At 41.2% G+C, this 143,944-nt stretch overlaps 3 protein-coding genes across 5 annotated transcripts in view; 2 read left to right on the forward strand and 1 right to left on the reverse strand.

The window, feature by feature from the left end:
• The first annotated feature begins 34,897 nt into the window (after positions 1–34,897).
• Positions 34,898–77,760, forward strand: grhpra (glyoxylate reductase/hydroxypyruvate reductase a). Its single transcript, XM_034036056.3, has 9 exons — positions 34,898–35,073; positions 38,109–38,239; positions 42,414–42,486; positions 42,736–42,852; positions 45,224–45,312; positions 45,776–45,880; positions 63,876–64,011; positions 64,773–64,903; positions 77,415–77,760. Exons 1-9 carry the CDS (start codon positions 34,925–34,927, stop codon positions 77,534–77,536), a joined length of 1,053 nt encoding a protein of 350 aa, XP_033891947.2. The 5' UTR covers positions 34,898–34,924; the 3' UTR covers positions 77,537–77,760.
• A 7,968-nt stretch (positions 77,761–85,728) lies between these two features.
• On the reverse strand, positions 85,729–119,144 carry LOC117420875 (zinc finger and BTB domain-containing protein 5). 3 transcript variants are annotated; one of them, XM_034034592.3, is made up of 2 exons: positions 118,813–119,144; positions 85,729–89,897 (listed from the first exon to the last, which is right to left on the reverse strand). In XM_034034592.3, exon 2 carries the CDS (start codon positions 89,892–89,894, stop codon positions 87,759–87,761), a length of 2,136 nt encoding a protein of 711 aa, XP_033890483.2. In that variant the 5' UTR covers positions 89,895–89,897; positions 118,813–119,144; the 3' UTR covers positions 85,729–87,758. The 3 variants fall into 3 exon arrangements, 2 of the variants coding, with proteins under 2 accessions (XP_033890483.2, XP_058881918.1); XM_059025935.1 differs by lacking the exon at positions 118,813–119,144 and adding an exon at positions 118,698–118,806; XR_009328982.1 differs by lacking the exon at positions 85,729–89,897 and adding an exon at positions 99,083–99,817 and having other exon boundaries at positions 118,813–119,023.
• Positions 119,145–137,206: 18,062 nt separating this feature from the next.
• The window catches only part of polr1e (RNA polymerase I subunit E), a 28,477-nt gene continuing 21,739 nt past the window's right edge, over positions 137,207–143,944 (forward strand). Inside the window, exons 1-6 of the mRNA XM_034034420.3 lie at positions 137,207–137,360; positions 137,822–137,925; positions 138,276–138,352; positions 138,999–139,084; positions 139,770–139,828; positions 141,964–142,108. Coding sequence (XP_033890311.3) covers positions 137,297–137,360; positions 137,822–137,925; positions 138,276–138,352; positions 138,999–139,084; positions 139,770–139,828; positions 141,964–142,108 — 535 coding nt within the window. The 5' untranslated portion in view covers positions 137,207–137,296. The remainder of the gene's footprint in view (positions 137,361–137,821; positions 137,926–138,275; positions 138,353–138,998; positions 139,085–139,769; positions 139,829–141,963; positions 142,109–143,944) is intronic.

The following is a 143,944-nucleotide window of genomic DNA, read 5'->3' on the forward strand; positions in this document are numbered from 1 at the left end:
ACAGTTTTACATATAGACTGCCCCTGTTTTCATTTACGTCCCAAATTCTGGGCCGCTTTGCTTTTCAGATAACGTCCCAAATTCTGGGCCGCCTTGGTTTTTAGATAACGTCCCAAATTCTGGGCCGCTTTGGTTTTTGTAAAAAGTAAAACAAACAAGAGAATGATTACTCAACCGTTAAATAGCATCTTTAAAGCACCGATGGGAAATGATCTGCACAGTGCAAATAAATCACCTGTTCTGTCAAATTATAGTGTGAATGCTTCACAAGCAGAACTGTTATTGCAGTGTTTAAAAATATAAAATCAATTTATACAAAGTCTCCCAGCTTTCTTGAAAAGATCTGCGGTTCCCTTTTTTTTCTTTTGTATTTGTTTTGCTCTCATTAGTATCTATAGTGGATACATCAATCATATATATATCAATCATAATTAATAAAGTGCCACGTAAATTACAAAGAAAAAAAGCTTTTTAAAAAAAAAAAAATAATAATTCAAGTCTGCAAAACATAAAAGTGCCTAATTGTGGTTTGAAACTGGAAAATGAGTGGTTACCATGCACAGGCATGATGGAAAATACTGTAAAGTGACTGTTGTCCAAAATCCATGGCCAAACATATATTTAAGAAAAATAAAACTGTGCTCAGTTCTTCTCAGTGCTGTAAAGGAGCGGGCCGAAAATGTCCGCTCAAGGAACTACACCGCTCCGCTCCCCCGCTCCATAAACAATTGGTTCGCTACGCTCACACTCTGGGTGTTCCTGCGCGCAAGACTGACAGCTGAGACCTCAGTCAGATCTATGGCGCGAGCAGGGGTGCGTGTCCACTAGACAGCATGTTCTTTGTGTGCATGTGCGTATGTGTCTTCTTGCTGTCAGTGCTACTGGAAAATGGGTGTATGCAAATGATGCACTCATTGAAGTCAAACCATGGCCAAGAAAGGCAAAGGACATGCATATGGCCTTTTATGAAGAGATTGAATGCTTTACAAAAGCTTTACATTGGCCTAAGTTCATAACACCACTATAACAAGGAGAATAATGTTTTCAGCATTAAAATGTGTTAGTATACTACCCTTTAGCACTGACATGCATATGTACCTTTTCAACCATTTATAACATTGTAGTTTGGTACTTGCGCAAATATCAATATATTACCTACCAAAATAGACATTGTTTTCACCACTCATGGACGTACATTTGCAACTAAAATACAATGTTTACACTTTGAATCCTGTCCAAAAGTCCATTCTACCATTTTACTTTCAAATCTTCTTATATTACTCTACTTATTACTCTCTTGTCTGTCTATTTACCATACACATTCTTGAATATCTTTCCCTCACTTTATTCATTATTTGATGAAGTCAATGTAAAAAAAACAAGTTCGAAAAACGCAACAGCCTTTTAAAGTGGTGATATCAAACACAAAAGCCCAAGTTAGGAGAAGCAATTGGGGCAACCTTGTCAAGCATCAAGCAAATAGGCACAATTGGAAAGGTGCTGAGGCCCAACATTCACACAAGTGTTGCTTCTAACTTGGCTTCTTTTTTTCATCGCTCCACTTTACATTGAAATGCTCTTTGTACAACTTTAAGTGCATTGTGACCATTCCCTTATCAGCTCAAAAGTCACATCTGCAACAAAAGACATTGACAATGCACAACCAAAAAAAAAGGCTCCAACACCTCAGCCCTTGTTCTGCAATGCTTCATCAACTGTCGCTTCCCATACACTTACCTTGCATTCTCATTATCCCTTGCACTCATTGCCATTATTGGTCTTGTTCATCATCTTCATTGTTGGAAATATATTGCTTCATGCTCTTTTACATATTCTTGTATGTATGGGCTAAATGTCTGTCCATGTGTGCCCTCATCTACCTGTGCCTTACCTGCATGTTGTCTGTGTGTCTTCCCAAAGCATACTTGTATGCGCCTGTGATGACGCCTCTCCCATTCCCTGTCTGTCTTTCTCTCTGTAGTAGTGCTTGTAAGGATAACCACGAACACTTCAGTCTTTGTTGAGCACTTTCCTTGGTACACTTGTGTCTCAGCATCTTTATTCTGGTTACAACCCAGCTGATAAGGGAATGAGCATTTCAATGTAAAGTGAGCGATAAAGTGGAGCGATGAAAAAAAGAAGCCAAGTTAGAAGCAACACTTGTGTGAATGTTGGGCCCCAGCACCTTTCCAATTGTGCCTATTTGCTTGATGCTTAACCAGGTTGCCCCAATTGCTTCTCCTAACTTGGGCTTTTGTGTTCGATATCACCCATTTAAACGGCTGTAGTGTTTTTCTAACTTGTTTTTTTTACACTGACAATGTTTCTGTTATAGATTACAGTTTACAACACCTGTTCAAAATATAAGAATGTTGAATGAGTACTGTAATGTAGTTCCAATTGCTGCAAGGTACTTAATTAAACAATAATAAATCAACAGGGAGTTACTTGGCAGATTTCACAATTGTCAAAACTTCAGGCTACTTTAAAAATGAAGTCTACTTAACATATATATGTCAGGAAGATATGACATATTTCTACTGGAGTACTGTCTGTTAGAATTGTACACATTGGATGAGTTTGAAAGTATGAATGGGAAAAATATTATACTGTATCTGAGTTTCAGCAATTCATCTGTGAGTGTCACCTGTCACTGTGATATCATTCAACTCAGCTGAACTTTTTTTACCCAGCACTTTTTCATAGTCTACCGATCCAGGGGACCCAATGGGGAAAGCTTGGATGAACTGTATATGGGTTCTTTCTATTACCTTCAATTTAAGAGAGATTTCAAAAAGCAGTTCATTTTCATGGTTAATACATTAACTTATATTATTTTGCAATTATCTTTCACAAACCACAATTGTTGGTTATAAAAGGTGCTGCGACGTCCTGTTGTGATTGTTCATGGTTGCCATGGTTCTGGAGCAGCCGACAGTGAGCTGTGTGTATGACTGAGTGCAGAGTGCTTTTGGAATAAGAAACCAACGTGTCTGTATCTCCTGTTTTCTGACTGTCTGTGAATCGCAACAATAATAAAAAATTATATATATATATATATATATATATTATATATATATATATATTACACACACACACACACACACACACAGTGCCTTGCAAAAGTATTCAGACCCCTGACCAATTCTCTCATATTACTGAATTACAAATGGTACATTGAAATTTCGTTCTGTTTGATATTTTATTTTAAAACTCCGAAACTCAAAATCAATTATTGTCAGGTGACATTGGTTTTATGTTGGGAAATATTTAAGAAATAAAAAACTGAAATATCTTGCTTGCATAAGTATTCAACCCCTGTGCTGTGGAAGCTCCCAGTTTACACCGATGAAAGAAATTGCCCTAACAAGGACACAATTACCTTACCATTGGCCTCCACCTGTGAACCATTAAAGTTGCTGTCACATTTTATGGATAAAAACCACACTGTTGAAGGATCAGGCTGTGAATCTGAAGGAAAATGAAGACCAAAGAGCATTCTACAGAAGTTAGAGATAAAGTAATACAAATGCATAGATTAGTGAAAGGGTACAAAATAATATCCAAGTGTTTGGATATCCCAGTGAGCACAGTTGGATCAATAATCAGGAAGTGGAAGTTGCATCACACCACCCAGGCACTGCCAAGAAAAGGCCGTCCCTCAAAACTCAGCGCTCAAACAAGGAGACTTGTGAGAGAAGCCACAGAGAGGCCAACAATCACTTTGAAGGAGCTACAGAGTTCAGTGGCTGGGAGTGGAGTAATGGTGCACCAGTCAACCATATCAAGAGCTCTGCATAACACCGGCCTGTATGGGAGGGTGGCAAGAAAGAAGCCGTTACTCAAAAAGTACCATCTGAAAGCACGTCTGGAGTTTGCCAGAAAGCATGAGAGTGACCCAGCTGCGATGTGGGAAAAGGTTTTGTGGTCAGATGAGACCAAGATCGAGCTTTTTGGCCAAAACTCAAAGCGCTATGTGTGGCGCAAACCTAACACTGCCCATGCCTCAAGACACACCATCCCTACAGTGAAGTATGGTGGTGGCAACATCATGCTGTGGGGATGCTTCTCATCAGCAGGGACTGGGCATCTTGTTAAAATTGAAGGAAGAATGGATGGAGCAAAATACAGGGAAATACTGTAAGAGAACCTGCTTCAGTCTGCTAAAAAACTGAAGCTTGGGAGGAAATTCACCTTTCAGCAAGACAATGATCCCAAGCACAAGGCCAAAGCAACATTGGAGTGGCTCAAGAACAAAAAGGTGAATGTCCTATAGTGGCCCAGTCAAAGTCCTGATCTCAATCCCATTGAGAATCTGTGGCACTATTTGAAAATTGCGGTCCACAAGCGTCGTCCAACCAACCTGAACAACCTGGAGCAAATCTGCCAAGAAGAATAGGCCAAAATCACTCCGACACTGTGTGCAAAGCTGGTACATACTTACCCCAAAAGACTTAAAGCTGTTATTGCAGCGAAAGGTGGCTCTACCAAATATTAGTGTGGGGGTTGAATACTTATGCAAGCAAGATATTTCAGTTTTTTATTTTTCTTAAAAATATTTCCCAACATAAAACTAATGTCACCTTACAATAATTGATTTTGAGTTTCAGTGTTTTAAATAAAATATCAAACAGAACGAAATTTCAATGTACCATTTGTAATTCAGTAATATGAGAGAATTGGTCAGGGGTCTGAATACTTTTGCAAGGCACTGTATATATATATATATATATATATATATATATATATATATATATATATATATATATATATATATATGCACACACACACACACACACACAATATCCACTTTCCAACTTAAATTTAGTGAAAGTGTATAAAAAAAAGAAAACATTTGAAACTTTAGGATTGGTTCAGTTTGGCCTGTGACTATCCAGTTGCAGTCAAAGGATCTCTCATAAAAATGGTTTGTATAATAATAAAACACACTGGGCAGGATTTTCAAAAAACAGTGTTATTGTATCAAACTTGTGGTATATAACAAGAGCTTTAGTAGCAAGTTATTTTCAAACTAAATGTGTTTCTTAAATCAATCCGTTAATGCTTTGAAATTGAGTCGATGAGGTCGTTCTGAACGCATTTCTCGTTAAGCTTTGTCGCAGGTCATGTACATCACTTCCTGTCTCAATGACTAAATACGGGTAACTCGTTAATCAAAATGCATGTTAAAATCAAGAAAAATGAATGGAAGTAGAATTCGCCGTTATGGAAACAACTAGCGTACAGCGAGACGGCCCTCTCACCTGCGAGCAGCAGCCAAATGTCAATGAAATAAATAAATGGGAATATCTATTGTGTAAACTTAATTTAAAATTGTGCATGTCATGCAGAATGTACATGTATGTAGATAAGTTCACATATATAATGCTGATTTACGATTATCTGGTGTGTGGGACGTCACAGATTTAAAAAAATATATATGCTGCATGGGGCGGGGGGGTAAGCCATCTATCTATATTGGTTATTATTTGTTTTCTTATGTTGACATCTACTTTTGTATGTCTTTTATATTGTAAAATGTGTCTGTCTTTATATAATCTTTTTTTTGTTGTTCGTTTAAATGCGTGTTCATTGCGCGGACCACTCAATTTTTTGTGCTATGTTCGAGTCATGCTGCGTTAGCTCTGCAGGACTAGTCTGGCACTTAAAACAGTACCTTGGTCACGTGACGTCTAATGGAGCTCAAGTCATATTATGGAAGGCCACCTGTGTCAAAAACGTGTACTGTTTAGTACACGTTTCAAATACATTACTACGCATTCTATTTTGTTACACGTATTATTTTTTACTACACGTACACATTTGGGCCAATCAGTTCTATAGAAATGAAATAAGAGCCAATGAATTTAAAGAAAGAAAATAGTACGTGTGCAAAATGATCCAATGAAATGTCGCGTCACATTTCCGCTCTTCCAACAATGATCAGGGAATCTGAGCCTTTGAATATTTTTAAAAGCCGTCTCAAAACATACTTTTTTAAACTTGCCTTTCCAGTTTTTTTAACTTCTGTTTGTACAATGTTTTTTATATGCCTTTAATTTTCCTGTATTATTATTGCTGTCACCGTAACACTTCCAATAATCGCCGGGTCTTTTTTAAAACGGCGAGTTATGAATACAATGCGCGTCATACTTGATGTGGTCTTTTTAGTGGATTTTATTGTTTTTATTATTATTAACAGTGGTAGATGCACTTCAGTTTTTCAATGCAAATTCGTTCTTCTGCTTGTTCATTTTCTAACGTTTTGCATATCCTTGTTTACGTTTGCTTTATACTTTGGGGGTGTACAAACAATACAGTGGCATTGTGTTATAAAATAAAACTGTTACTTAATACCCACTGACACAACCTTTTAACGATGTTGCTGGAATGTTGCAGTTTAGTTGTGTTAATGCTATAAGGTTGTTAGTGCGTCTCCAGGATTGCATCTGAAGTATTTGAAGATGTAAGTGATGTTACATAATAAACGCTGGGTCTCAATAGTCGGCGGGACTTCTGGCAAATATTGTAAAGAAACGCCCCCGCCGCTATACAAAATAAAGTTATTGATAACAATTGTGATGACCCTTATTATTTTTTTTTACAGTAAAGCAGGAGACAGAGAGAACAATTAACAAATGAATTACACTTGAAAACACCGTGTAACAAATTTTTTTTTTTTTTTTGGTTCCTGGGTAGTAAGTGTTATTTCCTAATTGCTTATGCCTCAAAAGTATAGAAAATGGCTATTATTCCCCACAAACTTTGCTTTTGTGACCAGGACAGTGATATTTTGAAATTTACCTATTTTCCAGAACATTCCAGATAGATTCAGTACTGGCTGAAATAAATGTATTTTTGTAGGATGGTACAGAGGGGAAAAGAGAGCCATGAAGTTCGCTATCCCAAGAATTTGGCGGGAACCCACTGACCACTCAAGCAACTGCTACTTCTGCATGGTGGACCCTTCCAAACGTCGGACTGGCAAGAATGCACCTGCTATCACGTATCCGGACCTTCCTTCATCCATCGCCCCGGTGCCACACTGCCATGAGCTCCCCGTACCCACTCCTCCGGAGAGAGAGCCACCGTCTTTAGAAGAGATCAGCAAGTCAGAGAGCGAGGAAGACGTTGTAGATCCAGATGACAATTTCAGAGGTGGAGCTGAGGAGAGAAACCCATACTACCCCAACCAAAAAGACCTCAACGACTTGATTAGAGATCTTGGTCTCACCAAGTCCAATGCCGAGCTTTTGACGTCTAGGCTCAAGCAGTGGAACTTGTTGGATGAAAGTGTGCAAGTCGCAGATCAGAGGAAGCATCACCAACCTTTTTCCAGCTTCTTCACCTGTCAAGATGGGCTCTGCTTCTGCCACAATGTGACCAGTCTGTTCGAGGCAATCGGAATCACCTGTAACCAGAATGAGTGGCGCCTCTTCATTGACAGCTCATCCAGGAGCCTCAAAGCCGTGCTGCTCCATAATGGTAACAAGTACCCGTCTCTTCCCCTGGCTCACTCGGTGCACCTCAAAGAGGATTACAACAGCATCAAGACCTTGCTGGACGCTTTGAAGTATGATGAGTACGGCTGGGAGGTCATAGGAGACTTCAAAATGGTGGCATTCCTGATGGGTCTCCAAGGCGGTTTTACCAAGTTTCCCTGCTATCTTTGCCTTTGGGACAGCAGGGACACCAAGGCACACTACCACAGGCGGGACTGGTCACAGCGGACCGAGTTCTCTGTGGGGAGGAACAACGTCAAGTGGGAGCCACTGGTGGACCCCCGTAAGGTGCTGATGCCACCACTGCACATCAAATTGGGCCTTATGAAACAATTTGTCAGAGCTCTAGATAAGGAGTCGGCAGCCTTCAAGTACCTTCAAGACTTCTTCCCTAAGCTGTCTGAGGCAAAGGTCAAAGCCGGTGTCTTCGTCGGACCTCAGATAAAGAAGATCCTGGTGTGCAATGAATTCCCCAAGAAGCTCACTAGTAAGGAAAGCGACTTGGAACAGTTTTGTCGCAGTGGTTCGGGGCTTCCTGGGCAATCACAAGGCCGAAAACTATGTGGAGCTGGTTGAGACTCTGGTGAAGAACTACGGCACAATGGGCTGTAGGATGTCCCTCAAAGTCCATATCCTTGATGTTCAAGGATATGGACTCGGAGGAGCAAGGCGAGCGTTTCCACCAGGATATACTGGATTTTGAACGCCGCTACCAAGGACAGTATAACGAGAACATGATGGGAGACTACATTTGGGGGCTGATTCGTGAAAGTGATTTACAGTATAATCGTAAATCTCGAAAAACTACTCACTTCTAAATCTTGTGTAGTCATTTTTGTATTACTTTAGTATAAATACATGTTAATTTGGATTCATATGTTGTTTTTTTCTGACTGTGAACGAAAAGACACAAATTCGCCCGTTTTCTCATTGGAAATAGGTAAATTTCAAAATGTCACTGTCCTGGTCACAAAAGCAAAGTTTGTGGGGAATAATAGCCATTTTCTATACTTTTGAGGCATAAGCAATTAGGAAATAACACTTACTACCCAGGAACAAAAATTGTGTTACATAGTGTAATAAATAAGGTCCCTGTCCGGGCCAGGACCACACCACGTGAAATAACAAATGCTAAACCTCAATGAGACGGGTGCGCTCAGCAAATGTATGCTTGCAGCGCAGAAGAAAATCTCTCACCACCATATATGCAATATTCTTTATTTTAAACTGATGTCTTCTTGTCTAAATGATACACCAAAGGTTATTGGCTACTGTGCCAATTACATTGTGCATAGGAGGAGATTACAAGCGTAGGCTTTGTGGTCCAGTGGTTAAAGAAAAGGGCTTGTAACCCGGAGGTCCCTGGTTCAAATCCCACCTCAGCCGCTGACTCATTGTGTGACCGTGAGCAAGTCACTTAACCTCCTTGTGCTCCGTCTTTTGGGTGAGACGTAATTGTAAGTGACTCTGCAGCTGATGTATAGTTCACACACCCTAGTCTCTGCCTTGGATAAAGGCATCTGCTAAATAAACAAATAGTATGCGTTGTCATGACAAGCCACTAATGTAAAATGACTAGACACCAACGTAGATAATATGTAGCTCGTGTCATTTTTTTAGAACACGTACCAATTCACTGGGCGTGAGCTGGGGGAGGAAGGATAAGGCAGAAGAAGCAGCAAGGAGCAGTTAGTAGGACAGAATGTGGTTACTGACTGAGGGCGACGCTGTCACACATCCCAGGGGCAGAGGACCCTGCCACCGAAAACACATATGAGGGTTATGACTTGGAAAGCCGCCCCTCGGGAGGAGATGAGAGAGGTACCCAGCATCTGAGGCTTCTGTAAGGGGCACTCGTTAAACCCCTGATTGGCCGAGACGTCACGCTGCCTGGGACCTGAAAATAAGGACAAAGCATTGAGGTTAGTATAGGACTCGGCCCGAGTGACCACGTCCTGAAGAGAGGCAGAATAGAAGAGAGCCTCGAGTGAGATGAGCGCAGGAGCTGCGACAGGACAGAGTTTGGCTGGGGGTCCGCTCTGATTCACGCGTTGAGAACCCCTGAAGGTAAGGGAGGTGGCTGCCTAGCCCTGAGGTCGGGGAAGTGAGCCTCACTTGCCCCCCAAAGGATGGACCCCCAGCACCTCACAAAAACTCCCACACCGTGTGACAAACAAAAGACAGCACATGCCAACGAATAACATAAACAAAAGACCAGAAGGACGAACAGAGGGAGATTAATAAATTTGTTAGTAGGATGTGACTGTGTATACCTGCCGTTCAGTGGAGAGGAAAAAACCCCTTGAGGCGGATTAGGGGAAAACCTCTGGTGGCCCCGGCGAACAGGTAGCCCCCACTCTGGGCATGCTAGCGATTTTAAAATGGGCTGCAACTATATCGGAGGGAGATGAATGAACGTAATAATCTACTGCGGAAGAGGACCAGCGGCCCATGGTCTTGATCAGACTGTGGTTGATGCTGGCTCTTGCAGCGGAGGTAGCTGCACCGATCTGCGGTCTGCTACTATTATGTCTGCTTGAAATGGAAAAGGTGAACTCACATTGAGAGACTGGGTTTCACAACTCCAGTTATTCTCCTAGAGTGGAACTCCTTAACTCATAAACAAGACAGATTTCCAGTCTCACCGCGTCTCTCACCATGTATTAATGCTGTAATATTTGAAAGGATGTGTGGACAAATGAATAGATTGCTGAGAAAGTCAAGCACCTCGTATTTTTGATTAGATGGGGATTAGCATTAGCCTTGACTGCGGAATGCTTCCACGATCTGTGTATTGGATGAAAGCGGAAGCGTTGGAAGATCTGGAGTAGTGCAGGTACAGATTTAGACTGTGAACTAAAGCAACTTGCATGCTATAATAGTGAGTAGATCTGAAGAGGGAGCAGAGATCTGCTGCAGTGAGGAGCAATTAACAGTAGAGGACGGGATCTGCTGAACGGTGCAGAGATCTGAGGAAGTAAATAAAGAAGTGCTGTCAATAATGAGCGGTGGTCTGCTGGAGAGAGAGAGAGAGAGAGAGAGAGAGAGAGATCTGCTAAAGCAGTAATCTGTTATTGTGAATGGTGGACTCCCATTGGTAGAGCGTGGTGGTCTGCAGCAGAACGCAGAGATCTGCTGAAGCAGGGATCTGTAATAGTGAATGGTGGATTGCCATCGGTAGTGTGATGATCTGCTGTAGAGCGCAGAGATCTGCTGAATGCGGTGGATATTGGACTTTGAGTTAAAGTGATTTAGATGAAGCCAGAGATGGAGAATACATAGAGCTGAGGCCGCTGTAGAACCTAAGGATGCAGAATCCGTTGCTCTGAGGCTGTTGAAAAATTTATTGATTTGGTCGGGAGCAGTCCGCCTCAAAGGGGCGGGGGGGGGGGGGGGGGGAGGAGGGGGTAAGAGTTGAAATTGAAGAATGTCATTTGATATAGATAGACATAGGATGAGGCAGGAGGGGAACTCCCGAGAATCCATCCGAGTGAGAACTGCGGGAATAGATAGAAAAGCTGTAGTGTCCGAGCTTCGCAGCAAAACCAAACTGGTTTAATGTATAGAAAGAGAGCTTGTGGTATTATACTGCCATCCAGAGGTTATGATTGGAATTACATCATTGACTTGAGTGAAGCAGGGTAGAATCTATGAAGTTATTATGATTAAAATCCTTGTCTGTGTAGAACAACATTTGCTTATTCCTTTAGATTTGAATAATAAATATTCTAGACATGTTTAGGACAGATAGTCATGTATATAAATAAGTTAATGCAGTATTTAGATGTCATGGTTCGGCGCGTTGAATTCGTCTCCGCCAGTTGTGAAAGCGCAGCAACAGGAAGCCGGAAGATTGCAGTGCTGAGGCACAGAGCACGCAGAGCCTGATGAAGCTGCCTGGTCACCATGACGACTTACCACTTCCCCGCAGTCACTCAATAAGGGCGTTGCCGTGGTAACCATAGTCTGTGAGGCGCCGGTGGAAAAGTTACAGTACAATAGTATCGTTGGAGAATGTTGTTACCAGTCAAGTCACGAGCCGCCACTGGTTAAAAATGGAGTTTAGAATGGGCTGGATACGTCTTTAAAAGGTTGAACGTAGCTGATGGAGGTCCAGGGCAGGATCTTCTGATGGAACGGTAATTGCACTGGCTCTGTGGGAGCGGGGGGAGGGGCGTCTGATTGCAGGCGAGGAGTAAAGAAAGATTCCGCCGACAGAATTAACTAGAGCTAAGGTACGGCAATCGCAGACAACGGGAATGTCGATGTCATGTCGAAGGAGCTTGAAAGTTTAACGGACGACCAGACTTTCTGATAAGGTTGCAGACAAGTTGAGTAATGAAGCTGCACTTTGGACGGCTATGATGCCGAGGTGGAGACTGGATGGAACAGGAAAGAGTAACGTTGGAGCCGAAAAGAGAAGCTGAATGAAAAGAAAGATCACCTGAGCAGGTAAGAAAATGATTGATAATATCTTGGCAGCGATATGCAGAGAAACGACCTGCGTGAGCGAGGCAACGAAGTTTAGATATTAGCGGTGAAGCACGAAACGACGACGTCTGAGCGTTTGCTACAAAAACAAAACACTAGACAGAAAAGGTGCAGGTGATCAGGTCTTAAATAGTAAATAGATACTAATTAACGGGAGATTAGAAAATTGAAAGATTAGAAGATTAGCGGCCCCCCCCAGCTCCACGCCCCCCGAACCTCGCAGGCTAACATTTAAAATTGGTACACATAATAATTTGTGCTCTGATTGGTCCAAATGAGACTGTGTAGCGAATATTTGAAACGTGTTCTACACAATGCGTTTTTTACCCAGATGGCCATCCATAAAATGAGACCTTGTCCTATTTTTCTGTGCACGTCGGGCGTAGATTTGTCTCTCTAACCAATCACACTCCAGCTCTCGCCCCCTCGTGGGCGTGACAAACATCAACTGTATTTAATTAACAGAGATCGGCCTAATGAAAATTAGTGACTTAAAACAGTAGATATTGCCGAAATGAAGTGTCCTTAAAGATAATGGAAACAAATAGGAGCTACAGTAAAGAACTTTCAAAGATTTAACACGAATTGAGACCCGACGTGTTAAAAAAAAATACCTCTATCTGAATTAAATGATTACATGTATACTTATAATGTATATATTCTTCATGTTTATGAATATTTTACATTAACACAGCTTGGAAAAATAACAACCTATGATTAGTTAAACAGCATCACATGACCATGCGTATATATAGTGTATAGCACGGTTTGCATACTAATGAGCCGCTTCACACTGAATAAATCATTACGCACCACTACATTCTAAATTCCATGACAAACTGCCATTTTATTTGTTATTAGTTACAAAACCACAGCCAAAAATTAGTGACATTTGACCTATTTCCTTTAATATATTTGGGGATGAAACTCCAGATAACTGGTACAACACCAGCTTTCTTAGTGAAGACAGCAGTCCACCTGAAAAAAATAAATAAAATAAATGCACCAGCAGGAGCAGACAACAGTAGATGAACAGCTAAATGAAATAGAACACAAAAGATTGAAAAAACACACAAAGAAAACACACACACACACCACACAGCATGGGCTGGTTAATGTACTTAAAGAAAAAAAATATGTAAATAAGTCCAGAAAATCTCAACATTTAGGGAATTTTATGCCAGTGCAAGAAGTCTAAATACATATTTTAACAGTAGAAGTTTTAACATCTCTGCTGACAGCGAGTTTAAAACCAGCAATAATGTACTTGGAACTGCAAACACAAGTCAAAAAGGAAGTTAGAAAGGCCAAGAGAGAGATAGAAATCAATATTGCTAAGGGGGCTAAAACCAATTCCAAAATATTTTTCCAATATTATAACAGCAAGAGAACATTCAAAGAGGAGGTTAAATGTCTAAGAGACACAAATGGCAAAATCATAGATGAAGAAAAAAAATAGCAAATATATTAAATGATTACTTTTCACAGGTTTTTACAAAGGAGGACACGAACAACATGCCCAACATGTCGACCTGTTCCTATCCAATTTTAAATAACTTTAGCATAACAGAGGCAGAAGTGTTAAAGGGACTAGGAGCTCTTAAAATAAACAAATCCCCTGGGCCTGATGAGATCCTCCCAATAGTACTCAAAGAAATGAAAGAAGTTATTTACAAACCGCTAACCAAGATCATGCAACAGTCTCTTGACACAGGGGTTGTACCAACAGACTGGAAAATTGCAAACGTAATACCGATCCACAAAAAGGGAGACAAAACCGAACCAGGTAACTACAGACCAATAAGCCTGACTTCTATTATATGTAAACTTATGGAAACTATAATAAGAATTATTATTAAAAATTACCTATATGGTAACAATATCCTGGGAGACAGTCAGCATGGTTTTAGGAAAGGGAGATCATGTCTAACTAACCTGCTTGATTTTTTTGAGGATGCAACATTGACAATGGATAATTGCAAAGCATACAATGTGGTTTATTTAGATTTCCAGAAAGCTTTTGACAAAGTCCCGCATAAAAGATTAATTCTCAAACTGAACGCAGGGAGTGGTCAACAGGTAGAAAACAGAAAGTACCGATTAGAGGAGAAACCTCAAAATGGAGTGAGGTAACCAGTGGTGTACCACAGGGTTCAGTATTAGTTCCTCTGCTATGCCTAATCTACATTAATGATGTAGATTCTGGTATAGTAAGCAAACTCGTTAAATTTGCAGACGACACAAAAATAGGAGGAGTGGCAAACACTGTTGCAGCAGCAAAGGTCATTCAAAATGATCTAGACAGCATTCAGAACTGGGCAGACATATGGCAAATGAAATTTAATAGAGAAAAGTGTAAAGTATGTGCATTATAAATATCATATGGGAGATACTGAAATTGAAGAAGGGATCTATGAAAAAGACCAAGGAGTTTATGTTGACTCAGAAATGTCTTCAGCTAGACAAGTGGGGAAGCTATAAAAAAGGCCAACAAGATGCTCGGATATATTGTGAGAAGTGTTGAATTTAAATCAAGGGAAGTAATGTTAAAACTCTACAATGCATTAGTAAGACCTCACCTAGAATATTGTGTTCAGTTCTGGTCACCTCGTTACAAAAAGGATATTGCTGCTCTAGAAAGAGTGCAAAGAAGAGCAACCAGAATTATCCCTGGTTTAAAAGGCATGTCGTATGCAGACAGGCTAAAAGAATTGAATCTATTCAGTCTTGAACAAAGAAGACTATGCGGCGATCTGATTCAAACATTCAAAATCCTAAAAGGTATAGACAATGTCGACTCAGGGGACTTTTTTGACCTGAAAAAAGAAACAAGGACCAGGGGTCACAAATGGAGATTAGATAAAGGGGCGTTCAGAACAGAAAATAGGCGGCCACAGTCTGCACGAGTTTAGTAAGGATGCGCTACTGTCAGCTAGTAAATAATTAGTAGCTGATCAGTCACGCATCCTCACAAGGTTTTTAAAATGATAAAACAATAACAAATATCCGGCGCTTCGCCATAATATAAACATAAGTCATAATATAAATAAATAATAAACAAAGGGGCGGGACACTTTCCTAAAAAAAAACTAAATAACTTAAACATAACTACTTTGAGAAAAAGTAAACTATCCTACTGCAGATTTTAATTGAGATTTTGAAACTTCTAGGCGTCGTTGACAGTTTCCTTCAAACCCATTATCAAAATACTGAAATTATCTTCCTCAGACACGGCTAAAATTGCAAGTATCATAGCTTGGTTTAGACTACAGTATACTACAAAGTTGGATGAATGTAGTACCATGGGGTCGGGGCAGAGGGACATACCAATCCTTACCCATGATGGCTGTCAGCGGCCCTGGGCTTTAGCCACCCGAGCCCTCCCTTGCCACCACCCCTACTTAGGCTACAGTATGAGTAAATGTGTACATGCGTACAGCATGCATTTATTGAATTTTAATATAATTTATAGACAAAGAGAAGGAGAGGTAATGCCTTTTATTGGACTAACTAAACTATAATTCACCTATTAATTAGAATTTAAATGACAATGTCCACTAATATATTATATATATATATATATATATATATATATATATATATATATATATATATATATATATATATATATATATATACACACACAGGCTAACTTCACTAGAATGAACCCTCCTGTGACCTGGAGAATTGTTCGTTATATCAGGGTGTTCACTGTAATATGGTTTGGCATTTTTCTGTAACAGAATAATGACAAAACAGCAAATTTGAATTGAACATCAATATAGTACTTTTATGAAGATTCCTTCACATTGATCAACATTTAAACGGTATTGTGACAAGGTACCCGTGTCACATGTGTTGGGAATCGCATTGCAAGACAGAGGAGTTGGAGTTGAAATGCCGGCACAGGCGCGCAGGATTTATTAAACACAAAACAGAAAGTAAACAAACGGGTCATGTGCATGGCCCAGATATTAGAAAGGGTTATGCGCATCGCAAATGGTCAAAATGTGCTATATTCAAAACTACTTTTTGCGTGCCACAATCTGTTTTGCGCTGTGCACAAATATAATGTATGCATAGCACAATCTGGTGGGAGTGGCCGACAATTTGCAAGATCCTGCCATGTTCGAAAGTGTGCGCTAAGCACAAAACCAGTTTTGCGAGGCACAAAATAACGCTTTTAAAAAGCAAGCCCGCGCACATCACTCCAGCACTCACTCACCCAATCGCTGAATTGAAATGCAGGCACTTTCCAAGGTACTACAGCAATGGAAAACACCCAGCGATCAAGTTTCCGTCCACATCTTTATAATGATTATATTCAAAAGAACGATTGTGATAGCAGCATCACTAGTTTAAAATGCATGTTTAAAAAATAAACAGGGAAGCTGCAATCATGATCATTCTTTTGGACTGAAACCCATCTAATCACTTTCCCAAGCACGCTTTCTTGGTGCTGAAAGAAGAATTCCCCAAAAAAAGAAAGCATGGTACCATAGTACATACCTTCAGTATGTAACATAGACTGAGCCGGCAGATACTAACTATGTGTATAATGCAGGAAAGCGTTACTGTAATAGACACATACAACAGTATATCGACCCTAGATCGATCAATCAACATTTTGCACCTCCTTACCTTGCATTCACATGATTTCAATATGAAAGACACTGCTTATTATACAGTAGTAGGCTTGGCTACTGATTACTGTATTGGTAAATTTTGTTGGCGTTTTGAATGTAAAGTTAATGTAAGGAACGTGCTCCTTTCGTATTATACTACCCGTTTTATTTAAGTTGAATTAATTGCCCCCCCCCCCCCCCCCAGGTTTGTCAAGCAAGTTTATATATAGTGAAAAAGTCATTCGCACACAGTTCAAGTTCATACATTTTTCATATAGGTGCTGACACAAAACGGCATTGAATATGAAAAAAAAAGTCCACTTGTTTGTAGTTTGCAGAGACTGGGTGGTCGCACATTCAGGATGGCGCAATTGTACCCTTAATTCGTTTTAGACTTCATGTTCAAGGAAGTAAAAAGTAAGCCGATAACTGAGTTATAGGCTATAAAAAAAACAGGTGATTCCAGCTGGATTATTAATATTGTAGCGAGCGGTGGTCTTTCGGTCGATACCGTTTAGTGCAGACAGACGGACAGACAAGTTGCTTTTGAACAGCGTTCCGGTTTTATTGTCCTTTATTTTACAAATCACTATCGGCTGGGACCCACGCCTCTAACACAGATAATCTCCCAATCTTCTCTGTATCTCACTCTCTTTACCTCTAACCCGCTGCTCCCCTTCCCCAGCCCTTTTTCCTCCCCCCTTTCAGCACGCCCACCAATCCCTGCGCTTCACCCGCCGGCATGCCAACCGGACCTGACATAACACAACCTAACCTCAGCTACGAAAAGAGCTGACTGGTCAACTACATACAAATCCCACCCCCCCATCGGCGTGGGCTCGCCTCACAATACACAAACCACGAACAAGACACACAGCACACAAAAGTCGCTACACTGCCCCCCCATCAGTCCCTCGCCCCCGAGGGAGCGCAAAGTCTCGGAAGCGACCTGGTCTCCGACGGAGTCTCCGGGGCCGGGAAGGGGTCTCAGGGGGCACGGTGGGGAGTGGGACGGGGGCGGTTGACGGGGTCGGGACATGGGTGGGGGGTGCAGCTGAAGAGGGAGATGAGACCAGGGCAGGGACCAAGGGTGTGGGGGTAGAAGAGGGAGGGGAGGGCGTCGGGACGGAGGAGACCCTTCCCAGGTAGGGAGCCATCCGGTCACGGTGGAGAACGACATGGCGGCCCCGGGGTGGCATCTTGATGCGGTAGACCACCTCGCCCACCCGCTCCACCACCTCGCAGGGACCCACCCACTTGCTCTCCAACTTGGGGCAGCGGCCTTTCGTCCTCTTCGGGCTGAAAACCCAGATTTTCTCCCCGGCGACAAAGTGACGCCCCTGGGCCCGGTTATTGTAGTTTCTCTTCTGCCGGATACCGGCGGCTTGGAGCTGCCTCCGGGCGAAGCGATGTGCCTCCTCCAAACGATCCTGCAGCTGCCGTGCATATTCCGGTCCAGCAGGGGCAGCTGGGGCATCGGGTGGCCGGCCATAGGTGATCTCCGGGGGGGTGCGCAGCTCCCGTCCGAACATGAGGAGCGCTGGTGTGCAGCCGGTAGACTCCTGCACTGCGGTGCGGCAGGCCAGCAGCACAAGGGGCAGATGGACATCCCAGTCCGTCTGGTCCTCAGCTGTGGAGAGGGCAAGCTGAGCAGCCAAGGTCCGATTGAACCTCTCCACTAGGCCGTCGCTTTGGGGATGCAGGGGGCTGGTGCGGGTCTTCCGGATCCCCAGGCGGTCACACATCTCCTTGAACACCCGCGCCTCGAAATTCCGCCCCTGGTCAGAATGCAGCTCCTCCGGTACTCCGAACCGGCTGAAAAACCCGTTCACCAGGGCCTCGCACACCGTCACCGCCTCCTGGTCTGGAAGTGCGTATGCCTCCGGCCACTTGGTGAAGTAGTCCATGGCCACCAAGACAAACCGGTTCCCTCTGTCAGAGCGGGGAAAGGGCCCCAGGACGTCCACCGCAACCCTCTCCATCGGCGCCCCGACCAGGTACTGCTGCAGGGGGGCTCGAGACTGTCCCTGGGGGCCCTTCCGGGCAGTGCAGGCATCACAGCGGCGACAGAAGTCTTCCACATCCCGTCGGCACTGCCCCCAGTAGAAGCCCTGGTGGAGACGTCGCAGTGTCTTCGTGACCCCAAAATGCCCGGTGCCAAGTGCCCCATGGTGCTGCGCCAACAGTTCCTCCCGCAGCCCCCGTGGGACCACCACCTGCCATCGCTCTTCTCCTGTGGCCGCCTCCAGAAACCGCCGCATTAGAACACCATCTCTGACCGCCAACCCAGGCCACTGGGCCCACAGGCCCTTCACGGCCGGCGACTGTGCAGCCACCTCCTCCCACGGTGGCCTCTGCTGCTCCTCCACCCAGTGCAGCACCGCCTCCAGCTCAGGGTCCTCCTCTTGGTGCGTCCGCCAGTCAGGGAAGTCCATTGGCAGCACCGCTCGACAGGTGGGCTCACCTGACCCCCGTAGCCCGGCCTCCCTCTGATCGCAATGGCCGCAGTACCGGCATCCATCCTCCGCGCAGGGCCTCCGGGACAGGGTGTCTGCGTTCCGGTGCTGCTCGCCCGGCCGGTGCTGAATGGTGTACTGGAAGGCCTGCAGCTGCTCTATCCACCTGGCCACCTGACCCTCCGGCTCCCGAAAAGACATCAGCCACCGCAGGGCTGCGTGGTCCGTACGGATGGTAAAGGGGAGACCACACAAGTAGTGCTTAAAGTGCCGCACCGACTCCACGACTGCCAGCAGCTCCTTCCGGGTCACGCAGTAGTTGCGCTCAACCTTGTCCAGTGTCCTGCTGAAGTAGGCGATGACTGCCTCTCCTTCGGTGGTCTGCTGGGCCAAGACTGCGCCGATCCCCTCGTCGCTGGCGTCGGTGTCCAGAATGAACGGCCACTGCGGATCTGGGGCAGCCAACACAGGTGCACGGCAGAGGGCTCCCTTTAGCGCATCAAAAGCCTCCTGTTTCTCCCGGGACCACGAAAAGGCCACGTTCTTGCGGGTCAGGTGGTTAAGTGGGGCGGCGATGGTGGCAAAGTGGGCCACAAAGCGGCGGTAGTAAGAGGCGAGTCCCAAGAATGCCCTCAACTGCCTCAGGTTGGTGGGCTGGGGCCAATCCCTAACGGCCTCAATCTTATCCGCCTCAGTGGTGATCCCATTCCCACTCACCCGGTGGCCCAGCAGGTGGCACTTCTCCGGGTGGAACTTCAGCCCAGCCTCAGTCACCTTCCCCAAGACCTCCCTCAGCGCAGCGATGGCATCTGGGAAGCTGCTCCCATGGACCAGCAGGTCATCTAGATAGACCAGGCAACGCGTGGGAGGCACCCCAGCAAGGTCTCTCTCCATCAAACGTTCGAAAGTTGCCGGAGCATTGCAGAGGCCGAATGGCATGGCCGTAAACTGCCACAGGCCGCGCCCAGTGGAGAAGGCAGTCTTGGGTCTCGCCTCCGGGGTCAGGGCCACCTGCCAATACCCGCTCCGAAGATCCAGCGAGGAGAACCACCTCGACCCCGCCACCAGGTCTAGGGACTCATCAATGCGGGGGAGGGGGTAGGAGTCCTTGGTGGTTACCGCATTCAGGCGTCGGTAGTCCACACAGAATCGCCACTTGCCATCCTTCTTGGGCACCATGACTACCGGGGAGGCCCAGGGGCTGTCGGAAGGTTCGATGACCGCAGCGGCCTTCATCTCCTCCAGGACCTGGTCGGCTGCAGCTAGACGAGCTAGGGGCATGCGGCGAGGGCGTTGCTTGATGGGCCGGGCTTCTCCTGTGTGGATCGAATGCTGGACCAAGTGTGTTTTTCCAAAATCCAACGGTGTCATGGCGAAACTGTGGCGGAACTCAAACAGAAGCTCCCATAACTCGCGGCATTGCTCCGGTTGCAGCCCCTCGCAGTTTCGCTCCCAGACGGCGCGGGCGATGGCAGTAGCGTGGTCGTCGGCATCTGGCTGCTCCTGGACATCTCGATCGCTGGCCTGGCGGGCAGTCACACATCGGGCATGGGAAGAGAAAGAGCGTCCAGCTGGCCCGTCCCTGTCGGCCTGGGGAAGGGTGCCAGCCCCCAACCCCAGGGGAGCGGGATTTTTGCGGCTCTGGGGACTGCTGGGGTCCATGCCAGGCCCGGTCCTCCCTGGTGGGGCTAAGCGCATAGGAGGCCCACCCTGTAGCTTCAACGTCCCAGCCTTTAGATCCAACTGCCCCCCAGTGAAGCGCAGAAAGTCCAGCCCCAGGATACATGGATCCTGTACCTCAGCAACCCACATGGGATGGTACATGGTGCGCCCTGCTACCTCGATCTGCAGACTGCTCCTACCCAGCATGGGCGCCACGTCTCCCGTAACAGTTCTAAGACACACGGATGTTGGTTCTAGCTTGGCCCCAACGGGGAGGATGTCAGGGCGGACAATGGAGACCGTGGACCCGGTATCTATCAGCGCGTGACAGGGGACTCCCTGAATCCGGATGCCGGCGTGGCAGAAGTTCCCAGTTAAAGTCCGACCCACAAGGTTGATGGGGAATGCTGCGCCAGTGAAGGGGACTGGAGTGGGGGTCGGCGGCGTCCCAGTTACACCGGCCCCTGCCCGTTTCCCTGCAGGCTAGAACTCGGGCCAGTGGCGGAGCAGAACCGCTGAATGTGTCCCGGTTGGCCACAGCGCCAGCACCTGCGGGGCTGGAAGTCAAGTGGCCGTGCTTGCACGGCGTCCAGGGTTGCCACCTCAGCGATCTCCAACTGTCGTGCGGGTCGGGCCTGGGTCCTGGGGTAACTGTCTGGGTTGCGCCCTGATGTCCTGGTCAGTGTGCCTTCCTCCAGTACTTCCTCTACAACCTTTGCTTGCTTCAAGGCCAGTTCCAATGAAGTGGGTGCACTCAGCCGCACATGTTGGCGCAGGGACTCGGGGGTCAGGCCCCGGAGGAATGCCTCAGTCGCCAGATCCTCTTGGGCCTCAGCTGTGAAGGTGGGGTAGCCCTTCCGGGCGAGATAGCACACCTCCGCGGCAAACACGCCCAACTTCTCCCCGGGTTGTCGGCTGCGGGACGCTAGGCGCTGGCGCAAGTTGACCGCAGGCTCTGCGCTCCCAAAGCGCCGATCCAGTGCTGTGAGAACGGCCTGGCTGTCGGCGAGTTCGGCCTCATTCAGGTCCAACAAGGCCCGTAGTGCCTCTCCTTCCAGGGCCGCGGCTAGCCGCACAGCTCTCTCCCGCTGGTTCCAACCATTAGCCTGGGCCACAATTTGGAACTTAGCCCTGTAGGCCTCCCAGTCGGACCGTCCATCATACCGCCCGGCCTTCACCTCCACACGGCGGTCTGTCACCCCCCTCTGTACCGTGGCCTGCTCTGCGTCTCCCCCCTCAAATACAGCCTCCTTGCTGCCGGCGGAGCAGCGGCCATGTCGGGCCCTAACTAAGCTCATTTCATCTAAACATGCTATCACAGTCTCATATGCAACTGCCTGTTTGCCCAAAGCCCAGTCTACTTCTTCAAACTCCTCTTCACTTAAACATCTTGTTAATTGCATCAGTTTCATTTCACCATTCCAGTTATTTAACCGGGCTTTCTGTTCAAAATCATTCTTAAAGATCTCCCAGTTTCTCTCACCTGCCTCCCGCGGTGCTCCAGAGACCGTTTTGTTTACGTCCTCTTCAACGTGCCCGCACTTCTGCCCTATGCCCTCTGCCTTCTCTGCCTTCTCTGCTGGCGTAGCCCCCACGCTGCTGCCGAGCAGCGCGGCCATCTTGCGTCTCACCCCATGCTTTCCCGCTATCGCCTCACCGACCTCTTTTCCCCGTTGCCGCAGCTCCTCCAGCGCCGCTCTCACGCTCTCTCCTTCCCCTCTGTGTCTGGGCACCGCTCCAAAGCGCTCCGCTGTCTGCTCCATCTTAAGACCGGCTGCGCGGATCAAATCCCACGCTCTGACACCAGTTGTAGCGAGCGGTGGTCTTTCGGTCGATACCGTTTAGTGCAGACAGACGGACAGACAAGTTGCTTTTGAACAGCGTCCCGGTTTTATTGTCCTTTATTTTACAAATCACTATCGGCTGGGACCCACGCCTCTAACACAGATAATCTCCCAATCTTCTCTGTATCTCACTCTCTTTACCTCTAACCCGCTGCTCCCCTTCCCCAGCCCTTTTTCCTCCCCCCTTTCAGCACGCCCACCAATCCCTGCGCTTCACCCGCCGGCATGCCAACCGGACCTGACATAACACAACCTAACCTCAGCTACGAAAAGAGCTGACTGGTCAACTACATACAAATCCCACCCCCCCATCGGCGTGGGCTCGCCTCACAATACACAAACCACGAACAAGACACACAGCACACAAAAGTCCCTTCACTTCGGCCAGGTCGCTACAATATCATTAATTGTCGTTGTTGTTGTTGTTGTTGTTGTTGTTGTTGTTGTTGTTGTTGTTAATGTATGTATGTATTTTCTAATAGACGTCCTTATCCAGGGCGACTTACAAAAAAAAGATAATTCCAGACACGGATCTAGCCGTTTGATAAGCAGGATCATGGCTAAGACTGATGGCTACTGTAACAGAAAACAAGAAAGTCAACAAATGTAAATGAATTAGAATAGGTAACATGTACTTGTGTGACACCTGTCAAAAATTATGGAGACAGAAGTAGAGAAATTTATAAACTCACTTCCCAGCAAACAGCATAGCATAGATTCATCAGTTTGAATTCTGTAGAATCTGTGATGGCCCTTTAAATATTTAGCTTATTAGCCATGCTAATGCCTGAGATAATGATAAACATTAGATTCAAATGTGTGCATGTACGCATATTTTATATGCTTAAGCACAGAATTATTTGAATTGCTCCGAAGGCCAAATTTGAATGAAAATGGCTAAGTTTTGCGATAAGCGTGACAGGCTTGCAATGCACAGAATGTTTCCATTTCATGCGTTTAGCTAAGTGCCCTATCCTCAGCAACACTGGCAAAGGAGCGCAGTGCCCAAGGGCTCAATCCGCAAAATATCCCTGTAGTTGCATTCTCTAAAGGCTACTTTTTTAAGTATTGTTATTTATTTCTCATTGATATGAGAAGCTTACGTTGACACCCACGATCTGCATTCCATGCAACTGACTATGTCATCCTCCTAAATTGTTTACCACGACCCCCTTGCAAATGAGGCCATGGTCTCAATGGGTTAACTTCCTGCATACATAATACATACATACATAATGAATCAATGACATGTGTCATAAATATAATGTACTGGTTTGTACGTTCATTCAATAAAAACATATTGTATTAAAATGTTTGTATTTCACATGATGCCCTTTTTTAACACCTCGCAATTAATTGCTATTCGCAGATTGAGCAGCATCTTTGGGAACTGTGCATTTGCTCAAAGCACATTTTGCAATTTGATTAAATCACTTTACTCAAAGACCGAAGAAGCTGTCTCTTCTTTTGTACTTCGTTCTCTGCAGGTTTGATATTTTCCTTTTCGCAATTTGAGCAAAATAATTTGCTCAAACACTGAAATAACATTCATTTCATTCTTTGATAAGTTGTCAATGCTCAAATTGCGAAATGGTTATTTTTGTCAGTCATTGATCGAATCCTGATTATGAGTGTAACATATATATATATATATATATATATATATATATATATATATATATATATATATTGGAAATATAGTCTTAGCATTGAAAAAGTTATTTTTCACACACATACATATATATGTCTCACGGGTAGGGTGACAGCAATAACCAGTATACTAAAAGAACTTGAAGTAGCCAACTACTCCACATTGGGTTTTCAGAAGGGAAAGGACCTTCGTGGCCGAGAAATCTTTTATTTATCCCTACACAGGTTCTTTTCGATCCCTGGGGTTACACACACACAAGAAACGGCAACAAGTTTAAAATTAATAAAAACAAACTTTAATTCTCCACAGGGTTAGGTTCACTTTAAATACACACAAGGAAGATTCCACTAAAACAAACAAAATAGAAAGTCTAGAAATAGTACTTGGAGCTACCCTCCCGTGTGTAAAAACACTCAATTACTTATCACAGCAAGTCCAACAAAGGAGACAAAGTGCAATAATAATGCAGTTCATAGTTAGTAGTCCAGAATCCTGCAAAGGAATGGAAAAGATTGAAGATTCCAAAAGGGGGGTGTTACGCTCCTCCCACCGTCCCTGCCTGAGATCGTCGTCCTCCAGGAGGCGCTACACCCGCTGGTACCGTACTCCAATCCGCCGCCGACTCTAGAGAGGGGAGATCCCAGGGAACCTGGGAAAGGTCAAAAGTAGCTTTCAGGAAAGAGGAAATACAGGTAAGCAGGTTCACAATCCCTCCTAAATCCAGCAAAGCTGGTTACTTTCCTTTAGCTGGACTTGCACCCTTGCGTGTCTCCACCTCTTTGTCTCCCCAGCCCGGATGGAACCCACGTCGCCACTAATCTCTCCTGGCCTCTGAAACCGGTAAGTATCGCTGTCGTCAATTGTCCCCAATGGTGCCTAGGAACAATGCACACGGTAAGTAGCTGCTGGACTCCCAGTTGTACACATTTAATATGAAATCGCCCAATGAATGTAATCAAAATACTACCCCCCTTGCTTGTGTTTTTTCAGGTTCCCAGTACCGTATCGCCCCAACCGAGCCTGCTGCGTTTGTCCCGGTAAGTAGTCCGCCACCACCACACAATACTATGCCACTATCTCTCTCCTTCCTCCTCCCAGGTGGCAGCCTTGTCCCACCAATCTCAGAGAGCAGCACGAAGAGGGAACACACAAAACATCAAGGAACCACACACGAAAAAGAAAATACCAGGGCTAACGCGACATAGCCTGTGGTGCGACCTCCAAATAGTTTTTACACTTGTATCCAATCAATAAAAATTCTGTTAAAAACAACCCTTTTTCCTAAAACCGTCCATCTCTTCCTTCTTTATATAATAATAGTTATGTGCCAGATAGAGTCAAGTAAGGTGCAATATACAAACTAGGAGAGAGGTAATTATTATTATTTGTTTATTTAGCAGACGCCTTTATCCAAGGCGACTTACAGAGACTAGGGTGTGTGAACTATGCATCAGCTGCAGAGTCACTTACGATTACGTCTCACCCGAAAGACGGAGCAAAAGGAGGTTAAGTGACTTGCTCAGGGTTACACAATGAGTCAGTGGCTGAGCTGGGATTTGAACCGGGGACCTTCTGGTTACAAGTCCTTTTCTTTAACCACTGGACCACACAGCCTCCTAATACAGCCAAAAAGAAACCAAAAGAAAAAAAAAACAATTGTGGCAAAGATAAACAAAAAACAGTCCCAATCCAACCACAAAAAAAGCAAAGTCCCGAAACAAATGGCTGTATTACCTGTACTCCAATTAAGTCCCAATATCCAAAATGATCCAAAAGTTAGAAAGCTCCCGTTCGTATTCCACACCGGCACTCTTAGATCCTTCGTCTTCCAAATACCATTTCCTCAGAGAACCGTCCTTCCATGCCTCCAAGGCTCTCCCTGGTGCTTCCTCTTCCTGGTTCTCTAGCCAACCGCTTTATACAACCCTGTGGCAATGTGCCCCGCCCCTGTGTGCATTTGTGTGTTATATGTTGTATGTTGCGTGCATGTGTTAATGTTGGTGTATAGAGATTGGTACACGGGATATAAACGGGTCTGTGTTTCACGTGTATTTAAAAATGTAGATTTGTATTTAGGCACGAGGAGGGCACAAATCACTTCACGTGCTGGTAAAATGTAATGTGTGGTCACGGGAGTACACTTAACTAATTCACGTGCTGGGATTCAAGTGAGTAATTAATTAGTAATTGAATCCCAGCACAACAGTATATATAGATGCACATTTCTTTCACTTGGGGTTTTTGGGTGTTCAGGGCGAAAGAACGGGAGAGAGAGGAGATAAAAATAATAACAAGAAGAAGAATAATAATAAGTGTTTCTCACCGTGTTTGTTCGTCCCTGTTTGTTAGTGTCTGTCCGTTTTGTCTACCTGTTTATTTTGGCTACCAGTGCCGTGTCCTGTTTTGTGTTTCTGTTTCAAACTTTTTATTTTCTGTTCTGTTTATTAAATGCTGAGCGCGATCACGCGCTCAGCTTCACCAAAACCCCAAGTCTCTGTTTATTTCCTGGCTCTGGTCTGACACCACCCACTCCGGCCGTCACTGTGACAAACCCCTTCCCCTTGCTCACCCAATCACCGCTAGTGAAAGTGCAGTGGGGTAAGTTTTTAGATAACGTCCCAAATTCTGGGCTGCTATAGTTTTCAGATAACATCCCAAATTCCGGGAACTTCTGGTTTTTGATAACGTCCCAAATTCTGGGCCACTTTCCATTTTTTAATTCAGCCCAGTTTTTGGGACTCACCTGACAGCCGAGTTTCTAAGTCATGCATGCACAGTTTACCATAAACTGGATCATGAATTCATTTAAGAGTAACCCTTAGTACATTAATCAAAGTTAATGTATTTTTTACTCTCCCCAGAAAAAAAAACTGAAATAAAATGTAAATGTTAAAAAACGTATTTCTTATTACAATGAAGAAACTACATTGCACTGAAATAGATACATGAAAATGAATTAAAGCAGTCATTTTCCTTTATTAAGCTAATATTAAAACACATTTTTGGGAAAGAACATGGTATTCCAAAAAAAGGACATCTCATTTGCTTATGTAATTTCCATCAATATATTGTAGCATTTCGGGTTCTTTTGGGGACAGAAATGAGACTGCAACTGTGAGTAGATGAAGGCTGTTTATTTTGACAATAATTAAATAATAATAATTAAATTTCTTTTACCCTACACTTCCCAGTCTTTTCCCTGCACCCCCTTATGTGCCCTCACCTCCCGCCCCCTCTTTTGTGCCAAACCTGCACTCCAATTCCCCTCCACACGCAACCCCGGCACACACACACCACCATGCAACCCCGGCACGCACACACCACCATGCGACCTCTGCATGCATACACCCACCATGTGACCCCTGCATGCACACACCACCATGCAAACCCTGCACGCACACACCACCATGCAACCCCTGCACGCATACACCACCATGCAACCCCGACTTACAATTGTTACAAGATATCACATTATACATTATTTCACATTATACAGATATCACATTATTTTACATACAATTACCCATTTATACAGTTGGGTTTTTACTGGAGCAATCTAGGTAAAGTACCTTGCTCAAGGGTACAACAGCAGTGTCCCCCACTGGGGATTGAACCCACAACCCTTCGGTCAAGAGTCCAGAGCCCTAACCACTACTCCACACTGCTGACCATGCAACCCCTACACACACACACACCACCATGCAAACCCTACATGCACGCACCACCATGCAACCCCTACATGCATACACCACGATGCAACCCCTAAACGCACACACCACCATGTGACCCCTGCATGCACGCACCACCATGCAACCCCTGCACACACACACACCACCATGCAAACCCTACATGCACACACCACCATGTAACCCCTACATACACACACCACCATGCAACCCCTACATGCACACACCACCATGCAACCCCTACATGCACACACCACCATGCAACCCCTTCACGCACACACCACCATGCGACCCCTGCATGCACACACCACCATGCAACCCCTTCATGCATACACCACCATGCAACCCCTACACGCACACCACCATGCAACCCCTGCACGCACAATTCTTTGCAAAATATATTTTCGGGTGTTCAGCCCCATTCATGTCTATGGCAGTGTTAAAAAACACATTTTCAGTCATATCTCTTGAACCAGAGCACCTACAACCACCGTTCGAAGGGTTGTAGACCAGCCTGAATGTAACATGCCCAGTTTCGTAGCAATTATTTGCAAAAAAATTTCTGAGGGCGTTCAGGGTGTTCAGCCTCATTCATGTCTATGGCAGGGTTGAAAAACACATTTTCAGGCATAGCTCTTGAACCCGCACACGTAGAACCACCATTCAAAGTGATATAGACTCAGGGGAGCGCCCCAAACCACCCCCTAAAACGGCGCAGTGGTTCACCCAAAAACTCAAATCATGATGAAAAAATTCACTTTGCCGAGCCGTCCTGGCATCTGAACCATGAAAACGGTGACTCCTTGTGTGGGGGCCCCCCGCCGCAAAAAAAATCAAGTTCCTAACCCCCACAGAACCCAAGATACACCCCGTCAACAATGTCCAAAAACGACCTTTTTCGGGGTCATATCTCCATGACCCTGGGGCCTAGAAACCGGGTTGAACTGCCGAGGGTCATGTCTGAGGGCCCTCTTTCACAGGGAGCCACCCGTTTTGAAATGCTACATTTTCAACAAATTTACACATTTTCAGCATGATGGTATGTCAAAGTTGCATTTCCAATAGCTTTTGAGCTCCAGGTTGGCAAAAAAAGTCTAACTGGTGTTCTTTCTAGCTGGGGACACGTCGCTTGGAGGGATCGACAGGGGCCCCGGGGTGGACCACCGTACCGATTTTCAAGTCTCGGGGACCCCCGGAACCTGAGATATAGCACCCTGAAAAATGTTTATGGGAAATCCCATTATAAAACCCCTTTGGGGCAACGCACGCCATCTGGTGGCGGGGTGGCGTATGAACCCGTTGCCGATGTCTTTCTTTAGCTAAGACTCTTGTGCACGCAAAGAGTGCCCTTCTGAGTTTGTTGGCCCAGAGGTCGTGGAGATATGGGTACGATAAGAGACCACCCCACTCCCTATGCAAATCCCATTATAAAAACACCATCGGGGTAAGGCTCGGGAAATGGCGGTCGTGGGTCGTACGAACTCGAAGTAACCCATTTTCTTTAGCTAAGTCTGTTGTGCATCTAAAGAGTACTAACGAGTTTGTTGGCCCAGGATTTGTGGACTCATGGGGTATGACAGGAGGACCAACCCCCACCCCCCCACCCCCCCCGCGATTTCTTATGGCAAAATACATACAAAAAATGTCCATTATATATAAGACCTAAAACGTGCACATTTTGTGGTGTATTTATGCAACAGAAGCACCGATTTAAGTCAATTCCAAATGTGTTTTGTCATCACAGTATCAGCTTGAGTGTATCGGAGCATAGTTTTGAATCAAAAGCGAGCGGAGGCGATAAAAAGCACTATATACCCTATTCTTTAAAATATCACTTTGCAGTGCAAATTTGAGGAACGCAACCACTTAGCAACTTGCAAATTGATACTGCAATTTGAAGGGCTGTAGTGTCAGACTGGTAGTCCCTAACTGATTCAAGTGTTTTTGGAATGATTCCTGCAAAGACAGATTTATAAGAAAAAAAAGAGATTGACAAACAGCATTTTGCTTTATATGCAGAAACGGGCAACTACAAGAGGGTGTCATACAAGCTGTGAAAGGCTGAAAATTGCTACAGAGTACCTGTAGTGCATGCAGATAATCAATCCAGAAGTGTCTAGCTTATTTGGTTCCCATGCAGTACCTGTTCTTAGATAGCCGAAACCACTGTATCGCTGTATAACTGTATACCTTATAAATATCACTTTTTATTGTGTATTTGAGGAACACAACCACTTACTAACTTCATTTGAATTGCTGTGCTGTCAGAATATCAGTGTATAACTTTACTGGGTATTGCAGTGTATGCTGGTTATAAAAAGGCCGTCACTTTTACAAAAAGGCCGTCAAAATTAAAAAAGGCTGTCAAAGTCACAAAAAATAGGTGTGCCCCTAACCCGAATAGAAAGCGAATACGACAAAGAGATTACCAAATACTTGTCTTTTTAATTCTGTGCACCCAAATACTTGTAGTTAAAAGTTTTAAGAATTAAGCCTACTGTTTGTTATTGTGTCCTAAACCAGCAGTTTGTCACCCAAATTTATTAAATAAACGGGGGGGGGGGGGGGGGGGGGGGGTCATCAGATTATTCTCCATTTTATTCTAACTAAGGTACCATTCAGTTGAGCGAAAATTGTAAAGCGGTACTCAAGCTGAAACCTCCAGATAGAAGGGATACAGTTTCAAAAAAAGGTTGAAAACACCTGACCTACAGTATAAACGATCAGGAATAGATAAGGAAAATAACTAAACCAATACAATAGGATTTATTTGAAGTTGTTGAAGGGCACTGGTCTCTTAAACCTATAAGGTCTGATAACCCGCTACATATTACTATATATTGATGGACATTACAAAAGCAAATGAGATTTTCTTTTTTGTAATACCATGTTCCTAAATGTTTTCTGTGGAGAGTAAAAAATACATTAACTTTGATTAATGTACGAAGGGTTGCTCTTAAATAAATTCATGGTTTACGGTAAACTCTGCATGAATGACTTAGAAACTCGGCTGTCAGCTAAACAGAATATCCCAAAAACTGGCTGGATTTGAAAATGCAGAATTTGGGACGTTGTCTAAAAACCAAAGCGGCCCAGACATTGGGATGTTATCGGAAAAGCAAAGAGGCCCAGAATTTGGGACGTAAATGAAAACATGGCAGTCTATATGTAAAACTGTGATTACATTAGAGATAAACTAATGAATCCTGAAACAAAACTGTAATAGTGTGGAAGACATATATTTGATATTGAAATATATCGCGCAAACGATCATAGATATATGCTAAAAAATACACCACTACAGAAAGACAATTCTTACATTCGTGCATAACATGATAATTCATATAAAGTAATCACCCATAGTTTGTTATATTAGTACAGCAAAATACCTAATTGTATTTTAATTGAAAGGCTGTGGAAAGCAGATCTCTCTCTCTCTCTCTCTCTCTCTCTCTCTCTCTCTCTCTCTCTCTCTCTCTCTCTCTCAATTAAATTCAATTCAATTCAATTCAAAAATGCTTTATTGGCATGACGAGAGCGCTCAGGTATTGCCAAAGCTTTTATAATACAAAACAGAAATAATAAAACAGAAATACAATTACAGAACCTAACAAACACAAAAAACCATTGTTCCCTTCCCTTTGAACGATATAACTCCCTCCCTCCCTCCTCATCAACAGTAACCCATGGTCATGTATGCAGGGTGTCACACACTGTCCCTCAGGTTGTGGCAGGCAGACACATACTGTGCTGCTAGATTTGCAGTTCGCTCCTCCTCTCCTAGAAGGATGGGGATTTTACTCAAATTGGAGAGGAGGTTAAACTCTGCCATTTGTTTTATGAATTGGGGGATATATCTCTCCCGTATCTCTGTGTATTTTGAGCAGGACAACAGGAAGTGCATTTCTGTCTCTACCTCTCCCAGATCACAGTGACCGCACAGCCTTTTTTCTTTGGCAATCCAGGTTTTTTTGTGCCGGCCAGTTTCGATGGCCAGGCTGTGGTCACTGAGTCTGTACTTGGTCAGGATCTGTCTATGTTTTGTGTTTTTGACCCTGACCAGATATTCTGCCAGGGTAAATTCTTTTTTTTAGGGCCAGATAGCATTGTAATTTATTGTGTGATTCAATTTCGTTATTCCAATGTACTTTATAATTGTTTTCCAGATTTAGATTAATTTGTTTCATTTTTTGTGCTGGGAGTTTTTTGTTGGTGGTGTTCTGAAGCTCGCTGGTATTAATTTGACTTATTTGGCTGAGCTTCAGTACCATTCTACTGAGGGGATTCTCTTGTGGGGGCTGTGAGCAGCTCCGCAGTGCAGTGTGGTGGTAGGACTGCGGATCAGCCTGCTGTAGATGGACCCAGTAGTTGAGCGCTCGTTTCTGTACGGAGTGGAGTAAGGGGAACCGGCCCAATTCAGCCCTGCAAGCGCTATTGGCTGCACTCCTGTGAACCTGCAGGAGGTGTTTACAGAATTCCAGATGGAAATTCTCTATGGGGCTTTGATCCCATTTTTTATAATCAGGGTTCATAAGGGGACCCCATACTTCACTACCATACAGAAGGATTGGCTTTATTATGCTGTCGAAAATTTTTAGCCAAATTTTTATTGGTGGTTTAATTTTGTATAGCCGATTCTTTATTGCATAAAAAGCCCTGCACGCTTTATCTCTTAATGCATTTATAGCCAGGTTGAAGTTCCCAGACGCACTGATTTTTAGACCCAGGTAATTGTAGCTGGTGCTATGCTCCAAGGTGTTGTTTCCCAGGGTGAAGTGGTACCTGTTTCCCTGAGATCTGGCTTTCTTCTGGAATACCATAACTCTGGTCTTGTCCAGGTTTACTGTCAGTGCCCATTTCTGACAGTACTGCTCTAGCAGTGCCAGGCTCTGCTGCAGCCCCTGTTCAGTGGGTGACAGCAGGACCAGGTCATCTGCATAGAGCAGGAATTTGATTTCTTTGTCGTGTAGAGTGATGCCAGGGGCTGCGGACTGTTCCAGCACCGTAGCCAACTCGTTGATGTAGATGTTGAACAGTGTTGGGCTCAGACTGCAGCCCTGTCTCACTCCACGCCCTTGGGTGAAAAACCCTGTTCTTTGGTTTCCAATTTTCACACCACACTTATTCTCTGTATACATTGACTTAATGATGTCATAAATTTTACCCCCTACACCGCTCTCAAGAATTCTAAGGAATAGACCTGGATGCCAAATTGAGTCGAATGCTTTTTTAAAATCTATAAAACAAGCAAAGATTTTTCCTTTATTTTTTTGGTGCACATGTTTGTTTATTAGGGTGTGTAGGGTGTAAACATGGTCAGAGGTGCGGTAATTTGGCAGAAATCCAATCTGACTCTTACTCAAGACATTGTGTTCGGTAAGGAAGGCCAGTATCCGGGCATTAATGATACTGCAGAACACCTTCCCCAGATTACTGCTCACACAGATGCCTCGGTAATTATTGGGGTCGAATTTGTCTCCACTTTTATGAATTGGTGTTATTAGCCCTTGGTTCCAGATGTCAGGGAAACAGCCCGCAGCCAGGATGAGGTTGAATACTTTGAGCAGGGCCTCCTGCATCCTGGGGCTGCTGTGTTTCAGCATCTCGTTTATGATGCTGTCGGGTCCGCAGGCTTTCCTGGGCTTGAGGGCTTGGAGCTTTTCTTTTAGCTCTGGTCCTGTTATTGGGAAGTCCAGTGGGTTCTGATTGTCCTTGATTTTGGTTTCCAATTTGTTTAGTTTTTTTAATATTGAATTTTGGTCTGGATTTAATTCGTTTTCGTCTAATTCTTGATAAAGTTTATCAAAGTAATTTTTCCAAATGTTACCATTTTTGATTGCCAATTCGTGACTAGTTTTTGATGTGTTTAATTTGTTCCATAGTTCCCAAAAGGAATTTTGCTCTATGGATTCTTCAATTTGGGATAATTGTTTGGACACGTGTTCTTCTCTTTTCTTATTGAGAAGGTGTTTGTATTGTTTCAGAGCCTTGCAGTAGCTGAGTCTCAGTTCGATATTGTTTGGCTCTCTGTGTTTCTGGTTTGACAATTTTCTTAATTCTTTTCTGTTTGTTTTACACTCCGTGTCAAACCATTTTTCATTTGATTTCTTTTTAGAATTAGTTTTTTTCTTGTTTGTTTTCTTGAGTTTTGATTTTGTTGCTGTTGTTTCGAATATAAAATTGATTTCTTTGATGGCCGAATTGATTCCATTTTTGTCTAATTTAAAAAATTTAGTTAGAAAGCTGTTTAGCATACTTTCTATTTCTGCACTATGAATTGTTTGTTTATATTCCTCAGCACTGCTTTGTGTCCACTTATAGGCTGGTTTAAGACCGTATAATTTGGCGGGTGGGGTCGGGTTTGAATTATTTAGTTTTGGATTCGTTTTTAGATACAGGACTGTTTGGCAGTGGTCTGATAGGGGGTTTTGTTGCCGGACTATAAATGCATTAATAGATTCTGGGTCCATGTCTGTGATAGCGTAGTCCACTACACTATTACCTAGAGCAGAGCTGTATGTATATCTGCCCTGAAAAGGGTGCAGTGAAGGGCACATTAAACACCCTTCACTCGTTCCCTAAGGAATTGGGACAACCCTTAAGATGGCGAACATAGTACTTCTAACCCTCAGGGGAAGGTAACAAGTGAGCAAGGGTGCGGTCTGGCACACAGCCGTAGTTGTTAGTGGAAGTTTTAGGGGAGCCGAGGGGAGGCAGGAAGCTGTGCAGCAAAATTGGTATACGTTATTTTAAACATTACATTTAAGTTTAGTGTGCATTTCGGATTTTTTTAATGCGTACAAACGGCAGGTACGCAGTTCATCTGGACCGCTGATCACTACTTACCTTCAAAACACAAAGAAAAAGATTACCCTCCTCATGTGCGATCGAGCTCTGCCGCTGGGGTATGATGACTGAGTGAGGTACCTTCGACGAGGTACGCTTGCCTGCGGTCTGCAGCGATACCCTTCTCAGTTTGTCGTGACGCCTGCTATTTGAAATGGGGCATGCGCATTGTGAGAGTCACCTTTCTCAGTGATCTGCTGAAGTTTTCCTTTTTTTGTGCTAAAATGATTGCCTCTCAGAAGCTTATGAAGGTGTTCGTAACCAGGAGGATCCCACAGGAAGGAATGAAAGTATTGTCACAGTCTGGAATGTAAGCATCTATACTTAAAACATTACATTGGTATTAAAATGCTGATACTGCATGCTGTAATAGACATTGAAGAATCGTATAGTTTGAGTGTAAATAAGCCTTGTGAGTATCTTTTCAAGGTTAGCGTCACGAAAGAACGTAGCTGTCAGATAAACACGTGATGTGTTAGCCAACACAGCAAATAACTCATAAATACTGGTTTAAGTTGCATATCAAACGAACATTTTGAAATTGTCTATTGTATGAAACAATGCTAAAAATGTATAAGGTTGAATTGAAAAATAAGGCTTGGCTTTTTACATGGTTATGTTTAAGTAAAGCGTTTCAGTGTCACATGACTTGAACAGTGCCTGTAGTGTTTTACAGTATATTGGTGTGTACTTGTGTGTCCCAAAAATAATTTAGAACATTTAAAAGAAAAACTGTTGTCATAAATGCATTAATGTTATAACAAATGGCAGTATCCAAATGGCTTGCATGTAATGAACAAACTAGTTTGTGTGTTGCTGAAATCTAACATCTGTGTTAAAGAATAGAGAAAGTCAAAAACAATGCAATATAATGGTCAAACAATATATGAAATTAATACAGGCTGAAATACACATTAATACATTTAAAATCAAGTTTTTTACTGTTTCAAAACTTCCTCCAGAATTGACATAGAAAGCTGGTGTTGGTGTCGTTTTAAAGCTCTCAAATAGGACTATCTATTCATTATAAAAACTGATGTGAAATACAAGATGATAAAGTTGTGTTAATATGTGACCTTTGACCATTTTTTTCAGTTTGATAGATTGTAGCCTAGACCCTTATCTACATTTCCTGCAAGTTTCATTTTGTGCCTGCCATTAGTTGAGGCACAGCACAAAGTTGAATACAGTGTCAGGAGAATCTTCTAAGTGAAGCGATTACACACCTAATACAATTAAACAAACATATTTATTTGCAATTGAATATACTTTCCTGTTAAACTGAAGCTGCAGTGAAAGTGCAGCTGTAACAGCTGTTAATAAATTAATGAATTAGCCAAGGCACCCTTTTTACACAATTGTCTAAAACAAAAAGATATAGGTGAATTAAATATAAATCAATACAGAATTGTGCACGTTTAAATTTGTCCCCACCAGTGGTATTTCTGTCAGCGCATTCCGATATTGCAACGTATGAGATGTGCTGAGAATTCCCATCTTTGTATCGCCAATAGCAAATGAAAGAATGTGTGGTTGCTTAAGAGTTGTTCGAATGGTGTAATTGTGCTTCATCTTGCATGACGAAAGTGAAATTTTCTGTAAAATCTTGTGAAAGTCTCTATGAACTGATCAACAGGTTCATTGATTGTCTGAAGGGTGGATCTGTCAGTTGTAGTCCACTTCCGATACTCCACTGCGTCCAACAGGCTATGTTGTTGTAGATGACTCTTGAAATCTTCAAATGATGGACAATTTTCACACTTTTCTAAGTGGCAATCGACGTTGGGGAACACATGAGCTAAGATATGGATTACAGTGGGGCAATCTCCATAAAAATAAATCTCACCTTTTTCTCACTCTATTTTGGTAGTAGTTTCGGGTTGTGTCTGTTTCCATATAGTTTTCTTTTAGACTGAGAAATTCTTGTTCCAAGTGCAAATAAACAAATTCATATTAAAATACCAGAGGCAGCATGTTTGTGTCCGAGTTCCAATTTGGCCTTTTGCAACTTACTGATATCCTACAGCTTTCTTAAACCGGTTTCCATTTTGTTTTAAGGTTGTTTTAAAACACAGCCCGCCTCATTTGGTCCCCAAAAAACAAACAATAATAATAATAATAATAATAATAATAATAATAATAATAATAAAAAAAATCTAATAAAAAAAAAAATTACAAAAAAAGTGCTGTGTACTCTCCTTGTATTATTTGCTAAACATTTTTTGGTTCCATATATATTTATTATAAACAGATTATACACTTACATATTCGTAAGAGAGAAGGACAACACATTTCCAGATAACTTGCTATTATCACAAAAGAGTCTGCAGTTTGCATTTCACATTTTGTATTTGAAAATGCCAGTAACTAACGCTGTGGCCAATGCTAATTTTCAAAACTGGCGCTAATTCAAACATCGAATCGGGTGAAATATGGATCAGCTATGACTGAATAATTTGACATTAATGTTAATCGAGTGTGGTGGTAGTAAAACAGCAAAGGGAACAAATGACTGTGCAAAGAGGGGCCCCCAAAACAGTAACAGCCCTGGGCCCCCATTAAACTTAATCCGGCTCTGAGCTTGAGGGCTGGATTCTCTGAACTAGACTACTCGGGGTCACTTTGTGTTGAAGGTGATGTTTGGTCTTGGTCAGGAGGACGATGGGCTAGCAACTCCATATAAGGGTAACATAACTTCTGGCCATACACAAAGTTCAGCTTCTGGCGGTCCTAGATCTGCTTCTTTGTTAAGGTGCGGCGCACTCCACAATGCTTTGCAAATGGGTCACAGCATGCTTTGTTGTCTTTAACGAGAAAGTCATTGGAAGTACTTGCTATTTATGCAACAAATTGTCTTCAATATCAAATAAACTGCAAGAATTTTAGCTACAAACATTTAATGTACCAGATTTAAGGACACACCTTAGTTGACTTATAGTTGGGTTTTCTTGTTTTTCACTTTATAAAGGGCACATTTCAGTATTGATCTGTATTGAATTCACCTGTGCTGCACTTGTCACATGTGTTATTAGGCCAAACTGGTTAATTAACATGAATCAGTTACAGCTGCACCAGTTCACTGCAGCTTCAATTTAACAGGTGAGTATACTCGATTTACAATTAAATATCAACCAATGGCAGGCACAAAATGAAGCTTGCAGGAACTGTAGATAAGGGTCTAGGCTACAATCTATCAAACACTCCTGAGAGATTTATTACGTTTAATGTACTACTAATTGTACACCTTTCAGCTAATTGAAAATGAATGAATAGTTGTTTGAATTTTGAAAGTTGTTTGGTTGTGATTTATTATCATGAATATACAAACAACCATATGTGTTTCAGCTTTGATGTCCAGCTGTGGGACTCTAATGAACCAGTACCCAAAGTAGAGCTGCTGAGAGGAGTTGCAGGGGCCCATGGTCTCATCTGTCTTCTCTCAGACAAGATTGATAAAGAAGTGCTAGATGCAGCAGGTAATTTTTTTTTAAATTCTATGTTTTGTATTACATTGAAGATATTTTAAATCTCCTGGGATGTAACATCTAGTTTTAAAGTATTTTCCTGTTTTTAGAGGTAGGGGGCATCTGGTTGAGATTTAACCAGGGTAATGACAATTTAGGCAGTTAGGAATTTGGACATTTACTGGAGGCCTTCTGCTCTTTTTACATGAAGATGCCACATGCTATGTAAGAGCAGAAGGCCTCCAGGAAACGTCCAAATTCCTAACTGCCTAAATTTGTCACTACTCTGGATAAATCTCAACCAGATGTCCCCTGGTCTTTTTACATAAGGGTGTGGCATCCTTAATTTCCTAGATAGTTCAGCATCTCATCCCAAAGGACACAATCTCCAACAGCCTGTAACGCTTGGTTGAGCTCTGACCTGGGGAGAGAGTACCCCCGCAGGTCAATTTATGCTGACCAGGATTAGCTCTGCATAAAAATCATGTCTGGTTGACCTTGCCCATTTAGGTCACTACTTTGATTCCAGCCTTTTAACCTCTTGGGGTTTGTTCATCCTGGGTTTGTTTTGGATGGTTTTGTCTGCACTCGGTACGTTTTGGTGTGAAGTGTGAACAACAAAGTCTGCTTGGGAAACAAACCATACCGAGTCCACCTAAAGAGGCGGTCTCGGTCTGTTTGGCAAACGCACCAAGTCTGATTCGCTTGCTGAAAACATCTTGTTTGTTTGTTTGTTTGTTTGTCTTGTCCTGTCCTGTCCTATCTGTTGCATGTATTGTGAGGGACTGGGTCACACCATTATAGAGTAGGGATGGAGGTGGGGTAAAGAGAGAGAGAAATAAAAAAGGGGGGGGGGGGGGGTTTGTCTGCTGCTGAGGGATGCACCAGCCAGAGTCATTCTTCACGGGAGCCAGAGGATCACAGGGAATGGATCTAACTGGTCAATCCGGGTGGTAGGCGGGACCTCAACTGAGGCTAAATAGGAAAGGCATGCCCCTGCAGCGGGAGACTTGAACCTGAATGGATGCTGAGAGACCACGAGTGACAGGCTGAAAGAAAGGGGCCTGTGCTGTGAAGCGAGTTGGGAGGATCCTGTGGTGCGTGGAGAGTGGGAACGAAAGCATGAAAGTTGGGTGAAAGGGTAAGGAAGGGTTTTGATAGAGTGAGATGGCTAGATTACATTCCTTTTAGTTTTATTTTGCTGTGAATCCTGGCCTGAACAGGGATTTGCACTTGAGAACTGCATTGTTACACAAACAAACTCAGTTCTAAAAAAAAAGAAGGACCAAAAAATAACAAACTTTAGCTCACATCGAAGCAAACTCTGTACCTTTGCTCGCAGATAAGTGTGGACAGCAAGCACATTGATGTATTGTTTCAACCAAAACTAACCAGACCAAGTCCGTTTGAAACAGACCCACTGTGAGTGCAGCCTTTGAGTTCTGTGCTCTCAGATCGGTTCATAATGGATGGATGCCCTTATTAATATATAATTTGGATAATCAGCATTGACTGTAATTTTACATTGTTTGGCAGATAAACAGTTCTATAGTAAACGCTAGCAGTTTGGTGTCTCTTCATGGTTAGTTTTAAATTGGATTATAATTTATTTTTGAAACATTGGATGTCTCTTGGAATAATGTATAGGTATTTGATAGTAAAATATGGCAGTGATCCAAAACAGAAAGGAAAAAAAAAAGCAATAAAGGGCTAGCTCTAAGGGCCATATTTTCAAAGTGTTTCCTGTGTTTCCTCTATTCTTTAACTCCTGTGTGTTTTTGTTTTTTTAAAAGGAGAAAAAATCATGTCAATTAACAAAAATAGGTGTTTTACCTCATTCAAAAAATAGGAGTTAAAGACTGGAGTAAATGCTTTGAAAATATGGCCCCCCAAGTATTTTCAAATTACTTCTATATTTTTTTTGTTCCGTTATGCTTTGACATGCAGTCACATTATTATTTGTAAGTCTGTTGGGTGCTTTGACTATGAGTTCAGGATCTGCTCTTCAGTACTAGTTGTCTGTCATAAACATATGTAATGTTGGGAAGATCATTTATATTTATATTACTTAGTGCCAGCACCATCTAGTGCACAGCAGTGTATTGCCAGCAAAACAAAAGCAAACTTGGAAGATGACTAGATGGCACTGGCGCATACTTCTGTAAAGTAACTTTGACTGATCTAGCCTAGGTTACCTAAACGGTATACAGTGCCTTGCAAAAGTATTCAGACCCCTGACCAATTATCTCATATTACTGAATTACAAATGGTACATTGAAATTTCGTTCTGTTTGATATTTTATTTTAAAACACTGAAACTCAAAATCAATTATTGTCAGGTGACACTGGTTTTATGTTGGGAAATATTTTTAAGAAAAATAAAAAACTGAAATATCTTGCTTGCATAAGTATTCAACCCCTGTGCTGTGGAAGCTCCCAGTTTACACCGATGAAAGAAATTGCCCTAACAAGGACACAATTACCTTACCATTGGCCTCCACCTGTGAACCATTAAAGTTGCTGTCACATTTTCTGGATAAAAACCCCACTGTTGAAGGATCATTGGTCAGGCTGTGAATCTGAAGGAAAATGAAGACCAAAGAAGGAGACTTGTGAGAGAAGCCACAGAGAGGCCAACAATCACTTGGAAGGAGCTACAGAGTTCAGTGGCTGGGAGAGGAGTAATGGTGCACCAGTCAACCATATCAAGAGCTCTGCATAACACTGGCCTGTATGGGAGGGTGGCAAGAAAGAAGCCGTTACTCAAAAAGTACCATCTGAAAGCACGTCTGGAGTTTGCCAGAAAGCATGAGAGTGACCCAGCTGCGATGTGGGAAAAGGTTTTGTGGTTAGATGAGACCAAGATCGAGCTTTTTGGCCAAAACTCAAAGCGCTATGTGTGGCGCAAACCTAACACTGCCCATGCCTCAAGACACACCATCCCTACAGTGAAGTATGGTGGTGGCAGCATCATGCTGTGGGGATGCTTCTCATCAGCAGGGACTGGGCATCTTGTTAAAATTGAAGGAAGAATGGATGGAGCAAAATACAGGAAAATACTGCAAGAGAACCTGCTTCAGTGCGCTAAAAAACTGAAGCTTGGGAGGAAATTCACCTTTCAGCAGGACAATGATCCCAAGCACAAGGCCAAAGCAACATTGGAGTGGCTCAAGAACAAAAAGGTGAATGTCCTACAGTGGCCCAGTCAAAGTCCTGATCTCAATCCCATTGAGAATCTGTGGCACAATTTGAAAATTGCGGTCCACAAGCGTCGTCCAACCAACCTGAACAACCTGGAGCAAATCTGCCAAGAAGAATGGGCCAAAATCACTCCGACACTGTGTGCAAAGCTGGTACATACTTACCCCAAAAAAGACTTAAAGCTGTTATTGCAGCGAAAGGTGGCTCTACCAAATATTAATGTGTGGGGGTTGAATACTTATGCAAGCAAAATATTTCAGTTTTTTATTTTTCTTAAAAATATTTCCCAACATAAAACCAATGTCACCTTACAATAATTGATTTTGAGTTTCAGTGTTTTAAAATAAAATATCAAACAGAACGAAATTTCAATGTACCATTTGTAATTCAGTAATATGAGAGAATTGGTCAGGGGTCTGAATACTTTTGCAAGGCACTGTATATGGCTGATCTAGCCTAGGTTATCTAGACGGTATATATGGCTGACAACAAGAATTGAAGAGCAGCCCCCCAACACGAGTTGAGGAATTGCAATAAGACTCAAGGTAACAGGGCAGTTAAAGACATTTGAAGGTACTTGCAGCATGATGATATTCACTTACGGTATTGTAATATAGTCCGTGGAGGACCTGCTATTACTACAGTCTTAATCCCTTTCAACTGAAGCAGTGATCTTTCCTCATCACTCACATGTAAGTGACATACAAGGACGTGATTGGACTTCAAAGTTGTGTCTTAAAACTGGCTCTGAATATTCAGCTTTGTCAATGTATGACCCACTTACCGATGGCTACTTCTGTGAGATTAGATTCTCTGCTCTGTCTGTGTTAAAAAGCTCTACTCTTGAAATGAAAAATGTCTCTGTGTTGTTATTTTCCAAAGTCAAACAACAAAAAATTCAGTGTTACATCAACAGTTAGGAGAGAAGAAATCTGAATATAATTTCTGTGTAGAAATGTTTATTCTTCTCTGAAACCCCTTCTAGGGACCAGTCTGAAGGTTATCAGCACATTCTCAGTAGGATTTGATCACCTTGCAATCGATGAAATCAAACAGCGGTGAGTATTTCACTTGTGTCTCTTAGTGTTACAATTCTCAAAGCAAAATACTTTTGTGACTGCATTGTGGATTATTAATGCACCACAAATATGAAGATATTTTGAGGCAAAGGCCCTGTGAATCCACAAGTATAGGTTACAGTATGAAAATAGGCAGGGTGTTAAGAGCAACAACCTGAGAGTAACAGATCAATGCATTAGGCTTAAGTGTTGAGGCAGCACACTAACTTGTTCACCTTTGTGTTGCAGAGGAATCCGTGTGGGGTACACCCCTGAAGTGCTGACAGATGCCACTGCTGAGCTCACAGTGGCTCTCTTGCTTGCGACAGCACGTAGGTTACCTGAGGCTGTGGAGGAAGTTAAAAAGTAAGTTATCTTAATTTTGCTCTTTTATTAATGGGCAACTGGCTAGTAGACCATGAACAGTGTAGGGTAACGGCCCACAGACCCTCTGATAATGGAAGATACTTCAGGAGTCATTGCAAATTGATCTGATAGTTTGCAGCTTTATCAGATGATCTTGGAGGCTAAGCAAGCTTGGACCTGGCTAATACTTGGATGATTGACCTCTAGAAGCGCACCAGTGGGGTTGGTGGTACAAAAGGGGTGTTGCATTGTGGTCCAGCACTCAAACCATGCCCAAGTATGGTAGGGTATGTATCTTTATTTTTTCATGAAAGATGAGGGACAGTATAACTGGCTACATACGCCATGAGTGCTTATTCTCTAGGTTCTGCAAATGCACCTCAATCCCTGAACACCCCAGGCCATTCAGACATGGGACTTTATCACATTGAGACAGGCAATTGTACTAAATTGTTGTGTGTTTTTGTCATGTGGATTTGTTGAAATCAGCAAACTTATTTGTAATCCGGATTCAAGGTGATGACATTCTTTGTGCTTTTGAAGATATACATTAATTCTATCCTAACATATTCCCAGTTGTCCTAGCAGAACTTCAATACAAATTCTGGACTAATTATATCCCCCGGTCAGCCATTTTCTTTTTATTATTATTATTATTATTTATTTCTTAGCAGACGCCCTTATCCAGGGCGATTTACAGTCGTAAGCAAATACATTTCAAGTATCACAGTACAAGTAATAATACAATTAAGAGCAAGATAAATACAATGACTTTGGTTCAAGCAAGTACAAGTGTGACAAAATACAATTCAATAATACAGCAGATAAACAGTGTCAGTGATAGTTACATCAGGATATGATTAAATACAAAATACTACAGATTAAACACTTGGCAGATAACAGTACTCTGAAGTACAGGATTAAATACAGTAAAATAGGGGGCAGATAAGAGCAAGTAAAGCACATTTAAGGAAGGGTGATAAGTGTCCCAGGTGAAAAACAGAGGAATTCTACAGGTGCTGTCTGAAGAGGTGAGTCTTAAGGAGGTGCCGGAAGGTACTGCAACTCCCTCCTGGCTGGCCTCCCTGCGTCCGCCACCCGTCCGCTCCAGCTCATCCAGAACTCTGCTGCCCGCCTGGTGTTCTCTCTGCCTCGCTTCGCCCACGCTACTCCACTACTCCGCTCGCTCCACTGGCTCCCGATCACCGCTCGCATCCAGTTCAAGACTCTTGTACTAGCCTACAGATGCCTTGACCAGACTGCACCCAGCTACCTCCAGACCCTCATCTCTCCCTACACCCCCACTCGACCTCTCCGCTCCGCCTGCACTAGAAGACTAGCTCTACCTCCGCTACGCTCCCCTGCCTCCAGAGCCCGCTCCTCCACCCTTGCTCCGCAGTGGTGGAATGACCTTCCTACAGATGTCAGGACTGCCCAGTCCCTGACCACATTCCGGCGCCTCCTTAAGACTCACCTCTTCAAAAAGCACCTGTAGAACTCCTCTGTTTGTATCCTGGGACACTATCACCCTTCATGTAAATGTGCTTTATTTTGCTCTTATCTGCCCCCTATTTTACTGCATTTAATCCTGTACTTCAGAATACTGTAATCTGCCAAGTGTTTAACCTGTAGTACTTTGTATTTAATCATATCCTGATGTCACTATCACTATTATCTGCTGTATTATTGAATTGTGGTTTGTCACACTTGTACTTTGCTTGAACAAAAGTTATTGTATTTCTTGCTCTTATTGTAACACTTGAAATGTATTTGCTTACGATTGTAAGTCGCCCTGGATAAGGGTGTCTGCTAAGAAATAAATAATAATAATAATAATAATAATAATAATAATGTGGTCAGGGACTGGGCTGTCCTGACATCTGTAGGAAGGTCATTCCACCACTGCGGGGCAAGGGTGGAGAAGGAGCGGAGAGGAGAGGAGGTAGAGCCAGTCTTCTAGTGCAGGCGGAGCGGAGCGGAGAGGTCGAATGCCCAATTACTATCGTCCCAGTCCCAGTTCACCGACGCAACCCCCCCCCCCCCTTCGAACCTACGATCTCCAGGCTACAGGTTTACAGTGCTACAGGGCGCATCCTGCACTTCACGTGGAGCACCTTTGCTGGGTGTGCCACTCGGGAGCCCCTATAAGAATCTTTTTAATTAAATAGACTAAATGATCTTTGGACAGGATTGTGGATGCTACCGGGGACCTGAAAAGATTTAATTAAACGAAAAGCTGGTGTCTCTAACATCACCATACTAGGATACTGATTAATTTCTGGTGCAGTGGGAAAGAGCTTGAAGTGTGACATCCAAATCAGTCATTTGCTGACTAGGCCATCTAACCTGCCCCTTTGCTCTGTCTTTGAAGCGGAGGCTGGAGCACCTGGAAGCCCCTCTGGCTGTGTGGATATGGCCTCTCTGGGAGCACTGTGGGAGTGGTGGGACTTGGAAGGATAGGTATTGTGTTCTACAATAATGTCATATAATATAAAGAAAAATCTGAAAACGAGGTTACACGCAGATAGTTTGCCAATCAGAAACCTCAGTTCGTTGGTCTTGCTTCATGGGATTTGACTGCTAGAGCATTCAGACAGAATAAACCTAAAATAACAAACAGAAAAAAAACACTAGGATGTTTATTAAGTATTATTTATTTATTTAAGTATTTGTAATTTACTTTCCAATGATATAATCATATGGTGACAGCTGTAGCAAAATACCCACAGCAGGTAGGATGTGAAAAGAGGCAGGATACCCAAACCTTGCACTAACATACTCTGGTGTTGACCATTGTATCCCCTGATACGAACTTCTGCTCTATCCCAGTATAACTCAATTAATAACAACATATAAAAGGAACAAACATCTGTAATCATCCAGTGTTCTGTTGAATTGGCTGATGGTATTTTTGCTTTTCCAGGTTTATCAATTGCAAAGCGTTTGAAGCCCTTTGGCGTAACACGCTTCCTGTACACAGGGCGCCAGCCCAGACCTGAGAATGCTGCAGAAATCCAGGGTGAATATGGTAAGAGCAATCTGGCATTGTGCAAGGTGACACTCACTGTACAGGCTATTTCTTTAGAGAGAGTTGGATGAATATTTTGTATTCTGTGATATTTACCACCAGGGGAGATTTTTTGCAGTTGTTATGAACTTTATCTACTGGGCCATTCCACGAGAATGTGACTTTGGATAAATCAGACAACTGGCAAGCCCAAGATTTTCACGATCAGCCTTCTGTGTATTATAGGTAGGGCTCTTCCTTTTAGTTTTTTAGTTTTGGTCAGGAGATGTCCCTTTTAAAATTATATTGAGCCGACTGTTTCTTAATTAAACTCTTGGAAAAGCGTTGATTTGTGAAAAAAGATCACTTTCTTGAGACGATGATTCTGTTTCATTGACAGTGTTTTTTAAAAAAAAAATTAAAAAAAAAAAAAGAGGCAGCTGTTTATTTTTATTCAAACTGAACACCAAAAAAGTGAATTCAGTTAAATTGCTTTTCCCGGATTTAAAATCTTAATCACTCGTTGCAAAGAAAAGGTGGGAGACTGATATCCTTAGCTTACAATTAAAAACTGATACGTTTGTCTTTGTGAATTATTGTAAATAGTGAAGTTCAAGTCCCATGAATACCCGGAGTTGTGAAATCAGGTGACCTGGTTTGTGCGGCAGTTATGGGACATAAAAGAAAGCGTTAGCAATAACAGGGGAGGAAGTGTGTTCCATGAAGGCGGAACGAGAGAAGAGAGAGACATGCAGTGAAGATGTGTACTCGGCCTGCATGAAGAGACGTGTGTTAGTCAATGCGTTGGCCCAGCCTGAACATTGAGGAAGGTGTGGCTCGACAAGCTTTTGATGGTGTAGCAGCGCAGTTGCAGCAAAGCAATGAACAGAGCAGAACCGCAGTCAGAGAACTAAAAGATCCCAAATTGACCTGTGGTTATGAGGTTGGTGATGTCATGGCAAATTTCGCCCCCCTGCCAGATTTCACCCCCCCTGAGTCAGATAACATGCTAGTGTACGAGTCATGTGACGATTAGGTTTCACGATGCGAAGAGAGGATAGGGTAAAACATATTTCGGCATTTTACTTACTCAGTTACGTTTGCGTTTTTTATTGGCATTTGTTCGTATTATTTTTTTATATTTATTTTTTCTTCATGAAATTACATATGCAGTAAATATACAATAAATGAAATAATGTTTAATTACAGTACAAATAAACGTTGTACATAGAAAAAACGTATTTACCACAAGTTGTAGTATATATACTGTATTATAGATATTTTAAAATTAAAGAAATCTAACCGTGGAATTGTATTTGATATTATGTGGCTGGTTTAAGTTCTGTCATAAATACCTTTTGAAAAGTAAGTCAAAGTATAACAGCTTAAATTTTCACAGCAGTAAAGCAAACGTTATATTATAGGTTATACAGTAGCTTCATTGTATATTGTGAGAAATATTTAGGGAATATCAAAAATTGAGTTGAAGGAATGAACAAAAGTTTTAATCTTCCGCAATGTTCATGCGTGGTCTTGCACTAAATCTGCAAACAAATTTATGTTAGTTTAACCATTTAACTTGTCATAAAAACTGCAGTAAGTAATATACCTTCATTGTATATGTTGCCACTTCCTACATTGTTTGTCTCATCCTGTAGTGGAGCCTGTCATTTGTAAAAGTTGCAGATTGGTTGCTGTTTCTGATACTTAGCTATAGTATGTTCCTTTGTTATTGGTAATACTGTGTATGCAGTTGTTAAATATGTATGAAGCCAAATGATATCATATGCAATAAAATGTTAATGTTTTTTCCATAACTTCGAACACTCAAGTACAAAATTGGAACTAGAAGCAATGTGATTGTTAACCACTACATATTGTCCCTGACTTTAGTGTGTATAATTCAGGCTCTTAACTAATTAAGCATACAGGATGTCAGATTTGTGTAAATGCTAGAGTAGAAGTCAATCTAACAGAGCACTGTATGGATAGCAGAAATCTGAACTCAGTCATTTTAGTGAGTTGTGTATCAGGTGTATTAGAACCAGAAGGACATTCATAAAAAAGGCACAACATGTTGAAAAATGTAACAAACTTTATTTTCTGTATTCACAATAAAACAAGTACATGATCAGATTGTATATTTCCATTGTAAAGTGCTATCCAAGACTTAATGCGTAAGCAGTGGTGAAAAAACAAAACAAAACTATACTGTAGGTCAGCTTTGGTAAAAACCCCCTCACCACGTCAAGGTCCTGACCTATGGAGTGGGGTGTTAGGAGCAGGTTTAACAGAACTTTAAAATGCCTTCTCACATAACCCACAAAAAAAGAAGGACTTTAAAGAGGCTGCCTGTCTAAAAATGACATTACCAATTTATAGTGACATGAATGTACTGGCTTTCCTTCTGATACCCCTCTTCTATTCTTTGCTGGTTTTTTCAGGATACTCGCATGTGCTGAGGTAGCGATATATACTGCTCTCAAGTGATCCATGTCAATTGGTAAATGTACTTTTCTGAGAGGAAAAAAACCCACCGTATTACAAATTTCTACTGTGAAAAGATAAATTATTTGACTCAGTTTTGCTTCTCTGTGTAGACAATTGTATGACGGCATCAAGACCAGTGGCGCAAAAGCAGTGACGCGCATAGCAACAGAACGCTGACATGTCACATACTTATTCCATGGTACCTGTGTGGATGTACTTGAACAAGGCTAGTAGGAAATCTGTAGTCCTTTGGTTGAAATGCCTCATACAGAGACACAGCTGGGGACGTAGTCCTGCAGTTGCATAGGCAGTGATACTGGTGGAGCCACAACCTCGGTTATAATATGTAGCAATGCATTTTCAGGCGGCTGTACAATGTCAGTAGGTCTACTAATTTTAGAAGGTGGTGCTGTCATACATCCAAAAAAAATCACAAATTATTATTTTAGGCTTTATCTACTACACAGTACTAGTAATTGAATTGATTTCTTATTGTTAACTGTTAAATATCCTTTATTCTCGACTATTTTAAATGTGGTTCTAGAAGTTAGAGATTTTTTAAAATGTTTTACCATCCGACATTGTTAAGCACAGTTATCGTATCGAAACCAGCTGCTAGGTCAGGACACATTTGTAAAGTAAACACTGTCTCTCGCATGACGGTGCTTGGGGCTGATACTATCAGTGATAGGTTGAAACAATGAACGCCTGCCCTTGCATAGCAATGCGTAGTGCTAATTTGTTGAAACACTAAATGCCAGCAACCACACGGCAATACAATTGGTTGAAACAGTTTATTCATGACTTTCTTGCAGGCAGTGCAAATTCTCATTCATAAACTAAAGTTAACAAGAAAAATTGCCAGTGCGGCAGCACAGCCACCGCACTCCTCCCTCGCACCCCCACTTTCCACGTTCCTGTACACTTGTGGATTACAAAATTACTGGTGATCGCGAGACTTGCCTTGAATGGGCCTGTGCCTGGAGATCTCAGAAAGGTGATCATAGTTGACTGGTGGCAACCGGGAAAACCTGATGCCAGGGGCAAGTATGACTATTCATGAGATATGCCCTTTTTTTCAGCTTGTCTCGGCTCCTGTCGCTCCCACTCGGCCATTGAATGGTTTTCTCGCTTTTTCCGGAGAAAAAACGACTAGAAACCCATGTTTTGCGTCTTTTTGATGATGTCGGACAGGGTCCGACATTGGACCGGATAGGAATAATTGTAATGTCGGACCAGGTCCGACATAGGACCGCAAAGGGTTAAATGTCATTTGCCATGTGTCTGCTCAGTTCTGAATGCTGTCTAGATCATTTTGAATGACCTTTGCTGCTGCAACAGTGTTTGCCACTCCTCCTATTTTTGTGTCGTCTACAAATTTAACAAGTTTGCTTACTATACCAGAATCTAAATCATTAATGTAGATTAGGAATAGCAGAGGACCTAATACTGATCCCTGTGGTACACCACTAGTTACCTTGCTCCATTTTGAGGTTTCTCCTCTACTCAGTACTTTCTGTTTTCTACATGTTAACCACTCCCTAATCCATGTGCATGCATTTCCTTGAATCCCTACTGCGTTCAGTTTGAGAATTAATCTTTTATGCGGGACTTTCTCAAAAGCTTTCTGGAAATCTAAATAAACCATGCCGTATGCTTTGCAATTGTCCATTGTTGATGTTGCATCCTCAAAAAAATCAAGCAGGTTAGTTAGACACGATTTCCCTTTCCTAAAACCATGCTGACTGTCTCCCTGGATATTATTCACATATAGGTAATTTACCATTTTGGCTCTTATTATAGTTTCCATAAGTTTACATATTATAGTACTGTAGTTACCTGGTTCGGTTTTGTCTCCCTTTTTGTGGATCGGTATTACATTTGCAATTTTCCAGTCTGTCGGTACAACCCCTGTGTCAAGAGACTGTTGCATGATCTTGGTTAGCGGTTTGTGAATAACTTCTTTCATTTCTTTGAGTACTATTGGGAGGATCTCATCTGGCCCAGGGGATTTGTTTATTTTAAGAGCTCCTAGTCCCTTTAACACTTCTGCCTCTGTTATGCTAAAGTTATTTAAAATTGGATAGGAACAGGTCGACATGTGGGGCATGTTGTCCGTGTCCTCCTTTGTAAAGACCTGTGAAAAGTAATCATTTAATATATTTGCTATTTTTTTTTCTTCGTCTATGATTTTGCCATTTGTGTCTGTTAGACATTTAACCCTTTGCGGTCCATTGTCGGACCTGGTCCGACATTGCAATTATTCCTATCCGGTCCATTGTCAGACCCTGTCCGACATCATTACAGAAACGCAAAAAACGGGTTTTAGTCGTTTTTTCTCCGGAAAAAGTCGAGAAAACCATTCAATGGCCGAGTGGGAACGACAGGAGCCGAGACAAGTTGAAAAAAAAAAAAAAAAAAAGGCGTATCTCATGAATAGACATACATGGCCCTGGTATCAGATAACGGGGCGGTCGTAAGTAAACAAGCTGGCTGATAGTAAGTCAGCGCACAGAGAACACAGACATTTGCACAGCTTTTTTGAGATGTTATAGTAATAAAATAATGACTTGGATCGCATTATTGAGGAGTTTGGTGATAAAACAAGTGATCAGGAGATGATTGATCGGTATGTACGTCTATTATTATTATTTATTTCTTACATAGGTGAAAGCTATAGCAAACAAAAGGGTGGGGCGGGGCTGGAGATGCCTAGTGAGTGCTTTGTTGATATGCAGGGCCATTTAAACCCGTTTGACTGTGAAAAAAAATACTTTTAAACAGCGGGTCTAAAATTAACTGCGCGTGTGAAAATGAATTAGACCTGGCGTGCCTGACGCGCATTTAATAAATGGACCGCAAAGGGTTAACCTCCTCTTTGAATGTTCTCTTGCTGTTATGATATTGGAAAAATATTTTAGAATTGGTTTTAGCCCCCTTAGCAATATAGATTTCTGTATCTCTCTTGGCCTTTCTAACTTCCTTTTTGACTTGTGTTTGCAGTTCCAAGTACTCTTTCTGCATACTTTGTTTTTGGTCCTTTTTAAACGCTTTGTAAAGTGCCTTTTTTCGCTGAAATATATATATGTTTTTAATTGATCTATTAAACCATTTTGGCGGTCTATAGCATGCTCCTATTATTATGCCTTTTGAATTTTTGTCCATTATTCTGACCCATATTGATTTGGCGTTGTTTTCTTTGTCCAGATTTAACACCTGGGCTTCAAGACTATTTCTTATGTATAGCGCTATCCCTCCGCCTCTTCTGTCCTGTCTGTCTTTCCTATACAGTGTGTACTCACTAATATTGTATTCGTCTCCATCACTCTCGGACAACCACGTTTCTGTAACACCTATCGCATCGTAGTTACTTGTTAGTGCAGTAGCTTCAAGTTCTAACATTTTGTTTCTCAGACTTCTAGTATTTAGATAAATACATTTTAATGGCTGTCTTACCTGAGTTGTTGCCTTTGTTTTTATGTGGTCTCCCTTCTGTTTTTTTTTTTGTTTTCTCCCCTTCCTTTCTAGTTTAAATGCTTCTGGACCTCCTCAAGGATCCTTTGTCCGAGTAGATTGGTTCCCTTTTTGTTTAAGTGCAGTCCGTCCCACCTATATAGATAGTCCTTGTTGTAGAATGTGCTCCAGTGCAAAGATGAAGCCTTCCTGTGTGCACCACGATTTCAGCCATGCATTTTGATTTTGTATTTCCAGCTGTCTATATGGTCCTTTGCAGGGTGCCGGCAGTATCCCAGAAAATACCAGTTTTGGTCTTGTCTTTTAATTTTCCTTCCTAGCTCTCTGAATTTGTTTTGCAGGGATCTTAGCCTGTCTCTTCCAATGTTGTTTGTACCGCTGTGGACGACTACTACCGGGTCATCTCCTGTTCGTTCTAGGAGCCTGTCCATGTTCTCAGTGATGTGCGTGACAGAGGCTCCTGGAAGGCAGCACCCTGTTCTAGTAAGGGGGTCCAAACTGCGAACTGAACTTGCTGTGTTTCTCGAGTCCCCAACAGTCATGACCTCCCTTCTTTTTGCTGCCTGGCCAGCACTGTTTATAGGGTCCTGGATGTTGTTCCTTTCGTTCTCTTGATGTTCTCTTGATGTTGGTTTTGATCATCTAAATTTTGAAGTGGCTAAAATCTGTTGGATGTTTGGATTTCTGGTGATTTGTGTTTGACGAAGTTTCTTTTCTTCCCTGCTTCTGCCTACCTGAACCCAGCTGTTTTGACTCTCTTCCATCTCCGTGGTGGCTTTCAGTCTGCTAGGGGTGCAGACTTCCATGAATTGTGGGTGTGTCAGCGTTGAAGCAAGTCCTGGATCGTGCAGCACTTTACACACACTTGAGCTCTGTTGGGTTTTCTCGGATTTCCCACATCATGCAGTTGTCACAGATTACTGGCATGAAGACCATTTTTTTTTTCTTTTTTTTTTTTTTTTTCTTTCACTTGCCGCAAAGCCTCCCAAATTTAAAAAAAACTTACGGCAAAAGTTGCCTATATGCCTGCCTGTCATTGCCACTGGTGTCCCTCAACCAGCACATCTGATATTCAACCCATTCACAAACTTGCTCTGCGTCAGCTGGCCCATTCTGTCACAATTCAGTTGAATTCTGAGCTCACTATAACTGCGCTTCAAGGAATTTTCAGTCACACGTAGTTAGTCCCCCCCCCCCCCCCCCTGCCGTCTGAGCTCCATGCTAACTCTAAAGTTTAAAAAGAAAGAAGGAAGAAGAGCTGTCTAAAGCGGCAGCGACATGTTCTAGGATTTACCAAATGTTCAGGTAAAAAATGGGTGCACAACAATTCGTCCCTGACAATAATAATATTAATGTGAACTTGCATCAAGTACTGATGAAAGCTCTTGCCTTCATATGTTAGAGCCACTTGTACAGTTTGCATCCACTGTATTTGGATCATTTATTTAACAAAAAAACATCAAACAGCAGAGGGTTTTCTGACCATTTCTTTAGCAGCTGCAATTTTTTTTCGATGCTTCGCTGTCCATGTACGTGAATATCCTTCAAATAATGTAAACCTATATTTAAATTATTTAATTTACAGCTTCGTTAAAAAAAAAAAAAAAAAAAAAAAAAAATCACATATTCTATGGTACAAAGATCTGATTACATGCGTAAAATTGCAATACTTTAAAATGCAATGGTGCAATACACATTCTGACACCTTCCTTGTCTTCAGTGTATATACATTGCTAATTTATATAGACATTTTGGTGACTGTTGCTGTTTTGTAATCGGGTGTTATTCCCCCCCCCCCCCCCCCCCAAAACGTCAACGCTAAAAATGAACACACAAATGTGTAGAAAGGGGTTGGAATGTGTATGCTTTAAAACTGCATACCTTTTTTTCTTTAATCGAATGTCCAGCAATGCACCATAACAAATGTAAATCCTTTGCAACTGTAAATTACTGTAAACTATGAAACTATATAAATTCTCTCAAATGTAAACATCTAACATTATGTAGCTGTTCATCATTGTGATGCAAGCACTCTCCATTGCCTTGACGAAGTTTCTGTTTTTATATTTTTGTATTTTTCTTTTCAAAGCTGTATTGGTTGTATAGGTTACAGAGGTTAACACACTACAGTTGTGCAGACACACTGCAGACCGAACAACACATTTGACCACTATTGTTCTTACACTCTAGCCATGGGTAAATCTTCAGCCAGTTTGCCTGAAAAACAATCTCTTTCCCTTCACTGACAACGCTTATTTTGTGCTGTTGTATGACTAAAGGGGCGTTCACACCGGACGCGGTTATGCGCAGTTATGCGCAGCGGCAGAGGGACACGGCACCGCAGAGCGGTGCGCAAGAGATAAAATATTTTCAACTTTTGCCGAGCCGCATCGTGACGTAACCTACCAACAGCCAATCGGAGAAAAGTAGTAGGTTCATTTGCGAGGAAAAAATAAATAAATAAATAAAATGGAGGAAAAGCTGTTAGCTTTAATTTCAGATTCCCCGGCGTTGTATAAAACAAAAATTAATTGAGGTCTGTGGGTGTACAAATGGGATTACCGAGTGAATATTAAATATACATAATTACGTAAATGAGGTAATATATATTTTTTGTGCTAAACTCCACATTGAAAATAATTATGCACCTGCTACTATAACGTAAGCATTTTTTTAATAAATTAACTGCAGACAAACTTAAAAAATAAAGCAAAACGTTTTATTTGGTGTACATGTGTTATATTTTAACAGTTTTTAACAAAATTAATAAAAATGTACATTGTATTTTTAATTTGGGGAAACCATGGGATTATTATAATTCTAAATTAATTAATTTGGAAGAAATTCATTTTATTCAGGATGTACCCACAACGATCTTACAGTTTTTTTTCTTTCTCCAGCAGAGCAGAGTGATCGCAATTATTTTTTTGTTTTGCTGTTCATTCAGTATTGTGTGTAATATATATACTGTGTGTGTGTGTGTATATATATATATATATATATATATATATATATATATATATATATATATATATATATATATATATATATATATATATATATTATAGGACTTTTCCACATTTTGTAGTGTTACAACCTGGAATTAAAATGGATTTAATTGGGATTTTTACCATTTGATTTACACAACATACTTAACACTTTGAAGGTGCAAAATATTTTTTTATTATGACACAAAAGTTAATTAATCAAAAAAAAAAAGACATTTGTTGGTTGCATAAGTATTCACCCCCCTGAGTCAATACTTGGTAGAAGCACCTTTGGCAGCAATTACAGCTGAGTCTTTTTGGGTAAGTCCTTACCAGCTTTGCACATCTGGATCCTGCAATTTTTGCCCATTCTTCTTGGCAAAATTGCTCAAGCTCTGTCAAGTTGGATGGGGACCGTTGGTGAACAGCAATTTTCAAATCTTGCCACAGATTCTCAATCGGATTGAGGTCTGGGCTTTGACTGGGCCATTCTAAGACATTCAGGTTCTTGTTTTTAAACCACTCCAGTGTAGCTTTGGCTGTGTGTTTAGGGTCATTGTCCTGCTGGAAGGTGAACCTCCGCCCCAGTCCCAGGTCTCTTGCAGACTGAAACAGGTTTTCCTCCAGAATTTCCCTGTATTTGGCTCCATCCATCTTGCCCCCAATCCTGACCAGTTTCCCAGTCCCTGCCGATGAAAAGCATCCCCATAACATGATGCTGCTACCACCATGCTTCACCGTGGGGATGGTGTTCTCAGGGTGATGAGCAGTGTTGGCTTTGCGCCACACATAGCGTTTTGCGCTAAGGTCAAAAAGTTCAATTTTGGTCTCATCAGACCAGAGAACCTTTTTCCACATGTTTGCTGTGTCTCCCACATGCCTTTTGGCAAAATCCAAACAAGATTTGATATGGGTTTTTTTCAGCAATGGCTTTCTTCTTGCCACTCTTCCATAAAGCCCAGCTTTGTGGAGCGTCCGGGTTATAGTTGTCCCATGGACGGTTTCTCCCATCTCAGCTGTGGATCTCTCCAGCTCCTTCAGAGTTACCATTGGCCTCTGGGTTGCTTCTCTGACTAATGCCCTCCTTACCTGGTCACTGAGTATTGGTGGACGGCCTTCTCTAGGCAGAGTCGCGGTTGTGCCATATTCTTTCCATTTTTTAATAATGGATTTAACGGTGCTCCGGGGGATGTTCAAAGTTTGGGATATTTTTTTATAACCCAACCCTGATTAGTGCTTCTCCAGAACTTTATCCCGGACTTGTTTTGATAGCTCCTTGGTCTTCATGATGCTGTTTGTTTAGACATGCTCTCTAACAAACTGGGGCCTTCCAGAAACAGGGCTATTTAATCTGAGATCATGTGACACTTCAATTGCACACAGGTGGACTCCATTCAATTAATTATGTGACTTCTGAAGGCAATTGGTTGCACCAGAGCTTATCTAGGGGTGTCACAGCAAAGGGGGTGAATACTTATGCAATCAAGACTTTTCAGTTTTTTATTTGTAAATAATTTTGAAAAATATGTAGATTTTTTTTTCTCCACTTCGACATTATGGACTATTTTGTGTAGATCAGTGACAAAAAATCCTAATTAAGTCAATTTTAATTCCAGGTTGTAACACTACAAAATGTGGAAAAGTCCAAGGGGGTGAATACTTATGCAAGGCACTGTGTGTGTGTGTGTATATGTGTGTATATATATATATATATAATATATATATATATATTTAAATTAACTTGTTTTTATTTTATACTGTTATTTTTTACAATTGCCTGATGTTTTGGGTGGTGGTGGTGGGGGTGGGGGTGGGGGTGGGGCTGGGAGGTGGGGTGCTACTATAAGGTAAGCAATTTTTTTTTTTTTTTGATCAATTAACTGCAGACAGACTTTTAAAAGATGAAGCAAAACATTTTATTTGTTGTACATATATTTTAACACTTTTTAACAAAATTAATAAAAAAGGAGGGTGAGTGATTGTGGTGGTGTGGGGGGTTGTGGCAAAGTGCCCCGCCCCTGTGTGCATTTGTGTGTTCTGTGTTGTATGTTGCGTGTGTAAATGTTGGTGTATAGTCATTGGTACACGGGATATAAACGGGTCTGTGTTTCACGTGTATTTAAAAAGTGTATATTTGTATTTAGGCACGGGATTGCACATCACGCACGTGCATTTAAAATATAATGTGTGGCACGGGGTTGCACGTAATGAATTCACGTGCTGGGATTCAAGTGAATAATTAATTAGTAATTGAATCCCAGCACAACAGTATATATAGATGCACGTTTCTTTCACTCCGGGTTAGGTGTTCAGAGAGTGGAGAACGGGTGAGAGAGAAGGAGAGTTAAAATCGTAATCGTAATATATAATAAGTGTTTTGCTTGTACTCACCGTGTTTGTTCATCTCCGTTTCACCTGTGTGTTAGTGTTTAGTCCGTTTTGTATGTCTGTTTATTTTGGCGCAAGTGCCGTGTCCTGTTTTGTGTACCGTTTCAACCGTTTTATTTGTTAATAAACGCTGAGTGCAGCCATTGCACTCAGCTCATCACAACCACCGTCTCTGTCTGTGTATTCCTTTTCTGGTCTGACGCCACCCACTCTGGCCGTCTTTGTGACAGGGGTACAATTAGGTTTTATAAAAAAAATATTTATAATGTTTCGCTCCTCAGTTTTGTCTTTTGTCAGTGTCTTCAAAGCGTTTTATTTTACCGCTGGCATTTACTGCAGCCGTGACGTAACAACGGACCGCCCACTGACTGTACCCTGCCGCATTTGGTGTGAACAGTACTGCAGCACGGCGCGCAAGCAGGTGGCATGCGCGCCCCGTCCGGTGTGAACACCCCTTAAGGCTGTATTTTTTCATGGTGAGCATGGATTTCACAATTTCTATGAATTAAATCAGTGCCATGTAATAACATTATCCAGTTCTCCATGAAAATCTCAATTTCTGAAAGAATACTATTTTTAGTTCTCCCATCACCACAGAACCTAAACCTCTGGGTGGGTGAGGATCCCTCATGTCCTTTGTGTTCATCACCTGCAACATTAAGGCACATTTTGACAGGATGTAAGGTGGGTCTTAGCCAAGGACGGTTTACTTAGAACCATGACCAGGTGCTGCGACATTTAGAAGACAAGCGTAACATGACCAGTAAGTTGCCACCAGTTCCATCAAAGCATTACACACAAGATAATATTCCTCCATCCAGGAGAGCAACCACCAAGAAAAGGTGTTAAAACCAAGCCTCGCCCAGGACACTGGAAGGTGCTAGAGACTGGAAAATGCTGGCAGATGTTGGTCAACGGCTTATTTTTCCACCTGAGATTGCCATCACTAACCTTCGACCAGACATTGTCTTGTGGTCTGGATCAGCATGCATTGTTCACCTGGTAGAGTTAACAGTGCTATGGGAGGATGCTGTGGATGAGGCGTATGCGACGAAGAAACTTTGGTATGCTCAACTAGCTGCTGAAGCGGAACAGCAAGGATGGAGAGTCCGGGTTTACCCAGTAGAAGTGGGTTGTCGAGGATTTGTGGCACACTCTACAACCCGGTTTCTCAGAGATGTCGGGTTCAGTGGTCAAGAGTTGCATCGCACAGTGAAGAACTTATCTGAAGCAGCAGAAAGGAGCAGCAACTGGCTGTGGTTGAGACGGAAAGATGCTGGCTGGGGATCTCAAGCACAATCGAAAGAAAGCAGCGCTGATGTACGGGTAAGTAAGCTGGGCTGAGCTGGGCCAGAATCACTGTCGAGCCCTCTTGAAGTGTCGTGGGCTAGTCGACGAAACACCGAGGATGGAAGGTGCCCACTTGAAGACCCCAGAGATGTACCCTACTTAGCTCAATCCAGACGGTTGTCATGCTAATGCGCTGGGGAGACCGCACTGTGGTTGATCCCCGGAGCAAGCATCGCAGCCGTTGTGTGTGCTGATGCGCTGGGGAGGCAAAATAAACTGATCCCTGGAGCCAGCATTACAATGCTCTTACTAAACGTTTGCTTCATCAGCGGACAACTTATTCTATGAAATCCAGTTGAATTTGCTTACCCTAAATTATGAAACACATGGCATAGAGGGTTTTAAAAAAGCTTTAATTGCAGGACACAAACAAGCGCTATATTTAACTCTTATTAACAGGGTGACATACTTTGAATACCTTCAATTATTATTATTATTATTATTATTATTATTATTATAGATGTTTTTTGCCAACTTACCCTTTGTATTTTTTGATTATGAAAGTTTGTTTTTAAATTGGATATTTTTATACCATTTTATTTTTACAATGGGAAAAGTGACCTATATTTTATTTTTGTAACGATTGGTGTGTGAATCGCCCAGAAAACATTTATTTTTGTTTGTTTGAATTAACATTTCATCAGCATAGTAGGCTCTCTGTATTTATTTTTTGTTGTTTTATGAATGAGTATGAAATTGCCTTGGTGCCCTTGGGTTGGAGTTTTTTCTTTTGTGTTTTGTCCCTTCATGACCTTAACTTCATGCCCTGTAAACCATGAATGTCCGAACAAATAAAGTAGGAAATGCGTCTTCACCTTCTCGTAATCCTTCCCTTAAGTTTTATATTAAGCATTCGGTATTCACATTAGCATGTGTGAAATTATTTAGCATTAGCATTGAGCATGTCGTAACCGGCATTCCATACCTTTACAGCCAATCAGAGTAAGAATTAAGAAAAGTCATTGTCAGTGCTGACGGCATTTGGTTGAAGCGCGAAGATGCTTGAGAAACAGATGAAACTGGACCCACGACTTGTACCAACTGCAGTAAGAAATGTGCCTATATTAAACAAAACTGTTTTTTGTAACGATTTCAGCTGTAGGTAGGGGCGTCTCACAGGCGGAGGTGGGATGCGAACCCTGGACCTACCACACTGAAGCATGAATGAGTATGAAATTATTATTATTATTATTTTGTTTATTTAGCTGACGCCTTTATCCAAGGCGACTTACAGGGACTAGGGTGTGTGAACTATGCATCAGCTGCAGAGTCACTTACAATTACGTCTCACCCGAAAGACGGAGCACAAGGAGGTTAAGTGACTTGCTCAGGGTCACACAATGAGTCAGTGGCTGAGGTGGGATTTGAACTGGGGACCTCCTGGTTACAAGCCCTTTTCTTTAACCACTGGACCACACAGCCTCCTAAATTGGTGCCTTGGTGCCCCTGAATTTTCATGCCCAACAAATGCATTGTTGCTTTGCCCAAACAAAATTGGAAGAGACCAACCAAAATAACAAAACAAATTCAGAGATCTAGGAAGGAAATTAAAAGACAAGACCAAAACTGTGGTATTTTCTGGGATCCTGCCTGCACCTTGCAAAAGAGCATATGGACAGCTGGAAATAAATAATCCTAAGTGCATGGCTGAAAATGTGGTGCACACAGGAAGGCTTCAACTTCCTTGAACATTGGACCACATTCTACAAGAAGAGCTATCAATATAGGCGGGACGGACTGCACTTAAATAAAAAGGGAACCAATCTACTCGGAGAAAAGATCCTCAAGGAGGTTCAGAAGCATTTAAACTAGAAAGGAAGAGGGGAGAACTCAACAAAAAAAACAGTAGGGAGACTACATCAAAACAAGGGCAACAACTTGGGCAAGACAGCCATTAAATGTATTTATCTAAATGCTAGAAGTCTCAGAAATAAAATGTGAGAGCTTGAAGCTAGTGCACTAACAAGTAACTACGATGTGATAGGTGTTACAGAAACTTGGTTATCCGAAAGTGATGGAGACGAATATAATATTAGTGGGTGTATACTGGTGACAGGGTGGACGAGTTGTGACGTCGGGCCAAAGCAGGAACCAAAAAAACAGACACCAAGCAGTACTGCAGTTCAAAACAAAGATACGCTGCGCGCCGTTTATTTGAAATACAAAAATAAAATAAATATTTAAACAAAAACACTTTGCTCACAGAGCGAAAATAAAAGGTTTAAACAAAATCATGAACACAAAATACAAAACTGAATAGGTCAGGCTGGGCTATTGTTCCTATATAGTTTTCTTTTTAGTTTAGTTTCTCGCTCTCTCCGCTCTCGCTCCTAACACCCACCCTTGAGTGTAGAGAGCTGCAGGCTTTTATGCAGATGACCATCTCCCGATTTAGCAACAAATTAATCACTTAATTTGGGAGATGGCTACCTTCTGCATGAGGTTTTTTTAATTATTCCTGGCAGAGGACGAGCACCAATCTCGCCTCTGCCAGAACAAGTTTTAAAATAAAAACAATAAATAAAACACACGGCCACGCCATCAAATATATACATAAATAAATACAAATAAACAATAACAAAACCCGCGGCGCATCGTCGTCCTATACATAATAAATAAATCATAACGATAATAATACAACAATACAACAAGAGAAATACAAAATAATAAACTGCACAGGGGCGGTTCTAAAAATAAACAATCCATGTACAGGGCTCCTTGCCCTGTTACATATCCCCCCCCCCTTGTGCAACGCATACTTGGCCCCAACGGCCACCTCCCCCCTCAGTCTCAGAGTCCCGGAAGAGGGGGAAGCAAGGTGTTTCTGGGGGTGGCCATGGTGGAATGTTCTCTACCCCCCACTTCTTTGTGGCTAACAGCTCCCTCTTCCGGGGCTTCAGCCACACTATCTCCTGCCGCGAAAGTGCAGCTGGGGGAGCTGATCTCCTTCTATTCTTCCTCTGCTGGCGGAGGTGGAAGCGGCAGCAAGAGAACATTCAAAGAGGAGGTAAAATGTCTAAGAGATACAAATGGCAAAGTCATAGACGAAGAGAAAAAAATAATAAATATATTAAATGATTACTTTTCACAAGTTTTTACAAAGGAGGATACAGGCAACATGCCCCACATGTCGACCTGTTCCTATCCAGTTTTAAATAACTTTAGCATAACAGAGGCAGAAGTGTTAAAGGGACTAGGAGCTCTTAAAATAAACACATCCCCTGGGCCGGATGAGATCCTCCCAATAGTACTCAAAGAAATGAAAGAAGTTATTTACAAACCGATAACCAAGATCATGCAACAGTCTCTTGACACGGGTTGTACCGACAGACTGGAAAATTGCAAACGTAATACCGATCCACAAAAAGGGAGACAAAACCGAACCAGGTAACTACGGACCAATAAGCCTGACTTCTATTATATGTAAACTTATGGAAACTATAATAAGATCTAAAATGGAAAATTACCTATATGGTAACAGTATCCTGGGAGACCGTCAGCATGGTTTTAAGAAGGAGAGATCGTGTCTAACTAACCTGCTTGATTTTTTTTTTTGAGGATGCAACATCGACAATGGATAATTGCAAAGCATACAACATGGTTTATTTAGATTTCCAGAAAGCTTTTGACAAAGTCCTGCATAAAAGAGTAATCCTCAAACTGAACGCAGTAGGGATTCAAGGAAATGCATGCACATGGATTAGGGAGTGGTTAACATGTAGAAAACAGAAAGTCCTGATTAGAGGAGAAACCTCAAAATGGAGCGAGGTAACCAGTGATGTACCACAGGGATCAGTATTGGGTCCTCTGCTATTCCTAATCTACATTTAATGATTTAGATTCTGGTATAATAAGCAAACTTGTTAAATTTGCAGATGACACAAAAATAGGAGGAGTGGCAAACACTGTTGCAGCAGTGTGGAAGGGTGGTGGGCAATTCTCTGACACACATGGGAGACAGAAGGTTTATTTGTTTGAAAACACTGCACTGGCGCCCAGTTTTATTATTTTAGAAACGTTCTTTTAGCCCACAGAGGGTGCTGTTGTCTGTGGCCTGAGTACCGGCAATGGTAAACAGGACCACAGGAATACCAACACTGGTAAACAGATAAAAGCTGGCACACTCACAGGTGCTCAAAATAATAATGAAAATAAAAGGTGAAATGAAAAGGGAAAATAAAACACAGTAATAAAACTACAAAATGAAGGTGCTGCTTACGCAGTGCCCCCACTGCCGCTAAGCCGGTCAGCACGGGATCTCCGTCCTACACTGTTATGCACTATACAATGGGGTGGCCAATGTCTCTGTGTATTCCCAATCACGGCCAGCCGAATGCATAACCAAGCGCAGTTCTTATGGGCCGAGCAATCCCCCAAGGCCCGCCTCAGTCACTCGGAGAGAGGGAAAGCCAACACACTCTCTTCCCCACCTCTCTGTGTCACTGCCATGACTGACATGCAGTGGCCTTATAATATATACAATAAGTACAGTGAAAAAAGGTCAGCTATGAAGCATTCTTACGAGTTAAGGGCAATGTTTTTTAGGTCCACTTCTCCATTTTAGATCAAAATTAGACCCCATCAATAGCTCCGCTACAGTGTTTATATAACGGTTACTCTAACTTTTCAAACCAATTATCATGGTTAACAAAGCAAAAAAATATATCTTTGCACTATATTCTAATGTGTTATGTATCTTCTTTAGTGCATGTTTGATTGTGGGTTTAAGTTAATAAATAGAGAATAATGCATGGGGTAGTTTGTGATATGAGAATTGAATGCACACCCGAGGCATTCAGTTCTCTTTTATCACACACTACCCCATATAGTGTTTTTTTTATAATCTTTCTGCCAGATTGGTATGTTTGGAGTTATAGCATGTAACAAAAGTGAACAGTTTAAAGTTGTAACTGTAAAACAGCAAGTTCCCTGTGGTTTTCAGGAAATCCAGCTCCACAGCACCCGATTCTTCTTCTGTGCTTTGCTAGTTTTGTTGTTTTTTTGCGGTCAGGTTTCCATGGCCCGAAGAGTGAAAGCAGAAAACATGTTGCCGAGGTAGTTTTGATGTTGGAAATGTGCACTTCTCTTGCATTTACCTCTTTCACTGGATGTGGAGGGCTTTGAAGGGGTTTCTTTATCAAGTACACACTGGAGAATTGTGGAGATGTGTTGCTGTTTGACAACTTGCATTGGGGTAGCGCTCTGTTGCTGGTATTAATCAGTGCATGTTTACCAGATGTGTGATACGGGAAGGATGAGACCTTTGAAAAAATAGCTCACCAGTTATAACAACAAAATAATGCTTTTTTTTGTTTGTTTTTTTCCAGTGCCTCTTGACAAACTAGCAGAAGAATCAGACTTTGTGGTTGTGTCCTGTGCCTTGACTCCTGAAACTCAAGGAATGTGTAACAAAGATTTTTTTGCCAAAATGAAGAAAACTGCTGTGTTTGTGAACTCAAGCAGGTGAATAATGGCTTGGTGGGAGTTTGATTAAAATGTTGTATAACACTACCAGCATGTTTGAAATAATAATGAAAACATTTCAGGTAAAATACTTCTCTGGTAGCAGAGTTTAACAATGAGATAACTAGGAGCATGAAAGTTAAATTTGAACTTGTCTTTTTATAAGTTGTAAACTCATAATGGAACAGATTGTTGCATTAATTGAGCACTTACACTTGATATATGTAGCACAAAAGCAGTGAGTCGCATATAAAACCATTCATTATGCAATACATAAGTAAATAGAAGTTCAATCACTGCTGAAGCTGAAGATGCGGAAGCTCTGAATGAAACCTGCTGAAGCGCTGAATAAAACCTTGTAAACCTGGAAATTTGTACTTGGACAGCTGTATTTAATCCAAGGGCTGGTGCCTATGCAGGACTATTTTAAGATATGGCTTAAAGTACATAGCGCTAACCCAATAATTCCAGTAAGTCCTACCTTATATGTATTGCCATCGGTTTGTAGGTCTCACATTTTAACCAATCGGTCTTTCTAATGTCTTTCTTTTTTAAATGTCTAATTTCCTGTGTGAAGCGGCGAAGTGTAGGATTGAAATATCTGGCGAGATCAGTAAATTGAATCGTCAGCTTTTAAATCTATTTGTTCTTTATCTCATTATTGAAAAGCTAATACAATATAAACAAGCTGCCATGCATAATTGCTTACACAATAGAGTGGTTTAGCTTTAAGTCTGAAGTGTCCATTTCCTGTATTACAGAGGTGCTGTTGTGAACCAGGATGATCTGTACAATGCTTTGACCAGCGGTCAGATTGCAGCTGCTGGACTGGACGTCACTGTTCCTGAACCTCTGCCCACCAGCCACCCTCTGCTTACACTGAAAAACTGTGGTAAGAATGAATGTGCACCTTAGGATTATAAAAGTAGTGAGAATTTGTGCACAATTTACAGGTGTTCTCGTTTTTTTTTTTGTTTGTTTTTTTTTTTAAACGGCACTGTTGAAGCTATCTATCTGAATTCAACAGTTGGGACCCGGTTTTCGAAAAGAGGTTATCCAGTGGAAAACGGCAAAATCTGCAGTAATTTAATATATTTCTCCTATTTTTGAAGCTGATCCTCTGTTTCACTCGCCGGCAGATCGCATTTCATGCATAATTGTCTGCGGTTCATAGAGAGCTTTAAATTAATTAATGAGCATGTAAGTGATGTAATCCGCCAAAAAACTGTCCCTAAACAGTGGAAGAAATTGTGATTTTTGTAAGGGGAATAACCCAGGACTTATTGAAGAGCTTTTAAGTTTATCAAGCATGAACAACACAGTGCTCCCGAGTGGCGCATCCAGTAAAGGCACTCCGCGTGGAGTGCAGGATGCGCCCTATAGCCTGGAGATCGCAGGTTCAAATCCAGGCTATGTCATTGCCGACTGTGACCGGGGGTTCCTTGGGGGTGGCGCACAATTGGCTGAGCGCCGCCCGGGTAGGGAGGGCTTAGGTTAGCAGGGTAACCCACGGTTCACAACGCACTAGCGACCCCTGTGGCTGATGGGGTGCCTGAAGGTCTGCAGTGTAGCCATTCAGATTTGTGTTGTCCTCCGGCACTATAGGTCTGGTGGCTTCGCTGTGGATCCGCAGTGCGAAAAATGACGGATTGGCAGGAACATGTTTTGGAGGACACTGGGGGGTTGCATCGGTGTATCGGGATAAAAATAATAATTGTGCATTCCAAATTGGGGTAAAGACCATTGGTGACGACTGCATTTTTTTAAAAAGAAAAATAAATAAATAAGTAAATAAAAGCATGAACAGAACCACAGGAAAGGACTTTTTTTAAAAAAAAAACTTCAAGAAGACATGGAAGGTGTAGAATTACCTTGGAAGAAACTAACTGGGATTACAACAGATGGTGCACCATCTATGACTGGGCAAAAGAGTGGACTGGCTGGCAGAGTGCTGGAAAAAATGAAAGAAATAAATGCCAATTTTTATACACTTCATTCTGCATCAACAGGCGTTATGTGGAAAGGTTGCAGAATTAAAATACATAATGAGCATTATTATCAAGGGTGTGGATTTCATCCGCAGCAGGGGTTTGCAACACCGACAGTTTCGTGCCTTGTTAAATGAGTTGGAATCGCAGTATGAGGATTTACTGTATTTTACCCATGTACGATGGCTGAGTCGAGGGGCAGTGCTGAAGCAGTTTCACTTGTGTCAAATAATACAAGACTTCATGTCGGAACAAGGAAAGCATCTTATGCAGCTCAGTAATCCCCAATGGCTACTTCTTGTTGACCTCATCAAGAAAACGAACATTTTAAACAAGAATTTCCAAAGCCCAAAGCAGATCATAACATTAATGGATGAAGAGGTGAGAGCTTTCAAGGCAAAGCTGAATTTGTCAACCCGAAATTGTGTTCACTTCACTACGTGCCAAGAGATTCAAGAGTTACGCAAAGATTACTTTGATGATGAAGACTACAAGCTGCAGTGAAAAACTAGCAACTGTGATAGAAATAATTTGATTGTCAATTTTAAGACTTCCAGTCTCATCTAAATATCTTTTCAGTTATTTGAAAACCCATTTACCTGTAATTTGACAACAACCCTGCCAGATCTACAAATGGAGCTGATTGATTTTCAATGCAAACAGCTTCTTGAGGATAAATTCAACGAAATGCCACAGCAAGATTTCTACCAGTATGTTCCAGTCAATGAGTTCCCCAAATTGTCAGAACTTTTTCACAAAACCCTGAGTTTATGTGGAAGCACTTTCATTTGTGGGCAGCTCTTCTTGACAGTGAACCTTTACAAATCAAAACATAGATCAAGGCTTACGGATGAACACTTGGCTGCTGTGTTGAGAGTGACCACAGCTAAGGATATACAGACAGATATCAAGACACTGGTGCGAGAAAAGAAGTGCCAAGTGTCCGGACAGAAGTCATAAAAAGGTACATTTCATAGTGGTACTGTTTACTAAATAGCATTTTCACAGCCAGTATCTTTTTTCAGTGGTGTTAAATGTATATTTTGGAATACAAGTTAAATATTGAGACTTTGCATTATATACTCTGACACAGGGACGCGGGAAGTGGGGGTGCAGTCGCACCCCCATGTGTCGAGGGAGGGGTGTGGTGGGGGTGCGGCCGCACCGGCAACTTTTCTCGTGAACTTTAGTTTTATGAATGAGCATTTGCACTGCCTGCAAGAAAGTCATGAATCAGCGTTTCAACCAATTAGTATTGCCGTGTGTGTGCTGTCATTTAGTGTTTCAACCAATTAGCACTAAGCATTGGGCGATGTTCATTGTTCCAACCTATCACTGATAGTATCAGCACCAAGCACTGTCATGCGAGAGCGTTTACTTACAAATGTGTCCTGACCTAGCACCTGTTTTCGCTTTGATAACTGTGTGTTTAACAATGTGAGATGGCAAAACATTAAAAATGAATCTCTAACTTCCAGAACCACATTTAAACAGTCGAGAATAAAGGATATTTAACTGTTAAGTCAATATATTTCTCAATAAACAAATCGTAACCTTCCTTCGTTTCTTTTTACTAGTAGTAAGAACCAGTCCACATTCTGTATGCCACTTATTTTAAGTAAACCAAAGAAATATTACTCTAAACTGTATTTGTAGTAGTTTTGTCTTCTCTATCGTGTTCGTTTTTTTTTTTTGCTATTCACTCTGCCCTTTTTTATAACTGTTACTGCAACAGCCCAGGCCAGTGAGGCACGATCATTTCCATTAGTAGTCTCATACTAGCGCTGTATTTGGAATTTTAAGATTGTTTTAGTATGGATTCAAGTAGAAAGTGACATTTTATGTTTTCGGTAAGAACTCAGAAGAGATGTTCAATTGTTAAGGAAGGTAGATTAACAAGGTAAGCTTACGTTTTAATGGATGTATAACTGTGTTTCTTGCCACGGCATGACAAACTGCCATTTTCATTTTTAGCTTCCAGTAGAAAATAGTTTTTCCATTGACCATTGTTGGTAGTTACATTTTGAGTAGAATATTTTGTAATTGACCGCAATGTAATGGGGGAGTTCCAAAATGTAAAAAAAGAAAGTTAAACAATGCTAATTACAGCTTTAAAGACAGGTACAGAGCACATAAATAAATGTGACAATCTACCAACCCTATATTAATAAGTAACAGTTGCTACCAAATGCCAAGCAGTAGTGCACTACCTTTAAAAATGTAACTTTCTTTCCCAATGCGTCTACACACGAATGTACGAAAGGCGGAACTTTCCTTTCACATTGGTGTCTGTAATGTTTTCAAGTTTGATCTGGGTTACGTTAGAGACCAGCACAATTTATAATGTGTGAATAGAATGAAAGCATTTTAGTGCCGAAGATTAATGTATTTTATTTGTATTTTATTTAAAAAAGACATCTAAGGACAGTACAGTTAGTATAGTTAATACATTGTCTTGTTGCTTTGAATCCTACATAAATATTTTTAGACTTTGTGCCGCTGTGTCTTATTCCTTATGAAACTCACTTGGTCTGTGCATATTTTGATGGTGAAATGCACACAAAATGACAATTATGTATATATTTAAATATTGCCTGAAGGTGGTGCCCCCCCCCCCCCCCCCCCCCCCTTTTCATTTTCAGCACCCCCGGTTTGAAATTCGTTCTCGGCTCTGACATCTTCTTCTTCTTCTTCTTCTTTTTTTTTTTTTACTGTTTTGAGATTTCCATTGAAAGTAAAGAACTCTTCTATTTCCTTCTATTTATATTACATTTGTGAAAGATAATATATATATATATATATGTATATATATATGTATATATATATATATATATATATATATATATATATATATATATTAATTCTTTTGCTGCTTCTAGTTATCTGCCTATTTTTGTACTATAAAATACATTAAGTAATATGTTGATTAATTGATCAAAACTGTGCCTGCATACGTTTTGATGACTCATGCAGTGGAGGTGTGATGGGTACACCCCGCCCTTGTGCGTGTTTTGTGTATGTATTGCACCGCCACCACACCCCTCCCTCGACACATGGGGGTGCGACCGCACCCCCTCTTCCCGCGTCCCTGTGTCAGAGTATATAATGCAAAGTCTCAAGGTTAATTGCCTCCCCTGCCAAATCACTTTGTGTAGAATGTGTCTGAGCCCGATTTTGAATGATTGACAAGCAATCAAGCTCAGGCACAGCTGCATAAAAAAGGCAGGAACCTCTGTCGGGGTGGGTTGTTCAGAGGAGGAACGAGAAGTAAGAACTGAGGAAATATAAACTGCAATTGCTACTCCTGTTGGATTTCTTGTTTGTTTGAGTGGGTTTGTTGCTGTCCTGTTTTATTTTCGCCATTGTGCCTTTTGTTTTTGTATTTCATTTATAATTAAATACGCATATCAACCCACAGTACTGGTTCCTGTGCTTCTTCCTGGTCTGACGTCACCACCAAGCCATCCTGCCACAGGGGGTATTCTGTTTTGTGTAATATGAGTGTATTGGCCTACATATATTTTCAGGTACATTTACTAATAACTTTTTTTTTTTTACGGTGCGGCCACCACATGAACAGTCGTAACTTATATGGCCCTTACTGACACCCCTGAGTTTAGGTGCACCAAGAACCAAAAAGTGATGTTTTACCTTCTCCACTAAATAAAACATATGTTATATGTAGAAATATGTAGAAAAACTGTATACACTTATACACGTTTCACATAGGTTCCGACTCTGTGGGTGATAGAGCATCCCAAACATTTATTTATAGGTGCAATATGCTGTCCCAGGGATGTGCATCAGTAACTTTATAGGCTAAAAAGAATACAGAACAAAAAAATGCATATTAAAATGATTTAAATTAATTCCCATCTATCTCTCCTGAAGCGGCTCCTCATATGTGAAAGTGTATGTATGCTACTTTCTTTTAATAACAAAGCAGCACCTTGTGACAAGCTGATTTTAGCATGTGGTGCCGATGAGAATTTACACAAATATTCTTTTTTAGGACATTTTCAACAGCGTTAGGTTATTATCCTAATCCTGGTTCCCTGAAATAGAAATGTAACCATTACCGTATGGGTGTTTACCTCTTAAAGACCCGAAACCTGAATAAGATATATCAAAGCTGCTCGACGAGCCTGTGACGCAGTCATGGCCCGCCCCCGAGGACATAAAAACACTGCGGTCACAAACCTCAATGTCATTTTTCTTTCAAGCCTGTTGCAATCATGGACGCAGCGACCTTGAAGGTTAAAGGTTACATTTCTATTTCAGGGAACCAGGGTTGTGATAATAACCTAACGTTCCCTTTCAAGTACAAAATGTAACCATTACCTTATGGGTATGAATACCAAAGCTGTCGCAAGGCAATATTGCAGACCAACTGGAATGCTACAAGGCTTGGCCAAGGCAACCTTGCTTCTTAACATTAGGAACCCCAGTACAAGTAGCTAGGGCTAAAAAATTGAGGGAGAATTCACCTCTATGTTTATGCTGTAAGGGTCGAGCTCGAGGCCACCCTTAACACTCTTTTTCCAAAACCAGGGTTTTGTGGATCCCTGACATTCAGCTGATATAACCTAGTAAAGGTATGGGTAGTAGCCCACACCGCTGCTTTGCAAATGTCGTTGACAGATGCACCCTGGAATAAAACCCACAAAATTGCCATACCCCTGTAAGGAATGAGAAGAGTTTTTCTGGGGGCAAGTTGTCCAGCTCATAGGCAGTCTTGACTCTGTCCGTGATCCATTTGGACAGCCTCTGCCTAGACAGGGCTTGATCATGGGACTTAGTTTCAGAACAGACAACACATCATCTGGACTGCCTCCAACATCTTATCCTGTCAACATAGCAAACCAGAGAGTATGGCGCTGCAGCTGCCTGTCAGACTGGAAGGAGGTGGAAAGAAGCCTCCAAATCCAGAGACTGGTTGACATGGAATGCTGAGATAATGTTTGGCAAAAAAGCAGGATTGGTGCAAAGCGTAACCTTTGTCCTTGCTTCTGCAAAAATTAAGTAGGCTTTTGCAATCGATAATGCTTGCATCTCACCCACCCGCTTAGCGGATATGATTGCAAGCAAGGAAGCCACTTCAAAGGGAGGCTTCATAAGTGCTTCAAGCCTCTAATGAGGGACAGTGTCCTGCATAGGTGGCCAAAGCCGCCGATCTCCTTTTAAAAATTGCCCCACCAGAAAGCTGAGCTCCTGGAGAGACTGAATCAATTTTGATAAAGCAAGCTGAAATAACTGCCAAATAGACCTTTAGTGTAGAGGGGGATTCCCCTTATCAACAGACCCTGCAAAAATTGCAGTTTAACTGCCATGGGACAGGTCATGGGGTCAAAGCCTAGCACCATGGCTGAAAACGCCCCACTTGTACCCATACAGGGAACGTCTGGATGCTGCTCTGGCATTCTGCAGAGTGTCAAGAACCCTGTTGGAAAGCCCCGGACGGCTCAATTGTTGCCATTCGGGCCAGACCCAGAGCCGCAGGCTCGACGGGTTGGGATGCCACAATGTCCCCCATGTCTGACTGAGCAGGTTGACATTCAGGCAGGCTCCAAGACTGGCCGCTCAGGAGCTGCATCAGAACTGCTACTAATAGCACCTTGGCCTGGTCCTGTGTGATTTTTCTCCAGACACAGCAGGAGCATGGCGAGCGGTGGGAAGGCATACAGCAGCTGCCTCGGCCACTGGTGTGCCAAGGCATCTATCGCCAGTGGGTCCCCGAATCCTGTTATGGAGAACGAGTGGGGACAATGGGTGAAATCCTGGAGACGAGGTCTATCTCTGCTCTCCCGAACTGTTGCCAAATGAGGCTCACCACCTCCGGGATGAAGTCTCCACTCTGAGGCACTGGGAACTCCCCTTGAGAGGAGGTCCGCTGCCTAGTGTATCACCTCAGGCAGGTGTACTGATCGCAGGGAGAGGAGGTGATCATGCAACAGTTTGTGGACTACTCCATGAAGACTGGGGGACCTAAGGCCGCCCTGTTGGTTGACGTAACCACCACTGTTGCGTTGTCTGCACGGACAAACACATAATTACCTCGAAACTTCTGCAAGAATGCTACAAGGCCAGTTAAACTGCCTGCAGTTCCAAACCATTATGTGGAGTACCATTCTACACAGTACCCCAGCCTAGGCGCAGATAGGCAGGCTGTTTGCACCAAGAGGGGTGCCCTTAGTGAAGCACATCGTCAATGGGTAGCCGCAGTTCAATGTGGGCTGTAAAACCTTGCTATTGAACCAGGCTTGCACATGCAAATTAGAGTCTGAGAAGCCGCTGGCATCAAGCTCAGAAGTTCTGAAACGTCATTACCGTGAGTGGCTATTCTCTGCACTCTGCCGTCTGACAGAGTGGAGAGTATGGACCCGGAGTCCAAGCACACTCCTAGATAGGAGGCTGTCTAAAAAGGTGTGAGCTGGCTCTTTGCAGATTCACCATAAACCCTAACTGTAGATGGTGGGCGATGAAAAGTTACATGTGAGCGTATGTCAGCTGGAGACTGGGCACAATGAATCAGTCGTCCGATAATGTACTCTGGTGCATTTTGTCATCACGCTCAAGCAGCATTACAAGAAAAGGTGGCAACCCCCAGGAACTCAACGGGTAAATGTTTTCTTAACTCCTTACCTTTACTCTGTAGGACACACAACACACATCTGCCAAAAATACTAAATAAAATAACTCCCTCTCTATAATATGCATATAGTGAATCAAAAATGTAACTTCCGTTAATTAACCATGCATAAAGCACAATGTAATCAACGCTATATTTTTTACAAAAAAAATAAATAAAATAATGTAACATTCCCACTCGAGGATCATTTTAATCAGCAGTTGTTAAACAATAGCCTGGCTAAACGGCAGTCGGGAGTTCAGTTTGAAGCGACAGACAAGCAAGCCAACAAAATGCGAGGAGGAGAGCGGGTCGGGAGAGGGGAAGAGGGAATGGGCTCTCTCCAGGTTCAGCTGCCAGAGCGGGGCTGAAGCGTCTTGTCTCCCTGAGAAAGCTGCAGCTCCTCTCGCAGCAAAAAAGTTAATAGATTAGGAAAGGTAACCACATTACAAACCTAATATTTATTTAGTTATAAAATGAATGCTGAATGTGTCTGTGTTATAAAGTGCCAGTGCAGCTTTTCTCCAATTCAGATACTGTATCAATAGGGAGAGACAGAAACTGAAGTTACACTGATAAGTTTAGGAGGCTGTGTGGTCCAGTGGTTAAAGAAAAGGACTTGTAACCAGGAGGTCCCTGGTTCAAATCCCACCTCAGCCGCTGACTCATTGTGTGACCCTGAGCAAGTAACTTAACCTTCTTGTGCTCCGTCTTTTGGGTGAGACGTAATTGTAAGTGACTCTGCAGCTGATGCATAGTTCACACACCCTAGTCTCTGTAAGTCGCCTTGGATAAAGGCGTCTGCTAAAATAAACAAATAATAAAAGTTGTTTACAGTTTGAACACCGGTGCTGTATTTACTGTAGAAATATTGCACTTGTATAGGGAATTGGGGGACATGCTGTAGGAGCGTTATATCCAAGGCGCATTATTATGTATACCTTTAATATGGTCCGCCGTCTTTGCTTCCTTTGTTTATGTATGTATTACAACGCCCATCCATGCATTTTCAGTACTTCTCCACAATAATAATAATAAAAAAAATCCATGGTAATTTTTTTTTTATTAAATTAATGCTTTGTTCTATTTTTGCAGTCTGTGACATTTAATGTAATCGACTCAGCACGTTCATTATGCGTGACGTCTCTCAGCTCGGTTCGCCTTTCTCTAGTAAACGCAACTCAAGCTACCTGAGCCGTACCAGGCTGGCTCGACTCAGCACTGGCTCGGCTCGGGTGTGCAGGTGTAAACATAGCATTTGAGTCTCGGTGGGGCCAGCATAGCTTCCCTGTGCCTCGAAAAGGCATGTGGAGCTAAAGAGAGATCAGACGGTAACATTTGAACTCGTACAGTGTTCCCTAAAATTGAACTGCAGGTACTCGGGTGTGCCGGTTTTTATGAAAATGGGCGTCTGAGGTCCACCGTGGTGAACCAGTTGCCTGGCCTGATTGACTGCAACAGCTGCTGCGTTGTCAACATTTTGCACCTCCTTCGGCTCAGATACAGGTTGAACTGTCTGAGATTGAGGATTGGTCTGAGGCCACCATCCAGCTTAGGCACGAGGAAGTACCTGGAGTAGAACTCCTCCTCGAACTGGAGGGGGTCTGTCATGCAAATACCCATTTTTGGAGCAGAGCTGCTACCTCCTGAGACACCACTGCGGCATCTTGTGGGTCCATGACTGATGTTGCAGTGAAATGGGGTGGGGGGACCTGTGCTTGAACTGCCAAAAATATCCGGTCTGAACGGTAGCAAGTACCCAGATGTCTTGGTGCATGACACCAATACTCCAGATGGCTCCCTGAGAAGGGGCCCTGGACTTGTGGCTCTTGCATCTGTGACGGATGGTGGTCTGGCCGCAGGCGCAGCTGTCTGTCCTGGTCCCTGAGGCTGCTGGCACAGGCATTAAGCAATAGCAAGCAATGTACAGAAGAATGTACAGTTGCTGCCTCGGCTTGCTAAAAACAACATCTGGACTGTCAATAAGGCATGCTCGGTACCAGATTGGGGATTGTAAAATGCAGGTCAGAACCGGGACTGTACCGGGTTGGTACAGTAGTGTACAGTACTGTTGCTACCATCAAGGGGGCGTCTGCTCATGCTAATGCAACGGGGCAGATCTGTAAACCAGGGCACCTGCAAGACCGCAGTGGCCTCTTGACCAATGGCATAAGCTCTGCCGTAAAGGCAAATGAAAGAAGCACCAAACTTTGGTGTCATTTCTTCTTTTATTATTATTATTATTATTTGTTTATTTAGCAGACGCTAGTTCATTTGATTTTCAGATAATATATTTATCTTTGTATCTTTTACACAAACATATATGTAATTTTACAGTCCTCTGTCTAGGTTCATGATGGAATAAACACTGTCTGTAGTTCAGCCAGATTTCCAGATTGACTGGAAAAAACACTGCTTTTAATACTGTATCTAGTCAGTGCATATACTAAGCTGGGGAAAGGAAAAGCATTCCACTGTTTTCAGGCCGGGTCGGATCTGGGTTTAATAACAAGAATTTTACGTCAGGTCGGGTAAATAATTGTTTGTGGTCAGGTTGATTAATTTGGACCCGTGAAGACCTCTAGTTGGTACCGTACGGGCACGGTGCCAAGTCAGCACCAGTGTGGTAACCTCAGTCCCGATTTAAGTACCGGGTCGGGAACAAAGCGGGTCGGTGGCCTCAGTACCGTATGGTACTGGTCCCCCGATTTTGCGGTTACCGTGGTTAGCAATGCACAGGGATGCCCACCTGTACAAGCCACTGCAAAAGCTCTCACCAAAACGACATCAAAGTACTGTGGGACAGATTGTAAGTAACCACAACTGAAACTGAAGTATCTTGGTCCTGTGCAGCGCTGTGAACCCAGCAGCTGTCACTACACGTGTGCTGTAGCACGACGTTGCAGACAGGCCTGTGCATAGTCACTGTGAAAACAGAATGAGAAATGATCAACAAAATACAGTAATAACAATTACAAAAAATATACAAACTGTCTTGTAATTGTTGCTTGATCCCTGGGAAGGAGCGACTCAAGCCGCTGGCTTCACATGGGGCACAAGGCCGCAGTGGGGTGTAACAAACAACCGGCTGTAGTGCACAAAAACACGTAATTAGCAAAACGAATACACCGATTTATTTGTAATATCACATATAATTTATGTAAAACACAATAAATGTGAAATATATAGCAGAAAAAGTAACAAGTATTTATCTGAAACAGCTCTCCTGTCCGGTCAGTTCTTGAAAGGATGGTCTGTGGACGCAGTGATTTCATGTCCTCGGGGGCGGGTCCAGACTACATCACAGCTTTTTGTTATCTTTTAGGTTTTGGGTCTTTTAAGAGGTAACTACCCATACAGTAATGGTTACATTTTGTACTTGAAAGGGAACTCTCTACACACTTCTAACGCACAAACACAGTGTCCTTCTGAACACGCTAGATGTCCGTCATGAAACAAGCACAAGTCAGTCTGGAGCCTCCTGACTGGCCTTGTTAACGACGACTGTAAATAAAATACAACTATTCAACCTGTTTTTACAAGTAAACAAGTATACATTGCTGTATTTAAATGGTTTATAACAGGATACGATGTGTTTGCTCTAAAGGTTTTATGTTAAGCATGTTGTAAACGTAGCAAAAAAAAGTATGCAATGTGGCACTGTTAAATCAGTTACTTGAATTATAATAATAATACATTTAACATTGTTTTGCACTTAACTAGCTTCCTCATACGAATCAAAAAGTTATAATCCAATGTATGGTAGCCTTTTTTTAAACTTCTTCCTGGTGTAAAATACAAATGCTCTCACTGTAGCGTAACCACAAAATACAAGGTTTTGTTCCCAATTTATATTAAAGTGCTTTTATGGGGTTATAAGCAGTGATAGGCTACATTGTAAATAAAAAGATGAAAACTGAAAGGCTAAGCACCACTTTATATCATTGGATTAAAAAAAAAAAAGTGATATGAATGAAGTTGTTTTTCATAGCCTGGATATTTGTATGTAGTTTGTATCTGTGATCTGAAGTGCTGTCACTCACATACTGCCGGATATATGTACTGACCATTCTGAAGCAGACGGAAAGCAAACTGGAGAAGGGTTAAATTATCTACCACTTTGACCTCTGGATTATTATATATGTAGCCAAAACAAAAGTGTTCAGAATAACAAGTGAACCAAACTAGCGGATAGATTTCCACCGTGTTTTCTGCAGTCGAAATAATGGCATATAACACTATCCTTCAGCGGAGCTCCTTTGCAAATAACCCCCTTGGTCTTTCAGTTAAATTTTGCGGATTCATTATTATCCCCCACAACAGAGATGTAGTAGAGGCATGCAGGTTTACGTGTACCTAGAGAACCGTGTATCCAACTAGACTGAGTGAGAATCTCAGGATGCCAGTCTATAAGCCACACTTTCATTTCTAGACACTGTGAATGTAGATCATAGGGATTGACTTTGCATTTAGCTGTAGTGAAGCATACTTCTGCATGTCGTCTTTCTTGCTTAAATATGCCTTATGCATAAGCTTTTAAAACATGAAATACATTTCTTGTATTTAATGCATGCACATCAATCAGTTTCATCAGTGTTTTTGTTCTGCCCAAATTAGGAAAAAGGTGCAGTACAAAAACACTATCTAGTGTTAACTAATTTATTGTGAGGAACTGTTTTTAATCTGAGTTTTGAGAATAGTCAGAACTATTGTTTACAGAACAGTTTTATCCCTTTTAACCCCTTTTCTAATGTGTGTGTGTGTGTGTGTGTTTTTTTGTCTTCCAGTTGTCCTGCCTCACATTGGAAGTGCCACATATGCTACGAGAGGTACCATGTCTGTTCTTGTTGCCAACAACCTCATAGCCGGACTGAAGGGAGAGAGCATGCCAAGCGAACTCAAGTTGTAACTCTGAGGGATGGAAGCATTCATCTTAGTCGTTTGCCCCAAATGCTATTTTTTAATGTTACTTTTCATCTTGCCACTTGATAATGAAAAGTGCTGAGCTTCACTAGTGTTAGCAGTTATTTGGTTTTGTGTGCATGAACATTTTGTAGACTAGACTGTTAATATTAAAGTCAACATTTGTGTATCAAAATGATATTAATAAATAAACAAACACCTCATTAGTTAGCTTTGCAGATAAGAAGTTTTCATTTCTTTTTTATTTACCAATTTGTTACTCAAGCAATGACCTGTTTGTCTCAGTCCAACTCTATAACTGTGTAGAAGGAAAACCCCACGGAAAACAAACGTTCAACTATTTCAAAGAAAACTTAGTGGAACCACTAAAACAATCGGCATCAGATAATGTTGTGTGTTACTGCCTGAGAGTGCAAATATAACCTAGGCTGTGACAACAACAGGGGACATTGAGCTATCTGGAGTATTTTCTATCATTCTTTGAGGTGAGGTGAACTAAACTCTTTCAGTGAATCTTCAATGTCTGCTGAAGTAGCCAGTCAAATATTTCCTCTCCAGAAGAAGAGGTTGCTTCACTGGTGATGTCAGAACTGTAAGCAAGGATATTAAAAACTTAAAGGAGCAAGCTCTGTTGAACTGAAGCTCAATACTATAAAGTGACAATTTGTGAAGTGGAAATGCCAGTACATTGCGTTTTATTGGATACTTCTCTTACCCAATGAGACAACCATTCAGCGGAGTTCTAACCCATGCTTGGGGCCTAAATGTGCCTTTCCAGATTACACCCACTGGTATATTGTGTTGAACTGACACAAATTATAAACTGTATGCTGTATATTAAACACAAATGACCAATAGGTCCAGGGGTTGAGGGTGCTCATATATGGTTATGGTTATGATTGCAATCCTTTTTTTCTTAAATGTGCTCAGAATTTGATTGGCAAAATAAGCTAATCATCTTTACTGTACTGTATATGTGTGGAATGGATACCTTATTCCCTTGAGAAAGAATACACGTCTGGTTTCACAGACCCAAATGACCAATTCATCTTAGACTGCCTCATGTAACGTTACATTAGATAAATCAAATTTAGTGCTAGAGGGGTCTGAAAAAAGCAGTGAAGTATTTACACTCAATTAATTACAGGGGGAAATAATATAGATGATGCAAACAAATTCTGGATACTTTTACCTTTATTCCAGCTTTTACAAGAAGTGAAATGTGATACACATAGTGTAAGTGCGGTAAACATTATTCACTTTTGGAATATCGTAACTCTGGGTTAGACTCCAGAGTTTGTAAGGCAATAACTTTATTTTTATTTTTTTTATAAACAATGGTATTTGGATTTATATGTTAAGGTTGTAGAAATAACATTGTTTTACAGTGCACTTTCAAACATTCACGTAACCTTTATGCTTAAATTTAAGACCTTGTACATCACTGCGTACATAATAAAACTAACAAAACTGTAGCCGCCAGGTGAATCAACATTGCTGGTAGTATATTATAGTATCCCTGCTATCCATTTGGTAATCTTTCTCCCACCAATAGCATACACAAACTGGGCACCAAGAATGCACAAGCCAGTCAAGGCTGTCATATTCACATTTGTAAGGTATTAACTGGTCAGTCAAGTTGAGGAAATATCTTTATTGCAAACAATATTTTGTATGCAATTTGATTTCAAAATAAATTGGCAATTTAATCACTTTAACATGATATATCAATTACATTCAGCAGTATTCAGTATTCATGCAAGTTTACAAAACATTTTTTTTTATTTGTTTAAAAAGAGAGGCAACACACTGGACAACACTGAACATTTTTGCCTTTAGAAAGTGCTAGGTAATTGACAAGCGACTAGAAGCAATTTTGTGGAATAGATGCTAAAATAAAAACAGTGGTTTGGGTTTGTCAGTTACCAATGTTAGAGTCACTGGTGAGGCTAAAAGACTTCAAACAACACAGGAACATGGCAGTATACAGTTGTGTCTAAGCAGACCCTGAATTAGTGCCCTAAAACTAAAAAGTGAATTTGTGAAGGCATCAGAAACAGTTCTATTGTGTTAGAATTGTAATGCTTTGGGATGGCTTTACTGTGATGTTTATGTTTAATAAAACATAGTATTTAACTGGAGGGATTTATATACATATATAAAAAAAGATAATCCTGTGTGGAAGAGAAGAAACTTTAATGCTGACAAATACAGACGTATTGAAACACAGAGCAGGGGAATCCACAGGATTCAGTCTTCAGTTCAATCAAATATTTCATATGCTTCACACTTTTTTTTAACAGATTAAGAATTATCTGCCTTTCACAGTTTAATAAATCAATCTTGACCAAGGTACATGGTAAATGCGCATCAGTAGTTTCAAATCCCGATAAACGTAGATGTTGGTGCCCCAGTGTGTTGTCTGTATTAAGAACCCTTAGCAAGCAACTGCCTAGGCGTCCACACAGACTAATCTTTATAGATATATCAAAAAGTGCAGTGTTTGTGAGAATCTCTGATCAAATGACCAACTGTTATCATTTACAAGCAATTTACAATACTTTTACAGTAGGCTTTTTACTGGCCATAAAATCAAGCTCAAATTCAATAAAGCATATGCTGAAATAATGATTATCTTAATACAGTATCCAGATATTTCCTCCTTACTAAGCTTGTATGGTTTTTAAGTGCTGCATAATAGTTATCTAAGAAATAATCCACCCAGGAAGTGCGGTAGGAATTGTAATAACGCACGCCCTGGGTTAGGTTATTTTGCTTATAAAATGGATACATTTTTTTTTTTTTAAATAATTACACAAACTAGCTTTTTTAAGGAAAAAATAAGTATAAATATATTCTGGATCCTTCCACTGAGAAAAAATGATCCCTGAAGACTTTGATTGTAACATATATTTTGTACTTTTTTTTTTATTTGCCATAAACATTACATTGAACAGTGCCATTTATAGTAACATTTTTTAGATGAAATGACATTTGTGAATTGAAAGCAGACTGATTTCCCACATCTGAGGGAGGATTCATGGAACAGCCAAACACTGCACTGCACTGGCACTCGGAGTTTTTTGTTTTTTTTTTTGGAGGAAATGAGCCTACTCAGGCTTTGCAGTCTTCAAGAGATGCTGACCAATAATTACTGAAGCTGTTTTCACACCAATGGCTGGTAACCAGAGTAATTTCCTTAGATTGTAAACCAGCATTAGATGATATGTGGACTAAACGACTTCCGTGTCAGTTTGCGTAGTGCCGCAGTCCTTCCCGTCCGTGGTGAGAATTCTATGCCGAACCCGACCTTTGTTTAAAAGCCCAACGGGTGTGTCAGCAGAGAGCAGGAGAGATTTTAATTTTGTTTTAAGTATGTTTCTGAAATTGGAGATTAGTGGTGAGATGTAGGTGTTGTGTCAAGTTTAAACATTGCATGCTTGCTAGTCAGTTTTATAAGGCAATATTTAGTTTAATAAGTAGATGCTGCTGCTGCGCATATATATATATATATATATATATATATATATATATATATATATATATATATATATATATATATATATATATATATATATATATATATATAGTACTGTGCAAAAGTTTTAGGCAGGTGTGAAAAAATGCTGTAAAGTAAGAATGCTTTCAAAAATAGACATGTTAATTTATATTTATCAATTAACAAAATGCAAAGTGAGTGAACAGAAGAAAAATCTACATCAAATCAATATTTGGTGTGACCACCCTTTGCCTTCAAAACAGCATCAATTCTTCTAGGTACACTTGCACACAGTTTTTGAAGGAACTCGGCAGGTAGGTTGGCCCAAACATCTTGGAGATCTAACCACAGTTCTTCTGTGGATTTAGGCAGCCTCAATTGCTTCTCTCTCTTCATGTAATCCCAGACAGACTCGATGATGTTGAGATCAGGGCTCTGTGGGGGCCATACCATCACTTCTAGGACTCCTTGTTCTTCTTTTTATTATTATTATTATTTATTTCTTAGCAGACGCCCTTATCCAGGGCGACTTACAATTGTTACAAGATATCACATTATACATTATTTCACATTATACAGATATCACATTATTTTTACATACAATTCCCCATTTATACAGTTGGGTTTTTACTGGAGCAATCTATGTAAAGTACCTTGCTTAAGGGTACAACAGCAGTGTCACCTACTGGGGATTGAACCCACAACCCTCTAGTCAAGAGTACAGAGCCAGAGTCCAGAGCCCTAACCACTACTCCACACTGCTGCCCCGCCTTACGCTGAAGATAGTTCTTAATGACTTTCGCTGTATGTTAGGGGTCGTTGTCATGCTGCAGAATAAATTTGGGGCCAATCAGATGCCTCCCTGATGGTATTGCATGATGGATAAGTATCTGCCTGTACTTCTGAGCATTGAGGAGACCATTAATTCTGACCAAATCCCCAACTCCATTTGCAGAAATGCAGCCCCAAACTTCCAAGGAACCGCCACCATGCTTCACTGTTGCCTGCAGACACTCATTTGTGTACCGCTCCCCAGCCCTTCGGCGAATAAACTGCCTTCTGCTACAGCCAAATATTTCAAATTTTGACTCATCAGTCCAGAGCACCTTCTGCCATTTTTCTGCACCCCAGTTCCTGTGTTTTCTTGCATAGTTGAGTCGCTTGGCCTTGTTTCCACGTTGGAGGTATGGCTTTTTGGCCGCAAGTCTTCCATGAAGGCCACTTCTGACCAGACTTCTCCGGACAGTAGATGGGTGTACCAGGGTCCCACTGTTTTCTGCCAATTCTGAGCGGATGGCACTGCTGGACATCTTCAGATTGCGAAGGGAAGTAAGCATGATGTGTCTTTCATCTGCTGCAGTAAGTTTCCTTGGCTGACCACTGCGTCTACGGTCCTCAACGTTGCCCGTTTCTTTGTGCTTCTTCAAAAGAGCTTGGACAGTACATCTGGAAACCCCTGTCTGCCTTGAAATTTCTGCCTGGGTGAGACCTTGCTGATGCATTATAACTACCTTGTGTCTTGTTGCTGTGCTCAGTCTTGCCATGGTGTATGACTTTTGACAGTAAACTGTCTTCAGCAACCTCACCTTGTTAGCTGAGTTTGGCTGTTCCTCACCCAGTTTTATTCCTCCTACACAGCTGTTTCTGTTTCAGTTAATGATTGTGTTTCAACCTACATATTGAATTGATGATCATTAGCACCTGTTTGGTATAATTGTTTAATCATACACCTGTCTATATGCCTACAAAATCCCTGACTTTGTGCAAGTGTACCTAGAAGAATTGATGCTGTTTTGAAGGCAAAGGGTGGTCACACCAAATATGGATTTGATTTAGATTTTTCTTCTGTTCACTCACTTTGCATTTAGTTAATTGATAAATATAATCTATTGACATGTCTATTTTTGAAAGCACTTACTTTACAGCATTTTTTCACACCTGCCTAAAACTTTTGCACAGTACTGTGTGTATATATATATATATGTGTGGAGTAGTGGTTAGGGCTCTGGACTCTTGACCGGAGGGTCGTGGGTTCAATCCCAGGTGGGGAACACTGCTGCTGTACCCTTGAGCAAGGTACTTTACCTAGATTGCTCCAGTAAAAACCCAACTGCATAAATGGGTAATTGTATGTAAAAATAATATGATATCTTGATGTGATAACAATTGTAAGTCGCCCTGGCAAGGTCATCTGCTAAGAAATGAATAATAATAATAATAAAATTATATATATATATATATATATATATATATATATATATATATATATATAGTGCCGTGAAAAAGTATTTGCCCCGTCTGATTTTCTGCATTTTTGCAGATTTTTTACACTGAATGTTATCAGATCTTCAATCAAAACCTAATATTAGATAAAAGGGAACCTGGGTGAACAAATAACAAAAAAATTTGATACATATTTCATTTATTTATTAAAGAAAGTTATGCGACACCCAATGTCCCCATGTGAAAAAGTAATCGCCCCCTTATACTCACTAACTGGTTACGCCACCTTTAGCAGCAATAACTGCAACCAAACGCTTCCTGTAATTATTGATTAGTCTCTCACAGCGACGTGGAGGAATTTTGGCGCACTCCTCCATGCAGAACTGCTTCAACTCAGTGACATTTGTTGGTTTTCGAGCATGAACTGCTCGTTTCAGGTCCTGCCACAACATCTCAATGGGGTTTAGGTCTGGACTTTGACTAGGCAATTCCAAAACTTTAAATTTCATCAACCATTCTGATGTAGACTTGTTTTGTGTTTCGGATCATTGTCTTGCTGCATGACCCAGCTGCGCTTCAGCTTCAGCTCACGGACGGATGGCCTGACATTCTCCTGTAGAATTCTCTGATACAGAGCAGAATTCATGGTTCCTTCAATGATGGCAAGGCATCCAGGTCCTGATGCAGCAAAGCATCCCCAAACCATGACACTACCACCACCGTGCTTGACCGTTGGTATGAGGTTCTTACTGTGGAATGCAGTGTTTGGTTTTCGCCAGACATAACGGGGCCCATGTCGGCCAAAAAGTTCCACTTTTGACTCATCTGTCCATAGAACATTATTCCAGAACTCTTGAGGATCATCCAGGTGCTTTTTGGCAAACTTGAGACAAGCATTTATGTTCTTCTTAGTGAGTAATGGTTTCCGCCTTGCTACTCTGCCATGAATCCTATTTTTGCCCAGTGTCTTTCTGATGGTGGAGTCATGAACACTGACCTTAGCCGAGGCGAGAGAGGCCAGCCGATCCCTGGATGTTGTTCTAGGGTTCTTTGTGACTTCCTGGACGATTTTACACCTTGCTCTTGGAGAGATTTTGGCAGGACAGCCACTCCTGGGAAGATTCACTACTGTCCCAAACTTTCTCCATTTGGACAATATGGCTCTGACTGTGGTTCGGTGGAGCCCCAGAGCCTTAGAAATGGCTTTGTAACCCTTTACAGACTTATAGGCATCAACAACTTTTTTCCTGAGGTCTTCAGGAATTTCTTTTGTTCGTGGCTGTTAATTAAAGTACTCAAACAGCTGACCCTAATTATCCCTTTAATTGGGTTGAGTTAACTGGGGGGGGGGGGGGGGGCAATAACTTTTTCACACTTGAAGAGTGCATGTTTGATTACCTTGCACACCAACAAATGAAAGAAGCACCAAACTTTGGTGTCATTTTTTCTCTCAGACTCCCTCTATATACTACTACAACCCATAAAAAACATCTGACCAAATACAATGTGAAAAATGCAGAAAGTCAGACAGAGGGCAAATAATTTTTCACTGCACTGTATATGTCTTACATGCTGAGTGAGATTTGCGTGGTGATTTCTCAGGTGGCTTTAGAATAGTGTTACTCCTACTGCTTGCTTCTGAGTTTTCTTTGTTCTGTTCTCTGACTAAATAAATACCACAGTATATTTGCCAATCTTTCTGTAATGCTTAGTGACAGAGATGGGGAAAAAAAGATTGTTGAATGGTTTAAATGCTGTTTCAGTTGTATGTTGACGTTGGTCATGTGACCTTGTTCAGCCAATCACTGCACTTAATTTATCCAAACCATTTTATAATCTAGTTTAAGTACCCCTGCCTTCCAGACTGAACAGGTCTAAATTGCAAAAACTGGTTACGTGGAGGATGATATGCACAGGAAAAATATCTTATGACAAAGACACACCAAAGGGTTGTTCAAGAATGTCAACATTTAAGTAGAATTGAAAACTATTAATACAGTAGAAAGAAATTTCATTGACAAGGATGAGGACAGAAATATCTGAGCGAATGCTGTTTGGTAAAACAGTTCTTAATATCACACAATCAGGCTTTTCTTATACCTTAAACTGATCAGGGACACTTTTTTTCCAGCCACAGCAGTTCAATGCAAGAAGAGACAATGGGCCAGATTCTCTCAAAATTCACTGCAGTGAAGTTTGTACCAGTAATGAACATGGAAGAAACAATTGGTTTCACATTAGCTAAGATTTGGTTTGGTAGTCCAAGATTGGTAATCTCAACATGTTTGGAACATAAAAATGCAACTCAACTCATATTTTTTTTAGAATGCCCTTTAGCACTTTCACATCTCACGTGTATTTCCAGCAATAGCCCATAACATGACTTGCTGTAGACCTCCACTGTGGATGTTAAAAAGCCCAAATTAATATTGGCATGACAATCTGAAAAAGATTGGTCTAAAAATAGATATCAGGACAGGTCAGCTCTGTCACAATTCCAGTCTTTTTTATACAGATTAGGCTGTAAATATATAGACATATCTACGGTTTTCTTACCTGGTGGGCATAATACAGATACAGTAGTATTTAAAAATGTTAATGACAATGTTTGCTGTGCACTTTAACACAAAACAGATGGAAACAGAAGGGTTGTAGACATGTTAGCCAAGTGCCTGATCAGACAGCCTATTATTTTCAAACCAGGCAGGTAAGAGTAAAAGTTGCATTAGGAGTTGAAATGGGGAAACACTTGCCATGCTAAAACAAAACGTTAGTGTCTGTGGTTTGTACTGTATTGCAGATGGACTAGTACACAAGGGGGTAGTCTTGCTTCAGAAGTTATTTATTTATTTATTTATTTATTTATTTAAAGGGAAGTCCCTGTCCTTAAGATCACCAGTCTTGTCTTAACAACCACCTTTACTGCAGTTGCAAATTTGATAAGCAAAATTATTTCAAGACCAAACCCTCCCTTGAGATTTCACCGTTTAAAACACATAATATTTCTACATTTAATATTCAGCTGGAGTCAAAATATTGCTACAAAAAGCACACATGAACAATAACGTCACTAGTCCATATACATTTTGTAACTGTTTAAAGCAAAACTACAGCAAAGACTATGTAAGTGTGCATTATTTACACTGTAACTTACTGTCCCTGGTTATTAGTAACTTCAGCACTTTTCCCAAGAAGTTTTCTTGTAAAAAGCAGTTCGCCACAAGGCTGTTTTTAAAATTGGAAAATAAAAAAGTAGTCAGAGAGCCTTTTTTGGGGGGTTAGTTTTTAATCACAACAGTCACTACTGGCTGCAATACAGTCTATGACAACTACCCTGTTTGCTGTGCAGTGTAGCTTCTAAATGTTTGCTGCTGTAAGAAAAGCTTGTGAAAATGAAGCAGCACCTTCCATTACACAGTTCACTCCTAAAGAGGGCTCCATCCCTCCCTCCAGACAATATACTGTGCAAAACATACTGGCAAACAAAACAAAAAAAATAAATTAAGACAGGATCTTAAAAAGTAGCAGGGTTCCAAAAAAAAAAAAAAAAAAAAGCATTTTATGTCCCCACGTGTTGCTACAACTGTTAAATAATGTACCTGTAATTTTTCTTTTCATTGTTAACATCCAGACAACTTTTTACACTTATAACTTTAAAGTCTGTTTCAAAGCTCTTACCAAAATGGCCGCTCTAGTGCACTGGGGTGCAAGATCTGTCCTCTAAATCACTGCAGGAACAGTGATAAAATGTTAAAAAAAAACATAGTTTAAAAAAACAAACATAACAAGTGCTCTGGCTTTTCTGTACCACATCATGGATCGTTACTGCTATGTTACCTGTTTAACAATGTGGGCAATAATCCTAACACTATCAGCGCACTAGTGCAGCCATTTTGAAAACAGCTTTGAAACAGACTTTAAAGTTGTAAGTGTAAACAGTTGTCAGGATGTTAACAATGGAAAGAAAAATTACAGGTATGTTCTTTAAACAGTTGTAGCAACACCTGGGGATGTATAATGCTATATTTAAATATATTTATAAAAAAAAAATGAAAACAAGAGAAATACTCCATGAAATCAATCCATGGGATTGATTTAAAAAAAATAAATAACGCATCTCACTAAAAAGGTTCAACATTATTATGCTTATGCTTATGTTATCTATTTATATATTGTATATATTTTTTTTCATACAAGATTAAAATGCAGATGTTAACCAGGGTCCTGTTTGATTTGACAGCTTATATTACAATGTTAGTGGGAACAAAATAAAAAATACAACAAACTATTGGCAGCTTAAAACAATAAAATAAACATTGACAGCTTTTGTTATAAGGTTAGGACTATTCTATTATGCTGTCTACTATGACTACTGCCCACTTCGGGTTAGGTCCATGATAACCCTGAAAGTAATGGCCGTCCACCTGTGCTTAGGTTTTGGGCAAGTAGGTCCAGTTTGAGTTGAAGATTGTGAGTAGAAGGGTTGTTAGAGCAGAGTGTTGGGCAGGTTGCTGTTCTGCCACCGCAGGCATGTGGTCTTCGAGTGCTTGTAGAGGTGGCTGGACTGACTGAAGCGCTTGCCACATTTGAGGCAAGCATAGGGTTTTTCTCCTGTGTGCACACGGATGTGCTTCTTGCAATCTGTTAGGGTTAGGAAAGTTTTGCAGCAAATTTTGCAGGCGTACTTGCGTGCCCCTTCTACCACTAATACATTGTGCTCCGAGAGCGCTTTCTTACATTTAGACAGCACGTCAGCAGAGGCGCGTGTCAACTGGGGAAGGGCCGCCACCTGCTGACCCCCATCGTAACCCGAGGAAGCTGCCCTGTTGAGCAGCATGTGGGAGCCGCTGCCTCCTCCAACACCTCCAAAGGAAGACGAGGAAGATGACGCATCCTGCAGCGGAGTCCCATCCATTCGCATCGAGGCACCCATCACTGGCATCTTAGGGGCGATACGACGGTAGCCTGGAAAACCCATGTTTGCTGGCATCCCACCCCCACCTCCTTCTACTCCTTTAGTAGACCTGGAAAGGGAGTGTAGGCCCAGGCTGGACCTCTGGAAATCCAATGCAAACTGATCACCCCCGCGGTAGCCATGGCCCATTGCATCTTGCATCGGCCGCAGGAAGTGAGCGTCCGAGGAATCATTGAAAGGGTTGCTGTCCCCTGACAGGTGCTGATGGTGGTGGTGGTGGTGGTGGTGATGGGAAGGCCCATTGATAGATTCGGGGCTCAGGAGGTAGGCTGTATCCCCTTCCATGCGGCACTCCCCGCTGGTGGTGTTGGGAAGGTTGTCATCAGTGCCTTGGCCGTAGTTGCCCCCAGCTGCCCTGCCCTTGTTAAGGAAGCTGGAGATGCTGAAATTCTGCTTGCCACCTAGGTTGCCATTGCTGGTGGGACCTACTCCTCTGCTGTCCCCCATATGGTCAGTTGTGGACTGAGGATCCGAGTAGCTGCGGTCACTGCTCTCTGGACTCAGCTCGATCTTGTCAGCCCCCTGCTCCACCTGGTCACTGCCCTCAGCCTGCGAGATGACATCACTGACCTCATCCTGGGGCTCCGGGGAGCTCAGGGGTTCACTCTTCACCACCACACGCATGTGCTGCTCCTCATCCTCTTCCTTTTCACCCCGCACTCCCACATCCTTCACTCCATCCTCAGGGGCGACCTGACCCTGGAAGCTGTCGTCATCAGCTGCCTGGTCATTCCGGGTCTGTTGTTGCCCTGTGTTGCTGCCACCATCTGATTGGCTAGGCAGCTGGGCATCCTCTTGGGTACTGTAGGGCTGCTCAAACATCATGGTGCTATCATCTGCATTGTCCACTGATGAGACACTTCCCAGGCCTTCATCCAGTTTTGGCCCATCGCCCAGCTTGAGGGAATCCGGGGAGAAGTATTCATGAGCATGGGCTCCTGTGTCCACCACAACACCACCACCAACGTCCCCCATCATCATGGACTTCTCGGCTGTAACTGAAGGCCTCAGCCGCTGCCTGGACCTGTCCTCAGCAGCAGAGGGCTTCCTCTTGTGGAAGCGCCGTATGGGAAAGGATGCTCGCTGTTCTACCACTCTTGCTCCTCCACCCCGGATCGGATTGGTTTCCTCAGCCCCGTTCTGCCCACCAAGCGCCGAGCTGACCAGGCTGAGACCCAGCTGCTGCAGCAGGAAGGAGCGCTGGAGCCGGGAGCTGGCAGCCTGCTGTTCCTGCTGGGCCCGATCGCTATTGGTGTTGCCAGGGGGGGACATGGGCAGGGTGCGGGTGGTGAGGTAGTGCTTACAAGCCTTGACCACAGCGTTGAGGTGGAGATGTGAGGCGGCTAGCAGCACGTCCATGACGTTGCTCTCACCTAGCATCAGTGTGGAGGTATACATCATATCAATGAGGGCGGCGAAGGCCTCGGCCGTCACCACCTCGCTGTCCAGCTGGATCATGTTCATGCTGGTGTCTCCCTCTGCCACTGTGAAGAGAGCCCGGAAATGTGTGCTACAAGCTGCTAGCACTGAGCGGTGCGCCTTGAAGTGACGGCTCCCCACCACGATCACACAGTCACACAACTGTCCATGTAGGCGCTGATAATTCAGCTGCTGGAAGATCTGGTCAAAATGCCCTGGGAAATCCATGGCCTGCCAAAAGAGAAACAGAGACAAATCAGCTTGGTCCAATATGGTTTCAAAGACATGGCACAATTTGTTTTAAGATACATGAATTTGGTGTAAATGCAGTTCTATACTTGCTGTAGTTGCTAAAATGGCTTGCTTGGCACCTGGGGCAGTAGCAACAGTACTACAAAGACAGTGCAATGCTTCTGACATCAAATCTTAGGCACACAAAAGTCAAGCATAGCTGTCTTTTTGAGAGTTATATTCCAAATGTGAAGCCTCAAAGCATTTGGTCTTTAAAATTTAGAAACCAAAAAGTCACATCACCACAAAATGGTTGTCATATTAGGTAACAGGTCAAACTGAAGGGTACATTAAACATTTTGCCAGAGGAGTTTCAATAACACTTAATATCTAGGTTGAATCTCAAACAATTTAAACAATATGAGCTACTGAAAACGTGTCTGCATCGGTAGTACATTTACATAAACTTCTCCCCTACGGTGGGGATTCTTAAATATGTTAGATTGGAACAGATACTTTAAAATGGACTGCTTACAAGGCAGTAAAGACTGAATTCTCTTTTAAATCAAAGGTGTCAGTTTTTTCTGTACTTTAACAGGTTTACTGAAGCAAACCGGAACAATTATGGAAATTCCATTTGACACAACATAAAAGAAATTGTCGAGGGAATGATTCATTAAAGCTTTAATTGATTGTCCGTGAAGTCTGGAGATCCAGCTGAGAAGAACAGGAGGAAGCAATAATATTGTGCTGAAAATGGGGAGCATTAAGAAAAGCATTATGCTGAGGCCTATCAAATCTGGAGTAGATTAAGGCTCAACTGGTCCGGCAATGATTCATGACAATAATGTCCATAGAATATCTGTGAAATTGGAAGTGCCATATTCAAGATGCTTGAATATTCTTTGAACCCAGATTGCAAAACAACTGCACTGTACAAATGTAGCATGTGTTATGAAAGCCTTTATGAGTTTCCCCAAAATCTTAAGTACATTTCAGGTTTTGTAATAATTTTTTCTGAGGGGAGCAATAGTCCTAAGAACATAAAAAAGCTTACAAACGAGAGGAGGCCATTCAGCCCATCTTGCTCGTTTGGTTGTTAGTAGTTTATTGATCCCAGAATCTCATCTCATCAAGGATCCCAGGGTGTCAGCTTCAGCAACATTTTAAAAAAAAGTGCCTCCTATTTTCTGTTCTGAATGCCCCTTTATCTAATCTCTATTTGTGACCCCTGGTCCTTGTTTCTTTTTTCAGGTTGAAAAAGTCCCCTGGGTTGACATTGTCAATACCTTTTAGGATTTTGAATGCTTGAATCAGATCGCCGTGTAGTCTTCTTTGTTCAAGACTGAATAGATTCAATTCTTTAAGCCTGTCTGCATATGACATGCCTTTTAAACCTGAAATAATTCTGGTCGCTCTTCTTTGCACTCTTTCTAGAGCTGCAATTTCTATGCACGTTACAAGTATGCGGGACCGCGTTTACGCTCCTGCACGATACTCTACAGTTCAGTGTAATTTCACAACTAGGAGGAGATAGGGCTGGAGCAAGTAGAGCTGGTGTTTTTCTGTGATTCTTTAAAAAATGTGCAGGTTCTGTTATTAAAACAATGCTTGTTAACCCGGTCCTGGAAAACAGTCTGGTTTATCTGCTTGAACTCGCAAAAACAACACAACACAGAGTGAGGGTAAAAGTGATGAAAGCTAGAAATAAACAAATACTCAAAGGTTGCTATATATGCTAATAAATAATAATAATAATAATAATAATAATAATAATAATAATAATAATAATAATAAGAGTAGGGATTATAAGCTTAACAAACTAAACGACTAACCAGGGTGTGTATATAGACATTACACCAGCTGCAGCCACTAGATAACATGTGATGGGAAAAACACTAGGAGCCGAAACCAACCGTGGTCTATGTACCTGATAAGCTGCATGCAAGGACAGAGGGAGAACACCCCGGAGCCTAGAGCAGAACTTTTACAAAGTTCGTCTTAGACAGCCCCTGCGGCGGAAGCAGCACCAATCACCAAGTGACAAATGGACTTACACACCTATGCGGCAAACTTTAACCAATAAGTGGTACTAATCGTGCAATTATAATGAGGTATAAATAACGTTGCAAACTGTTGTTCTGAGAGCTTGCCTTGTGGAATGCCACTCGTGTAACCTCCCCGGCTCGTGATTAAAGCTTTTCCACACTGCTTTTGAGTCAGATAGCCAAAAGTAGAGCTTTTACCTAACCCGTGGACAGCACTGTACACTCACACACAATTTGTTGTTATGCAGACTGCAAGAAGCAGGCATACCAACTCTACTGGTGAAGACATCTATGTAAATATAGTTTCCATTAAAACCTACCCGTGCACCGGTTCTCAATAACAATCAAATGTGTCCGTCCACTAAACAAATTAGGGACATCACGGTATGCCGCTTTCACAGTATACAATACAGTGGTATAGGCCTACATAGGGCCCTATGAAATCCGTTTTATTTATTTCGTGTTTTCGGATTTGTTTTTCATTGATTTTTTTCCTGTTTAAAAAAAATGTAATTCAGCGTGTACGTTGTTTTAAATCAAAATGCTTTGATACAGTAATAACAATTAAAATACCCTAACAATTATGTGGGATGAAAGTAAAGAGGTCATTGAAATAGGCATCCCCATCTGTATGTTGTGGTTATTTCATTCTTTAAAACCTGTAAAAAAAAAGTTTATTTTATAAATTAATAAAGCACAGAACCAATAATGGACCCCTTGGACTTTTCCACATTTTGTAGTGTTACAACCTGGAATTAAAATGGATTTAATTAGGATTTTTTGTCACTGATCTACACAAAATAGTCCATAATGTCGAAGTGGGGAAAAAAATCTACATATTTTTCAAAATTATTTACAAATAAAAAACTGAAAAGTCTTGATTGCACAAGTATTCCCCCCCTTTGCTGTGACACCCCTAAATGAGCTCTGGTGCAACCAATTGCCTTCAGAAGTCACATAATTAGTTGAACGGAGTCCACCTGTGTGCAATTGAAGTGTCACATGATCTCAGATTAAATACACCTGTTTCTGGAAGGCCCCAAAGTTTGTTAGAGAGCATATCTAAACAAACAGCATCATGAAGACCAAGGAGCTATCAAAACAAGTCCGGGATAAAGTTCTGGAGAAGCACCAATCAGGGTTGGGTTATAAAAAAACATCCCAAACTTTGAACATCCCCCAGAGCACCGTTAAATCCATTCTTAAAAAATGGAAAGAAAATGGCACAACCGCGACTCTGCCTAGAGAAGGCCGTCCACCAAAACTCAGTGACCAGGTAAGGAGGGCATTAGTCAGAGAAGCAAACAAGAGGCCAATGGTAACTCTGAAGGAGCTGGAGAGATCCACAGCCGAGATGGGAGAAACCGTCCATGGGACAACTATAACCTGGACACTCCACAAAGCTGGGCTTTATGGAAGAGTGGCGAGAAGAAAGCCATTGCTGAAAAAAACCCATATCAAATCCCGTTTGGATTTTGCCAAAAGGCATGTGGGAGACACAGCAAACATGTGGAAAAAGGTTCTCTGGTCTGATGAGACCAAAATTGAACTTTTTGACCTTAGCGCAAAACGCTATGTGTGGCTGTGGCAATGTGCCCCGCCCCTGTGTGCATTTGTGTGTTATATGTTGTATGTTGCGTGTGTAAATGTTGGTGTATAGTCATTGGTACACGGGATATAAACGGGTCTGTGTTTCACGTGTATTTAAAAATGTAGATTTGTATTTAGGCACAAGGATGGCACAAATCACTTCACGTGCTGGTTAAAATGTAATGTGTGGTCACAAGAGTACACTATATTAATTCACGTGCAGTTGTACCGAGACTTCAATTGATTGATTAGCAATCGAGTCTCAGTATAGCTGCATAAAAGCAGCACGTTTTTACTCACTCGGGGTTGGGTGTTCAGGGCGAAAGAACGAGAGAGAGAGAAGGTAAAGAGAAGAATAAGTAATAATAATAATAATAATAAGTGTTTCTCACCGTGTTTGTTCGTCCCTGTTTGTTAGTGTCTGTCCGTTTTGTTTGTCTGTTTATTTTGGCGTGAAGTGCCGTGTCCTGTTTTGTGTTACAACCTTTTTATTTTCTGTTCTGTCTGTTTAATTATTAAATGCTGAGCGCGATCACGCTTCCTGTTTCTGGTCTGACGTCACCCACTGCAGCCGTCTTTGTGACAGTGGCGCAAAGCCAACACTGCTCATCACCCTGAGAACACCATCCCCACGGTGAAGCATGGTGGTGGCAGCATCATGTTATGGCGATGCTTTTCATCGACAGGGACTGGGAAACTGGTCAGGATTGAGGGCAAGATGGATGGAGCCAAATACAGGGAAATTCTAGAGGAAAACCTGTTTCAGTCTGCAAGAGACCTGGGACTGGGGCGGAGGTTCACCTTCCAGCAGGACCATGACCCTAAACACACAGCCAAAGCTACACTGGAGTGGTTTAAAAACAAGAACCTGAATGTCTTAGAATGGCCCAGTCAAAGCCCAGACCTCAATCCGATTGAGAATCTGTGGCAAGACTTGAAAATTGCTGTTCACCAACGGTCCCCATCCAACTTGACAGAGCTTGAGCAATTTTGCGAAGAAGAATGGGTAAAAATTGCAGGATCCAGATGTGCAAAGCTGGTAGAGACTTACCCAAAAAGACTCACAGCTGCAATTGCTGCCAAAAGGTGCTTCTACCAAATATTGACTCAGGGGGGTGAATACTTATGCAACCAACAAATGTCTTTTTTTTTTGTTTAATTAACTTTTGTGTCACAATAAAAAATATTTTGCACCTTCAAAGTGTTAAGTATGTTGTGTAAATCAAATGGTAAAAATCCCAATTAAATCCATTTTAATTCCAGGTTGTAACACTACAAAATGTGGAAAAGTCCAAGGGGGGTGAATACTTATGCAAGGCACTGTATATTTGATACAGCTTCAAAAGTCTCTTCAGCTGCTCTTCTTCCGAATGCTGTGCCATACATGAGCTAACTAACAAATTGGTAAAAATGCAGATATTGTGGGAAGGTTCTATCTAAAGTCTTTGTGCTATACAACATACTCAATACACGGGAGCTGCTTTAATCATAAGGTAAAAATCAAGTTGTAAAAAGTTCTAACTACATATCATCCAATGGAGTTTGAATTATAAGGGTTTATCTCCGCTACCATCTACACCAAACAGAAATCCCCTTACTAGCTGAACAGCCAATTAACTGCATTTTTACAACCAGATCTAGCAATCAGAGCCTTGCTACCTGACCAGAGGCTGAAGGGGCACGACAATAACACCCAGTTTCCATTAGCCACGTTTAGGTACACTTCAGCTGGTCTGTCTGAGTCCAGGGCATTTCCACCTACTCAGGTCTACCTCAGTGTGTCCCAAACCGGTTTGAGATGGTACAGTTTCGTATCTCATACCCGATGAGTCCCAGCTGGTCCAGGCGGACGTGTCATTACGTAGCACTATACGCAACGCCAGTGTGTTTTTGGATTTCACTGCAGTAATGGCGGTCGTTAGCGAGCCAAGAAAAGAAAATGTTTGCTTACCTTGGGATGGGGAGGAAATTTAAGTTCCATTCAGGAGCGAAATCTTAAAGTTTATGAAAAAATTTCATGCAGGCAATGGGAATTGAAAGGACAGAAATTTAGTGTTGTGACAAAATAAATAAAAAACAAAACTTAAAATATAGTACAAAAAAGTGAAGGGCGCCAACAACAAAAGTGGCAACAACAGAAAATGTTCAAATACTTTGAGCTAATAGACAACATATTGGGATGCCGTCTAGTACACAGACTCGAAGGTGTTGTTTATACCAGTCCGAGAGGTATGTGGACTTCTGTTTTAAATGAAGCTTTGTTGTTGTTCGGCAACTTTATACCCAAAAGAATTTGACAGAGGTATTATTTTTTTTCAGTTAAAGAACAATTATTCTTGTATTAAATGTACATTACTGTATACAGTTTGTGGGCATTTCTAACATATGTGAAATATATATCCATTCAGAACCAACAACCAGTGATTCCAATGACGGATCACCAGGATCTTCAACCTACATGGCTTCCCCAGGACCTGCAGCACGTCCCAGAGGTAATTGTGCAGTTACAGCAATGTACTATTGCACAAAGTATTATTATATATGATTTTGTTTTTCAATCATATTGTTGCCATAAAGCAGCCCCTGCAAATAAGTTGAACTCTTTTTGTACAGCATGCTTAAATGTTATGCTACATCACAGATCATGTGTTTTGTTTAATTGTTTATGCTTGCAGTGGTCTGATATTTGTTTTTGCTTTTTGTCAGGCAGGAAAAATAAAACACCCAGATTCTATCAGTGCCCTCGTATCTGGATTTGTAGACTTTGATGCCAACTACCTCCAATTACAGAGAGAGAAGTTTACATTTGAACAGGAGAACAGAAGGCATGATATGGAGTTCAGAAGACAAGAACTAGAACACCAAAAGCAAGTGATTGAGATCCAGAGGCTCCTTGTCAATGTGTTGGCAAAGTTTGGTGCTTCTTTCATGTGTTTGGTGTGCAAGGTAATCAAACATGCAATCTTCAGGTGTGAAAAAGTTATTGCCCCCCCCCCCCAAGTTAAATCAACCCAATTAAAGGGATAGTTAGGGTCAGCTGTTTGAGTACTTTGGTTAACAACCAGGCCTGATTTAGGCCAGCCCTGCCCAATATAAATCTGACTAACTTTGGCCCTTACCATCAGAGTGAAGTTGTCAGCACACAGGTTCTAGAGGCACATCATGCCACGAACAAAAGAAATTCCTGAAGACCTCCGGAAAAAAGTTGTTGATGCCTATCAGTCTGGAAAGGGTTACAAAGCCATTTCTAAGGCTCTGGGGCTCCACCGAACCACAGTCAGAGCCATATTGTCCAAATGGAGAAAGTTTGGGACAGTAGTGAATCTTCCCAGGAGTGGCCGTCCTGCCAAAATCTCTCCAAGAGCAAGGTGTAAAATCGTCCAGGAAGTCACAAAGAACACTAGAACATCCAGGGATCTGCAGGCCTCTCTCACCTCGGCTAAGGTCAGTGTTCATGACTCCACCATCAGAAAGACACTGAGCAAAAATGGGATTCATGGCAGAGAAGCAAGGCGGAAACCATGCTCACTAAGAAGAACATGAATGCTCGTCTCAAGTTTGCCAAAAAGCATCTGGATGATCCTCAAGAGTTCTGGAACAATGTTCTATGGACAGATGAGTCAAAAGTGGAACTTTTGGGCCAACATGGACCCCGTTATGTCTGGCGAAAACCAAACACTGTATTCCACAGTAAGAACCTCATACCAACAGTCTAGCATGGTGGTGGTAGTGTCATGGTTTGGGGATGCTTTGCTGCATCAGGACCTGGATGCCTTGCCATCATTGAGGAACCATGAATTCTGCTCTGTATCAGAGAATTCTACAGGAGAATGTCAGGCCATCCGTCCGTGAGCTGAAGCTGAAGCGCAGCTGGGTCATGCAGCAAGACAATGATCCGAAACACAAAAACAAGTCTACATCAGAATGGTTGAAGAACAAGAAATTTAAAGTTTTGGAATGGCCTAGTCAAAGTCCAGACCTAAACCCCATTGAGATGTTGTGGCAGGACCTGAAATGAGCAGTTCATGCTCGAAAACCCACAAATGTCACTGAGTTGAAGCAGTTCTGCATGGAGCAGTGGGCCAAAATTCCTCCACGGCGCTGTGAGAGACTAATCAGTAACTACAGGAAGCGTTTGGTTGCAGTTATTACTGCTAAAGGTGGCGTAACCAGTTATTGAGTATAAGGGGGCGATTACTTTTTCACACGGGGGAATTGGGTGTTGCATAACTTTCTTTAATAAATAAATGAAATATGTATCAGATTTTTGGGTTATTTGTTCACTCAGAGTCCCTTTTATCTAATATTAGGTTTTGGTTGAAGATCTGATAACATTCAGTGTCAAAAATATGTAAAAATGCAGAAAATCAGACAGGGGGCAACTACTTTTTCACGGCACTGAATACAGATGGTTTGGGTTGTTAGAAGGTCTGGAAAGGGTGCTTACCAATTTTTTTCATTAGTTAAATTTTATCAAGGCAGAAAGTGACAGCATGAGTAAGAGAGAGCCCAAGAAGACTATTAAACCTTAGCATATTCCCAGGTGTGTTTAATAAACCTGATTTATTATACAAAGTCATTAATTCTGTAATAACAGTATTAAATATCCACATGCAGTACTAGTCTCTGAGTTTAAGGCTGCACCGGGTCCATTTCAAACTGACTCGGTCTGGTTTCTTTAGTTGGAAACAATGTATCAATGTACTTGCTGTTCACACTTATCTGCGAGCAAAGGGACCGAGTTTGTTCTGATGCAAACTAAAGTTTGTATTTTTCGTCCTTTTCCATTCTTTTTCAGGACAGAGTCCATTTGTGTTCACAATGCAGTTTTCAAGTGAACTCAGTTCATTTCTATGGTGTGCGAACCGGATGTTTACAATAACTGCAAGTCACATTGAAAGATTGAAGCTATTGATGTATTTTTCCAGCTTTTAATATAGCATGTTTTAGATAAGGGGTCTCCAACCCTGGTCCTGGAGAGCTACTGTGGCTGCTGGTTTTCATTTCAACCAATCTATGTTACTTAATTGAACCAATTTTGGCTAAATTAGTCAAGATGAACAGTTGTTCCAGATATTTAGCCACTGATGATGTACACCTATAAAACCTGCTGGATAGGGGCTCTCCAGGACCAGGGTTGGAGACCCCTGTTTTAGATGATTACATATTGCTGTAGGAAGAAAGCACTGGGGAGCACTTCGCTAATTTAATTAATGCATGTACTCAATGCCTACAGTAGGAGAATAATGGAGTTTACGCAATTCTGCACGGTTCTCCTACTGTCGACATCAAACAAAGTAATTTAAGACGCATATTTTACTATTTTTGTCCAGTTCGGCTTGGATTTTGGTGTCAGACCACATTTCTGTCAGAGCTTCAGTTTCTCCCACTGTCAAGATTTCTACAGTGAAAAACTGGGGCTTTTTTTTTTTTTTTCAATTCACCAACGCCATCATAGCAACTCTGAAGCTGTGAAAATAACAGTATATAATAATAGTTAAACATAGGGTGAATTTACTGCAACTCACTATTTTATTTATATTGTCATATAGTAAACACATGTTAAATGTACAAAAAGCCAGATTTAAATAGATCAGCTATTACCATTTATATATATGGTATACACACAATCAGAATTATTTAAACAAATAATCCATATAATTGTTTATTTTATTTTTGAATGGCGCTAACACAACCTAATACATTACTCTGCTATTAACTTGTAGAGCACTGATGCAGTTTTGTACTAAATACAAAATAATAACAACAATAATAATAAAATAGCAAAACCGGGACGATCAAAAATTTTACTGTTTCTAACTGGCACAACAAATTGGCTTAAAAAGGCTGAAACTGACAATCCCAGTTTTCCCGGGATGTCTGGTAACCCTCATGTAGTTCCCAAAAATACATTTTTCTTTTTTGCCGTACTTGTTTCCTCAGAATATGAACTAAATAACGCACAAAATGTTTACTGCAAAATGACAAAATCCTATGGAAGGCCATCCGGGTCAAAAAATGTGTATATTTACTACACGTTCTCATTTGACTTTAGTACGTGTTGAAATTCTAATACTACGCGTACTAATTTGGCCAATCAACTCCCTTCTGGCTGGTCTCCCTGCGTCCGCCACCCGTCTGCTCCAGCTCATCCAGAACTCTGCTGCCCGCCTGGTGTTCTCTCTGCCTCGCTTCTCCCACGCAACTCCACTGCTCCGCTCACTCCACTGGCTCCCGATCACCGCTCGCATCCAGTTCAAGCATGGTTCCTGCAGCTCTCAGCTGAGCAAATTTAAGACCTTTTTAAGACTTTTTAAGACCAATCTTTAGAAAATGTAAGACCCATTTTCACATCAAGTATACCAAACGTAAATACTAAAATTTTGACTAGTTAAAATACCATCTAACAATTACTTATTCAAGCTGTATGAATTGTAAAAGAATCAAACATTTTGATGCTAGTACAATACATACAGTACCAATGCAATGATAACAGTTGATGACAAGGGTTATTGTTCAATCTTTCTTTAATCAATAGAGCAGCAGTTCATCCCAGCTGATCAACAAACAACTCAATTATATATTTATGAAATCTTAAATGACATTAAGAGCTGTCAAAGCTGAAAAAAACATCTCTCACTTGACCTACGTTCTGACATGTTATAAGCATTAAATTAAATATAGTTTGACAATATATACATATACAGTTTGAACCATTAGCATTGTTTAGCCATCAGCATCAATCGAATTTAATCTTTAAAAAAAAAAAAAAAGTCCATTGCATTTCTTACTTGTTTTTTTTCTATACATTTGGAATCACTCATTGTTTTTTACAACAACAAAGAGAGGCTCGAACGAATGGTATTTGTGGAACTAATCCGTTGTGTTTATTCAGCAACACACATAGGCTACAACTAGTAGTGATTCATTTTATTTATTTTTTGTTTGGCAGACTTACACAAGGTTACGTACAAAGTAAACTAAGAAGAACTGTAAAAAAAATAAAAAATAATTATGGTGCACAAACTGATTTTCTGACAGCGTGAAGCAGCGCTCTAGAAAGTACACACCGTCTGGATCAGAGATATATAGCTATGGTCTGGAGGATGTAACTGACGCCACTTTGGCTCACAGAGTTCTTATCATGCACCAAGTAAGCGGGAATTTGGATCCAACACAGCACATACGGTATTCAGTTTCATAACACTCAACGAGTTGAGAGACAACCCGGTTTCCTTGTTACAACGAACAAATCAGCCACTCGATAGGCTGGTAACTCGACTCCTGTGCGCCACGCAGCTTGTTCATAGGGTGAATCAAAAGAACCGATATCAATGGGGACTCTGATCCGATTCCCATCGTTCACCTAAAGCCAGGTTTAGATTACACAATGTTTTCAATCGGGAGACGCAGTGCCACGCACACGTACCGATTAAGCTACGATTTCTCACTGTAGATCGGGGGATTGCAAGCTACACACACTACACGAGATATCTTGTCGCGGACTGTGCCTATTTTCATTGCAGAATCGTAGACATCATTCGGGAGAATCATGGACTCAAGCGAGGAAGCGATCGCTGTTGTCTGTGCATTGTTTTGCACAGATAAAAGAAGAAAACGCAGAGAAGATCCATTTGGACGCGCAATTGGCTTATGTAGATTTTGCTATTAATATTTCTCTGTGATATGAAAAAACATTAAATACTAGAAAAATATTCTCATTAAAAAAAAAAAAAAAATCTTTTACTTGCTTCCAAACTGGTTTCATTATGACGTTGCACAAGAAATGGCTTTAAGAATTCAAGATTCTTTAAAATCAATTTCCACCTGGAAGTGAGGTCTTTTGCCCCACTCCCACTTTGACGAGGTTTCAGCAGCTTTCTGCTTGTGTTTGGACTTCTACCACTGACCAAAAATAATTATAAATACATATTACAGTATCATTATTCGTATCTATATAATTGAAAGCATACAGTAATGCATTGTGAATATGTAAGTACTATGTGTGTATAATAGGACCGTGGATATTGCTAATGTCATACTCTGCAAATTCCAGCATGAGAACTTATACTTCAGGGACATAGACTGCACACATGTTCAATATTGCGATAAAAAAAGTTTATAACAGTTATAACATTAGGCTATAGCAATGTCAATATTTATTTCATTGACGTCTGTGCTCTGAACCAACTCGAGTCGAGATGCATCCAAAATAATAAAATCGAATCTGTTCAAAAAGCGCAACACTCGCTCCTAGTACAAAATATTTATTAGATTAAAAGATTGGTGTGGGAGATTGGCCGTCAAGCGGTTGTCAGATGAATAATTTGAAGACTTTTTTAAACATTTTGTACTACGAGCGAGTGTTGCGCTTTTGAACAGACTAGAATACAACTTTAATAGCTACTGCAAGTTTGTTATAGGTTTAAATATGCAACAACGTAATCATTCTCTCTAGGCCTATTTCACACACACACACAGACGCGCACCCCTCCTCGTATTTGATTAAATTAGCAATACAAGCATACAGTAGGGGTTTGAAAGGGATATCGAATACGAGTGACTGTAGACTGTTCTAATAAGAGCACACACTACCACACACAGTATCTGCTTCGGCGTTAACAAGTTATAACAATTATTTACTTAGGTACCTGAAGTTCCAAAGGAATTTCCCTCCATCTTTGCTCCTTCAATGAGCGATCATGATAGGAAATGTCCCTTATGGCTAAGACACAGTTAAGGTAGGTTAAGCAGCATTTTTTTTTTAAATGGGAATAATATTGTATTCATTTTTTAATACATAAAACCCAAATCCCCACAACACAATTGGGCTCGCTAGTAGTAGTATCAACTCGAGGAGACGGCAACATCTTTACAATACTGTTTAAAATAAAAATTCAAATGTCTGAAGTTTTAGACAAGTTCTAGTAGTACATAGACTTTCTGATGATCTGCATTGGTGTATGTGCTTACTACATTTCACTTCATTTGACCGAATCCTTTGTGTGACTTTGTGTGCACTGATAATACTTCTTTGGTTCAGTAAATAAATAGAAGTCAGTGATAGTCGGTTTATAGTCAAAATCTAAATCTTGAACATTTACTGTGCCTTGTTTGTGCTGACATTTTCGAGTTTATTTGTTGTATGTTTTCATTTACTTACAATCACATTTGCTAGCGATCATTGTTTAGGGTACGGGCGGTTTCTTATTTAATACTCGGATACGCATGGCAGTTTTCAGAACTTGATCTCTGGTATCGTGTTTTTTATTTTTATAGAAAAAAATAATTTAAAACCTTTTTAAGACCTTCAACTGAAAATCGGTCATATTTAAAGACCGTTCAAGGCCTTAATAATTGAAAAACTAATTTAAGACTAAGACTTTTTAAGGATCCGCGGGAACCCTGTCAAGACTCTTGTACTCGCCTACAGATGCCTTGACCAAACTGCAACCAGCTACCACCAGACCCTCATCTCTCCATACATCCCCACTCGACCTCTTTGCTCCTCCTGCACTAGAAGACTGGCTGTACCTCCTCTACGCTCCCCTGCCTCCAGAGCCCGCTCCTTCTCCACCCTCACCCCGCAGTGGTGGAATGACCTTCCTACAGATGTCAGGACTGCCCAGTCCCTGACCACCTTCCGGCGCCTCGTCAAGACTCACCTCTTCAGAAAGCACCTGTAGAACTCCTCTTTTCCCTCTGGACACTTTATCACTCTTCCTTAATGCGCTTTGCTTGCTCTTATCTGCTCCCTATTTTACTGCATTTAATCCTGTACTTTCGAGTACTGTAATCTGTCACAAGTGTTATTTAATCTGTAGTATTTTGTATTTAATTATATCCTGATGTAACTACCACTGACACTGTTATCTGCTCCGTTATTGAATCGTGTTTTGTCATACTTGTACTTGCTAGAACCGAAGTCATTGTATTTTATCTTGCTGTTAATTGTATTAATTCTTGATTTTTTTTATTAAGCCTGTTTCTTGTCTGTAATTTAAAAAAATGTATCCCGATGGTTATTGGCTACTCTTGTAATTACGCTGCATGTCTGTAAAATGACCAGCCACCATGTATGTACAACTTTAAAATGACCAGCCACTATGTAGAAAATGTGTAATTAATTTACATTTTTTTTAGAATGCGTAGTATTTTATGTATCCTGATTGGAAAAAGTGTACTAAGTATGCGTTTTTGACCCAGATGACCTTCCATAAAGTCCAACAGTTGTTCACATTGATGTTTTGCAAGCGAACCAGGTGCGTTTGTTTCCCAGGCGCTTTGTTGTTCACACTTCACTCCAAACGTACTGAGTGTAGACCAAACCCTCTAAGTGGACCCAGTGTGAACACACCCCAAGCAGGGGTTTCGCTGTCGCTCGTCACTCTCATAATTTGCGAATGTTTTTTGAAAGTGACGACAAAAAAAAATTTGGAATCGTCACTAGTGACGATCGTTTCTGTTTGTACTATAAAAAAAATCCCTTTTGTTAAAGTCACACACAACGTCTCGTTCTTCAAAAGAAGGGATCGCTAAACCATAGTCACTGCTGCTGATCAGATCAGCGCCTCGGTCTCATCGAGTCATTGACTCTGCAATGTTCTCATCCCGTGGTAGGCGACGTAAATGCAGTCAGCCAATCAGCGCCTCAGGTTCATATTGTGCAAATATAACCTCGTATCCCTGTTACACCTGACCATTACTTCTGGAAGAATAAGCAATCAGCTTCGGCAGTGACTGTTGAAATATAGGTTATTATAGTTGTGCTTAAAAATACTGTGTGCAGAAGATTTGTGAAACGAAAACCGCATCATTGACTAAAAAAAAAAAAAAAAAAAAAAAAGCCTACGGTAACGTTATAAAATATGTGAAATGTGTCTTCTATGACCAAAAATGCTAAAATTCAGGGCCAAAATTATTAAGTATGTGTTAAGCACCAACTGTCTCTTGACCATTTCGCCAGTAGGCCTATAACGAGCATGGTAAAATTATATATTGTAGCGATCCGTGTATTGTGATTGTGTACTGTATTCCCTCTTGTTTCTACTGTCTGTTAATGCCGCTGTATTGTGTTCCTCTCCCCCCGTCTGTATTACCTGTAGCTGCGGGTTCGCTCTGTCTCTGGCTGTGCGAGCTGTCCCTGTCATAGGCTGTTTCTTGTGTGTGCCCATTGGTCCTGGTGTGCGGCTGGGGACCAATGGGATAGCTGTTCGCTCTGGCACCCGATTAACATAAAGGGGCGGGGCTTAGCTATAAAACGGGGCTTTGCACGCTCATTGTGGTCGGGGTAGAGCAAGTGGTTAGAGCAGCGGGTTCTGAAAGAGGTTCTTAAATAAAGCGTTGAACTTGGAAACGGCGTGTTGTGTTTGTCTATCCTGCGCACTGCGTGGAAACGCTACACTGGTGTCAGAAGCGGGATCAATACAACGAGTAATCCAGCGTTGAGCAGGAGCAGGAGAAGACAAAGATGGACCAATGGCTGTGGTACGACTCCAAGCCGTCACAGAACCGGTGGGACGGCGGACTGGAGGATCTCCTCGGTGACTTGGAGGAGCGAAGTTAGCGAAGGAGTCTGGATCATCTCCAGCGTGTGAGATGGGGGGCCTACCGCTACCGCTGCCGCCGCCGCCGCCCGAGAGAGCGCCGCTGCCGCCGCCGCCTGAGAGAGGGCCGCCGCCGCCACCCGAGAGAGGGCCGCCGCCGCTGCCACCCGAGAGAGGGCCGTCGGCCAAGAGAGGGCCGCCGCCGCCGCCGCCCGAGAGAGAGCCGCCGCCGCCCGAGAGAGAGCCGCCGCCGCCCGAGAGAGGGCCGCCGCCGCCCGAGAGAGGGCCGCCGCCGCCTCCGCCGCCTGAGAGAGGGCCGCCGCCGCCCGAGAGAGAGCCGCCGCCGCCGCCGCCCGAAAGAGGGCCGCCGCCGCCCGAGAGAGAGCCGCCGCCGCCGCCCGAGAGAGAGCCGCCGCCGCCGCCCGAGAGAGGGCCGCCGCCGCCGCCGCCCGAGAGAGGGCCGCCGCCGCCCGAGAGAGGGCCGCCGCCGCCCGAGAGAGAGCCGCCGCCGCCCGAGAGAGGGCCGCCGCCGCCCGAGAGAGGGCCGCCGCCGCCCGAGAGAGGGCCGCCGCCGCCCGAGAGAGGGCCGCCGCCGCCTCCGCCGCCTGAGAGAGGGCCGTCGCCGCCGCCCGAGAGAGGGCCGCCGCCGCCGCCGCCCGAGAGAGGGCCGCCGCCGCCGCCCGAGAGAGGGCCGCCGCCGCCGCCGCCCGAGAGAGAGCCGCCACCGCCCGAGAGAGGGCCGCCGTCCGAGAGAGGGCCGCCGCCGCCCGAGAGAGGGCCGCCGCCGCCGCCCGAGAGGGGGCCGCCGCCGCCGCCGCCCGAGAGAGAGCCGCCACCGCCCGAGAGAGGGCCGCCGCCGCCTCCGCCGCCTGAGAGAGGGCCGTCGCCGCCGCCCGAGAGAGGGCCGCCGCCGCCGCCGCCCGAGAGAGGGCCGCCGCCGCCGCCCGAGAGAGGGCCGCCGCCGCCGCCGCCCGAGAGAGAGCCGCCACCGCCCGAGAGAGGGCCGCCGTCCGAGAGAGGGCCGCCGCCGCCCGAGAGAGGGCCGCCGCCGCCGCCCGAGAGGGGGCCGCCGCCGCCGCCGCCCGAGAGAGGGCCGCCGCCGCCCGAGAGAGGGCCGCCGCCGCCGCCCGAGAGGGGGCCGCCGCCGCCGCCGCCCGAGAGAGGGCCGCCGCTGCCCGAGAGAGAGCCGCCGCCACCGCCGCCCGAGAGAGGGCCGCCGCCGCCTGAGAGAGGGCCGCAGCCGTCGCCTGAGAGACGGCCACCGCCGCCGCCCGAGAGAGGGGCGCCGCCGCCGCCTGAGAAAGCACCACTGCTACCTGCCTTATTAAGAGAGCTACCGCTGGAAGCGCCAGTCCTTTTAAGGGCTCCTGCAAAGGGCGCGACCAAGGGACAGGAGCAAAGAGAACCGCTGCCGTCTGAGGGAGAACACTCGTGGCCTGAGAGTGAGCTCCTGATACTGGGGTACCGAGAGTCACTCAGCTCAGCGGAGAATAGCAGATTGCCTTCCGCACAGCACGGCCCGTCGGCTCACCCACCAAAGGCCCTGGAAGGAAAACCGGACATGCGGGGAGGGGGTCTGTGTTTCAGGGGTGGAGGTTGCCGATCCCAGTCATATGCTGCATGGAGCCTTGTGAACTTTTTGGGGGCAAAAAGGTGGGGGTAGTGTAGCGATCCGTGTATTGTGATTGTGTACTGTATTCCCTCTTGTTTCTACTGTCTGTTAATGCCGCTGTATTGTGTTCCTCTCCCCCCCGTCTGTATTACCTGTAGCTGCGGGTTCGCTCTGTCTCTGGCTGTGCGAGCTGTCCCTGTCATAGGCTGTTTCTTGTGTGTGCCCATTGGTCCTGGTGTGCGGCTGGGGACCAATGGGATAGCTGTTCGCTCTGGCACCCGATTAACATAAAGGGGCGGGGCTTAGCTATAAAACGGGGCGTTGCACGCTCATTGTGGTCGGTGTAGAACAAGTGGTTAGAGCAGCGGGTTCTGAAAGAGGTTCTTAAATAAAAGCATTGAACTTGGAAACGGCGTGTTGTGTTTGTCTATCCTGCGCACTGCGTGGAAACGCTACAATATATACAGTGTATGTGGTTTTATACGGCACTGTATATATGCCTACAATACATCTTGCATTGAGAAAACACCACTGGAATCGGAATAAAGGAAATTATTATGTAATACAGTTCACGTGCAGCATGGTTTTGGTAAGTAGCATTTTCAAAACCATATCATTATGTGCAGTATTAAAATAAGTTAAAAACATAGCAAATCCACAAAACCAACGAAATACATAGTGTATATTTGACATTTTATTTGTAGTGTTCTGTAACACGGGCCATCGTTTAACCTGAAGCAGATACGCGTTTATCATACTATTAACAACACCAACGTGTGTTGTAAAAATAAAGCAACAATTGATTTGAAAACTGTCCAAATATTTACTTGGTGGCTAAGAATAAAAAATGCCAAGATAAAAATGCCATTTTTTATATGGAAATTGTCAAAATAAAAGGGGAAGCTGGAAGAATTTACCAGTCAGGACAACAGCATTTAATTACTACTACTATTAAACTGTATCTGTTGGTAATGTGGTTTCTTCTAGCAGTTTTCAAACTGGGGTACACATACCCCTCGGGGTACTCGAGAAAAATTCTGAAATGGCAGACAACGCATTTTATTCAGTACCACTTGCCAATCTATTGCAAACTTTTGTCATGTAATCAACGTTTAATCGCTAACACCAGACTGACGAGCTGTGACAGAGCGTTCAGTGCACACACGACTAATTTACATATTAAATATGTACATTTTAAATAAGCCCTGTTGTTTAAATGTAATATAAACAGTTGGGCGGTTACTGCAGTCTGTCTGGGATACAAAAAAAGACATTTTAAAAACTAAACGCCTAGTCTTTAACTTATTTTATTTCCTGTGTGCGTTCATGCTTGCAAGTCGATATTTATTTGTTTCAATGACAAACAGAACAACCAGAACAACACATTGTAGAAAATGAAGACTTGGATTCGGAACACCAGAAAAAAAAGAACAAACAAAGCTCATAAGCGTCAGATAACAGAAAAAGAAAACAAGCAGCAAAGTTTCAGCCTTATTGCAAAACTCTGTTTCCATGGGTTGTATATAATATTATAACAATGGTTTTGTTTTTTTTCTTTTATTGTAAAAAGACATACATGGTATAAGTAATTCATAATGCATTCTGTGTCTGTATGTAGCTTTTCAGGGAAAATAAATCTGGTTCTTGAGTTTTAATGTTCTAAAATTTTACAGCTGTAAATTACCAATTTATTTAAACTGTAGAGCATTATTAAAATGGTTTAATTAAATATTTGTTTTGGTCAATACAGTGATTTAAGATATAAAATAAAAACAGGACTCATAACACCCTTGAAAACTTGAGCTGTGCGCCAGTAGTGACTACTGAATATCTGGAGTGACTAATGTTTTTAGAAAGGATTAGTCACTAGTGACTACAAAAATCTAGAACCCAGGGGAAACCCTGACAAGTTTAACTAAAATCTGCTTACCTCAGTATGGGTGTGCAATTCATATCGCCCAATGCCCGGGACAAGTTTTGCCATTACACTTTGCCCGTTGGACAAATATTTGTTATTTATTAATATTTCCTATGTTCGTTCTGCTGCTAGAAAAAAACACTCCGGGTATATTTCTAGAGAGCCACACAAGTTTCTGAAAACTGAATTGTGGAAGTCTCGCACCTACACACAAACATTTAACCCTTTGCGGTCCTATGTCGGACCAGGTCCGACATCATCAAAAAGATGTAAAAAGCCAAGAAAACCATTCAATGGCCGAGTGAGACCGATAGGAGTTGAAAAAAAAGGGGGGGGGGCGGATCTGAGCAATACACATAGCCCCGGCACCACATAAATAGCACTCAAAGAATATCACGGACATTTGCAGAGCTTTTTTACATGTTACAGTGATAAAATAATGACTTGGATCGCATTATTGAGTTTGGTGATAAAACGAGTGATCACGAGGTGATTTATCGATATGCACGACTATAGAGAGGTATGTAAAAAATACAGCGAACAAGGGGTGGGGCGGGGCTGGAGATGCAGTACTGAGTGTCCTGTTGATGTGCAGTGCCTTTTAAACCTGTTTTACTGTGAAAAAAAATACTTTTAAACAGCGCGTCTAAAATAAACTGCGCGTGTGAAAATAAATTGGACCTGACGCGCCTGAGACGCGCTGAATAAATGGACTGCTAAGGGTTAAAAAAGTGTTTACGTCCCACCCTTATCACTTCTGATTGGCTAGTTGTGGGAAAAGCTGATCTTCTATTGGTTACAAAGAAACCCAGAAATGGCTGCCAAGAGAGCCTCTGGCAATGCACAGACTAATCTTTTAAACTTGAGTCAACTTTGTGGCCAAGCATGTACAGCAGGGTTGGTGATTTTTTTTATTAAAAATAAATAAATAAATAAATAAATAAATAAATAAATAAATAAATAAAAATTGGATTTATTTGATTTAAATCAGATATTTATTTCTTTTTTTTTCTTTTTTTTTTAATTATGTAATTTTTTTGTGTAGTACTGTAGTTGTAGCTCTACAGTACCTCCAAACTGTAAATTTAAGTTGGAAATGGTGGTTTGTGAATAGTTAAACTAAATTACTCCATCTTAAATGAATACATAAATAAAGCAAATTATTTACCATTGTAGCATCCTCTAAATGTGAACTACAATACATGAAATACAAGAATTTAGCGATGGAGTACGCCAGAGAAAAATACCCTCAGTCATTCTTTTCTTTTACTTTTCTTTGTGTCAGTCCAAACACATGCAGTTTTTACTTAGGACTACTTTGCTTTGAATAGTGTGTTCAATTCTTAAAGTTCCTGATTGCACCACTAAATAAACCTGGTTTCAGCGGGTCTTAACGCAGTGCTCAGTTGTCTATTTGGGACCCCATTGCACTGTCATCAGAATCGCTTCAGCGAATATGTTAATGATGGGGCAGGCGCGCTATAACAGGGCAAGACAATCTTCAGAATACCATTTCAGTGCAGTATTTATTTTTGTCTTTACTCCATTTATGCATCACAGAATTGGGGGCAAGCGCTGTCCACGCTTTCACTCGCATTTGCACTATGATCAGAATTCAGCCCTAAGAGTTTTAGTTTATAGACAGTAAGAGTTTAAGATATTTGTGTTAATAACGTTTTTAAAAACATACTGTTCATGTATTTTCCTATTTTCCTTAAGAAACTATATAAAACAGGTAGTAAATGAAACAATGATTTAAATCAATGTTTTATTTTTAAACAAATCAAGTTTAAATCAGCCAAACCTGGTGTACAGTACTTGTTGGGATATTTAAAAAGAGAAAAGCCAAGTTTACTGTTTAGAAGCATTTCAAGACAAACTTTCCCTGGCAAAAAATGTAATAATTTTTTTTCTTTCGATTTTAGTGTTGCTAACCTTGTTTGCTATTTACCATATTCAAGGCTCAAAGTTAAGGTATATATAGTAGCATTTTGCTACCCAAAACTCTTAATTTGCTACTGTTTTTTTTATGCAGTAGCATTTTTCTGTAGTTTGTATGTTAAAAAACATTACAAGATAACAGGCAATGACCTAACAGAATATATAAGATTATTCACTGTCTGTAAAATGCGAATTTAATCTGTCATGGAGAACGGCGGCTCCGGTTTTGTTAGAATGTTAACCCTGGTTTCACCCACGCTGAAAATGAACACATAGATAATTTTTACTTTATCAAAATTCTGACTACAAAAAAAAAAAAAAAAACAGCAGCAAATAGCTATAATGTTACCATGATCCAAGTAACAGCTACATATACAGTAGATTGCAGGGTCAAAATATAACTTACACACATAGCTAACAAATGTCACGGTTTAATAAAACGTCCCCAGTGTGTTTTTTCTTTTTATCTTGGTTGCTATCCCTTATTCTGTTATTACTTCTTAGTTAATTTCTTTGAAATTGTACAGCATTTAAAAATGCAGTGAAAAGGCAGAGTGGGAGCATACATATTTATGAACAAACCAGTTAGTATAACACAGGGATGGAAATAAGACTCCCATTGCCCAGCAGTTGGATCCATTTCTCAAGTTTAATAAGACTCACCGAGGGTCTTACTTAAACACTGTGGTTAATCAAGCTCGTAGTAAAACCTGGAATGGGTGAAACTGCTATGCAATGGGAATCTTATTTCCATCCCTGTTAAACACGTTGCATGAATCTTTTAAATGTAGCGGAACCGTGCTGGATATAGTTTTCATTTGCAAAACAGCTTGGTTGTGGTTGTAACCTTATCATTTATAAGGTCATAAATGCAGGATTCAGCGATAATGTGGCACGTTACACTTTTTTTTTTTTTTTTTAAGCGCTGTCTTTATAGGTGTGTATGATTTGTTAGAGGATAATTTCGTACCACTTAATTTGCACCAATGAAGCATAACCTGGTTAACTGTACTGATGGCATATCAAATGCTTAGATGACAGATATGGTTGCATTCTTGTAGAACTTAAGGATAAAACAAAATACATTTCGACAAGGAATTGCATTAGTTCCATTACATACTTAAGCACAAGGTGGTTTCAAGAAATACTTTGTGACAATTTAAATATAGGCCTACTATGTGATAGTTTGGGATATTCAGTCTATTTCATTATTTTTATATATAATTATTACTCGAATAAATTGCTACATATTGTTTTAGATTTAAAAGTTGTATTCATTGTTTTTTTTTTTTTTACTAGATTTGAACAGAAGCGATTAGTTATTTATTGGACGTGCAAATAACTAATTGATTGATTGTGTTCACTGTTAAATAAAAACAAAATCCTACAAGTTAAATTCTACATTTGTGTGTGTGTGTTTTGTGCAACGTGTTGCACACCCGTCTCAAGGAATTGCAAGGCTGTCTGTAAACCCTGTAAAGCTTCACTGGCACTTGGTACAGTCACCACAGTATCTGTGTTTTCTTCGTCGCTGTCATTTTCTGTATCCATTTGTGCTGGCAACAATGTTGGCATCACTCAAGGGGACAAATGCTTCACAGTTATCGACATGTATCCACGTGTCTGCACACACAGTCTTCACTTACATTAGTTGGGTGTGCGAGTTCTGCAACGGCTGCTTTCTCTGCATCCTCAATATCTGCACTTTTTATCAGTCAAAGGCACCTCCCAAACCTATCATCCAGCACTTTGACTGATTCTGCTCTTATCTGGCCCCAGCAATCATCAGCAATATACACAAGATCTTTTACTGTTAGGGGTTTGATGGCTTCTTGGAGAGTAACCTGTTCATCTGCAAGAGGTTTGCAAAGCAGCTCTCGGCAGTGGTGCGCTTTAAAAGTTGAAATCACTCCTTAGTCCATTGGGTCTTGCTGGTTGCGTTTTTTGTTAAGTACACAACCTTAATTTTGTTTGCATAAGAATGTGCAGGGTAGTCATCCAACACAAGAATGGTCTTTTCTACGAGATTTTTACACTGCAAAAACAAACAGGTTTGAGGCACAAATTAATTTAAAAAAGCATGACTTGAATATGTGGCTGGTCATTCAGGCATTCTTACTTGCTTCATAGATCACAGTAGTGTTCCGCAGTATATCGATACCTACGGTATATCATGATACCAAAATCCTACGATACCTAATAATCGGGGTAAAATAAAAATATATAAGTATCACGGTTTACGATACTGTGTGTTATTTATTTATTTTAAAACAAAACTCTTTAATTGTGTGCTTTAAAAACAATATGAACTAAGCTTACTCATTTCCGCTTAGCAGAAGTGACCAACTACCCTGCGCGCTCTGGGAAAATTAAATTACTGCAGCAGTCATGGCCAATGGCAGAGAGAAGCTTGATGTGGAACTATTTTGGATTTCAGCCAGATGACAACGGCAATCTGGTTGAACGTGGACAGTCAATATATCGAATGTGTTTTAAAGAAGTGAAAAACAAATGGAGTAAATGCCACCAATTTATTGAAATATCTTTGAGATCGCCACCCTGATCTCTTTGCCGAAGTTCACTTTGACTGTAGTTTTTTCCTTTCTTTTAGTTTAAGTGAATTCCAGTGCGTATTACTTATAAAAAAAAGTCAGAGCAAAGATAACACATAAAACAGGAATGTGCTAGAAGCTGATCAAAAATTACTTTGTCATTACAGTGCATTTGCTAGAAAGTGCAAAAATAAAATTTGCCAGTGTCATTAAAACTCTACCGCATGTCAAATGTTAGCGATGTTTTTATATTCTTTGGATTTTGTGTTATTCCGTATTTTATGTGCATGTAATGTGACAGCTGTGAAAACCCTGTGTTTTGAATTGCATATATGAACGGTGGAAAGACCAGGATGAATACAGACTTCACTGCCAGCATATCAGTTTCCCTACAGGATCAATGTGATCAATCAAATGGCCTGAAGATACTGTAATTGTATAACTACAAAATTAAAACATTTGAATTTACAGCAAACATAGAAGGTTGTGTGTGTGTGTTTTTTGTTTTGTTTTGTTGACCATCACTATAATGCCACCCTGGCTTATTGTTCGTTTTTGCCCATTGCCCTTACCTGGCGGTATAAAGAGGGTTGACTGAACATTAGTGGCCCATTTGTTTTGTTTTGGAAATGTAGCATTTAAATATAATGCTTAACTTTTCATTTTTCACTATTGAATTGCGTATGTTAGCAGTGTTTTTAGTAATGCAGTTTGCCAGAAAGTTTTTTTTTTTTTTTTTTTTTTTAATCCTGCTGAACTAATTTTATTAAATTATTTGGAAGTGGTGCTTTTCAAAATACCGAACACTATAAAATTGCAAAATGAAGGAATACAACGCCTGTGTGTCTTCCCTAATGCAACACATTACTGTGTTTGTTTAAAAATAAATATTTTACAGTGTACATGAATCAATCAGGCTAGTCTAGTTTAGCATTATACTCTGTGTTTAATTGTTTTACTTTCTAAAAGATTTGAACAGTATAGATCCATGGAGGTGTTATGTTGTATGTGACTTTTTAAAAACATAAGAAATTTTACTAACAAGAGGAGGTCCATTTGGCCCATCTTGCTCATTTACTTGTTTATTGATCCAAGTAAGAACCTCATCAAGCCATTTCTGGAAGTACCGTGTGAATCAGCTTCCACAGCAGTGCTTCATTTTTTCATTCCTTGCTCACATTATTAGAACACTTCTAAGATACCCCTGTATGTAAAACATCTGGCCTAGTTATAAAAAGTCTGCTTCAAGGAAAGTATTTCTGTGTTATTTTGTTATCTAGAAGAATTAAGAGCTTCCTTATAATTGAAATATGTGAAGCTGGCCAAAACGCCAGAGTTCTCTTTTTATGTAAGAAATAAAGAAATGGTGTCACTTCCACTAAGTGTTGCTCTTTTGTACCAGTTTCATTAGAATTTTATAGTTGGTGACAATGATCTTTGAATACACTGGAACTTGTTTTCAGCAGTGTATGTATATACACTATAGTGTATGTATATATAAATATTACATAGAATTTAAACAGCAAGCATTCCACCATGCTGTAGCATTATTAACTTTGTATTAGCCTCTTATGTACATTGCACTTGCAAAAAAAGGAATTTGGCAGCCATTTAACATGTAATGGACATATGATCCAAAGTATCGTGATAGTATCGAATATCATGATACTGTGCGTACTCCCTAAATGAGGTGTCGCAGAACACTAGATCGCAGGCAGATTGTGCATATTAACACGGTGAAAACAACGTGGCTTTTTACTCTTTCCGATGAGAAGTAGCAGTTTGTGCTCCCCAGTTTTATTAGCTGTAAACAGCACTGTGACACGATCCTTCTGTTTGTCACCACCTTTTTGAGGATCTTCCCTCGAACACTGTGTCTTGCTGGGCAGCAATTTCCAATAAACACCACCTTCATCTGCATTATAGATCTGTTGTTCACTGCACCTCCTTCAGTTCTGCTGGATAATTCACAGCCGCTTGCTCATCTGCAGATCGTTGCTCCCCTTTTAGAGTGCCTTCGTGGATGCCGTGTCTTTTTTGCCAGCATCAAAACCAACCCTGGCTATCCCTGAATTCAAACTCCGGTCCTTTTAGTCGTGTTGCCAAGTCTTGTGCTTTTGCTTCCAGGATTGGGCCTGAAAGAGGTGTTCCTTGTGCACGTTGTTGTACAAGCCAGGTGTTTCTGCCATTCATGTTTGTTTTCTATAAGCTTTCTTTACTGTCAACTTTATGAATGAATGTTTGTAGTTTCTCTTCACCTTTTATCCATCCTCTCACAGTTGACTCGACAACTTTTAAATCATGAGCAACATCCGCTTGCTTAGCTCCACTTTTCACTCACTCTACAGCTACGTTCTTTCATTTTGATATTTTCGTTCTACATACAGTTTGTACGCAGCAAGTAACATTGGAGCTCCTACAGCAAATTCAACCGCCAAATGATCAATGATCTAATGCGGTGAATAATATTCAGAGGCATGTACAATGACTGTAAAAATGGGGAGCCAACTCCAGGACTGCGATATATCTGAACATGCAGTACAGCAAGGGGCGATATAACGAGGGGTGGATGTACTTGCAGCAGTGAGAAGTTCTAAATTACATTATCAAGCTCCAGTATTTTAAATCTAGCTCTACATGTATTTGTGTTCAAGAATGTGTCCAATTCTAAATTTGCACCCACACCTATTCATTCAATTTGTTCTGACTACAGTATCTGTAGGCTAGTACAAGAGTCTTGAACTGGATGCGAGCGGTGATCGGGAGCCAGTGGAGCGAGCGGAGTAGTGGAGTAGCATGGGCGAAGCGAGGCCGAGAGAACACCAGGCGCGCAGCAGAGTTCTGGATGAGCTGGAGCGGACGGGTGGCGGACGCAGGGAGGCCAGCCAGGAGGGAGTTGCAGTAGTCTAGGCGGGAGAGTACCAGGGCCTGGACCAGGAGCTGGGTAACATAGTTGGTGAGGAAGGGTCGGATTCTTCGGATGTTGCTCAGGAAGAATCGGCAAGTGCGTGCCAGAGTGGAGATGTGCTGGGAATAAGAGAGGCAGGGGTCCAGGGTGACTCCAAGGTTCTTAGCGGAGGAAGAGGGAGAGAGTGTGGTAGATTCCAGAGGAACAGAGATAGAGAGATCAGAGGAGGGGGAGGAGGAGGGAAAGAAAAGGAGGTCAGATTTAGAGAGGTTGAGTTTGAGGTGATGCGAGTGCATCCAGGAGGAAATAGCTGACAGACAGGTAGAGATACGGGAGGAGATGGTGGAGTCAGAGGTGGGGAAGGAGAGGAAAATCTGAGCATCATCAGCATATAAATGGTATGAGAAACCATAGGATGCGATGAGGAGGCCCAGGGAGCGGGTGTAGAGAGAGAACAGGAGAGGACCCAAGACTGACCCTTGGGGGACTCCAGTTAAGAGAGGGTGAGATGTGGAGGTTGCTCCACGCCAGGTTACCTGGTAAGTACGGTTGGAGAGGTAGGAGGAGAACCAGGCCAGAGCAGTGCCAGAGATCCCTAGGTCAGCAAGAGATGATAGTAAAATAGAGTGATCAACAGTGTCAAAGGCAGCAGATAGGTCGAGGAGAATTAGGACAGAGGAGAGAGAGGCAGCTCGGGCACACTTAAGTGAGTTTGTGACAGACAGGAGGGCGGTTTCAGTGGAATGAGCAGAGCGGAAGCCAGATTGGAGAGGGTCAAGCAGAGAGTGGTTGCACAGGAAAGCAGAGAGCTGGCGGGTTAATTTTCCTTTCACGAAAAGGTTCAAACGCCACACTGTCCAGAGCAAAAAGCTTTCAGAAATTGTGGGTGATGAGTTTTGCTTGTAGATTCTGCAGGTTGTTGCAGGAGTTTGTGTATTTGGCTTACAAATTGACAATCATGACAAGTCATCTTTGGAGAATGTCGGCCAAGGTTATACTACAAAAGACACTGACAAGCCTGTTTGTTTTTTTGTCTAATCTTTGAAGTAAAAAACTAAAAATCCCCCAAACCTTTGGACCTATATGATTGAAACTACAGTACTGCATCTGCATAGTGAATGAATTGTGAGCTACTCTATGACTTTTGGGTGGAGTCAGTCTTGAGGTTCGACAGGGTGAGGCTACTGAATGCACCGGTGGAGACTGGGCTCGGATTTGGTTTCTTGCACATGTCACACAAAAGTAGACCACCTTTAAATTTAAGAGAAAGTCTAATTTGGATGAGCAGTTACAAACCTGATGTCTCGAACCTCAGCATTTCATACCTTGTACCACTGCACACAGTAAGCACTATGTAAATAGAAAATACTAGAGGAATTTCAAAAAGCAGCCTACTTGAAAAATCTGTCTGCAAAGATTGCTAGTGTTTCTGGAGTTGGCTACATTCAAAACAAATAACAAACATAAGACAATAATTAAATAGACAGGTACTATTTAAAATGCTTTCTAAGATATGAGCGTTTGACACTTTGGCGGCAACATCTCTGTAAAGTAACGACTCAGAACAGTTGTTTCTTCCTACAAGACACCCGTGATCAAACTTGACAGAAGCATACAATACAAGTATAAAGAAAATATCATTAAGCCTTTTGAAATCAACAATATATATTGCCAACAGTTTGCAGGTCAAAGTGAAGGGTGCAGTTAGATTTCAAATGTCATAACATTGAAAAGTTAAAACTCTTTATGAGTTAGCAACCGCATTGCATCAACACAACGCCATGTTTTCAATGGGTGATTATCATGTATTATTGAGGCAGTGAAAAAATTATTTGTATCCAGTGTAGTATCTTGTAGTATGTCGTTTAGAAGACATTAAAAACTACCATCATGTATGGGGTTAAATAACTACGATCATTAATACCAATTTACAGGTCTGATTAAAACAGAAGACTTGGGGAGAGAGAGAGATAGATATGATTAGGAGTATAAAATCTATTAATATTGGCATAGAATTAACAAAGTGAAATTGCCCTGGCTGAGGATGGTAACTATAGTACTACATTTTACTTATTTAATGTGCAGCAGATTGGAGAACCAGTTTGTCAATTAATGGTTCAAAAGATTTCTTTTTTTTTTCTCTCAGATCTCCAAAGAATGGCTGCCTCCACTTACACCCTTGTGCATGTGTTAGCGGAACAGCTCTACGATAATATATATATATATATATATATATACAGCGCTGTCCCAAACCAGACTGGAGTGGATGTCCAAAGAAGCATTTGATTAGAACTAGGCGGAGTAAACCACGACAAAATTAAATAAAAACGTCACAGAAATCCAAATGACATAACAAATAAATAAAAAAGATCAATGTCAAAGAGATTATCGAAAAAATAAAAAAAACGAATCCCCTCTGGATTTTGCAAAGAAAATCCATCGAAAACAATCCGAAAGATTACTGTATCTCCCCTGTCTAGCCCTGATTTGATCTGTCACATACGTCACTAGCCAAAACAAAGAAGCACCAGTACCTTGCTGCTTAAATCGCATCCCAACAGACCACATGAAACACATCAGCTGAAGTCCAAACTTTGCACACCTGCATAATAACGGCGGTTTGCAAACTGACTCTGTCATTTTTTATTAAAATCCCCTCCTTCTTTTCTTTATTTGCAGCCTTACCCCAGTCTGCCTGAAGTCTGTGGTTGTATAATCCAGCGCCTGCGCATATTACAAGACACAGGGCCTCAGACAGATACCACACCAAATAAAAAATAAAAAATAGTCGTATTCTCACCTGCTACTATTAGACGATGCTTTTCCTCCCCGCGTCGCTTTTCAGTCAGTCTGCCCGCTGTAAAAAGCCTATCATCCCCTCCCCCTGGAGACAGATACCACTCTGAACCTTTCACGAAAACCCAAACTCTCCTCCTCTTCCTGCAAATCAGTTACACCCGGAAAAGTAAAGCGATGTCCCAGGCAAGTGACGTATGTGATAGATGGAATGCGCTGCAAAAAAATAATATTAAAAAAGTGACGTCTGTGAGTTCCGTGATGCTCAGTTGAGTTTGGGAAACCACGACTGCTGCTTAGTTCAGTTTTTTGAAACCAAGATTGTTCAGCAGAGTTGCCCCTGATGCAAAACGGGTGTGTTACTTATGATTGATTACTTGCTTTTTGCAGAAGATGGCACTAAAGTGTCTTAGGAGCATTTGATTGGTCAGACTATTTTCATAGAAGACCTAACTGAACTTGCGCGGGGGACTGGCTAGGAGTCAGACCCGTCTGATATGCTGTGAGAAAAGGTGCTAACAAACTCCCAATTTGTAACGTAATACAAAGTATTAAATAACGCACAGTTTATTATTAATATATTAAGATTTTTACTTTTAACAGATTTATACAGACAAAATGTTTTTGTTATGTAAAACAGGACCTGTACCTTTTCTGCACGCTGAGTGAAAAGCGGTAATCAGTCTAAGGAATATAAAATGCAGAATATTTAAATTTGTTTCGACAGTAGTAGTTATATACAGTTCGATTATGAAACAGGATATTTAACAAGAGCTAGAACATAACGAGTAGATTAACCCATCTTCTAGCGCGGACCGTTTAATTACTGAAGTGTAGGACCATGAAAAAGAAAACTCAAGCGGCGCTAAAGTAAAAAGCGAAAACACAAGAAAAAGCAAAGCGTATGATAACTTATCCTAAACTAACATCATTCTTTGCATCACAGCAAGCGGCAGGCGATAAAGGAAGATGCTAGCACTGCGGATGTTACTGGACGACGAGCTGAAACACCTGCAGATCATGTGGAAACCGAGGAGGACCCTGTCTCACATCATGCTGTGGCTAGCACAGCAGATATCGGCATGTTTTCTAATGATCAGCGCTTTGGCGAGATCATATAAACAATGATCAACTATGCGAAATTGTAAGTCCGAAGCAGGTTATTGAAATGGAATTTCCACAGAATGATGCGGCAGCGGGATGCAGTGACTTCATTTTGCTGTGCACTCTTTGCCAAACGTATAGCAGTATTTCCAAGGAGGGCTTCAAGGCCTGGCTGCGCCTTTCACGTACTCTTAAAGAACATGAACATTCAAAGTCACAAGCATAGAACATGGCTCAACCTACAGGTAGGAATGCGCACTAATACTATTCAGGGTTGGCTGATTTAAATCGAGTCGATTTAAATCACTTGATGTAAAAAAATAATAATAATCATTGATTTAAATAATTTTTTCATTTACTACATATTTTATATAGTTTCTCAAGGAAACCTTTTAGTAACACAAACATCTTAAACTCTTACTGTCTATAAACTAAAACTCTTAGGGCTGTGTTTTTTTAAAAAAAAATTGGAATCACCAATTATTTTTTCTTATTTTCTCCCCAATTTGGAAAGCCCAATTATTTTTTATTTCAACCCGGCTCACTGCTGCCACCCCCGCACTAACTTGGAAGAGATGAAGACGGAAACATGTGCCGTCAGCCATCCGCTTCTTTTCACTCTACAGGCTCGCCATGCAGCTACCTCAGAGCTACAGCGTCGGAGGACCATGCAGCTCCGGGCAACTTACAGGAAGGCCTGCAGGTGCCCGGCCAGTCTACAGGGGTTGCTGGTGCGCGGTGAGCCGAGGACACCCTGGCTGTCCTAAGCCCTCGCACCCCCCCCCCCCCCCCCCCCCCCCACCCGGGTGGCACTCGGCCAATTGTGCACCGCCCCCTGGGAACACCCGTCCACGGTCGGTGGTGGAATAACCTGGACTCGAACCGGTGACCTCCAGGCTATAGGGCTTATGGCTGTATTCTGATCACAACGCAAATGCGAGTGCAAGCGCGAACGCCGCTTGCCCCTGATTCTGTTGCGCATAAATGGAGCGAAGATGTAAAAAAAATAAATACTGCACTGAAATGGTATTCTGAAGACATGTCTTGCCCCATTATAGAGCGCCTGCCCCATCATTAACATATTCGCCAAAGCGATTCTGATGACAGCACAGTGGGGTCCCCAATAGACAATTGAGCACTGTGTTAAGACCTGCTGGAACCAAGTTTATTTAGTGGTGCAATCAGGAACTTTAACAATTGAACACACTATAAAAAGCAAAGTAGTCCTAAGTAGCAACTGCGCGTGTTTGGACTGACATAGAAAGAGGAAATCAAAGAAAGAAAAGTAAAAGAAAAAAATGACTGGGATGAGTGAGGCGTATTTTTCTCTGGCGTACTCCATCGCTAAAGTCTTGTAGTTTACATATTGTAGGTCAGATTTAGAGGATGCTACAATGATAAATAATGTGCTTTATTTATGTATTCATTTAAGATTGAGTAATTTAGTTTGGTATGTAACTATTCACAAACTTCCATTTACAGTTTGGAGGTACTGTAGAGCTACAGCTACGGTACTACATAAAATATTACATAATTAAAAAAGAAAAAAAATCGATTTAAATCAAATCCAATTTTTTTTAAATTTTTTTTTTAAATCAAAAACATTGCCAACCCTGATACAACTATTAATCACGGCAACATGGAATTCATTTAGCTGGAACAGAAGTACTGGAAATCTGTTCTGACTGGACTTGAGAAGAGGGACAAAACAGATATTTTGTTCACTCATTTTTTTTTTTCAAGTAAGGTAAATGATAATCTGCTTTTTTGATAGACAAGAGTATGAGCTACCAGTTGAGTATAAGGAACAACCTCCTGACTTTTGCATTTTTTTGTGAAAAGCTGTTTTTGTAATTGAGGACCAAAATTTGGTCAACTCCGTCAGACACTATCAAACTAAATTTTATTCTGATATAAACAACCTAAGAGAAGTTTGAGGGATTGACATCTTTGATTATGATTAATGTGTTTGGAAATATGTGATAAAAGTATGTTATATACATTTTTATTTTATACCTATACTTACATGAAATCCTCCATCACCAATTGTTGTTGAAATCCTACTCTCTTTTTTAGATAAATGACAAAAAAAATCCTTTAAAAACAAAGGAAAAGCACTGGGTGTTAAATAACAAGTATTTTTATATCAACCATGTTTCTGGGAAAAATCTTAACATATGTTCCATATTATTCATTAAAAAATCAATCTGACGGAGTTGACATCTGTCTGACGGAGTTGACATCTAGGCCCTATCTAACGGAGTTGACATCAGAGCACATGAACAAGCTACCCAACCATGCACATAACTTTTTCTACTCAAATTCAAATTCATTTTTCAATGCTAATTACTTTAATTGATTCAGGAAAAATCCGCAACTTGTAATTTTTAATAAGTCATTTTATTGATCAAAACATTTGATCCTTATAACTGCAGAATGAGAACTAGATAAGAATTAAATGTATCATAACAGTTGTATCATGTATTATCTTGATACACATCAAAACCATTTAAACATGACTAACATCTCTGAAAACACATTCTGAACACTAGAATTTCTTATATAAAATATGTCTTATGACCACTATTACCAAAACGTGGTGACCTTTTAAAATTTAAATGATCTAGCAAATTCATTTTAATCTCAAAGTATCATAGTGACTTTATTGAGTCTAACACTAAATAACTAGTTTTTTGCTAGATATGAATTAGAGTTTAGCACAACACATGCTCTGAATACACTGGAACACCGCGAAACTTGGAGTGAGATTGACATTAGCATGTATGTTTTGAAATTAACATGTATGCTTAAGAACAGCAACTACATGCCAGAAAATAAACTCTGCTTCATATATAGAATATATTGAAAAAGACTGAACCCCTAAAAAATAGTTTTAGTTTAGTGAAATACTGCTCAGTCATAAGATTCAGATGCTATCATTGTCTCTCTAGTAGCAGCCCAAAAACACTGAATAGGATATTGCTCAAAGTCACAAAAGGAAAGTTAATGACAGGGCAGGAGACGATTGATATGTTCGTCTTCAATGAAGTCCATGACCTCTGGAAAAATGCTGTAGATTTCCCTTGTACTGCTTGATAGAAGTGGCGAGGCATTTCCCATCAGTTTGACAAGGATGTTGGAGACTGGGCAGAAACAGAGGTCTTTCCTCCCATGTTTAGGTTGAAAATGGGGGTTAGGACCATGGGGATGCAGAAATTCCACCTTCACATCATTTTCTTCTGCATCTACAGTGATTGCTTTTGCTAACCACCAGTGATCGTCATACACGACTGCCATCCAGTCTCCGTACTCAATGTTGCCAGCTGTTATCTTAGTTGTTGTTCCCTCTGGGCCCTCCTCTGACTCCAGAAGCTCCTCCATCAGTAGCTCCAAAGGACTTGTTCTCGCTGGGTTGGCAGATGCATGTTCTTTTGACTTTGAATCAACTGTGGCCTCACTGATCCTAAATTCAGCTGGACTGAAACACTGGCACATGTTTGGCTCTTTGCAAAAGCATGACAGCTGTCTGTGGTACAGGCTGTTTTCCAGAGGAATCACCTGGTGGATCTTGCGTGTTGCTGGAAGAGGTTTAAGGCATGTAGAGAGGAGGCTTTCATACTTCTCAATTCCATTCTCTTCAACTTTATAAAGCTGAACATTTTGGAGGCTGTTTGATACTTTGTCAAAAAAGCCTTGCCATCCACAATGTCGTTGCCATGTAGAATTATGGTTAAGCAGCTCGTTTCACCGTCCCCCCAATTCCATCAGGGGCTCCCTTTCCGTGAGAGGTTGGAAAGAAGCTCTTTTGAACCCAATTTTTGGTGGAACACGCGAAAGAAGTGAGAAGTTCTTCTTGTTCTGTATTGCTTGCTTGGACCATCTGACCAAAAATGGATTGTGTCAACTTGATGTTTCGCCCGAATATCTTTCAATACTGGCTCTAAATATGCCCAGATTGCTGTTGCATCTTGTCTTTTTGACTCTGTGACTGTGCAGAATCCTGCTTTCTCTGTGTTATTGTAGTAAACACCAGTGTGGAGGTTGATTTGTGGCAAATTTTGCCCAAAATGAGACGCTTGGATTTTTGAATGGCAGAGAAGTCGATATGCACAACAACTGTATTCTCTTTGCCAGTTTGCACCAAATTACGATATTCCTTAGATTGGCATCGAACTAAGCATGCGTGGGTTGTGGTTTCATTTCTCAGCTTTTCCTCATACAGTCGCAATAGCTCGGAGAGGCTGCCGTCATGTGCCACCTTTTTGATAACTTTATTTATGCCATCAGGGGATGACTCTTCTACCCTCTCCCTCTGGTGCCATTGAACTTGGGTGTCCTGAGATTCAGGTGGCAGACTTGTTTGTTTTCTCATGCAACGTTCACAGGTTCGAAGGAGGCATGCCTCACTGGCAGGGGAACAGCACACTAAATAAAAACTTGTCTTCAAGATTTGATGATGTCACAGCCCCTGCTGATTTCAGGACTTCTAGCATGAGGGAGGCATTTTCGTGATATTGACATAGACATGTCTTCCGGTCTGATGGTTTCGGCCCTGTGCAATAAAAGGGTCTCAAAGCACAGAAGGATGAGTAGGAGATTTTTATCATTGGGTTTTCAATTATGAACTCTTTGTAGAGGTTTTTCATGGTGTCTGTTAAGATCATTCTTTGTTTTTTAATTTTGTGTCTTGTGATTGTGTCACATCTATCTGTAGTAATTCGAGCCGAATTCACAAATAACTCATAGACTTGATTTGTGATACTCTGCAGAAATGTGGTCTTTCTGTGTTTGGTTTGCTTTCCACGCTTTATAGTTTTGTAACTTATTCCAAACTCTTTCACTCTATACAGCAGGCGATACTTTTTGAGTATTTTGTCTGAGAATGTCACAGCACGGCTGCATTTCCTAGCTTTGATTGGGCTCCGCACACAGTCTCTGATTAGAGCATTGTGGAAGAGAAGGGTTCTCTTTACAGAGGGATTTCTAAGTTTACTTCCTGCAAGCATGTTCTCTGTCATAGTGTTTGGAGAATCAGAAGATGCAACTGCATGTTTTGCTCTCCTTGCTTGCTGTCTGAATTTTTCCTTTTTTCTTTCTGGAGGTGTCTCAGTGAACTGGTTTGGTTTCCTGCACTGCCTAGATACCCTCGTTGGAGCATCTCCAAGCTTTTCTTTTCAGTCTTTTCTCCCTCACACTCATGGCTCCTGCTTTATCTTCCCATCTAAAACTCTCTTTTTCCATCTTTGCCTCTCATTCTCTTGTTCCTGAGCCTTTGTGTCTAGCTGACTACTGATTCTGTCCCTTCTCTTTCTTTGGTATTCTCTGTCTCTTCTCCTTTTCTCCTCTAACAACAACTTGTGTCTAGCCATGCTTGCCTAAAAAACATTTAACCCAAATGATATTATTGTTTGTCAAATTGCTTTCTTATTAGCCAATATTTTGATGGTCATGGTACATGGTGATCATGGTTCATGGTATGTATATCAAATTGTGCATGAAAACAATAAGGGTGTACTAACAGTAAGACTTTACATGAATAATGTAAATTATTCTTATTCCCTTCTATTACATGTTTTGTAAGTAACCTTTTTGCTGATGACAGTTGATATTAGAGGAAAATAATGTGTCAGTCAACTCCGTCAGTATAGCAGTCAACACCGTCAGACAAAAAATCTGACGGAGTTGACAAAACGCCACATTTTTCCTCTTAACAAAGCAGAACAGGGAGCAACCATTTTGATTTTTTTCAGTCTGCTAACTGGTACTACAACCTAATCAAAATAAACATATTTTGTTCATAAATCAATATAAAATCTTAATGGTTATGGCTGACGGAGTTGACAGCTTATGGTTGTGACCATGATGAAATCATTATATTTTGTTGAAATTATCAAAAATGTTAACACTTACCAGACCATGTGCAGTGCTTTTGCACTCAAAGGCAACAGGAAGTGTGAATGGTGTCCTAAGAACATAGCTGTCTATGAATATTCCTGATATATAACCTTTTTTTTTTTTTAAACTGACGGAGTTGACACAAACCTTGTACACTTTTTGTTGGAGGCCTTGCTTAAGCATAAATTAGATTCAATGTCACACATTACTTTGGCCATGTTTTTAACAAGCCTAACTTTCAGTAAAAATGACTTTTTGAGAGATTTTACCATTTTTAACCCTTTTTTGAAATACCTTGATTTGAGGTCTGTTGTTTTGTACAGGGGATTTCTTGAGAGACACAATAGTTTAATAGGGAAAAATTGTAAAATATTTCCATAATAACTTGATCAGTTATAAACATATATGCATATCACTTAGAGTAAAGACTTGACCACATTTTCCAATCTAAAATTTAATTTCTACATTAAATAACATAATATGGTATGGCTGGACGAGTTTTGTCCCAATTCTCAAGAATGCGTGAGCCATTGTTTGTCACATGGCAGAACTAAATCTGGCTTTTTGTGGACAAACAATGAATCTGCACGATTCACAAAATGGAAATTGTATTAATCATTGTATTTTGATGCTTGGAAACCCTAAATAGGTCAAATGAATGCATAATAATAATAATAATATATTCAATGTGGTGACATGTTTATATTTTGTAGTGTGTTTTATTAGCAGTTGTATGCATAGCTATTACACAAATCATGAGTGCAATCAATGTGCCTGTGTTTGCCAGTTATCAGATAGTGTGGTGTTATTCTCATGCTTATTATTGCTAAGATTCAAGGTGGGAGAGAGGCAGAGATTTGCGTCAGACACTGTTTAAAGTGAGTTGAAAGCTGCAATAAACAAGCTTCCTTTGTTTGAATTTTAAAATCAGTTGTTTGTCCATTTACTCAAAATAACCAGATGCAGTATGCAACAAAAGCTTTCATATACCTAATAAACAGTGTGTTTATTTTTTATAACCGCAAATTACTGTTATCCTACATCTCGGAATTGTTTCAAATACTGTATACTGGCCTGCCATGGTAGGGGCTCCAGAATCAAGTATTGCATGAGCCCCCCAGGGGGCAAACACCACCACTGCCTGCCCCAAGGGAAGGCCTTTTTATATATATTTTTGTACTTTTTGTTTATTTATATTTATTTTGTGTGTGTATGTATATATATATACAGACGTGCTCAAATTTGTTGGTACCCCTCCACAAAAAACAAAGAATGCACAATTTTCTCTGAAATAACTTGAAACTGACAAAAGTAATTGGCATCCACCATTGTTTATTCCATATTTAATAGAAATCAGACTTTGCCTTTGATTTTTTATTCAACATAATATTGTAAATAATAAAACAAATGAAAATGGCATGGACAAAAATGATGGGACCGCTAACCTAATATTTTGTTGCACAACCTTTAGAGGCAATCACTGCAATCAAACGTTTTCTGTAGCTCTCAATGAGACTTCTGCACCTGTTAACAGGTAGTTTGGCCCACTCTTCCTGAGCAAACTGCTCCAGCTGTCTCAGGTTTGATGGGTGCCTTCTCCAGACTGCAAGTTTCAGCTCTTTCCATAGATGTTCGATAGGATTCAGATCAGGACTCATAGAAGGCCACTTCAGAATAGTCCAATGTTTTGTTCTTATCCATTCTTGGGTGCTTTTAGCTGTGTGTTTTGGGTCATTATCCTGTTGGAGGACCCATGACCTGCAACTGAGACAGAGCTTTCTGACACTGGGCAGTACGTTTCGCTTCAGAATGCCTTGATAGTCTTGAGATTTCATTGTGCCCTGCACAGATCCAAGGCACCCTGTGCCAGGTGCAGCAAAGCAGCCCCAAAACATAACCGAGCCTCCTCCATGTTTCAATGTAGGCATGGTGTTCTTTTCTTTGAAAGCTTCATTTTTTCGTCTGTGAACATAGAGCTGATGTGACTTGCCAAAAAGCTCCAGTTTTGACTCATCTGTCCAAAGGACATTCTCCCAGAAGGATTGTGGCTTGTCAATATGCATTTTAGCAAATTCCAGTCTGGCTTTTTTATGTTTTTCTTTCAAAAGTGGAGTCCTCCTGGGTCTTCTTCCATGGAGCCCACTTTCGCTCAAAAAGCAACGGATGGTGCGATCAGAAACTGACGTACCTTCACCTTGGAGTTCAGCTTGTATCTCTTTGGCAGTTATCCTTGGTTCTTTTTCTACCATTCGCACTATCCTTCTGTTCACTCTGGGGTCGATTTTCCTCTTGCGGCCGCGCCCAGGGAGGTTGGCTACAGTTCCATGGACCTTAAACTTCTTTATAATATTTGCAACTGTTGTCACAGAAACATCAAGCTGCTTGGAGATGGTCTTGTAGCCTTTACCTTTACCATGCTTGTCTATTATTTTCTTTCTGATCTCCTCAGACAACTCTCTCCTTTGCTTTCTCTGGTCCATGTTCAGTGTGGTGCACACAATGATACCAAACAGCATAGTGCCTACTTTTCTCCATTTAAATAGGCCGAATGACTGATTACAAGATTGGAGACATGTGTGATACTAATTAAAGAAACGAATTAGTTTGAAATATCACTATAATCCAATTATTTATTATCTTTTCTAAGGGGTACCAACAAATGTGTCCAGGCCATTTTAGAATATCTTTGTAGAATAAGCAATAATTCATCTCTTTTCACAGCTTCTTTGCTTTATTCTATGACATACCAAAGGCATGCAAGTATACATGATAAAATAGCTTTTAATTTCATCACTTTTCAGGAGGAATGAAGCATTATTTCAATGAGCTGTAAGGGTACCAACAAATTTGAGCACGTCTGTGTATATATATATATATATATATATATATATATATATATAAGAAAAAAGAGAAGGATATTTCAGGTAGAATAATTGATTACAAATCAATTATCAGGACGTTTCGGACTACAAGTCCTTCATTGGCTGAATACAAAAAAACACTGTTTGGATATTCGCTCATAATCTAAATATTTGTTCAGGTATTCGTTCGTTTTCGAAAAGTAATAAAAGTCATTATATTGCTCTGTACGCAGGCAGAGACAGCATAGCAGCAGGGACAGGGGGTGTGGCCATGCCCTCTGTGTGTGTGCCTTTATTTTACAGCAAGACATTACAATGTGTAACACGTTAAAATCGAAAAATATCCCAGGAGTAAAGAATACATTGTGTAGGCCTTATTTTACCCCCAGTGAATTAACAACAAAACAAAGGATGCCAAATAGCAGTTTTGTTTTGTTTATTCCCGAAATAAATAGTACATAAAGTTGAAACTGCATTTGATTTCTTTTGTAACTTTTTATTTCATTCCTTGCCGTTGCGGTTTAGTCACAGTAAACAGTGGCCATAGACACGTTTTCATAAATAAATAACATGAGGTTCACTTGTGGCTTTTTGTAGCTGAACAAGCAAACGAAAACTGAAATTTAACTTTAAACACTTCAAATAAAACAGATGTGGAAATGGCTTTGGAAAACGAAGGGGGAAAAAACTCACTTGGTTCTCATTTATTACATTCCACATAACAGAAAATCACAACAAAAAATATATTGAGAGGAACGGTAGTTCCTCGTACAAGTTAGAAAAGTATTAGGGATCAGTATTAGGTCCTCTGCTATTCCTAATCTACATTAATGATTTCGATTCTGGTATAGTAAGCAAACTTGTTAAATTTGCAGACGACACAAAAATAGGAGGAGTCGGCAAACACTGTTGCAGCAGCAAAGGTCATTCAAAATGATCTAGACAGCATTCAGAACGGGGCAGACACATGGCAAATGACATTTAATAGAGAAAAGTGTAAAGTATTGCATGCAGGCAATATAAATGTGCGTTATAAATATCATATGGGAGATACTGAAATTGAAGAAGGGAACTATGAAAAAGACCAAGGAGTTTATGTTAACTCAGAAATGTCTTCATCTAGACAATGTGGGGAAGCTATAAAAAAGGCCAACAAGATGCTCGGATATATTGTGAGAAGTGTTGAATTTAAATCAAGGGAAGTAATGTTAAAACTTTACAATGCATTAGTAAGACCTCACCTAGAATATTGTGTTCAGTTCTGATCACCTCGTTACAAAAAGGATATTGCTGCTCTAGAAAGAGTGCAAAGAAGAGCAACCAGAATTATCCTGGGTTTAAAAGGCATGTCGTATGCAGACAGGCTAAAAGAATTGAATCTATTCAGTCTTGAACAAAGAAGACTACGCAGCGATCTGATTCAAACATTCAAAATCCTAAAAGGTATAGACAATGTCGACCCAGGGGACTTCTTTGACCTGAAAACAGAAACAAGGACCAGGGGTCACAAATGGAGATTAGATAAAGGGGCATTCAGAACAGAAAATAGGAGGCACTTTTTTACACAGAGAATTGTGAGGGTCTGGAACCAACTCCCCAGTAATGTTGTTGAAGCTGACACCCTGGGATCCTTCAAGAAGCTGCATGATTAGATTCTGGGATCAATAACCTACAAACAATCAAACGAGCAAGATGGGCTGAATGGCCTCCTCTCGTTTGTAAACATTCTTATGTTCTTCTTATGTTCTTGGCGGAACTGCCGAGACTCTCTGTTTTGACCATGTCCACTTTAAACATAAAGTTTTAAGCTTTCTTAGATCGAATGTAAAAAAAAACGTAAATACCTCTTATACACACTGAGATATAAGTCGTCAAACTAAGGTAAAATTGTCGTTCTCCTTTTTTCATCATCATCTTCTGTTGTTAGTCGCGAAAAGAAATAAAAAAAAACTCTGCGGGGTTCGAAGCTACAGCAAGAGACTTCTGCGCTGATACAGACACGCTTTAGCACGCTGCACCGCAGGTCAGCTGTTGGACCGTCTTCAGTTTTGAAGCTTATATCCGTACTTGACGAGTTTCACTGAAAATAACTAGCAGTATCCGGTAACATTGAGAAAAACGGCCTGACTCGATTTCACATGTTGGTACATCAAAATAAACCAGGGAACGCAAGCACTTTAATATTCATACCAGTTACATTAAGCTATTTATTTATGTTTTGAAACAGCACATATCGCACATAAAAAAAAAAAAATCCTGAGGTTCGAACTTCCAAACCGCTGCGCCTCTGGGTAGTTGTTGAAATGTATTTAATTTTTAAACTTAAACTTTAAACTATAAATTAATAAATGGCAAGCCAGAAAAATACATGTCACAAATTGATTTGGTTGATTTTTTTTTATCCAGAGCAACTGATATTTGTATAGGCCTACCCATATATTATAAAAAATAAAAAAAAAGAAATATCGTATACCGATCGCCTATTATATCCATGACGCTCGTGAGCCATAAATTAGTGCTTGCATTTGGCAGTATATGTCAGTGGCGTAATGGTTAGGGCACTTCATTCCATACTAGAAGGTCATAGGTTCACTCCCTGCACAAAACGTTTTCCTAACGTTCCTGGAAGGTTCCCATTTGGTTGTGACAAACACAACGTCGCTACAACGTTCTTAGAAGGTTTCTGGTTAGACGTACCGTTGTAGGAAAGTTACAGTTAAGTGAAAGGGAAACGTTCTGTACATGTTGTATCTCAACCAACACACAACGTTGCTGCAAGGTTCTGGTTTGGTTGTGCTTTACACACTGTTGTGGCAACATTATAAAAACGTGACATTTATAAGGGTCTTCAGAAGTATTGCTGAAAGTATTTTCCAAATTAGGGTGAATGTTTTTTTCAAAAATGTGTACTCAATTATTTAATTAAAAAAATCGGATAAATTCTTATGGTCCGTGACACCAGTTTTTTGTATGCATAGCACTTGAAGTTAACAGTTCTGCTAATTTTGGGTAATGCAGAGCTTTCTGGGGGGAGGTTGAGAGTTACCCCTATTAATGCGCTGCAAACTCAGAGCAGCACACTCTTAATATGTCCTCCTAATAAAATAAATAAATAATAATAATCTCCTGCAACGCTCTGTTTATGTGACGTAATATGTCCTCGAGGACTGAATGTGCTCGAGCGATGTTCTGAGAAGGTGACGGTGACAGGAAAGCGAAACGAGGATAGAGATAGAGAGAGAAATATTTTGTGTTTTAGTCATTTTAAGGTAGCTAGTTTGTTAGTTATAGTTAGTTGTTAGTTAGGTTCATTTTATTTATTTATTTAGCCAGATATATCCGACAATTTTAAGGTAAGCTTCACATAAATATTTTGTTAAATGTAGGGCTTAAACTTTGAGATTAAAGTACGTAAAAGAAGAAAGTAGATGAAACAGTTGTTTTACCAATCGCTTTGAAAGTTAATGTGTCTTCTATGGAAAAAAATGTGTAGAAATTAAAAAATATAAATATAAATATTTATGTAATCAAATAATACGACACGTGTTATAAACGCTGGTGTTTTTATTAATTCATTTTATTAATTTATATTTACTCTGAATTTGTACTTTTCTGTCAATATGGAAATATGATTGCCAGCATTTTGTCAGACAGGAGTGTCACTTTGGCGCTTTTCCCCTGTTCTCTTTCAACCGCTTTCTCTCTTGCCCTCTCCCGGCTGTGTGTGTCGCTTTCCCATTACTGTTTCCAAGCACCTGCCTATTTTTATACTTGCTTAGACATTTTTTTTTTTACTTTTTAACTGATTTTAACAGTAATTTTAAAGTAATTTTTAAGTAATTGTAATTGAAGGTCAAACTGCAATATATAGTAATTTGACTTGTTCTATGAGAACTGATTGGATCAAACACTTTTGTTGGTTGCTGTAACTGTTTTTCTACCATTGTCCACTTTGCCTGTACTAAATTGTATGCACAGATCATTTTTATACTCCTTTTTAAAAGTAAAGATATCCTTTATGATTATAGCTGTTTCCTGGTGCTTCGCTCTGTTCCCTAGCTACCATAATTATGTAACATTCTACTTCTGGGGTTATTTATCCAGACTGTCCCGGTTAACCAAAGGTGGTGGCAGCTACACGCTACTCTGTTTCAATCCAGTTAGAGCACAACCTAGCCAGGACAGGTTTCGTTACAGTATGTAGTGATCGATCTTGGAAAACAATAACTAAAGAAGGGGATATGTTCCAGTCATGGCATTTCACATGTTGGTCAAACTCTAAATAAACCAGAGAAATCAAGCACTTTGACATACATACCAGTTATATTACGGAATGATATTTGTTTTAAAACAGCACATCTTGCGGGAAAAAAACCCCTGCAGGGTTTGAAGCTGCAGCATGAGAATTCTACGCTGATACAGACACGCTTTAGCCCACTGCACCGCAGGTCAGCTTTTGGAAATTCCCCCAGTTTTGATGCTTACATCCGTGCTTGACGAGTTTGCACAGAGCAGGATCTGCTCAAGCTGTTTTTAAAAAGGTACCACCAAATGTTCCTGTCAGGACACTGCACTCTGATTGATTATCATAATTGTTAATAAAACAATGAATAATCCTCTCCCAACACCAAAACCCTAAACCTAAGGTCAGTATCCTATACTGCAGACACTACACATCTAAAGTAGTTCATGTTTGGCAGCGAATAAGTGTTTTTGTTACTAAAAAAAAAAAATTAAAAAAAAGTAACTGGAGGTGCTGACTTCCTCAGCTGTCCTGACAGGAACATTTCGTGTTACCTTTTGTAGAGGTGTGACACAGGCCCGGTTTTTGGGATGGAACCGCATAACAGTCTCGCGTTTTGATTGGTCCATGTCTGCCACATGAATATGTCGTCACACGAGTGGAAAAGCTTGCAGGCATTTTTAACATTGTAATCAGAGAGAGAGTGATCTGCTTTCCACAACCTTATCATTAAAATATAATGTGGTATTACGCTGTACTGATACAACAAACTATGGGTGATTACTTTATATGAATTATCATGTTATGCACAAATGTAAGAATTGGCTTTCTGTGGTGGTGTACTTTTTTCTTTCAAGTAGCATATATCTATAATCGTTTTTGCGATATATTTTAATATAAAATGTATACACTATTGCAGTTTTGTTAGAGGATACATTAGTTTATCGCTAGTGTAATCACAGTTGTACATATAGACTGCCCCTGTTTTCATTTACGTCGCAAATTCTGGGCCGCTTTGCTTTTCAGATAATGTCCCAAATTCTGGGCCGATTTGGTTTGCAGATAACGTCCCAAATTCTGGGCCACTTTGGTTTTTAGATAACATCCCAAATTCTGGCCGCTCTGATAACATCCCAATTTCTGGGCTGCTCTGGTTTTTAGATAACATCCCGAATTCTGCATTTTCGAATTTAGGCCAGTTTTTGAGATATTCTGCTCAGCTGACAGCCGAGTTTCTAAGTCATGCATGCACAGTTGTTTATTATTATTATTATTATTATTATTATTATTATTATTATTATTTATTTCTTAGCAGACGCCCTTATCCAGGGCGACTTACAATTGTTACAAGATATCACATTATACATTATTTCACATTATACAGATAGCACATTATTTTACATACAATTACCCATTTATACAGTTGGGTTTTTACTGGAGCAATCTAGGTAAAGTACCTTGCTCAAGGGTACAACAGCAGTGTCCCCCACTGGGGATTGAACCCACAACCCTCCGGTCAAGAGTCCAGAGCCTTAACCACTACTCCACACTGCTGCCCAGTTTACCATAAACTGGACCGTTAATTCATTTAAGAGTAACCCTTAGTACATGAATCAAAGTTAATGTATTTTTACTCTCCCCAGAAAACATTTAGGAACATGGTATACCAAAAAAAAAAAAAAAAAAAAATACATCTCATTTGCTTATGTAATGTCCATAAATATATAGTGAGGCATAGGGGTTTATCAGAACTTCTGGGTTTAAGAGACCAGTGCCCTTCAACAACTTCAAATAAATCCTATTGTATTGTATTAGTCAACATTTCCCTTATCTATTCCTGATAGTTTATACTGTAGGTCAGGGGTTTTCAACCTTTTTTTGAAACTGTACCCCTTCTAGCTGGAGGTTTCAGCTCAAGTACCCCTTTACAATTTTCGCTCAACTGAACGGTACCTCAGTTACAATGGAGAATAATCTGATGACCCCCCCCCCCCCCCCTGTTTATTTAATAAATTTGGGAGACAAACTGCTGGTTTAGGACAGAACAACAAACAGTAGGCTTAATTCTTAAAACTTTTAACTATAAGTATTTGGATGTATTAGGAGGTGGTTTGGGGTGCTCCCCTGAGTCTATATCACTTTGAATGGTGGTTCTACGTGCTCGGGTTTGAGAGATATGTCTGAAATGTGTTTTTCAACCCTGCCATAGACATGAATGAGGCTGAGCACCCTGAACGCCCTGAAAATATTTTTTGCAAATAATTGCTACGAAACTGGGCATGTTACATTCAGGCTGGTCTAGAACCCTTCGAACGGTGGTTGTAGGTGCTCTGGTTCGAGAGATATGACTGAAAATGTGTTTTTTAACACTGCCATAGACATAAATGGGGCTGAATACCCGAAAATATATTTTGAAAAGAATTGCTACGGTGGGAGTATGCGTGCAGGGGTTGCATGGTGGTGTGTGCGTGCAGGGGTTGCATGGTGGTGTGTGCGTGCAGGGATTGCATGGTGGTGTGTGCATGTAGGGGTTGCATGGTGGTGTGTGTGTGTAGGGGTTGCATGGTGGTGTGTGCGTGCAGCGGTTGCATGGTGGTGTGTGCCTGCAGGGGTTGCATGGTGGTGTGTGCGTGCAGGGGTTGCATGTTGGCATGTGCGTGTAGGGGTTGCATGGTAGTGTGTGCGTGCAGGGGTTGCATGGTAGTGTGTGCATGCAGGGGTTGCATGGTGGTGTGCATGTAGGGGTTGCATGCTGGTGTGTGCGTGCAGGGGTTACATGGTGGTGTGTGCGTGCAGGGGTTGCATGGTGGTGTGTGCGTGCTGGGGTTGCATGGTAGTGTGTGCGTGCAGGGGTTGCATGGTGGTGTGCATGTAGGGGTTGCATGCTGGTGTGTGCGTGCAGGGGTTGCATGGTGGTGTGTGCGTGCTGGGGTTGCATGGTAGTGTGTGCGTGCAGGGGTTGCATGGTGGTGTGCGTGTAGGGGTTGCATGCTGGTGTGTGCGTGCAGGGGTTACATGGTGGTGTGTGCCTGCAGGGGTTGCATGGTGGTGTGTGTGTGCCGGGGTTGCATGGTGGTACACGTGTGTGGAGGGGAATTGGAGTGCAGGTTTTGCGCAAAAGAGGGGCGGGGAAAAGACTGGGAAGGGTAGTGTAAAAAGAAAAATTACTACAATCATTTATTTTCACTTTCGACTCCCAGTCTCCTTTCCCTCACTTTATGATTTTATTTTGTGATTATTTAATTATTGTCAAAATAAACGGCCTTCATCTACTCAAAGTTGCAGTCTCATTTCTGTCCAAAAAGAACCTGAAACACTACAATATATTGATGGACGTTACATAAGAAAACGAGATGTCCTTTTTTCGGAATACCATATTCCTTCCCAAAAATGTGTTTTAATATTAGCCTTTAATAAAGGAAAACGACTGCTTTAATTAATTTCCCTGTATCTATTTCAGTGCAATGTAGTTTCTTCATGTAATAAGAAATGTTTTTTTTTTTTAACATTTACATTTTTTTTCTGTTTTTTCATTAAAAAAAAAAAGTTTTCTGGGGAGAGTAAAAAATACATTAACTTTGATTCATGTACTAAGGGTTACTCTCAAATGAATTCACGATCCAGTTTATTGTAAACTGTGCATGGATGACTTAGAAACTCGGCTGTCAGCTGAGTCCCCAAAACTGGGCTGAATTCGAAAATGCAAAGCGGACCAGAATTTGGGACGTTATCTAAAAACCAAAGCGGCCCAGAATTTGGGACGTTATCTGCAAACCAAATCGGCCCAGAATCTGGGACGTTATCTGAAAAGCAAAGCGGCCCAGAATTTGCGACGTAAATGAAAACAGGGGCAGTCTATATGTAAAACTGTGATTACATTAGAGATAAACTAATGTATACTCTAACAAAACTGCAATAGTGTATACATTTTATATTCAAATATATCGCAAAACGATTATAGATATATGCTACTTGAAAGAAAAAAGTACACCACCACAGAAAGCCAATTCTTACATTCGTGCATGACATGATAATTTATATAAAGTAATTCCTCATAGTTTGTTATATCAGTACAGTGTAATACCACATTATATTTTAATGGTAAGGTTGTGGAAAGCAAATCACTCTCTATCTGATCACAATGTTAAAAATGCTTGCACGCTTTTCCACTCGTGTGACGACATATTCATGTGGCAGACATGGACCAATCAAAACGCGAGACTGTTATGCGGTTCCATCCCAAATACCGGGCCTGTGTCATACTGCGGAGGGTATCCTTGAATACTCCTAACCACCAGAGGGCACTACTGAATAAAAAAACAACTTTTGTGTCTTGATCACTTTTTTCAGACTGCTTGTTGTCAGACTCAGTGACGAAGACAACAATGGCAGCCTCCAGTGCTTGGGAGTACAATGTCGAGAATCAGGAGAAACAACACGCCGTAATTGGTATAAATACACTCTTAAAGTGTATACGTAGCCTTTATTAGACCTGGGGACATATCGCTGGTGTTCTCCTATTTTTATCTGATATAGCATTATTGTGGGAACACGTGGGTGCAATAGGCCTGCTTGTGCCTTGTCAATACATCACAAAACCACGCTTCTGACTTTGAGATTGAAAATGTCTTCAAAAGGATGTGTCAGTGCAAGCCATAATGTTATGGGAATATACGTATTAAGGTTATCTTTGTATCAGTTTGGTTTTCCTTTAACAACAAAATGTGAAAAATGTACTTTGGTGTAAAGTATTTCTTTATTAAGCCTGTCACAGCAGCACATGCAGCATTTTACGGAATTAGGGAGGGAGGGGACGACTTGACTTGCTATTTGCCATTATTATTATGTTTATTACTGTTGTAAAAATACTGGTATTATACACTTTTTATATAGACATATTTTTTTTGCAGTTCAGTTTTCAAACGGGAAACTCAAAAACACAGAGCAGGTGGACTTCATGGTATATAAAAACGTTGACACCAACAATCCAAGAAAGAAACACAGGCGAATTGTGGTAAGATTAAAATAAATACGTTTTTTTTTTCCACACACAGCCACAAATGTAACAGAATAGTTTAATTTAATCCATCTGTTTGTTCATTTGTAAGGGACCATACCTAGCAGTAAGGCCATTGCTGGTTTTAAGTGGAGCTAAAATTAGCCACAGCCGACCTGTAGACAAACAATTGTTTAAAACAAATATGTTTTAAACATACTGAATATAGAGTGAAGTTCCTTTTTTTATCAAAATGTGTTGGGTTCAATTAACTGTATTGAGGGAGAAAAAAAAACTATAGAGATTTTCTCCAAAGATAGTTAGTTATTCATTTCCTGAAACCTCACCTGTTACAAATTTAATTGCAGGCTGCCGATACAGACAGATTGTGTTACGTGGGTAATAATTTTGGACCAGTATCCCTGAAATGCAACACTCTCTGCAAGTAAGTGAATAGTTTAAATTTAAATGAGTCTGGCCCTAGAATTGAATTATAATTAACAGTCGTTATTTTACTTTTAACCGCCCACCCCACCCACTCTGTTTTCCTGGTTTTAAATGCTGGAATATGACATAAAATGGGCAGAAAGATATGGAGGGTGGGTGTGGATATTTTGCATTGGGTACAGTAAATGTACACATTGACCAGGTAGTCAAGTATATCTTGATTTCTTATAACTGGTTGCATGTAACCAGTTTCTGAAATGATTTTATCTGGAGTAGTGACATTTTATTTTTCTAAAATGCTTTGAAGAAGAATGTGCTGCAAAGATGTGTACAGCTTTAGAGTCTCTAGCCATCCTGTTGCCCTTGTTAAATTTCAAACAGAATTAGAACTTTGAGAAAAAATTGGGGTTGCTTTTGAGAACCATGGGCCCATTCACACTTGGTTCGTTTGGACAGTTTATTTCGAACGGAGTACAGCTTGGTTAGTTTGAAAGAAATATATTAATAACCTTTCAGTTTGTTTTAATCAAACGAAACAGGGACCTATTGATGGTGTAAAGTATGCAAGTTTGCAATTCAGTCTGCATAGTGTGTATTTTAATGTCAAATCTTTCATCTTAATTCAATACACATTTGCTCTCAAGGTATTTTGTTGGGGTTCTTGACAAGAAGACTGGAAGAATGGAAATCCACAATGCTGAGTTATTTAACATGCAGCCGGTCTTCCCAGGTATGTACCGTAAAATACATTTGCAGTTGCCATAACAACATATAAAAAGTACAGTGACAAAGGTATCTGGTACAGTGTAACATGATCTAATTTATTTTGAAAGAGTTATTGTTACAAAAAACAGTTAAGACACAATCAAATTAAAGCTGATGCATGGATGGAAATAAGACTCCTATTACATAGAAGTTTGGTGCATTCTGGCTCCAGAGTGGTGCATCCAGTAAAGGCATGCCGCCTGGAGTGCAGGATGCACCCTATATTTGGCTGTTGGAATCCAGGCTATGCCACTGCCGACCGTGACCGGGAGTTCCCAGGGGGCGGCACACAACTGACCAAGTGCTGCCCAGGCGGGGATAAAATAATTGGAGATTCCAAATTTACAAAAAAAAAAAGTTTGCTGCGTTCTTGGTTTTACTATGTTTACTAAAACACACCTGAGCTTGTTACCTATACACTGTGGCTAATCAAGCTTTTAGAAACTGCAATGTCTTATTTTCATACCTGCTGACCATACAAATTCATGATGTTACCACTGAAGGATGTTTGAGCTAATTTTATGTTTGTTGAAAAGAGATATATCTTTGACGTTTGTTAAAAAATGTTGTACATTCTCTTTACCCATGGTTTTCATACGTTTTAAGCTTAAAAAACAGTTGTTTATTTCATTTAAATATTTTGTTTACAGGTGAATCTGTTACTGAAGAAGCATCTTCAGAAAGTCAGAAGAAATCTTATAGAGAAAAGGTACATCTGATTTACATGGTGGTGAACGAAATAGAGCATTGTTTTAATAGACCTGTATGGCCCTTATTGGCTAATACAGGGTTCTCAAACTTTTTTTTTAGCTGGGCCCCCCTTTGGAAATGTTTCAGGCTGTGAAATGGCAATAAAGTATAGAGTAAAATAAATATATAAATTAACATTCAAAATACGTTTAAATGCTGGGTGAGATTGGAGTTGATTTAGGATGCTGACTGATTACAGAAGTATAAGAAATAAGAACACTGTCAACACACAATTAATGATTTAGAATGATCGTCAGCCATATTTCTCGTTATAAACCACAAATGTAATATATTGTGAGCAAGAACAGAACAGAACCAAATGTATTTCTATATGGATCATGTCATATGCTACTTGAACTAAACTGGCAGTAAATAATAAAAAATGTCATACATATATTGTATACTGTGTACAGCAGCCACATAATACTTCGACACAGGAGAGGGTAGTACAAAAAAAACCCTCCTAGTTTCACAAACCTGATTTACCAATTCTAGACTCCCAGTCCCTTACCTAAATTAACATTCATTTCAGAAGACGATGTTATGAGTTATGTCCACTTCAGACCCATTTACTCAACGAAAAAAAATGCAAATCAGCCAGCCCAGTGGATCAAAAAAGGATATTATCAAGCAAAACAGCCATAAGGTTACATGTTAGTTTGGAAAAAATGAGTGCTTAATCTACCGAACCAAAAACAAGCATTAATATACTGCTATTAACAAACGTTTTCTACATTGTATTTGTAACGATACTAGTCTGTGTCACAGTCCGTGCGGATTAGTAAAAAAACTAATCTTAAAAAAAAAAAAAAAAAAAAAAGGCCTGTAGACTGAGATACGTTTTCTATTTATTATTTTTAAAGCTTTTTCTGCTTAAATAGTATAAGGTATTTCTGATTTAAACAAATGTTCCTGACAGAGTTTGTACTTTTTATAACAAATATGATTTTTATACAGACGGTTCACTTCCACTCACCTTCCCACCAAACACATTAGTTTCAACACTTGTCACTCAAAGTGTATGGTGGTGGGGAGAGGAGACGCTGTTAAGGGCTGTGTGCTTATGGTATAGCTCTATAGTAGTGAAAAACAAAACAAAGAAAAGTTATTTAGTTGACCAGTAAAACACAGAGAGAGGGCTGGCTTTGTAATGCATCTTTTACTGTTAGGGATTAAGTGTATATGCACTGTAATGAAATGCTAAGGATTTTAAGGTTATGACGTATTTTTTGATAGCCATGAAACCCTCTTTTGGGTCGAGACTCCCAATTTGAGAAACGCTGGTCTAATTCATAGAAACTGTCTAAAGTACCAGCCTTGTATGCCTAACTGTCTGCTCAGTTAAACTAGTTTGCCTGTTTCAGTATTTTCAACAGAAAACTCCTGCATTAACTGTGCCGGTTTAGTTTCTGTATACGAGGCACTGATTTACAGTTACAGAAATGGCCGCAGTCTTGGATATATACTTTCTGCTGGGCAGCTTGAAACGAGGCTCCAGATTTTCAGTATAGCAAAATCCATTGACTTCTACAATCAAACGGCTGATCATTCAGAGTTATACATTTTAATAAGCGTTTTGTTGTGTCTTTTGCCCTGAGACCTTTGATTTTTAGTGCTTGGGCTAAAGTCAGCTGCTTTGTCTGAGATGTGTTCATATTTTTCAGATTCTCAGTTTCTTTTCACTAACCAATGAGCACGGTGCCGCACTCTGAGGTGATGTATTGAGTTGTAATCTTTAGAAGTGGCGCCTCCACATGAAATTGTAGCTGCAAACAACTTGCAATCAGCTGTCCTGTTATTGGTTTCAGATTTTATAGTTCCAAACAACACTCTTTGCTGAATATGACTTCAAGGAAAATTCCTGTGTCAGTCTTCTTGCGTCATAGTACGCGCACCAAACTTAACATTGCATTTTATGTGGCGAGAAATGAAGTCATACAGTAAATATCGATGCATATAATCTGCTAAAACAGCCAATAGTCGGTACACCCCTAATATATCTCTCTCAAAATAATGAAGTACGTTTATGTTCCTAGTTGAGGGACATGACTGAACCTTACAGTATTTTGTCTTTTCTCTTCCCAATGTGTGCAGGTAGATTCCCTTATCGAAGCATTTGGTACGAACAAGCAGAAGCGGGCTCTTGGTGCCCGTAGGATGAATCAGGTCGGCAGTGACACTCTGCAGAAGGCCGTGGCTAAAGCTGCTGAGAACATTATTGACAAGAAGGGGGTCACAGGTAACAAGGGGCAAAAGAAGAAAATGGAAGAATATATATATGTGTGTGTGTGTGTATGTATGTGTGTGACCAAATACAATGTGAAAAATGCAGAAAATCAGACGGGGCAAATACTTTTTTACAGCACTGTGTAAAAGACACCGACATATCTGAATTTTGTTCATCGCGGTTTTCTTTTGAAACCTCTCCAATCTCATTAAAATAATTTGTTATTTTCCTCATCTTGGTTTGACAAGTTATAATATATATATATATATATATATATATATATATATATATATATATATATATATATATATATATATATATATATATATATATACACACAGTACTATGCAAATGTTTTAGGCAGGTGTGAAAAAATGCTGTAAAGTAAGAATGCTTTCAAAAATAGAGATGTTAATTTATATTTATCAATTAACAAAATGCAAAGTGAGTGAACAGAAGAAAAATCTACATCAAATCAATATTTGGTGTGACCACCCTTTGCCTTCAAAACAGCATCAATTCTTCTAGGTACACTTGCACAGTAGTTTTTGAAGGAACTCGGCAGGTAGGTTGGCCCAAACATCTTGGAGAACAACCACAGTTCTTCTGTGGATTTAGGCAGACTCAGTTGCTTCTCTCTCTTCATGTAATCCCAGACAGACTCGATGATGTTGAGATCAGGGCTCTGTGGGGGCCATACTATCACTTCCAGGACTCCTTGTTCTTCTTGCGCTGAAGATAGTTCTTAATGACTTTCGCTGTATGTTTGGGGTCGTTGTCATGCTGCAGAATAAATTTGGGGCCAATCAGATGCCTCCCTGATGGTATTGCATGATGGATAAATATCTGCCTGTACTTCTGAGCATTGAGGAGACCATTAATTCTGACCAAATCCCCAACTCCATTTGCAGAAATGCAGCCCCAAACTTGCAAGGAACCTCCACCATGCTTCACTGTTGCCTGCAGACACTCATTCGTGTACCGCTCTCCAGCCCTTCGGCGAACAAACTGCCTTCTGCTACAGCCAAATATTTCACATTTTGACTCATCAGTCCAGAGCACCTGCTGCCATTTTTCTGCACCCCAGTTCCTGTGTTTTCGTGCATAGTTGAGTCGCTTGGCCTTGTTTCCACGTTGGAGGTATGGCTTTTTGGCCGCAAGTCTTCCATGAAGGCCACTTCTGACCAGACTTCTCCGGACAGTAGATGGGTGTACCAGGGTCCCACTGTTTTCTGCCAATTCTGAGCTGATGGCACTGCTGGACATCTTCCGATTGCGAAGGGAAGTAAGCATGATGTGTCTTTCATCTGCTGCAGTAAGTTTCCTTGGCCGACCACTGCGTCTACGGTCCTCAACGTTGCCCGTTTCTTTGTGCTTCTCAAAAGAGCTTGGACAGCACATCTGGAAACCCCTGTCTGCCTTGAAATTTCTGCCTGGGAGAGACCTTGCTGATGCAGTATAACTACCTTGTGTCTTGTTGCTGTGCTCAGTCTTGCCATGGTGTATGACTTTTGACAGTAAACTGTCTTCAGCAACCTCACCTTGTTAGCTGAGTTTGTCTGTTCCTCACCCAGTTTTATTCCTCCTACACAGCTGTTTCTGTTTCAGTTAATGATTGTGTTTCAACCTACATATTGAATTGATGATCATTAGCACCTGTTTGGTATAATTGTTTAATCATACACCTGACTATATGCCTACAAAATCCCTGTACCTAGAAGAATTGATGCTGTTTTGAAGGCAAAGGGTGGTCACACCAAATATTGATTTGATGTAGATTTTTCTTCTGTTCACTCACTTTGCATTTTGTTAATTGATAAATATAATCTATTAACGTCTATTTTTGAA

The sequence above is a fragment of the Acipenser ruthenus genome, chromosome 1 (genome assembly GCF_902713425.1).
Source record: "Acipenser ruthenus chromosome 1, fAciRut3.2 maternal haplotype, whole genome shotgun sequence".
In the NCBI taxonomy this organism is placed as follows: domain Eukaryota; kingdom Metazoa; phylum Chordata; class Actinopteri; order Acipenseriformes; family Acipenseridae; genus Acipenser; species Acipenser ruthenus.

Coding starts and splice junctions, on each gene's coding strand:
- grhpra (XM_034036056.3), top strand. CDS start 34,925: ATGCGCATTGTGAGAGTCACCTTTCTCAGTGATCTGCTGAAGTTTTCC. Junction 64,012..64,772: donor GTGTTTGTGAACTCAAGCAG/GTGAATAATGGC, acceptor CCTGTATTACAG/AGGTGCTGTTGTGAACCAGG. Junction 64,904..77,414: donor GCTTACACTGAAAAACTGTG/GTAAGAATGAAT, acceptor TTTGTCTTCCAG/TTGTCCTGCCTCACATTGGA.
- LOC117420875 (XM_034034592.3), bottom strand. CDS start 89,894: ATGGATTTCCCAGGGCATTTTGACCAGATCTTCCAGCAGCTGAATTAT.